This window comes from Amblyraja radiata, chromosome 14, assembly GCF_010909765.2.
Source record: "Amblyraja radiata isolate CabotCenter1 chromosome 14, sAmbRad1.1.pri, whole genome shotgun sequence".
NCBI lineage: Eukaryota > Metazoa > Chordata > Chondrichthyes > Rajiformes > Rajidae > Amblyraja > Amblyraja radiata.
In genome coordinates this window covers 30,383,613-30,505,508 of record NC_045969.1, presented here as the reverse complement: position 1 = coordinate 30,505,508, position 121,896 = coordinate 30,383,613, and the positions used below count along the sequence as shown (strand labels likewise).

The following is a 121,896-nucleotide window of genomic DNA, read 5'->3' as shown; positions in this document are numbered from 1 at the left end:
AGGTAGGGAGGAACTTGACCAGGGGGAGAATAGGATGGAGTCGAGGTATGTGGAACTAAGTTAGGTGGGACAAGAACAAGCAGAAACAATGGGTCTGCCAGGACAGTCAGGTTTGTGGATTTTGGGGAGAAGGTAAAATCAGGCCATGTGGGGCTGGGAAACGATGAGGTTGGAGGCTTGGGAGGGCAGGGAGCCGGAAGCAAAGCCGAAAGTGATGAAGCCCGTGATGGTATTTGAGATAATGGCCTGGTGCTCGTCTGTGGGGTCATGGTCCAAGGGTTAAAAATGTTTTTAATCAAAGGTGACTTTAGTTACCTGTAAAAAATTGAGCACTAAAACATAATCTGAACTTCACATTTTTTTGTTGACCAAGGTAACTTTAGTTACAGGGACAAAATGACAACTAAAACACTATCTCATCCAAAGATCTCACCTCCAGTGGGGTTGGATGGAGAGTTCACCTCTCCCGGCCCCCGCTGCTCGTCTCACATTCTGATTGGTGCCCGTCGCCGTCCTTCACCGAGAGTGGCGTGGAGGCCGGGGTCCCGCCCCCTACAGCCCAATCCTGGCCGCTGATTGGACGAGAGTGACGTCGGTGCGGGTCCGCCCAGCGCTGGTGACCGTTGGGCCGCCGGTGTTTGAAGTTGTGTCCAAAGATCATCTTCGGTTGTGGCTCGCGCGGTGGCCCGAGCTGGAGGCAAACATGGAGAAGGTGATGTGCACGGAGCACGGTACGTGGCAATAGTGGTATTGGGTATTAAAAGTGTGAGGATGTAAGGCGAATGTCTTAGGAATAGGCGCCGATGTTTTAAACAGCGATCGCCGGATGTGACGTGTCGGCAGTCATCAGCTGCCCTCAGTTGCATTGGGCCATGTGGTTGCCCATGGTGCTGGGATGTCATCTCCAGCCCTGGACCTACCTGCCTGCCTCTGGTGCTCAGGTCCTAACCCTCTGAAATTCCACCAAGGGTAGTTTTAAGACTTTGATTTGGATTGGCATAATTATGGTGGTGTAAAAACGGTGCAACTGATGTCTGAAGAAGGGTTTCGGCCCGAAACGTCGCCTATTTCCTTCGCTCCATAGATAAAAGGGATCAGGGTGTATGGAGAGAAGGCAGGTACAGGATACTGAGTTGGATGATCAGCCATGATCATATTGAATGGCGGTGCAGGCTCGAAGGGCCGAATGGCCTACTCGTGCAGCTATTTTCTATGCTGCCTCACCCGCTGAGTTTCTCCAGCATTTTTGTCTACCAACTGAACATACAAGAGTGTTTTATTGTCATATGTCCCGGATGAGACAATTAAATTCTTACTTCCTGCAGCTCAACACAATATGTGAAAATGTAAACATAGAACATAACGGGGAAGAGGAAAAAAAAAGTTCAATAAGTAACAAATATAATGCAATAATAATATAGTCTTTTGCAGTTCAACAACGAATACACTCTGAGCTCTGAACTGCAAAAGACTATATTATTATTGCATTATATTTGTTACTTATTGAACTTTTTTTTTCCTCTTCCTCCATTATGGTCTATGTTTACATATTCACATATTCTAGCAATGTTACAAAATTTTGAGATTTTATAAATCAAGTCTGCAATTTATCCCATCAGATAAAGCATAAAAAGAAGTTTAATTTGACACCTAATTCACTTCAGTATTATCTTCAGTATTAAAAAAGTTCTGGCCATTTTCATACTCGGAAATTAGCATCTTGTTCCCTATTGCTTTTCCATTAACTTAACACAAAAGTTGTGATCAAGGACAGTCAAATGGCCATAACTTTATTAAAAATTAAGAGAACTGAAATAAATTTTCAGTTATTATATATTGAAGCATTCTGAAACAAATATTAAACAAGCTTACTTGGATGACCTGAAATTAAAGCATATAATTAGTTAGTTACCCAATTGTAGCTAATTCCAAAATTCAATTACTAGATCTAAACATCTATCCATTTCTTAAGAAAATATTTACATATTTAAATAGCCTAAGTGTCCAAAGAACATTCACACAAGAATTTACAATAAAACATGATTTTTAAATCTCATTGTCATTAATTTATAGGCCAAATGGAAGGAATTTAGTGTTTAATTGCTGTAAATTAATGGCCATTTAAATGAGCTTGCGAGTGGGATTTTGTGGAACGCGCTGGTTTGGAACGTTGCGATTGCAGTGATTTTGAAGCCCATGTCGGCATGAAAAATATTCCCGGTTTCGGATGGGCCCCCAAGTCACCTTCTCACAACTTAAAATTTTGAATAAAGGGATCTTAATAAGCACTTTTTAATGTAAAGCATACCTTGCCTTGTCCCCTACATAAGATCCGTCCCGTTGTCGGCGTTCGCGGCTTTAGAGGATGATTTTTAATCTACTATAGTAATTAAATAATCCAATCTATATAATATTAAAACTGTGTGCCTGCTGGCTGGCTGCTGGCTTTCTGCCTGACTTGTGGTTGCCAGCCTGTGGGTGCCAGCCTTTGATTCGTTGCTACGCCAACGTCAGACCCAGAGACGCCGAGTTTTTTCCCATTTCGGTAGAGATTTCACTTTTCATTCCAAGTATCCACTCCTCATTAAATTTTGTCGTGTTTATCTACACATTTTTAATAAAATCCTTCTTCCCTCCCCCGCCCCCACTCACTCATTTTGTCGCCTCCTGCTGGCCAGCGACCGTAACGGCTGCTGGCGCCCGCATCTCGCCTCAAAGACGCCATTTCAAAACAGCCGCACTGCTGATTCCTGAGCCGCTTGAGTTGGTGAACCACGTCTCCCGTGGGGGCTACGGGTAGGGAATGGCTGCGTTGGGGGAGCAGACCCAACGGGTCTGCATTTGTTTAGTTTAAAAATAACTGCAGCGAACGAATTTCTCAGCGATTTTTCGTCAGCAGCTAAGCAGGCCGAACAACCTCGATTTCAATAGCCTAGAGAAAACGGCGTTTTAAACCCGCCCCCCTCTCAAATGCGCCAAAGTCGTGCACACGGGCAGCGGCAGAACTGCAGCGCCGCTGAAGGTAAGTTTTGCAACATATCTACATGTTCTGTTGAGCTGCAGGAAGTAAGAATTTAATTGTCTCATCCGGGACATATGACAATGATGGTTGCAGGGAAGAAGCTGTTCCTGAACCTGGGCTTCACTGTTTTCAGGCTCCTGTACCTTCTTCCTGATGGCAATGGTGAAATGAGTGTGTGGCCAGGATGGTGTGGGTCTTTGATGATGTCCTTGACCTGTGGCTGCACCTTCCCTGCCCTACCTGGCTTCAGTTGCTGAGGTCCAAAACCTCTGAAATTCCACCAGGGCCAGTTTTAAGATTTTATTTTAGGAATTACGCAGGTACGTTGGTGTAAATTTGGTGCAACAGATGCCCAATTGGCATCTGGAAAAGACACAAAGTGGGACCTTCCTTCAGACCAGTCTGAAGAAGAATACTGACCCGAAACGTGAACTATCCATGCTGTCCTGAGATGCTGCCTGACCTGCTGAGTTACTCCAGCATTTTTTGTCCTTTTTTGTAAACCAGCATCTGCAGTTCCTTGTTTCTACAATTGACTTCTGGTCTGCCTTCAGCAAGATGTTTGTTGGTTTCCTGAGTTTTCAAACAGTTTGAAAGAAGGTCCAGACCTGAAAGTAAGCACAAAATGCTGGACTAACTCAGCGGGTGAGGCAGCATCTATGGAGAGAAGGAATTGGTGACGTTTCAGGTCGAGACCATTCAGACTGATTCCAGACCGGAAAGGTTGTCTGTCCATTTCCATCACAGATGCTACCTGACCCACTGGGTTCCTCCAGCATTATGTGTTTTGCTCAAGATCCCACAGTTTCCCCTAACTTAAACTAATTTTATGTAACAAACCCAATCTCCCAGTTTGGTGAATCTTTGATGCACTGCCTCTATAGCAAGTAAACCCATTTTCAGGAAGGATAGCGTAACTGTTTACGATATACCATGCCAAGTTGTGTGTGATTACAGGAAGACATCTTTAATCTCATAATGTATTTGAATAGTATCTTTATTACTCTAATCGCTGCTGCGTATTACTTCTGGTGTGTGGTCAAACATAAAAGGAGTCATGAAGTCACACAGCACGAATACAGGCCTTTTGACCCATCTTGTCCATGCGGAACAGTATGCCCCACCCATACTGGTTCCATTTGCCTGCGTTTGGTCCATATCTCTCCAAACTTTTCCGATCCATGTACCTGTCCAAATGTCTTTTAAATGTTGTTGTTGTTGTACCCGCCCCAATTACCTCCTCTGGTAGCTCATTCAATTCACCTGCCACTTTCTGAATGAAAAAATTGCTTGCACTCACCATAAACCTATGTCCTCTGGTTCTATCTATTCTCTTGGCTTTATGCATCTCTACAACTTCACTCCTCTTAATGTGCCCTCCTCTACATCGGCGAAACCAAGCATAGACTGGGTGACTATTTTCCGTACTCTCTACGTTTAGTTGAGAGATACAGTGATAGAAATAGGCTCTTCGGCCTACCGAGTCCATACCACACATTAATTGTTGGTCTGTCATCCTGCTTTCCCATCCTCTCTCTACACACTGGGGAAAATTTACAGAGGAACAATTAACCTACAAACCCGCCTGTCTTTGTGATGTAGAAGGAATCCGGCACGCCCGGAGGAAACCAACACAGAGGAAACATATCTTCACATAGACAGCACCCGGGTCTCTGACGCTTTGAGGCAGCAGCTCTACCAGCTGCGACACGTTGCACGCCGTGTGCCCACTGTGCACTTAGTTGTATGCCATTTTAAACTCCCATCCCATTCTCACACCGACATGTCTGTGGTCTATTCCATTGACAGCATGAGACCAAATACAAACTGGAAAACCAACACCTTGTATTCTGTCAAGGTAGGCTTGCATAATGGTGTGAACATTAACTGTTCCAATTTCAAGTAAAATGCACTCCTTGTGCTCCTTTCTATCTCCTTTTGATCCACCCAAATTTGCTCTCTCCTTTTGATTCAGGGCATCACACTGGCGCAGCTGGTAGAGCTGCTGCCTCACAGCGCCAGACACCTGGATGTGATCCTGACCTCGGGTGCTGTCTGTGTGGAGTTTGCCCTTTTTTCCTATGACCATGTGGGTTTCCTCCGGGTGTCTGGTATCCTCCTACATCCCTAAGATGTGTGTTTGTAGATTAATTGGCCTCTGTATATTGCTCCCTAGTGTGTAGGGAGTTGATGAGAAAGTGAGGTAACAGAACTAGTGCGAATGAGTCAAAATTGTAAATTGTCCCTTGTGTGTAGGATAATGCAGTGTATGGGAATCGCTGGTAGGCGTGAATGTGGTGGACTGAAGGTCCTGTTTCCATGCTGTATCTTTGATCGAGGATCAAGACTTCCTTTGATTTCTTTACTTGCTCCTTTTTTGATCGTATTCTCTTGTTTCTTGCAGGAGCCCTATGTATGTTGAAGACTGGAGTGAGAGATGGAGCTACCAAGGGAAAGAGTTTTTACCTTTGTGCAACTCAGCAGACTTCGCATTGTTCATTTGTACAGCTTGCTGAGTATGTATTGATCATTCAGGAGTGTGATGTTGAAGAGCATGTAGGAGCAATACAGGAAAATGAGCAATGTTTAGGAGCAGTATTCTAAATAGGCCCGATATTTGGTTGAGCAATGGTGAGAGTGCAGACGGATGATGGCCGGTGTCGAATAAGGGGCTGATGATGTGCAGCTGGAACCAGTTCTGGGATGGGGATGGGGATGGGAAATTCACAGTGGTATGAGGGTGATAGGCAGTTGGATCCAGGAGGGAGGGTGGGAAGCAGAAAGGCGTGGGGAGAGGGATAATGGAACCATTTGTCGTATCATAGCTGGCAGAGATAATATGTCTGATGTGGATATGGAGATTGGCAGGGTGAAAGGTGAGGACCCATATTGTTGTTTATTTTCATTGGATGGCTTTGTATGATCAGCATGCCCATCTAGCTTTCCACCCACCTGCTTTCTAGCCTATATATCCCGAGCTGAATTAATGTAATCCTTTTAATGTGAACCACTTGATGGTGATTGTTTCATAGTTATTTTGATATCCCAAAAATGCCATTAGAATTGTTCTTGTCTGTCTTACTCAGTATTCCTGTATCTCACTGCCTGGTACATGAAGACTCGATTGTGGAACTTCAAGCCATTCACAAAAAATCAGACACTCGGTCGTACCGGTAAGATTTATTATCCCTGCTATATAAACCACACTCATTCATGTTTCACTTAATGAGCAATGAATCAATGTAATGCAGAATTCCTTGATGTGTTACGAGTTAAGAGCGTTTAATTATCATATGCATTGACAACGGAACAATGAAATTCGTACTGCAGCTTAACAGGACTGTAAATTCGATAACACAGAGTAGATAATAATCAAAAATACTTTAAATTAGTAACAGTAATACTATGTAACTGTATTCATGCAAAAACAGTCAGAAGATTGTTGTGGGCCTCCTCTATTACCAGAGTGAGGCCACACGCAAACTGAAGGACTAGCACCTCATATCCTGCTTAGGTAGCTTACAACCCAACAGTATGAATATTGAATTCTCCAATTTCAGATAACTAACCCAGTAACAACCCTCCCCTTCTCTGTGCCCCACCTGGAGTTGTACCCATTTCTCTGTTCCCCCTCCCCTTGTCACCTCTCACCTATATTCCTTCTTCTGGCCTCACAATTCACACCTCTTCTGTCCTTAACTCACCTCTTGTATCCTTAACTTGTCACTTCATCTCTAGCTTTGTCCAACCATCTACCTATCAAAACCTCACCTGTGCCCACCTATCATTTGCCAGGTTTTGTCCTGTTCCTCCTCTCTTCAGCTTTCTCTGCTCACCCTACTCCCAACCACAATCAGTCTGAAGAAGTCCCGACCCAAAATGACACCTATCCATGTTCTCCAGAGATGCTGCCTGACCCAACGAGTTACTCCAGCACTTTGTGTCCTTTTTTTCCGCTCCAAACTCTCAGCTCTTGGATTTGGCACTCTCTTTTGCAACTAAATTATCGACTTCCTGACCCACAATCAGTAAGGATAGACCACAACATCTCCATGGTAATTCTCAACATTATGTCCCGCAAGGCTGCCTACTCGGCTCCTTACTCCCTGTACACTCATGACCTGCAGCCAAGTTCTGCAATAACTCAATTTGCAAGTTGCAGATGACACCACTATAGAGGGTTGGGTCTCAAATAATGACGAGACAGAGTACAGGAAGGAAATAGAAAGCTTAATAGCATTGTGTTAAGACAACGGCCTCTCCCTCAATTCTGGCAATACGAAGAAGCTAGCCATCGACTTCAGGAAGACTTCAGGAGTTGTATACTTCTCTGTACTATTTCTATACACTTGTACTTAACTGTAATTGTGCTTATGTATAGTAACATTTTGACTTAACTGTATCAAAAAAGGAACTTCACTCTCCCTCGGTAATTGTGACAAGTACCATTGAAGCGGGGAAGAGTACACGTCCCTGCCTTTATCAATGCCGCTGAAGTGGAAATTGTCTAAAGCTTCAAGTTTCGATATAAATATCACCAACAATTTGTCCTGTTCTACAGCGAAGGAAACACAACAATGCCTATACTTTCTCAAATGCAAAGGAAATTCAGCATCCCTCCAATGACTTGCCAATTTCTGCAGGTGCACCATTGACAGGAATATGTCAGGATGCATCACAGCTTGATATTGCAACTGCTTTGCCCAACACCTCAAGAAATTGCAGAGAGTTGTGAACAACATATAGTGCCTTTGCTGAAATATATTTTGTCTTCCATCATGCATAATCCCTATGTCATGAAATGATCTTGCTTCACAACATTTATTAATAGGAATCACATGGAATAATTTTCCTTTTGGAGTAGAAATAATGAAAGAAATTGAATGATTTCTGATGTTTGACTATATTGTCTTGTGCTGTTCGTGTAGGTTATACTATCGGTGTATTAAAGGGAAGGAAGATAAACTAAAATGGTGTGGAAATGTGCCTTGGCAGGTATGCTCAGATTCTTAATTTTAGTTTTGGATTCTTTGGAGATTTTGTTTTTAAATGTCGTCAGTGTTTCAATTTGTCTCTCCTGTCCTGAGAGAAATTGATGTCTATATAAGATATGGGAATGGAAGAAGTTTTGTCTGGCTTTGCATCACTTCTGACATGCATCACTTTAATGAAGAAGGGATGCAAAGGTGGTATTCCACAATTGGTTTTCAATTTTTATTAAAGAAATATGTACATATATTTGCTTTTCAGGTGTCATATCCAAACATTTCATCAACTAATAGAGATGACCATCAGGATACTCAGCAGTCCCTAGTTTCTGAGAATCAACAGCGAAATCCTTTTAAAATACCAGCCAAGAATCAGAAGCAGCCTACTTCCTGTATTACTACTAATAGCAGCAGTAAACAAGGTGCTGAACCTGAATCAGATAGGAAACACAATAAAGCTGTGGATGAATCGGTTGGTTTGGGTGGGTCACCACCAACATACAACGAGAAGGCAACAAAGAAGTCTTCTAATGGGCTCAAAATCAGTGAAAGGTTATGTGATGAGGGTGAAAAAACTCATGTTAAGGACTTTGAAAAGACTCAGAAAGAAACAAGGCCTCACCTTAAGTGTGATGCCAGAATGGGTGGCATTGACTCTGGCAGAAATCACAATTTGCCAAGTGATCCCTTGCCAGATGAAAGAGGAAAGGTTTCAAAGGTATCACATATAGTGGAGAAGGACAAGGTACCATTAGAATCTGAGGTGAAGTGTGTCCATAAAGAATCATTGAATAATTTGTCTCATCATGGAAACTCCGCACATGTGAAAATGGGCATAGCGAAGGATGGACAGGCATCAAGCAGTAAAAGTACAAATGAGAAGTCACTTGGCACTCAGAAGTGCAATGGAACGAGTGTATCCCAACAGAATGAGTCAACATATACTCCAGAAAACGATGTACAATGGAAACAAACAACCAAAGTTGAACGTGATGCCAGTTCTGTTCTCACAGCACATAAATCTGATTCAAACAAGCCAGCAAATGAGGAAAGTGAGTCATGTAGACAAATTGATGTCAAGGCTTCTGTGAGTATTTCAGCAGGAAATATCTATACCACATTTGAGCAAAGTGTGTCCAATAGTCACTCAGTGAATGTCAAGCAAAGCATAACTACAAAGAATCCCAAAACAAGTCATAAACAAGCAACACTCACAGCCTTTCCTGGATTTGAGTATGCATCAGGAAAGATGGAAACCAAGAAAACAGCAGCACTACACAACCAACTGACTGTTCAACTTCAACAGAGAAAGGTAATAGTCACGAGCAAAGATAAAGAAAGGACGGTGTTAATTTAGTATTGTTGATATTAAGGGCATTGATAGACAGGATTGCCATTATTGCCATCATTCGTTGCTTTGACAAGTTCATTTTGTACTGTTGCTTCCACTTTCGAAGCATTGTGCTTTTTTCTGGTCACACTGCTATAGGAAGGATGTCATTAAGCTGGAAAGATTGCAGAGAAGGTTAACAAGTATGTTGCCAGGACTTGAGGACCTGAGCTATAGGGAGAAGTAGGGCAGGCGAGGACTTTATACCTTGGAGTGCAGGAGGCTAAGAGGTGATCTTGTAGAGTTGTATAAATCATAGGGATAGGATAAATGCACAGAGTCTATATTACCCGGAGTAGGGGAATCAAGACCCAGCGGACATAGGTTTAAGGTGAGAGAGGAAAGGTTTAATAGGAACCTGAGGGGCAACATTTTCACACAGGTGGATATACACAAACGAGCTGCCGGAGGAGGGAGTTGAGGCAGGTACTATAAACAGCATTTAAAAGACACTTGGACATATACATGGATAGGAAAAGTCTAGAGGGATATGGGACCAGTTAAATGGGACAGTGGCGTAGCGGAGGTGTTACTGCCTTACAGTGCCAGAGATCCAGACTATGGGTGTTGTCTGTACAGAGTTTGCACGTTCTCCATGTGATCATGTGGGTTTTCTTCGAGTGCTCGAGTTTCCTCTCACATTCCAAAAACATACAGGGTTTGTAGGTGAACTGGCTTCTATAAATTACCCCGAGTGTGTAGGATCCGAAACTGGGAAAATGAATTAAATCGTTGGTTGGTGCGGACTCGGTGGGCTGAACGGCCTGTTCCCAGGCTGTATTTCTAAACTAAACCAAAGATGGGGCATCTTGGTCAACATGAACGAGTTGGCCCGAAGAGCCTGTTTCTATCCCCTGTTTCTATCCTCTATGACTATAACTCTACGGGGAATGTACATAATCATATTGTCATTTAGTCAATGATAGCAGTTTATTTCCCAGTTTCAACAGACTATAACTTGAAGGGTTTTGCTGTTTTCGGGCACCTACTGCAGGTCCTAGACAGGAGAGGTAGCAGGTAAGAAAAGTTCTGTTGACACTCTTGTGGTGACTTCCTGCAGAGCACGCTGTAAATAGTAATAAATAATTGATTCAAGGTAGAAGATCAACTGTAGGATAGATATTGTTGAATGTTGTTTGATTAAGTTGTGATTGCTCCACAGGACAATAAGTTCAAATTTAGAAATAAAGATCATTGAAATAGTAGCATTTGCCAATATTGTTTTTTCATGTTTGATTTTCTCATTTTCAGCATACTCTGAAAACAGTGAATATTACTGCCCTTCCTGATAAAGGTCAAAGGCTAATAAATCAGGTCAAAGAACTGGAGGATGCTCTTAGTACATTGCATCTGACTGCCTCAGACAAACAGGACAAAGGTACTGTATTTAGTTAATTAGAATTAATGACTGAATTTACTCGTACATCTTTGAATAAGACTAATGACTTCCAGTTTGGGCGGCACAGGAGTAGAGTTGCTGCCTTACAGCGTCAGACACCCGGATTCAATCCTGATTACGGGTGCTGTATGTAAGGCGTTTGTATGTTCTCCCTGTGACTCCATGGGTTTTCTTTGGCTGTTCCGGTTTCCACCCGCACTCGAAAGACATACAGGTTTGTAGGTTAACTGGCTTTGGTAAAATTGTAAATTGACCCCAGTGTGTAGGATAGTGCTAGTGCACAGGGTGATCGCAGGTTGGCATGCACTCGGTGGACTGAAGGGCCTGTTCCTCTAAACTAAGTTATATTCCAAGGAGCTGTACTGGAGGATATTGTACAAAGGTTGCGGTCAAGCCATGTTGGGGTTCATAAATAGAGATGATGTTGGTCCTAAGATAGGAAAGATGAGCAGCAAGATTGCGGGCGGAACTCAAGAGCTTCAGAGCTTATTATTGATTTAAAGATGCAGCATAGAACCAGGACCTTCGGCCCACCAAGTCCACGCTGACGTTCGATCATCTGTACATGCTAGTTCCATGTTATCCCACTTTCTCATCTACTCCCTACACAATTTACAGAGGCCAATTACCCTACGTCGCATGTATTTGGGATGTGGGAGGAAACCAGAGCATCCGGAGGAAACCTACAGTCACAAGGTAAACGTGTAAACTCCACACAGACAGACCTGTTGTCGGGATCGAACCCAGGCCTCTGGTACCTCTACCAGCTGCTGCAGTAACTGAAAGAAAGCACTTTTTCAATGAATCCTTGCTGCTTCTACATCATTTTTTAAAATCAATTCTGCTAGTAAAATAAATTTTCATTAGTTTTGATTTAAAAGTTCTGGTGTCATGTATAAATCCATACGAATGAAACAGCTTTTCTGCTCAGCAAGGGTTTTAAAAGTTAGCTAAAAGCTGTCTAGTTATTGTTGTAATTTCTTGCAGATACTTGATGTCAAGTTTTAGATTTACAACACCCTTTTAGTGGTGGTTCTCTTTTTTAACAGATTTTGGAGGGTGGGGCTGGGCTGGGGTGGAGGACTGGGGGAACGTCCCATAACTGAACCAGTCTGGATTTCCATCGGTCTGGTGGATTTGGAAAGTTTCCCTGACAAGATACTAGTAGATCAGAATCTAGGAACTGTGGTTAGTACACTCTGCTGTCAGATTGTACATAATGGATTCTGAAACCATCTCAACAAGGCAATGATAGACACAAAAAGCTGGAGCAACTTAGCAGGTCAGGCAGCATCTCTGGAGAAAAAGGAATAGGTGATGTTTCGGGTCAACCCAAAATGTCACCTGTTTCTTTTCTCCAGAGATGCTGCCTGACCCGCTGAGTTACTCCAGCTTTTTGAGTCTATCTTTGGTTTAAACCAGCATCTGCAGTTCCTTCCTCAGCAAAGCAATCGCAGCACACAGTAATTTGTAAATACAAATTAACATAAGAAATAACAGTGGGCATGGGCCATTTGCCCCTTGACCTGCTCTGCATTCAGCAAGATCGAGTACAGCACAGTGGCACTGTTGGTAGAGCTGCTGCCTCTGCCACAGCTCCGGGTTCAATCCTGACCTTGGATTCTGTCTGTGCAGCATTTGCACCTTCTCCCTGTGACCGTGTGGACTTCCTACTGGTGCTCCGGTTTCCTCCCACATCCCAAAGTTTAGAGGTTAATCGGTCTCTGTAAATTTCCCGTAGTTTGTAGGTAGTGGATGAAAAAGTGGAATAACATAGAACTAGTGTGAACGGGTGATCGATGGTGGGCCGAAGTCTTGGCTGGTCTTTTACTTCACCATTTATTTATTTTTTGCTCCATTTTCCACATCTCGGTTCCACTATTATTCAGGGATTCATTAAAAATGCAAGTTGCCTGTAAATTAATTGGTATAAACTGTAGAATTATAATCAAAATTGTCACTGCATTTCAACAATGTCTTTCATTGTAGGAGAAGAAATGAAGAACAGGCTAACCAATCCTTTTGATAAAAGTGTCACCACCTTAAGTAAACCAGCGATTGATGATCTAAAGTCTGCTGCCGTACTACCACGTTTCAATGAAGCTTCCTCGCTCGGATCAAGTCAATTTTCTAACCAGGTGTACGCAGGTAAACCATCGCAATGTTCCTTGCTCTGGGGAAAAAAGATTTAATTGATCGTTGCTGTAGGCTGCTCAGTCCATCAAGTCAATCTATTAGCACTGTCAACACAAGGAACTAATGCTGGAATCTTGCTGGAGTGCTGAAGTAACTCAGTGGGTCAGACAGCATCTGTGGATAATGTGGATAGGCGACGTTTTGGGGGAGTAGACCCTTCAGTAATTTGTATTTTTTGTATTGTTTGCTTTCAATTTACTTTTTTATAGTTTTTAATGCAATCATCTAATTCCTTTAAGAGCATTTAAGAAGACTTTGGTGTCAAATTGAACATGAGATTTATCTGGAAGAAGAAATAAACTGCAGATGCTAGAATCTTGTAGACAATGTTTTGGGTTGGGACCCTTCTATAGACTGATGCAGGCCTGACCCGCTGAGTTACTTCAGCAGGTTCTTTTTAAACTCAAGGTTGCAACATTTGCAGTCTCTTGCGTGTTATATTTTGAGTTTTACTCAGATTATAAATTCTATTTATATCAAACCCGGGCCTCTGGCACTGTGAGCCAGCAGCTCTACCTGTAACACCACTGTGCTGCCCTTATAAGTTCTGGAACGTGTTTTTTGTTACACATTGTGAAGTCCCTTTACTTCAGCAGATTTTCAACAGCAGAGTGCATGTGGTGGACAGAAAGGCCAGGATCGACTCTACACCATCAAAAAAGTGACCAGTGAGGCCATTGAACAACTCCACAAATCATTAGAGACTTGCCCAGACACGATTGATGAAACTGAAGATCCACAATACCTCAAGGTAAATTGCAATACAAAAGAACTGCAGATGCTGATTTATAGCAAAGATAGACACAAAAATGCTAGAGTGACTCAGCAGGTCAGACGGCATCTCTGGAAAAAATGGATAGGTGATATTTTGGGTTGGGACCCTTCTTCAGACTGATTGTGAGGAGGAGGAGGAAGAGCTGGAAGCAAGAAAAGGCCAGAACATATTGGGGCAGGCCAAGTTTACATTGTTGTAAACTGTGGAACTGTTTAACGGATTTTTAGTGTTGGAAGGGGGCATGAATGTTAGAGTATCACTCTCACTCTCTCTATCCCAACTTTCTCTGCTCTCATCTGCCCTGATCCTCCCTTAAACCCCCTTGTTCCCACAGTACCCCTCAGCCCCTCAAAAACGCTATTTCTTTCATCTCCCACCAATACCTGCCCATCACCCATCACATGAGCCAATCAATCCTTCCCTCGTGGGAGGGGGGCAAAAATCTCACTCCTTACTGCCCTTGAAGCTGCTGATCCCATTGTCTCTCTGTCACCTCTCCATCTCCTTTTCCCTACCCTCAGTCACTCCCTCACCTCTCCCCTTTCGCACTCTCCCACTAAAAACAATGTTTGAAGAAGGGTTTCGGCCCGAAACGTCGCCTATTTCCTTCGCTCCATAGATGCTGCTGCACCCGCTGAGTTCCTCCAGCAATTTTGTGTACCTTTAAATAACATTTCTTCTCCTCCCATCCCCCCACTCCGTCAACTCTCATAGATTGTGTATTGGCAGCAGAAATCCCATTGTGATGTCATTTTTGGTTTTTGGAATCTTCACGGCAGCTTGTGTAAATGAGATCCCATTGTGGTTGGACGACTGTGAGATACCATTGTGACATCATCACTGGAAATTGCCAGAATCGTCTCCCACTCACAGGCAGTTATTATTTTAAAAGTTGGGCTTTTTTTAAACTTTAAATATCAATAACTTGTGATATATAACATCAAATGTGAAGAAACTTGATACTAACGACCATGGGAAAAAGTTGAGTAAGATTCTGCAAAAATGTTTGCGCTATTGTGTACCGTTTTGGCGTTGTTCCTTGATCTCACAGACAGACAGACAGGCAAACAAGACAAGACAAGTGGGACCCATTGGGCCCTGTCCCCCAACGCGAGAGGTCTGGCCCCCGAGCGCAGCGTCAGCGCTAAACCCCCCCCCCCCCCCAGGAGCCAATCACCACCATCCCCCGCTCCCCCAACGCAACCCGTTTGCCCAACGCAATATTACACCACTCACCCATAGCCCCCAATTCTGCAGGCGCGGCTCATTTCCCCTCATCCCTCAACACTCCCTTTCCCCCCCCACCCCTCTTCACCCTCTTTCTCTCCCCTTACCTCCTCCACTCCCTCCTTCACCTCTCTTGTCCCCTACCCTCAGTCACTCCTTCCATAGCCCCTCTCCCCTCCCTACCCCCCTGACTGGTTGGACCCCGTTTCCGCTCCCTTGAGCCAATCAATCCTTCCCACGTGTGGGGGGAGCGGGAAGAGGCAGTCGGCGCTTCCCAGAGCCAATGAATGGGCGTGACTTTTAGGTTAGACAGACAAACAAGACGAGACTTTTAATAGACAAAGTGGGACCGGGGGGGGGGGGCGGCGTCGGCGCTCACCCCGGAGCCAATCACCCCCATCACCCCCCACAAGGAAATTTAGGGAATTTATGGAGGCAATCAATCGTCCATGCGAGGGGTGCTGGGAGGGGACCAGCGAATGGGCATCTTGGCCAGGCCCAGGAACAAACCGACAGGGAGATCCCCCCCCCTCCCTCCGATCGGCCCGCTCCACTCCCTGCCATTGTGTCCAAATACCAGGATCGTGTGACTAAAGTGCGACCAGAACTTGAGGAGCAGCCCCTTCAGATATTCGTACAGCAGCAGCAACCTCACACACTGTTTATACATATGGAACACAGTCTGTACCTCGCCGCAGAAAATACAGGAGGTCAGCAAGCCGACCGGCGTTCCCCTTACACTAGCACTATCAGACACACTAGGGACAATGAATAATCTTTACCAAAGCCAATTAATCTACAAACCTGCACTTCTTTGGAATATGGGAGGAAATCGGAGCACCCGGAGACAACCCACACGGTCACAACTCCACACAAACAGCACCCGTAGTCAGGATCAAACCTGGGGTCTCTGGCACTGTAAGGCAGCAGTTCTACCACTGCGCTACTGTGTCGCCCATATGTAATTGAAATGAAACGTTTTAAACATTATTTCAAACCTGTATATCTTCGCAGGTCACGCTATTAGTTCATCAGAGACAAGCGTTGGCTTGGTTATTGTGGAGAGAGAAGCAGAGACCATCTGGTGGCATACTGGGTAAGAGTTCCTTTCAGTAAGGTTGTAAAAAGCTGACCCATTTGTGGAAGAACAACTGAAGGGTGGAACGTGTATCAAGGTCAAAACACGAACATGCGGTGCTCTTGTTAACCTCAGTGCAAACCATGTGCTGTTTTACAGCAGCGTGTATCAAGAGGCCAAATGCTCTGTGGTTTTATTACCAAGATGCATTTAAATTAGAGTGCACCCTTTGAGGTCTTTGAATCTAAATGCTAGAAATAACTCCTGCTTCAGAACTTCTACAGTTGTGCTTCACACCATGTGAGAATTTGCCAACATTTAAAGTCGGTTGCCTCTATGAGAGATGTATCCACAATGGTACCATTTAAAAAATATATGCATGATCAAAAAATAAGGATGTATGGAAAGAACCTATCTTGGTCAAATATTTGTTAACCCATGTCAATCAAGTGGTATTCTTAAGCAACAAGATTACCTTCAATTCCTCAAAGGCATTCATATCGAGCACATGAAAAGGTTCACCTTTTGACCTTTGTCATAGTCATACAGCCCAGAAATAGGCTCTTCGGCCCAACTCATTGCCGACCAAGATGTCCCATCTATGCTTGTCATATTTACCCACGTTTGGCCCATGCCCTCTAACTCTTCCTATCCATTCACCTGTCCAAGTGTCTGTTAAATGTTGTTATACTACCTGCCTCGACTACCTCCCCTGGCAGCTTGTTCCATATACAGTGGCTTGCAAAAGTTTTCATACCCCTTGAACTTTTCCACATTTTGTCACGTTACAACCACAAACGTAAATGTATTTTATTGGGATTATATGTGATAGACCAACACAAAGTGGTGCATAATTGTGAAGTGGAAGGAAAATGATACATGGTCTTCAAATTTTTTTACAAATAAAAAACTGAAAAGTGTGGCGTGCAAAAGTATTCAGCCCCCCTGAGTCAATACTTTGTAGAACCACCTTTCGCTGCAATTACAGCTGCAAGTCTTTTGGGGTATGTCTCTACCAGCTTTGCACATCTAGATACTGAAATTTTTGCCCATTCTTCTTTGCAAAATAGCTCAAGCTCAGTCAGATTGGATGGAGAGGGTCTGTGAACAGCAATTTTCAAGTCTTGCCAGAGATTCTCAATTGGATTTAGGTCTGGACTTTGACTGGGCCATTCTAACACATGAATATGCTTTGATCTAAACCATTCCATTGTAGCTCTGGCTGTATGTTTAGGGTCGTTGTCCTGCTGGAAGGTGAACCTCCGCCCCAGTCTCAAGTCTTTTGCAGACTCTAACAGGTTTTCTTCCAAGATTGCCCTGTATTTGGCTCCATCCATCTTCCCATCAACTTTGACCAGCTTCCCTGTCCCTGCTGAAGAAAAGCATCCCCACAGCATGATGCTGCCACCATCATGTTTCACAGTGGGGATGGTGTGTTCAGGGTGATGTGCAGTGTTAGTTTTCCGCCACACATAGCGTTTTGCATTTAGGCCAAAAACTTCAATCTTGGTCTCATCTGACCAGAGCACCTTCCTCCACATGTTTGCTATGTCCCCCACATGGCTTGTGGCAAACTGCAAACGGGACTTCTTATGGCTTTTTTTCAACAATGGCTTTCTTCTTGCCACTCTTCCATAAAGGCCCGATTTGTGAAGTGCACGACGAATAGTTGTCCTGTGGACAGATTCTCCCACCTGAGCTGTGGATCTCTGCAGCTCCTCCAGAGTCACCATGGGCCTCTTGGCTGCTTCTCTGATCAATGCTCTCCTTGCCCGGCCTGTCAGTTTAGGTGGACGGCCATGTCTTGGTAGGTTTGCAGTTGTGCCATACTCTTTCCATTTTCGGATGATGGATTGAACAGTGCTCCGTGAGATGTTCAAAGCTTGGGATATTTTTTTATAACCTAACCCTGCTTTAAACTTCTCCACAACTTTATCCCTGACCTGTCTGGTGTGTTCCTTGGGCTTCATGATGCTGTTTGTTCACTAATGTTCTCTAACAAACCTCTGAGGCCTTCACAGAACAGCTGTATTCATACTGATATTAGATTACACACAAGTGGACTCTATTTACTAATTAGGTGACTTCTGAAGGCAATTGGTTGCACTGGATTTTATTTAGGGGTATCAGAGTAAAGGGGGCTGAATACTTTTGCACGCCACACTTTTCAGTTTTTTATTTGTAAATAAATTTGAAAACCATGTATCATTTTCCTTCCACTTCACAATTATGCGCCACTTTGTGTTGGTCTATCACATAAAATCCCAATAAAATACATTTACGTTTGTGGTTGTAACGTGACAAAATGTGGAAAAGTTCAAGGGGTATGAAAACTTTAGCAAGCCACTGTACCTAAGTGAAAAAGTTGCGCCTCAGGTTCTTATTAAATCTTTCCTCTCTCTCCTTAAAGTGTTAGGCCTTTTAGGTTAACAGGTTCACAACTTCATTAAACTGGACAACTGACTATTTTATGTTTTTTTCAATTATGAGAGGCATAGATAGGGTAGACAATCAGAACCATTTTCTAAGGATGAAAATATCAAATAGTAGAGGGCATAGCTTTAAGGTAAGAGAGGCAAAGTTTAAAGGATATATGCAGGCCAGGTTTTTCTTACATAGAGGGTGCCTGGAACATACTGCCGGGGTTGGTGATGGTGGTGGAGGCAGATATAGTGGTGGCATTTCAGAGTGGTGGCACCTCGGTACACGTAAGAATAAACAAAACTATATGCAGGGAATGGAGGGACACGGATTATGTGTGGGCAGGTAAGACTTAGATTTGGAACCAAGTTTGGCACAGACATTGTGGGCCTAAGGGCCTATTCCTGTGATCTATTGTTCTATGTTCTGGTGGAAACAAGCAGTTCTTTTTGGGTAGTATATTTCAGGTATGCCACTGGAGAAAGAATGATTGACACTGGTTGCTTGAACCAAATATTTGCTTCCTCCACGCTGTAATTGGATGTTTGGCTTTAGTAAACTTTTTTGCAAGTTTATATATGCACTGTTTTACTCTTTCAGCGGATGATATGGGTCTGGGGAAAACTCTAACGATGATTGCACTCATCCTAACACAACGTTGTAAGGGGAAAAAGGAAAAGGAGAAAGATACAGATGAATGGATCTCTAAAGCAGGTATGTGGTACAGAAAAGAATTGGAATTTTAAAAACAAGGGAAAAGGAACATGCACTCTGGATTGTCAATAGACAACAGGTGCAGGAGTAGGCCATTCGGCCCTTCGAGCCAGCACCGCCATTCAATGTGATCATGGCTGATCATCCCCAATCAGTACCCCATTCCTGCCTTCTCCCCATATCCCCTGACTCCGCTATCTTTAAGAGCCCTATCTAGCTCTTTCTTGAAAGTATCCAGAGAACCGGCCTCAACCGCCCTCTGAGGCAGAAAATTCCACAGACTCACAACTCTCTGTGAGAAAAAGTGTTTCCTCGTCTCCGTTCTAATTGGCTTACCCCTTATTCTTAAACTGTGGCACTGGTTCTGGACTCCCCCAACATCGGGAACATGTTTCCTGCCTCTAGCGTGTCCAAGCTCTTAACAATCTTATATGTTTCAATAAGATCCCATCTCATCCTTTTAAACTCCAGAGTGTACAAGCCCAGCTACTCCATTCTCTCAGCATATGACAGTCCCGCCATCCCGGGAATTAACCTTGTAAACCTACGCTGCACTCCCTCAATAGCAAGAATGTCCTTCCTCAAATTAGGGGACCAAAACTACACACAATACTCCAGGTGTGGTCTCACTAGGGCTCTGTACAACTGCAGAAGGACCTATTGGCTCCTATACTCGACTCCTCTTGTTATAAAGGTCAACATGCCATTCGCTTTCTTCACTGCCTGCCGTACCTGCATGCTTACTTTCATAGACTGATGAACAAGGACCCCCAGATGCTATTGTACTTCCCTTTTCCCAACTTTATGCCATTTAGATAGTAACCTGCCTTCCTGTTTTTGCTACCAAAGTGGATAACCTCAAATTTATTCGCATTAATCTTCATCTGCCATGCATCTGCCCATTCCCCCAACCTGTCCCAAGTCACCCTGCATTCTCATAGCATCCTCCTCACAGTTCACACTGCCACCCAGCTTTGTGTCATCTGCAAATTTGCTAATGTTACTTTGAATCCCTTCATCCAAATCATTGATGTATATTGTAAATAGCTGTGGTCCCAGCACCAAGCCTTGCGGTACCCCACAAGTCACTGCCTGCCATTCTGAAATGGACCCGTTAATCCCTACTCTTTGTTTCCTGTCTGCCAACCAATTGTCTATCCATGTCAGCACTCTACCCCTGTCATGGGCATGTCAAATATCAATGCAATAGCAATGGCTTTTCTCTTGCTTACTCAAGTGCAGTCGAGGGGCTTCTTACTGAAGAAGTAACACTTGATTTAGCGAAGGCATTTTTTTATTTGATTCAGAGGATTGTGGATTCAAGCCTTACACCAGAATTTGATGAACATAGGCTGACACTTCTGGGCAGCCACGGTGGCTCAGCGGTGGAATTGCTGCCTCACAGCGCTTGCAGAGTCAGAGACCCGGGTTCGATCCCGACTATGGGTGCTGTCTACAGAGTTTGTACGTTTTCCCTGTGACCACGTGGGTTTTCTCCGAGATCTTCACTTTCCTCACACTCTCCATAGATGCACATATATGTAGTTTAAATGGCTTGGTGTATGTGTAAATTGTCCTTAGTGTGTGCAGGATAGTGTTAATGTGCGGGGATCGCTGGACGGTGCCGACCCGTCGGCCGAAGGGCCTGTTTCTGCGCTGTACCTCTAAACTAAACTTCATTGTCTTGGTTGGTGTTGGAGATCCTATCTTCTTGGTGCAATATTAAACTGACAATTTGTTTGTGGTATGCAAATGAAAGCAAAGAGCCATGCGGTGGTATTAAAACCAAAGCTAGGAAGTTCTTTAGGTTCCTGGCCACTAAGGACACAAAGTGGTGAAGTAACTCAGCAGATCAGGCAGCATCTATGGAGGACATGGATAGATGACATTTTGGGTTGGCACCCTTCTTCAGTTAAATTGGTCCACTTTGAATATTTCCATAACTTTAGCTGTACCATGGAAGTATGTGATTACTGCCACTTTCCTCTCAATCTTTGCTGTTGCATCTAATCAAGGAAACTAGCATTACAATCACTAATCAAATTGTAAACCTTTTATTGTATTGCCAGTTACTGATCATAATGTGGTTTTATTGCAGGAAATTTAGCTTTATTTTGTTAATTTCTTAAAGTTGATGACTTTGAAAACTGATGTACTTTCAGAGATGATTCACTTTTACTTACATTGCAGTTTAGAAATCTTCTGGCTTAAAGGGTTTACTGTATATTCCTAAATCATAAGTTGTAATGGGTGAGCTCTGTGTTGTATTTTATCTAAACTGCAGTACTGTAATTAAGCAATTTAATATTCTCCATTTCTGGAAATGCTTAATTTCCTTGTTTGCACTCGACCCAGAAATATTCCGAGGGATGGTAGAAATGCGGAGTGAAAATGTTTCCATTACAAAATGGTATTGATGTGATATCCAGCAAATCCAAAAATGTTCCTGGTTCTCTTGTGTGCCATGTTTAATGCTGCATTCAAATATCTGCTTTCCAACAGAGAGCACTTTAGCCACATCTAATGGAACGCTCGTTATTTGTCCAGCGTCTCTCATCCACCACTGGAAAATGGAAATTGAGCGGCATGTCTGTGCTAAAAAACTAAGTATATACATGTACCATGGTTCAAACCGAGAAAAATCAACAAAGGTGTGAGTACATGAGGTGCTCTTTCTCCTATTCTGAAATGCTTTTATACAGATAGTTCTGCTTTTACACCTGTTTACAAATTGGATGTAAAGCAATCAAGAATTAATGAATTGGTTATAGCATGATTTCAGTCGGGAACAAGAGGATGAATTATAAGTTACTTTGGAAAATGGCAAGCAGGGATAAAAGCTGTCTTGGGGAGAAAAGGGTTCTCTGTAGCCTCCCTGTAGTCATCCAACACCATTGTTCCTTGTACATTCAACTCTGTTTTTCAATGCAAGTTCTGCTAGGTTTTTCCGTAACATAGCTGGTTATGATCTTAATTGCCATAAATATAGATTCACATCAATCTTTGTGTTAGTATCGTAATTCATCCAAATTAATGATTTTCTTCAATATTGCAAAATTAGGTTTGTAAAGTTGAAGCTGCACAAAAAAAACATGTGCATATAGATTAGTCCGTATGTTCCATTCTGAAGTGCCATTCTGTAGATTATATCTCAGAACTCCAATAGATGCTATTTAAGGAAGGCATTAGGCAAAGTCACTTGCCACTTTCTCCTTTCCAATTCCGCCGAAAGGGAAATGTATGATCGTGAACCTGTAGCTGTACGAATAGAGGACAAATACCATTTGTATGCTCCAATGAACAATAAAGCCAGCAGGAAGAACTAACAAACAAGAAAGAACATCTCACTTACAGTCATACAGCACAGAAATAGGCCTGCCAACCTATCTATGCTGATCAAGATTCCCCATCGAAGCTAGTCCCATTAGCCCGTGTCTTTCCCACATTCCTCTAAACCTTTGCTAACCATAAACTTGTCCAAATGTCTTTTAAATGTTGTTGTTGTATCTGGCTCAACTACTTCCTCAGACAGCTAGAGGAAGTTGGCATTCATGAGCAAACAGGAAGTGGAAATGAAATGAATGTTGTGACATTTTTTTATTAATCATAATCCAAGCCATTAACACAATAAAACACTTTTTTGTAGGCTTTCAGAATTTGATGTTGTGATAACAACGTATGGTCTTGTTGCAAAGGAGATCCCAGCGAAGAATGAGAAAGGAAAATGTACAGCCACAGATGAGGTATTTATAAGTTAAGGGCTGTGATTCATGAAGCTGTGGGTAGTTTTGAAAATAATGTATTGCCTTATCCATCTTGATGCATTGCTGATTTTATGAATGCCTGTTTATTGTTACTTGTTGGGAAAGTCACCAAATTAACACAGATCAGACTTCCAAACATTTTCAGATCCTGCAGAATTTATACGATGAAATAACAGTTGTTAAATACTTTCAGAAATGAGTGGATACGATATAGAACAGTATAGCATACGAATAGACTCTTCTGTCCACGGTGCCAAACATGATGTCAAGATAAACTAATCTCTGCTTGCATGTGATCCATATCCCTTCATTCCCTGCATATATTATCTGTACACTAGTAAAGGAGACAATAAAGACATAGTCATACAGCACGAAAACAGGCCCTATGGCCCAAACTAGTCCATGCTAATCAAGGTGGTCCCACCGGCCTGCGTTTGCCCCATATCCCTCTCAACCCTTTCTGTCCATGTCCATGTACCCGTTTTAAATGCTGTTGTTGTATCTGCCCCAACTACCTCCTCTGGCAGCTCGTTGCATATACCCACCACCCTCTGCCAAAAAGTTGCCCCTTATATTTCCATTACATTTTGCCCCTCTAACCTATAATGTTTTTTTTCCAAATCCTAAATTCAATTTGGAGCATTAAGATGAATGTAAGAAATGTGTTTATCCTTTCTATATTAATGTGTTCCAATCAAAATTACTTTCTATTCTGGTTTCAGGCCTTGGCAGAGGTAAAATCTTCACATTCCCCACTTCTGAAGTTAGCTTGGGCTCGGATCATCCTGGATGAAGCTCACAATATTAAAAACCCCCAAATACAAACGTCAATGGCCGTATGCAAGCTCAGGGCTGGAGCTCGCTGGGCAATTACAGGAACACCAATTCAGAACAACCTCCTGGATATGTACTCCTTGCTCAAGTAAGATGTCAGGCCAGAATAACAAACTGTGTTAAGCTTTGCTTTGATTGAACGACACAGCATGGAATAGACCCTTCGACCCACTGACCAGCGATCACCTGTTCACACTAGTTATCCCACTTTCTCATCCACTCCTTGCATACTAGGAGCATTTTACAGAGGGCCAATTAACCTAGAAACCCGCACGTTTTTGGGATGTGAGGAAACCAGAGTACCCGGAGGAAACCTACGCGATCAGGGAGGATGTACAAACTCCAGACACGGACAGGACACAAGGTCAGGATCGAACCTGGGTCTCTGTCACTGTGAGGCAGCACCTCCACCTGCTCTGCCACTGGTACTGCTGCTGCCACTATTGTTGCTATATCATTTTGAACCCTTTAATGTGTTATCCCACCAGAGGATTTCAAACTTACCCTGATAATTTTTTTAAGTTCCCCAAATAATAATTTTTAAATGTTACATAAGTTCATAAGTCATAGGAGCAGACCCATTCGACCCATTGAGCCTACTTAACTATTCAATCATGGTTGATCTATTTTTTCCCCTCAACCCCATTCTCTTGCCTTCTCCCCTACAATCTTTGACACCCTTACTATTCAAGAACCTGTCAATATCCACCTTAAAATACTCAATCACTTGACCTCCACCGCCATCTGTGGCAGAGTCCAAAATTATACATTAATTGAAGATAACCATGGAGTTTGGGTTGATTTTATTAGCTTTTCTAACCTTTCCTTCCTTCTTCAGATTTCTTCACTGCTCCCCATTCGATGACTTCAAGTTGTGGAAGAATCAAGTGGACAATGGGACAAGGAAGGGCGGTGAGCGCCTCAACATCATCACCAGAAGCCTCTTATTGCGAAGAAACAAAGGTCAACTTGACTCCAGTGGCAAGCCTCTTGTGCGTTGGCTTTTATCTTCCCAATTTTGACAAGGATAAACCATCTCAAGAAACAGTTTAGTTTAAAGATACAGCATGGAAACATGCCCTTCAGTTCACCGAGACCATACCGACCATGATCACCCTTTTATGCTAGGTCTGTGTTATCCCACTTTCTCACACGGGGCAATTTACAGAGGAGTAAATCTCTTTATCACAACTGTCAGCAAGATCTGTTTGATGTATTTAATTTGGGAACGTGGCTAAAGGCATGAATGCTTTTATGCTGCAGGTTAAAGGTAAAAATTAACTGCAGTTTTTCCTTTATTTGTCAAGTTTTCACTAACTAACCAGATGCAATCTATTTGTTTAAGAAGGAACTGCAGATGCTGGAAATCGAAGGTAGACAAAAATGCTGGAGAAACTCAGCGGGTGCAATATATTGGTTTCAAGCTTAATGAAAAGCTTCAGCTTTGGAGAGCATATTAAAAGCAGAACAGGAGTAAGATGATTGGCAGTGCTGCTGGTAGAGCTGCTGCCTAGCAGCTCAGAGACCCGGGTTCGATCCTAACCTTGGGTGCTGTTCCTGTGGAGTTCTCCCTGTGACCTCATGGGTTTCTTCCGGGTCCTCCCATTTTCTCCCGCATCCCAAAGACTTGCGGGTTTGTAGGTTAATTGACCTCTGTAAATTTCCCCTCGTGTGTAGGGAGCAGATGAGAAAGTGGGATAACATAGAACTAGTGTTCTATGTGTGTAAACACCTAGTGTAAACAGGTGATCGATGGCCAGTGTGGACTCAGTGGGCTAAAGGCCCTGTTTCCATGCTGTATCTTTCAATGTAAAAAAACAAGCCTGCTGCACCATTCAGTCAGACTGGCTGATGCAATCAATGGTACTTTATTATCATGTGCACCTAAGTACAGTGACATTCCTTTTATGCATGCAGTTCAATGACAATCATACTGCACAGTAGGTGTAATCATACTAAGTAAAAGAGTGTAAGACTCTCCAGTAATTACAGATGTCTGTCAATGTTTGCCTTGAAAGATTTTTGCCTCTGAGGCAGAGAATTCCAATGAAATGTGACCCTAATAGGGAATAAATTATTCCTCATTGCTGTTGTGAATGGACATCTAACTCTGGCTCCTAGTTGTAGATAACCCACTAAGGGAACCATCCACCCTAATCAGTCTATCTCAAAAACTTGCATTTCAATAAAATCACCTGCAATGCCAAACTCCAGCAAATACAGGCCCAGTTTGTTCCACCTCTCTTCATTTATTGCAGGAAAATGCACTGCCGATCAGTGCAAGTATATCCTGTAATACAGGGGCTAAAACTGTACACAGTGCTTCATGTGGATCCTTGTGTGCACTAGTTAAGGTTTCTCTGCTTTAAAACTCCATGCCCCTTGTCATTAAAAGCTCACAATGTATTTGCCTTCCAGATTCCTTTAGTTTATCTTGGAGATACAGAGCGGAAACAGGCCCTTCAACCCAACGACTCTGAGCTGACCAGCGATCCCCATACACTAACATTATCCTACAAGACACTAGGGACAATTTACAATTTTACCAACATTTATCAAAATTAACCGAAAAACCTGTATGTCTTTGGATTGTGGGAGAAAACTGGATCACCCGGAGAAAACCCACACAGTCACAGAGAAAACATACAAACTCCGTACAGACAGAACTTGTAGTCAGGATCAAACCCGGGTCTCTAGCACTGTCAGGCAGCAACTCTACCGCTTCGCTGCGCTGCCACCTTACCTGCTGCACCAGCATGCCAATCCTTTGTATTTCATCCCAGAAGACCCTCGCCCCCCTGATATATATATAATCTCTCAATATTTTTTTTAAATTTGCAGTTTCATTCTTTCTACAGTGGGTAACCCCTGTTTCCTGCATTCTATCTGCCAGATTCTTTCCCACTCGCCTAACCCATCTCTGGTCTTTGTGCATGCTCTATTGATTCTTCTCACAGCTTCACGACCCTCCATCTCTTGTGCCACTGGCAGATTTGGCTACAGTGCACCTGGTCCTGTTAATCAAAGTCATTCACATCAAGCACATGCAAACTTCATCTTTTGACATTTGACATGGAGTCATACACCACAGAAGCTGGTCCTTCGGCCCAACATCCATGCTGACCAAGATGTCCCATCTAAGCTGGTCCCATTTACCTGCGTTTGGGCCAAATCCCTCGAAACAAAGTACAGTATAGTGCAGGAATGGACCCTTTGGCCCACAATGTTTGTGCTGAACATGATGCCAAGTTAAACTGAGCTCATCTGCCTGTACATGATCCATATTTCTTACATTTCTGTACCTGTCATAAAGTCTCTTAAACACCATTGTTGTATCTGTCTCCACCACAACCCCTAGCAACGCGTTCCAGCCCCCCTAACCTGGGTAAAAGACTCGGTGCGTTCACCCTGTCTATTCCCCTCGTGATTTTTGTCATGCAGAAAATAGTACGACTGTCAAGTTTTGGTGAATCTAAATGACGATTAGCCTATGTGATTAGCCTATCACCATTTATTTTTTTTGTAAGTGCAAGGATTAATTTACACTGCAAAAAAATCTGTTAATTTTGAATCCATATTGTATTGATAGCAGGAAACATAAATAATTGCAAGTTGCAAAGCTCAAGAGAAAGAGTCAAGAAGGTTTTAACGGAACAATGAAATTCTTACTTGCAGCAGCACAACAGATATGTAAACATAGTATTTAGTATATACCATAATAAACCACAAAAAGAAGTTTAATAATTGATGTAATTAGCATGTCTTATTTATTTGTAGGTTGAATTACCTCAAAGATTTAATCGAAGTCATCGACTAAAGTTGTCGGAGGATGAGGAGGCAGTTTACTCTGTCCTGTATGCTCGTTCCAGGTACATTTGAGGAGTTGTGTTTGCAGGTACTATCGCAACATTTAAGAAACGTACATGGATAGGTTTAGAGTGATATGGGCCAAACGCAGACAGGTGGGACTAGTGAAGATGGAACATGGTGGTCGGCATGGGGAAGTTGGGCCGAAGGGCCTGTTTCCACGCTGCATGACACTATGACTAAACAGAACACACAGCCTCTATTTCCATCTTTTGAATGTTTCTTGGATAATGCCGTCCATTATCACTGCAAATTTGGTGTGACTTCCCATTTACATTTTTGTTTTGGTTGGAGTAAGAGTAAAAATTCAATCATCCCGTCAGGATGAAATTGGCAACTTGGCACAATTGTTTTCTTTGTCACAATTTTGAGTTTAAAAAGCAAGTTTAGAAGATGTATTTATTCAGCTTTCCCCTCTCCACAATATTGTGATCACCTAAGTAAATGTTGTAACGATTGATTTTGAACCACTTATTTATGGCTGTGGATTAATTTTTAAACACAATTGAAGTGATGAATTGCACATCCTATATCAGTGATGGAAGAGAGGTTACGAAATCTGCTGGGTATTGCCAGCATTGGTGCTGCGATTGGAAAAGTTGGAATGTTTGATGAGCAAGAAAGTAGAGCTTTAGCTGCCCAAGTGCAAATCATCCCATTACTTTTGTCAACTGCGTCATCGTCAGTGTGATGGCAGACCGATGGACCAAATCTCACCAAATGAAAGTGATTTGCTGATCGCATTCTTACTCCCCTTTGTAGCTATTGGATTCCTTCAAGCACAATTACCAATGTAAAGCAAGCTGGCCTCGAGGTTTATTCTTGGCTTGCCGAGGCCTATTGGATCTCCCGCTGACCATTTTAAATCCCCTAGCCATTCCCACACTGACCTTTCTGTACTGGGCCGCCTTCATTGTCAGAGTGAGGCCACACGCATATTGGAGGAACAGCACCTCATATTTTGCTTGGGTAGCTTATACATTTTGAACTGTCGTATTTTATTAATTCCTGTGCTATAACCATAGCACTGCATCATAGTTAAGATTTTCTCTGTGGTCTCACTTAACCCCACTGCACTGCTCTGCAAGAATCACGTGCTGAAATAAAAGTCAACGCCATTCTCTGTTTAAAGTCTTTTGTGAAATACAGCCCGTGAATGCCACCCCAGCCTCTGATGCAGATTGTTTGTGGAATTATTTTGTTTTTCTTCCTGTAGGTCAACCTTGCAGTCGTATCTGAAGAGACACGAGGGCAAGGGGCATAAAGCTAATTCATCACACGGTGCAGATAACCCTTTCAACAGAGGTAAGGAAGCAAATATTAATAAACGACATGGATTATTTTCAGCAAAAGTGGAAATGGTGAACTACTGAGTTTAATTGTCTAGAAGTTGGGTTAGTTTGTGCCTTTTTTTGAAGTGGAGCATAAAAGGAAAGTTTGCCTGTTTTCTGAAAATGCTGGAAGGACTCTGCAGGTCAGGCAACATCCGTGGAGTTGTGATGAAGAGTCGTTGATCCGAAACCTTAAAAGTTTACCCTATGGAAAACAAAACAGTTAGAATTTCTCATCAAAGTAAAAACAAAGAGCATAACACAAAGTGCTGGAGCAACTCAAATGGTCAAGCTGCGTCTGTGGAGGGAAAAGTCAGACAGTGTCGGAGTCTGATGAAGGCTCATCTGTCCATTCCCTCCACAGCTGCTGCTTGACACGCTGAGTGCCTCCAGAAGTGAGAAAACAGGTTAGGTAACGTTGCAGAGGAGTTGGGGATTGATGGAGAGGAGAAAGAGAATATCTCACAGGGGTAGAAACCAGAGTTGCTGAGATGATCATGATGTTGACAATGAAGTCTGGATAACAGATGAAGATTGGGGAGAGCAGGAAATAAAGGGAGAGAAAAAACACGATGGCTGACCATCGATCACCTGTTTACACTAGTTCTATGTTATCCCACATTTGCATTCACTCCCGAAACACTAGGAGCAATTTTACCTACAAATCCGCATGTCTTTGGGACGTGGACACAGGGAGAGCGTGCAAATTCCGTTCAGACAGCACACAAAGTCAGGATTGAACCCGGGTCTCTGGCGCTGTTAGGCAGCAGCTCTCCCAGCTGCGCCACTGTGCCGCCCTAATGCTGAACCTTAAACCAAAAGGAGCATGCTGGAAATGTCAAGCATGTCACATCAGGCAGAGTGTTTACAAAAGGAGAAGCAGAGTTAAAAGTGCTGAACCCTCCCACAGAACTAGCTAGTTCTGATACCAACAGAAAGATTTTTTAATAACTGTGTAATTCCATATTTAAGTTTGCAAAATGCCCAGACAGAGATTTATCTGTGTTGACACTTTCAGAGAAGTGTGTACTTGTACCTCTCAGTCTCGCAGTTCAACAACACTCCCCAGACCTGTGCCATTTCTGGTGTATGTCCTGCCCTGGTTTTACTTCCCAAAATGCCTTACTTTATAAACTTGTCTGAGTTTTAATTGTCATATGAACCAGTAACGGAACAACAATGCACTTTGCCATCTGTTTTTATTCAGTAGGTCGAGAGTTTGGTATTGACTCGGTCAGTGACGGTCCTTCCTCTTCCCAGAGAGCTTCACCTAATTCAAGTACTGTGCACATCTTGTCGTCACTGCTCAGACTTCGACAGTGTTGCTGTCATCTCTCTCTGTTAAAGACGGTAAGAAAGTATTACCCTCAGTTCCCTGACCATTGGATCAAATACATAATATATTTGTAAAACACAAAATATTTGTAAAATACATAATATATTTGTAAAATACCAAATATTCTTGGTGAAAACATTTGAGGTCAAATTACACAATAAAATTATTTGTAACTTAGCAAAGGGTGACTTTAGAGGAAACCAATTAAAGGTGAGAATTTATGGTAGAAGACCGTGTGGAATTAATTCCTGTCTAATGTTACAAATATTCTTCATGCAGACATTTGAGGTTAACTTGCAAACTAAGATAATTTGTAACTTTGTAAAGGAGAAAATTGGAAAACTTATGTAATTGGAGAAAAGTAATTAAAGGTTAGAGTTTATGGTAGAAATCAGTGGATTTCCTTCTGTAAAATTCCTCATATTTTTGGTGCATACATTTGACGTTAGATTACACAAGATTATTTGTAACATCGCAACAAAAGTATGTGGAGGAAGCCAATACAAGGTAGAAATGAGTGGAAATCATGAACATTCTTGATGTAAACAATAGAGGTTAAATTGTTCAACAAGATTATTTGTAACGTTTCAACAAATGTTAGTGGAGGAAGCCAATAACAGTTTAGAAATCAAGGTAGAAATCAGTGAGCAAGAACTGTGATGGAAGATAGGAAAGAATATCTCATTTGATAATGGGCCATTCTTTTCTCCCCATATCCCTTGATTCCGTTAGCCTGTTACTCTCACACACACACACACACACACACACACGCACACGCACACACGCACACGCACACGCACACACACGTACGTGGGACAGGGCAAGCGGGAGTTATGAATACTTAATCAACTATTTTAGATATATTTTAAATATTGACTGTCTTCCACTGCAGGCTCTTACTCAAACTGAGATGGAACCTGAAGGTATCAGCCTCTCGCTGGAGGAGCAGCTGAATGCGTTATCATTGACAGAGGTCACAGCCACTGATAACAAGACAACAGTTACCCTAAATGGAACCAGCTTCGAAGCAGATCTGTTTGAGAGCACTAGGCAGAGCACCAAGGTACATCAGATGTGTTTTTTGAATTGCTTGCAGGAAGGAAGATGTCACTGACAAGTCCTCCATTTATCGCCCATCTCTGTCATAGTCATACAACATGACTTAAGCCCTTTGATCCAACTTGCCCACGTCGGCCAACATTCCCCATCTACACTAGTCCCACCTGCCTGTGTACGGCCCATATCCCTCTAAACCTATCCTATCCATGTAACCGTCCTGAAGAAGGTGCCACAACCTTTAACTGCTTCAGTCCTTTTGATGTAGAAATGGTTAATTAGGGAGCTTCAGATTTAGACACTGCAGTTATGAAACAACAGTTATATATTTCTAATGGTGTATGACACGATGGTGATGGTTCTAGAATGTTGGATGGAGATGCAAGGAACTCCCAATGCAGGTTTACAGAAAAGGACACACGGGTCGGGCAGCATCACTGAAGAACATGGAAGTCTGAAGAAGGGTTCCAACCTGATATACATCCTATTCACATTCTCCAGAGATGCTCTTTCACGCTGAGTCACTCCAGCACTTTGTATCTGATCTAGACTCTTAAATCGCTGTGTTCCTGAATGAAAGAAAGACCATATCATTGATTGTGAAATACTTTATGTCTCCCATTCATTTTGCTTCAATACTGGTTGTCAAATCATTGTATATTCAATATCTCAAAGTGCCTTGCATTCCACAAACTCTTGAAGACACTGTCACACCGCTGACCATTGCAATCCGTCATAAAATTAAATGGATGATCAGGTTAGAGGAAGGGGATGTTGAACCAGACTTTAGGAATGCTTTTTACGCCAGTCCCTATCTGCCCAATAGTACATAAGCCATCTTCAAATATTTATGTGCACCAAATAGACACAAAATGCTTAAGTTACTCAGCGTAGCATCTCTGGAGTGAAGGAATAGGTGACATTTTGGGTCGAGAACCTTCTTCGGACCCTTCATAGATCCAGCCTGACCTACTGAGTTCTCCAGCACTTTATGTTTTGCTCTTAAAATAAATTTGTGGTCCACTGAAGAAACAACACGATCGACCACTCTGTAAGTGCAAGTTTTGCTGTACACTTCATACAGTAGAGCACATCATAATGCACCCCGAGTGAATTAATGGGATTAGATTTTTTTTAATCTGTTGTCTAGAAACATAGAAAATAAGTGCAGGAGTAGGCCATTCGGCCCTTCGAGCCTGCACCGCCATTCAATATGATCATGGCTGATCATCCAACTCAGTATCCTGTACCTGCCTTCTCTCCATACCCCCTGATCACTTTAGCCACATGGGCCACATCTAACTCCCTCTTAAATATAGCCAATGAACTGGCCTCAACTACCTTCTGTGGCAGAGAGTTCCAGAGATTGGGTTTTAACATGCAAAATGAACACGCTTCTGAAGCTCCATTTACCATTTAAATAATCGTAAACTCTCAATGCGTTTGGAAATCAATTTTACTCAGATGCAAGCTTACGATTATTTAAATGGTGAATGGAGCTTCAGAAGCGTTTTCATTTTGCATGTTAAAACCCACCCGAGAACCATGGGCGATTTTGCAATTTTACTGAAGGATTTCTAACTTTTAATACTTTTCATCTAACAAATGAATAAAGATAACAAAGCCAATAATGCCACTTTTGATGAAATACAGCGAGCAAACGCGATAATTCCCGATATTTTGGATCTTTAAATCTCCACGAAAAATGTCCGCAATCAACTTCCGCCTTTTTGGCCCCTTCAGCTCCGTCTTGTATTTACCTTAGTTTCTATCTTTTTTTTGGACTGTAAATTTAGGTAGCTGTTCCTCACGGGCACCCCGACTGGTACAGTAAATTGCAGCTCAAACACTGGCCGTTTTCGATGTTTTTAACGGGTGTGAAAGTGCGTGTTTTCCCATCCACTAACATGTACCGGAAGTGACGCTTGTCCTCCAGTTAAAATTTTCGGTCACGTGAGTGGGGATTTACGCTCCAGTGACCTTTCGTGAAATCACCCTATAAATAAAAGTATTCTCCAATACCGTGCTAAAACTGAAGGAAACGGAATAGATTCATAGCAAAGATAGACACAAAAAGCTGGAGTAACTCAGCGGATCAGACAGCGTCTCTGGAGAAAAGGATGTGGTGACGTTTCAGGTCGAGATCTTCTCTCCAGAGATGCAATCTGTTTGGCTGAGTTACTCCATATTTTGTGTGTCTATATTCAGTTTAAACCAGCATCTGCATTTCCTTCCTACATATAGATTCATAGCAACTTGTTTCAGCAACTTTTTCAGCACTTGAAAGTTTGGCATATAGTTTGGACGGCACGGTGGTGCAATGGTAGAGTTGCTGTCTTACAGCACCAGAGACCTGGGTTCTATCCTGACTATGATTGCTGTTGCTGGAGTAACTCAGCGGGGCAGGCAGCGACTCTGGAGAGAAGGAATGGGTGAAGTTTCGGGTTGACCCTTCTTCAGACGGAACTGAAGTCTCGTCGGTGAGAGTACTTGTGATTGGCTGAAGAAGGCTCTCAACCCGAAACGTCACCCATTCCTTCTCTCCAGAGATGCTGCCTATCCCGCTGACTTACCCCAGCTTTTTGTGTCTATCTTCAATTTTAGAGTTAAATAAAAAAATAGAGTGCTGGAGGAACTCAGCGGGCTAGGCGGCTTTGCGGCGGGAATGGAATAGGAGTTGTTTCGGGCCACGGTTCTTCTTCAATAGGAAGGAACTGCAGATGCAGTTGTCTTTGCAAAACGGCAAATGATTCTGGGAATGGTAAGGTGAGAGAGATATGAGAGAGAGAGAGAGAGATGGGGAGTAGGAGAGAGAGCGCGCACGAGAGAGGGAGGGAGGGAGAGAGCGAGAGACAGATACAGCGAGAGAGGGAGAGAGAAAGGGAGGGGAGGGGGGAGAGAGAGAGAGAGAGAGAAAAAGAAAGAACGAGACATAGAGAGATTCCGGCCTATTAACCCCAAGCACTGTGGTAGATCAACGCTTACAAAAATAATCATCCAGATCTTGAAATTTAAAATACTAATAGATTTAATCTGCTATAATTTTTAGAGGTACATTATGACTTTTTATATCCTTGCATTTTTTAAGCAGCAAGATCTTAAGTCAATTTCACTGGGTTATTACTTTTCCATTGGCAAGTGGTATGTTAATGAAACCGGAAGTCGGGTTGAGCATTCCAAGATGGCGGCCATTACGCTCCGTTACGTACTACACGTTGGATTACGCAGGAGTGGAGTATCTTGCTCCGCTCTATGATCCTTGGTTGAAACTATGTTATGTGCTATTGTAAGATTGGGTTAGGGAACTGTCATGCAATGTATTTTGCAGCCCGTATCGGTAATTGGCTTGTAGGGGTTGCCTCCCCCAAGTAATGTCACGCCCTTCGTTTGGAAGGGTATAAGAGGGTGGGTAATTCTTTGTGGTGAGTCGGTTGATTGTGATTTCTGTTCTGTTTGCACGAGATATTGTTGTCTTGCTTGGGTGGATCGGCAACCGTCCCTGCAGTTTGTTCTTCAATAAAGTAAGGTGTTGGAACCCAGAGTTTGACTTAGTGTTTGACTAAACCAGACTAGGGGGGTAGAACCGGAATTAACATTTCCAGGCCCCAGGTTATCTGATGTGATTTATCACCAGTGAACCGATGCAAAGCAAACTTGACTTTTTTTAACCTGTAGCTTTTTTTTTCAGATCACTGCACTATTAGAGGAATTAAAAGTAATAAGGAGCAGTCCAGAACCCCAGAAAAGGTAAATTTTCAGGAATTCATTTAACTGATGGGAAGATGCTTTCTGTAGGTATAATGAAGGCTGACTGTTTTATATGGCACAGGAGGCCGTTTGGCTCTTTAGCTCCCGGCAGAGCAATCCTATCCATTCCAATTACCCTCTTATTTTCCTGTACACCTGCAGCTTATTCCCTATTGTGTAGTTGTTAGCTTCCCTTAGATTAAACATGAAACAGGCTGGTACAATAACAACATCTATAAGGCATGTGGACAGGTCCATGGATAGCAAAGGTTTAGAGGGATATATGGGCAAAACGTGGGTAAGTGGGACTAGTGTAGATGGGCCAACTTGGTCGGTGTGGTCAAGTTGGGCCAAAGGCCCTATGCCGATGCTGTATGATTCTATAACTGTACAGCACAGGAATAGGTCTTTCAGCCCACAATATCTGTGCAGAACAAGATGCCAAATTAACTAAACTTTTCTGCCTGCATGTGATCCTCATCCCTGCATATCTATGTGCCTATCTGATAACCTCTCAAACGCCACTATCATAATTGATTCCATCACCATCCCTTGCAGTGTGTTCCAGGCACCCGCCACTCTGTAAAAAGAAAAACTAGATTATTTTGTTATTTAGTGATACAGATGATCCTCCACATTACAGAAAGGTTGATTTCCAAGCAAACCTTCGTATTATGAGTCTCTACAATGTGTAATCCTATTTCCCAGTGAAACCCAGGGTGTATTTTTCTCTCAATAGTAATGATGGTGCCATAGCTGCAGTATTATGTCAGGGGGCCACTTAAGGGGTTGATTGTCAGTTTCCAAAACAAATGTCCAGCAGCTACACTTGGAGAGAAACACGACTGCTGAGAAAAAAACAAACTGAAAGCTGGAAGGTGATGGTTTGGGTTGACAGGAATTCACAAATTCCACATTCCTTACTTATCTGACCTTCAGACTGCAACAGAGAGTTGCGATATCTCAGCAGAGTGCCAGTAGGACGAAAGTATTCAGCCAGCCTATACAAAACATTACAGTACTATAATTCAGCATTCTTTCTTTGGCACTGACATTCCCAGGACATAAAGTTTTCTTTGTGAAATGGTCTTTCAAATTCGTAGTCAGTGATCGATATTTCCCTGTCTGATTATGGTGGAATTGGCATGGAGTTGTGTGACTATGTTTAGAGATACAATGGAAACAGGCCCTTTGGCCCACCAAGTCCACGGTGATCATCGATCACCCGTGCACTGGTTCTATGTGATCTCAGTTTTGCATCCTATACACTAGAGACAATGTACAGAAGCCAATTATCCATCAAATAGCCTGCACGTCTTTGGGACTTGGGAGGAAACCGGAGCACCTGGAGAAAACCCACGGTGTCACAGGGCGAACATAGAAAGCACCTGAGGTCAGGATCGAACCCAGGCCTCTGGCTCTGTGAGACAGCAGCTCTACTGCTGCATCACTGTGCCGCCCTATCCGTATACTAGATGTACATCTAGTGCTATCCCTCATACTGTACCAATTTCCACAATGGACAAATAAATTGACTGAAGCTGTGATTTGACCTATTTTTGTCACAGTTAACTGTCATTGTCCACTTTCCCCACCCCTCCGCAGTGTGATTATTTCCCAGTGGACCAGTATGCTGCACGTGGTGGCTGCTCACTTGGATCGAATCAAACTAAGCCACGTTACTCTGGATGGTACCGTGACTCCGAAACGTCGTATGGACATGGTGGAAGAATTCAACACTAATCCCAAAGGACCTCAGGTACCAGCTGGCTGCCGCTTTGAGATTGCTGGAGGGGAAAGAATTACAGATACACTACTTGGGTTTTGTTTGCTTTCCAGTTGACCTTTCTGAAGGGTGCTGATGGTTGGTTGTCAGTCTCCATGGAGGTTATGCGGGACTTTGCTTAGTCACATACACCGCCCCTTTAACTCCAGGCAAATGGTCTTCCAACATTTGTGTAACACTCGGGTAGCACGATGGTGCAACTAAAAGAGCCGCCGTCTCAAAGCGCCAGTGACCCGGGCTCGGTTCTGACCTCAGGCACTGTCTGGTTCAATGGTTATTTTAGTATAGTGTACAAAGATACAGTGACATTTTCTTTTGCATACAGGTCAGTAAGATTATTGCCATACATGAGCACAATCCCCGATTACAGTGCACCCAATAATTGGGACAAAGACCCATCATTTAGTTATTTTCCTCTGTACTCCACAATTTGAGATTTGTAATAGAAAAAATCACATGTGGTTAAAGTGCACATTGTCAGATTTTATTAAAGGGTATTTTTATACATTTTGGTTTCACCATGTAGAAATTACAGCTGTGTTTATACATAGTCCCCCCCATTCAGGGCACCATAATGTTTGGGACACATGGCTTCACAGGTGTTTGTAATTGCTCAGGTGTGTTTAATTGCCTCCTTAATGCAGGTATAAGAGAGCTCTCAGTACCTAGTCATTCCTCCAGTCTTTCCATCATCTTTGGAAACTGTTATTGCTGTTTATCAACTTGAGGACCAAAGTTGTGCCAATAAAAGTCAAAGAAGCCATTATGAGACTGAGAAACAAGAATAAAATGGTTAGAGACATCAGCCAAGCCTTAGGCTTACCAAAATCAACTGTTTGGAACATCATTAAGAAGATAGAGAGTACTGGTGAGCTTACTAATCGCAAAGGGACTGGCAGGCCAAGGAAGACCTTCACAGCTGATGACAGAAGAATTATGTCGATAATAAAGAAAAATCCCCAAACACCTGTCCGACAGATCAGAAACGCTCTTCAGGAGTCCGGTGTGGATTTGTCAATGACCACTGTCCGCAGAAGACTTCATGAACAGAAATACAGAGGCTACACTGCAAGATACAAACCACTGGTTAGCTGCAAAAATAGGATGGTCCGGTTACAGTTTGCCAAGAAGTACTTAAAAGAGCAACCACAGTTCTGGAAAAAGGTCTTGTGGACAGATGAGACGAAGATTAACGGCGCAAGCAAAATATGGAGGCGAGAAGGAACTGCCCCAGTTCCAAAGCATACCACCTCATCTGTGAAATACGGTGGTAGGGGTGTTATAGCCTGGGCATGTATGGCTGCTGAAGGTACTGGCTCACTTATCTTCATTGATGATAAAACTATTGATGGTAGGAGCAATATGAATTCTGAAGTGTATAGACACATCCTATCTGCTCAAGTTCAAATAAATACCTCAAAACTCATTGGCCCGCGGATCATTCTACAGCAAGCAATGATCCCAAACATGCTGCTAAAGCAACAAAGGAGTTTTTCAAAGCTAAAAAATGGTAAATTCAATTCAAAATGGTAAAGTCGATCTGAACCCAATTGGGCTGAAGAGAAAATTGAAGGGGACTAGCCCCCAAAACAAGCATAAGCTAAAGATGGCTGCAATACAGGCCTGGCAGAGCATCACCAGAGAAGACACTCAGCAACTGGTGATGTCCATGAATCGCAGACTTCAAGAAGTCATTGCATGCAAAGGATATGCAACAAAATACTAAACATGACTACTTTCGTTTACATTACTTGCTGTGTCCTAAACATTATGGTGCCTTGAAATGGGGAGACTATGTATAAACACTGCTGTACTTTCTACATGGTGAAACCAAAATGTATAAAAATGACCTTTATTAAAATCTGACAATGTGCACTTTAACCACATGTATTTTTTTTCTATTACAAATCTCAAATTGTGAAGTACAGAGGCAAATAAATAAACGATGGGTCTTTGTCTCAAACATTATGGAAGGCACTGTAAGCATTGAATGCATAGAAACAGCCCACTGAATCCATATGCAAGAGTCGCCAGGTTTTGACGGCATTTTCATAGTCCCAGTTGCTGCTGGCCATGAAAGCCTGCTATAGCTGTCGTCTCCATCCGGATAGCCGGTGAACCTCGCCTCGTCCCTGTCCTCTCCCTGCTTTCAGTCTTCATACAATGGGGGTGCCTCCTGCAGTTGACCCTGAGGGCACGGAAGGTAAGACCCCCGGTTCCCCTTGTGCAACGTCCGCTGCCGTTGCCGAAGCTGAACCTCTAGTTTCCGGTTTTTGGGAGTATGCAGGAGACGAGCCTCAGACCCACTCCAGGCGGGCTCCCCTGTTCCGCAGCGGGCGAGCCAGGCCTGCTGTTTGCCGGGGAATGGTAGCGGCATGCGGCCTGCTGGAAGCTTCTGTATAGACTTTGCACATTTCCCCGTAGGTTTCTGCCAGGTACTCCAGTTTCCTCCCTTGTCCCAAAGACATATGAATTTGTAGGCTAATTGGCCTCTTTAACTTTCCCCCAGTTTGTAGGAGAATTGAGGGGAGTTGATAAGAACATGGGGGGGGGGGGAAGATAGGACGAATGCAGGAGTCCTGTAAATGAGCTGTAGATTATGACTGGTGCGGACTCTGGAGACCAAAGAATCAGTTTCTTTGCTGGATCTCCACTCATGCAGAGGGTGGTGGAAATATGAAACAAGCTACTCGAGGAAGTGGTTGAGGCAGGTACAATAATTACATTAAAACACAATTGGACTGTTACATGGAAAGAAAAGGATACAGGCCAAAAGCTGGCAAATGGGACTAACTTAGATGGGGCAACTTGGTCTGAATGGGTGAGTTGGACCGAAGGACCTGTTTATGTACTGCATGACTCTGCAGCTTGCAAATAATTGGTAGTCAGATGAAAAGAATCTGTAATGAGGAACTGGGAACTGGCAGAGCACTGAAATTAACTCTTAGAATAGTGGCCCTGATGTATAAGGAATGATTTGGTCTCCATTGCTGTAATGAAAGGAGATCTCATTGGCATGTACAACAATTCTGACGGGGCTAGACAGCCTGGATGAGAATATTTATCATGGTTTAGAGACCACAGCTTAGGTACAGGATAAGATAAGTATTTGTGACTAAGATCGGGACAATTCTTCACTGAGACATGAACTGTGAAATCCCTTATTTTCTGCTTTATATAGAGCATAGTACAGCACAGGAACAGGCCCCTTGGCCCATGATGTCTATGCCAAACATGATGCCAAATCTTATCTGCTTCTTTCCACTTGGGACCAAACATAACCTGTCTATTCCCCTGCGACCAAACTATTCCATGAACTTTTATCTTTAGGATGTGCACAGTGAATTAGACAACATATTCTACGGAGGATTGTACTTTAAGGTTTAAAATTAGGAATTTGAGCTATTATAATGATGCTTAAGATTTTTGGTGTATAAATTCACTCTAACTTTGAAGGCGACTGATTTTAAGTAAAGTCACTTGCACAAGCACTGTTTGTTTAACTGACCCCCATATTTAATCTGGTTTATCAGTAATGTGTAGTTTCTGAAACCAAGACATGCTTTCTGTCTTATAGGTTATGTTGGTCTCTCTTTGCGCTGGTGGTGTGGGTTTGAATCTCATTGGAGGCAATAACCTCTTCCTGTTAGATATGCACTGGTAAGATTAAAGATCAGCAGTCATGCAGTGAGCTACTATAAAACAGTTTTTATGGATGCGGATATTGATTATTGTTATCTTTTCTCTGAGCCGCTGAATTATTGTGAACATCGTCTTGCCGTGATTTTGTCCAATTAACTTTTCGCTCTTTAAATACTCACTTGTTTTCACGCTCCTCTCCTTTCTTTGATTCAATTCAATTCAACTTTAATGTCATTGCACAAATACTGAGTATGGGTACAACGAAATGCAGTTTTGCGTCAGTCCGTAGTAGTAGTGCAATATAGAAATTAAAAAAAAAAAGAGGATACAGAATAATCAAAAATACAGAATAATTAAACAATGGGGACAGAGGGACCGGAGGAATCTATCGGCGGGACTCCGAGTTCAGCAATGCGACGGTATAATTGTAGAAGCTGTTCCTCATCCTACTGGTACGAGACCTGAGGCTCCTGTACCGCCTCCCTGATGGGAGGAGGGCAAACAGTCCATGGTTGGGGTGGGAGGGGTCTTTAATGATCTTCCCAGCCCATTTCAGACACCGTTTTCGGTGGAGGGCATCCATGGCAGGGAGCGGGGCACCGATGATGTGCTGCGCGGTTTTCACCACCCGTTGTAGTGCCTTCCTGTCCGCAACAGTGCAGCTGCTGTACCATACCGTGAAGCAGGTGGTCAGGATGCTCTCGATGGTACAGCGGTAGAAGTTGGTCAGGATCTGGGGGGACAGGTGGGCTTTCTTGAGCCTCCTCAGGAAGTAAAGGCGCTGCTGTGCCTTTTTGATCAGCTTGGAGGTGTTGAGGGACCAGGACAAATCCTCCGAGATGTGTACCCGAGGAATTTGTAGCTGGAGACGCGCTCCACCTCAGTCCCGTTTATATGGATGGGGGTATGTCTGCCCCCTCTGACCTTCCTGTAGTCGACAATAATTTCCTTCGTCTTGGAGTTGAGGACGAGGTTATTGTTGGCACACCAGGTTGTCAGGTGCTGGACCTGATGTGAATGGAGTCAGGTCAGTATCAATATATCATAAGACAAAACCTGGCAAAAGTCAACTGGGAGTAGGTACTTGCAGGGAAGTCTACATCTGATAAGTGGGAGTTATTCAAAAGTGGGATAGTGAAAGCTTGGGGCCATTGTATTCCTGCAAGGGAGAAACCCAAGAAACTGTCGATGTCAAGGGTTGGATAAAAGGGAAAAAATGCACATTTGGGATTTTGGATTATTATTGTTACGTGTACTGATTTACAGTGAAAATTATTTTGTGTTCTAACCAGGGTGCATTCATGAATTTAACTTGTTTTCAGGAACCCAGCACTGGAGGAGCAAGCATCAGATCGAATTTACCGTGTTGGACAACGCAAAGATGTGACCGTGCACAGGTAATTGAAATATCAAACTAGATGTCCTTTGTTTCCTTATAACAATTATAAGAGAAGTATGGTAAAAACACATTTTTAATTTGTTGATCTATAAGATCACCCCTTCAGCCTCCTGTACTCCGGGGAATAACGTTCCAGCCTGCCCAACCTTTTTCTATAGCTCAGGCCCTCGAGTCCTAGAGGTACATCTTGCAATCGTGATGTCCCAGTGATGGACAGTGCGTGTTTTGGCTGACATTCAAACAGGCTACATTGGCATGGAGATCACTGAGTATCTTGAAATAACACAAAGTGCTGGAGTATCTCAACGGGTCAGGCAGCATCTCCGGAGAACATGGATAGGTGACGTTTTGGCTTGAATATCTGAAGATGGGTCTCAACCCAAATGGTCACCTATCCATGTTCTCCAGAGCTGCTTCCTGGCCTGCTCAATTACTACAGCACCTTGTCCTATTATGTATTAGCCAGCATCTGCGGTATTTGTTTCTAATGAGCATCTTGATGTGGATAAAGAAGGAGCAACTGAGAGGAGGGGGGGGGGGGATGCAAGAGCAGCAGAATCCTATTAAATCACTGATGCTTCAGGCATAATGAAAGAGGAGGAGTTATTTTAATATATAGGCTGGAAGCATAGATATAGGTCAGAAAGGTAATTAATTTGAATGCGATCAAATTTTCGAGCCTGACCAAAAGTACGTCACCATAATTCTATTAAAAAATCACCAACTCAGCTAGAGTGGGAGCTTGCTGGATAAAGAATAGACTCAATGGGCTGAATGGCCTAACACTGATCCTATCATTATGTAACTATGTTCACAACAAGGACATGCATGCGGAAGTGCCCAAGAACAAACTGTTCGATTCCTGCCCACATAAAAGGGGAAAGAAATGTGACAAAGGCTAAATCAAGCAGCAAGAAGTATACATTCAGTTTTTGGCAGTTCTGCCCGTGAAACATTTAGAAACAGCTTAATTTAAAACACAACATTTTTAAATATGTTTTTGGACTTAAAAAACACTTAAAGTGAACATATTCATTGGTCTTATCAATCTGAAGCTGGGATCTGTCACCTATCCATGTTCTCCAGATATGCTGCATGGTCCACAGAGTTACTCCAGCACTTTGTATATTTGTTGGATATAAACCAGCACCTGCAGTACCTTGTTATATATTATGTTTGAACAGTATTAAGGGGACAGATCTACACTTACCAAGTTGAATAGCTGTGGTTTGCAAACATACAGAGGTGTAAATGCAGGGACCTGAGATAAATCTAAAGCATAGCCTAATGGGAACAAAATTGCAAAAGGCAATATGAAACAAAACTTAAGAAAATTAACACACCCATGGAAGAAAGTTAGTCAGGAGCAATGTCCTTTTTAAAACCCATGGATTGGAGGGGATGGACAGGCAGCGTTTCTGGTCGGGACATGTCTGAAGGGTCCCGACCCAAAACACCTGTCCATTCCCTCCACAGATGCTGCCTGACCCACTGAGTTCCTCCAGCACTTTATGGTTTGCACTATATCTCAAGGATTTGACCATCTCTAATAGCAATGCAGGAGACCACAACATATATATGCAGATGGTAAGATAGTATCGCTGGAGTTTAGAAGGATGAGGGGAGACCTCATTCAAATCTACCGAATAATGAAAAGCCTGGATAGAGTGGATGTGGAAAGGATGTTTCCACTAATGGGAGAGTCTAGGACCAACGGTCACAACCTTTGAATAAAAGGACGTGCCTTTAGAAAGGGGACGAGGAGGAATTTATTTAGCCAGAAAGTGGTGAATCTGTGGAATTAATTGCCACAGATAGTGGTTGAAGCCAAATCATTGGATTTTTTTATGGCCGTGATTGACAGATTCTTGATTAATAAGGGTGGCATGGGTTATGGTGAGAAGGCAGGAGAATGGGGTTGAGTGGGAAAGATAAATCAGCCAAGATTGAATGGCAGAGTATATTTGATGGGTCGAATGGCCTAATTCTGCTCCTATGACATAACATTCCAGACAAATTGAATCGCAGTTTAGTATGAAAACATTTTTTTTTAAATAACTCAAAGTTAAGATACAAATAGATTTAATGCTATCACTGAAATATCAGATATAAAATTACTCGTATTAGTACGGTATTAGCCTGTTTACTGTCGCCGACCTTGCTGTCAGCAGAATTGTTCTTCATTGGAACAACACCACTATAAGAATGGAGGAAGGTGTGCAGTGTAGGTTCACCAGAATGATGGCTGGGTATCAGGTGTTCATCAAGGAGAAGTGAATATATAAACTAGACTCGTACTATCCTGGAGCACAGGAATCTAAGAAGCGAGTTGATTGTTGGGGAGGGATGAAGATGTTGAAATATTGCTAGGCTGGACCAATTTTCCACTCATCTGGGGAATTAAGACATGGGGAAAAAATCCATAAAATTAGCCAAGGTCCTCAGGAAGCAGTTACAACTGCAGATGTTGGAAACCAAGGCTGTTGGAAACACTCAGCAGGTCAGGCGCCATCTGTGGAGAGAGAAATAATTAGCATTTCACATCAAAGTGTCTGTGTTACAACTTCAGGAGATACTTTTATGAACAAACAGGTTGAAGTGTGGAATTTATTCCCATAAATGCAATTAACATTTGATTTAATCTTAAATCTGCAAATGTTAGATTTTTTTGCATGCTGAGGATAATTAACTTTGAAGGATGACAGGAATACAGAATAGGAACAGTTTTATTGACTGGCTGATATAACAGGTATATGGAACTAAATCAACTATTTTCTATCTGCCTTTATAGAAAGCAGTATAGTACCTACATTCAGTTTCTCAATGAAAATATTGATCGATTTCATGTGGAATACTTCCTTTGATGTGTAATTTCTTGGAGGAAAAACATAACTATTTCAGGTCAAACTCATTTGTCAAACTATAGATAGTGAAAATACAGCATCCTAACTGGGTCAGGCTGTCCTTGAATAACTCGTGTCACACTAGCTTCAAATGTATCTGATTGGTGATTGTAGCTGAACTTGTTTTCTCCAGCTATTAAAATATCCATGGTAAATGTTGTATATAAATAAATTAAATTTGCAATTGCAGCATTATGCATTTATAAAGAATCGGTGCTATTCCCTCTAGGTTTGTGTGCAAAGGAACAATCGAGGACAAAATCTTTGAACTTCAGGAGAAGAAAAAGGAACTGGCGAAGAAAGTGCTGTCAGGGACTGGAGAAATGTTTACCAAGCTTACTCTAGCCGACCTTCGAATCCTATTCGGTGTTTGAATCAGAGTTAAAGAAGGTGTTAAAAAAACCCCATAAATTGCTGGAGTAACTCGGCGATTCAGGCAGCATCTCCGGAGAACACGGATAGGTGGCGTTTTGGTTTAAGACCCTTCTTCAGACCCCTATCCATGTTTTCCAGGATGCTGCTGTCTGACTCGCCGAGTTGCTCCAGCACTTTGTGTCTTTTTTGTAAACCAGCATTTGCAATTCCTTGCCTCTCAAAGGCTTAGATCAACGTGCAAAAAATGTTCAGAAAACTACGGAATGTCTGAAACATCGAAGTGGAAGATAGTATATAATTATGTTGGCATACAAAGATTACATGTCCTTGACTCAATTATGTTTGATGTATACATTTATTTCATTTGGTTAGAATTTGCTTTCATAATCAAAAGATAAAGCAGTGAATGCATCACTAAAGTTATGTTGTCTTATCTGCGAACTACTTGGCTTTCACAACTTGATTTTATTTTTCATCTTTTTAAGATTAAGGCCGCTTATCTACTCATTATATTTGCACTCAAAAAGAATTGGTGAATCATGGATTGTTAATGTGTGGAGGGGAGATACAAAGCAGCTCAAAATTGCAATGCGAATCATCTTTGCTCAATGTGTTTAGGTACATTAGACCTACATTGTCAAAGAATTAGTACAAAGTCACATTTCAGGCTTGTTGAACAAACGTTGAAACTTGATTCGTTGCATGTTTTTTCGGGAAAAGTAGAAACAAGGAACTGTGTTACAAGGAACTACTTTACACGAAAGGACACAAAGTGCTGGAGTAACTTAGCGGGTCAGGCAGCAACCATGCGGAACATGGATAGGTGACGTTTTGGGTGTGAAGAAGGGTCCCGACCTGAAACGTTGCCTATCCATGTTCTCCAGAGAAGCTGCCTAACCCATAAGTTATGCCAGCACTTGGTGTTTTTTTTACTTCAATTCCTTGGGCTACTTACCCTAAAATTGACTGTTTCTTATATTTTTGTTGTCCCCAATTTATAGCCATGCCTAAACTGTAAAATTCAAGCATAATGCACAGTTAAATATTTTGTTTACATTAATTTCATAACTTTTCACTGGAAGATCTCATTGCAAATCTTGGCGGCACTCCACCGAATCATCTGTCTGGAACTGCGGGAAAGCATTTGTCTACCCATACCATCACAGCAGAAAACTTTTTTGTACGCAGTGAAGGAACAGAATCAGCTGAGGCAAAAATCAGCTGAGATTCCATTCAAAAATGGTCTAATGAGATGATTGTTGAATTATGCAGTATTTTTAGTTTGCTGAAAAAATCTGCATTAGTGGTTGGTAATGTTTATTACTTAATCTATGTTAGTAAATTTCATACAGGTCAACATTATTATAGATAAACCTCGTAGTGTAGATTCAATCTAAATAAATATTTTGAGAAAACTTGTTGTTTTATGGTAAAATTCAATGTTCAATTGTTATGAAGGGAATGATTATAAATCATTTGCATCAAAACGGAAACTTCTATCCAAAAAGGTAAATAATTATTGTTAATTCAAATCTCTACAGTTGGAGCAGCTGGCAACACCTAAATCTGAAAAGAAATAGAATTCCTTAAAGTCATGCCAATATTAAATAAAAGTTAAGTATCTACATGTGATGCAGGGAGTTTGTAGGTTTATCCTATATCGAGTCATCTGAGTCTACTCAGACAAGGGTCTCATTGATTCCCATCTGCCCTATAATAATTCAGCAAGACCAAGCGTAGACACGGTGACCGTTTCGCCAAACAATTCCACTCGGTCCACCAAGGCCTGCTGAATTTCCTGGCTGCTAACCATTTTAACTCCCCTTCCCATTCTGGCCTTTCTCTCCAGTGCTTCCTCCATTACCAAAGTGAGGTCACGTCCACAATGGAGGAACAGAATCTCGTATTTCACTTGGGTAGCTTACAACTCAACGGCATGAATGTTGAATTCTCCAATTTTAGGTAACTAACCTATAAACACTCCTGTCCCCCTTTTTTTTTAAACCCTCTTCCCTGTGCCCCACCCATTTCTTCTTTTCCTCCAACCCCTTCCACCTATATTCCTTCCTCTGGATTCACATTTGCACATCTTCTATCCTTATTTCACACATTTTGTCTTTACATCTCTGGTCTTTGTCCAACAATCTGCCAATCGCCCTCTTTCCTGACCTGTTATCCACCTATCACTTACCATGCTTTGTCCCACCCCACCTCTTTTCCAGCTTTCTCCCCATCACCCATCCACGCCAGGCAGTCTAATATTTGATAAGGTCCCACATAGGAGATTAGTGGGCAAAATTAGGGCACATGGTATTGGGGGTAGAGTGCTGACATGGATAGAAAATTGGTTGGCAGACAGGAAACAAAGAGTAGGGATTAACGGGTCCCTTTCAGAATGGCAGGCAGTGACTAGTGGAGTACTGCAATATATCAATGATTTAGATGAAGGGATTCAAAGTAACATTAGCAAATTTGCAGATGACACAAAGCTGGGTGGCAGTGTGAACTGTGAGGTGGATGCTATGAGAATGCAGGGTGACTTGGACAGGTTGGGTGAGAGGGCAGATGTATGGCAGATGCCGTTTAATGTGGATGAGTGTGAGGTTATCCACTTTGCTATCAAAAACAGAAAGGCAGATTACTACCTATATGGTGTCAAATTGGGAAAAGGGGAAGTACAACGGGATCTGGAGGTCCTTGTTCATCAGTCAATGAAAGTAAGCATGCAGGTACAGCAGGCAGTGAAGAAAACGAATGGCATGTTGGCCTTTATAACAAGCATTTAGTATAGGAACAAAGAGGTCCTTCTGCAGTTCTATAGGGCCCTAGTGAGACCACACCTGGAATATTGTGTGCAGTTTTGGCCCCCTAATTTGAGGAAGGACATTCTTGCTATTGAGGTGAGTGCAGCGTAGGTTTACGAGGTTGATTCCCAGGATGGCGGGACTGTCATATGCTGAGAGAATGGAGCGGCTGGCCTTGTATACTCTGGAGTTGAGAAGGATGAGAGGCAATCGCATTGAAACATATAAGATTATTAAGGGTTTGGACACGCTAGAGGCAGGATATATGTTCCCGATGTTGGGGTAGTCCAGAACCAGGGACCACAGTTTAAGAATAGGGCGTAAGCCATTTAGAACTGAGACGAGGAAAAACTTTTTCTCATAGAGAGTTGTGAGTTTGTGGAATTCTCTGCCTCAGAGGGGGGAGGAGGCTGGTTCTCTGGATACTTTCAAGAGAGAGCTAGATAGGGCTCTTAAAGATAGGGGATATGGGGAGAAGGCTGGAATGGGATACTGATTGGGGATGATCAGCCATGATCACATTGAATGGCGGTGCTGGCTCGAAGGGCCGAATGGTCTACTCCTACAACTATTGTCTATATAAGATGGATCCTGACCCAAAATAGTTGATGTAAGTTATGATGCCCAAAACATGTATTTGGCTGTACAAGCATCCCAGGAAAGGTTATAGCCAAACGCATGAAAAAGCATTCTAGTACTGCAAGCAGTCCAGTTCTAATAGAGTAGAAATGTTACATTAAATTCTCTTTATTTCCCAGACCTTCAGAATAACCAGTAATGAACTATTCAAATTGATGTAATGCATGGTGCCAAATCGATTGGAAATGTTTATTTGGTGGTACAACGTTCCTAGGAAAAGTTATTGACAACCATATGAAAACGGTTCTAATTACTGGAAGTAAGTTAGGCTTTTCCAATACAGAGTAGTAATGTCACATTCAATTGTGTTTATTTCAGCAAACCTTTACAAAAATGGTTGTAAACTAGTCTAGTGGATGTAATACATAGTGCTCAATCGATTGGGAATGTTTATTTGGATGTACGACTGTCCTAAGAAAATTTACTGCCAACCATATGTAAAAGCATTCCACTTACTCCAAGCAGTACTGTGAGGTGTATCCAATAGAGTGGTATTGTTACATTCAATTGCCTTTATTTCAGTAGACCTTCACAATAACCTGGTGTTAACCTGTTTTCTTGACGTAAAACATGGTGCTGAATCGATTGGAAATTTTTATTTGGATGCGTAGCCTTCCCAGCAAAGGTATTACCAACAATGTGGAAAAGCAGTTTGCTTACTGCAGGCAATCCAGTTATATGTTTCCAATACAGAGGAGTAATGTTACATTCAATTGCCTTCAGTTCAGTGGATCTTCACAATAACCAGTTGTAAACTAGTCCAGTAGATGAAACACATGGTGCTAAATCAATTGGAAACATTTATTTAGTAGTACAATCTTCCTAGCAAAATATTGCCAACTGTATGAAAAGCGTTCTACTTACTGCAAGCGGTCCACTTAGGCATTTCCATGTACAAAGTAGTAAAATTGCATTCAATTTTTAAGCAGAAGTTCACAATAATCTGTTGCAAATGAGTATAATTGATGTAATACACTATGCCAAATCGATTGGAAATGTTTACTTAGTTGTACGACCTTCCTATGAAAAGTTACTACCACCCGTATGAACAACATTCTACTTACTGGAAGCACGCAAGTTATAGGTCTCCAGTATCCAGTAGTAATGTTACATTCAAAATCTGTTATTTCAGCAGACGTGGACACAAGGATTGCAATAAATTAGCAAAGTGGGTTAGGGGAAAGTTTTTAAACTGCAGCTGTCAGAAATCTCAAATAAAAATGGGGATTACGGGAAATAACAATGTACAGGTCTCAAATTGTAGGAAAAGAAAGTGTTAATGGTTCAGTTTGAAGTCACCTCCTCAGAACTGGGAAGGAGACAAGAGAAGCTTATAAAGTCTTCCGAATTTATTGTTATATGCACAAGTATGGTGAGATACGGGTACAATGAAATCAACATACCACTCCCTAATCTCATGTCCTTTTCCTTGGTAAAAGTACGTTGTGTACCTTACTCTAACACCAAGCATACTGTAGATTCACCCCTTTGTCCATGACTGGACTTACCTTTACCCAAGCTATCCTCTTACCGCTAGGATACATTTAAAATGCCTTGGGATGTTCTTTCCTGCTTCCTTAACACACCTCAAGGATTTTACATAGAACATAGAACAGTACAGCACTGGAACAGCTCCTTTGGCCTACAGTGTTTGTGCCGAAACATGTTGGCATGTTGAACTGACAAAAACCTCCGGGAACCGCACGGAAACCTTAGGTGGGGCGCAAAGTCTCCAGAGGTTTCCGTTCAGGTTTCATAAGTGGGACAGGGGCATTACAATGCTAGAGACCCAGGTTTGATCCTGACTAAGGGGGTTGTCTGTAAGGAATTTGTACATTCTCCCTATAACTGCATAGGTTTTCACCAGGTGCTCTGGCTTCCTCCCACTAATTGGCTTTGGTAAAAATGCTTAAATTGACCCGAGAGGGTAGGATACTGCTAGTGTACAGGGCGATTGCTGGTCGGCGCGGTCTTGGTGAAGTGAAGGGCCTGTCTCTGCGCTGTATCCCTAAAGTCTAAATCTGCCTGTACATGATCCATATCCCTCCTTACACTTCCATGCACATACCCCAAATCCTCTTAAACACCACTGTCATATCTGCCACAACCACCACACCTGGCAGTGCATGCCAGACTCTGTGTAAAAAAATCTTGCCCCGCACATCTCCATTAAACTTTCTTCCTCTCAACTTATAGCTATGTCCCCTAGTGTTGGACATTTTCACTCTGGGGGAAAAAGGTTCTGATTGTCTACCCTATCGATGCTCTTATAATTTTACAAACCTCCATCAAGCCTCCCCTCAACTACCGGTGTTCCAAAGAAAACAATCCAAGTTGTCTGTCCGCCATTATCATATAGGGGGGGTTGCACGTAAGGTCACCGGGTCAAAGGGCTTGACGCACAGAGTAGCTCAATCCATCTGGAGGACATCGCAGCTTCCGGTATATGTTGTTAATGCACGAAACGCGTACTTTCCTACCTGTTAAAACCCGCCAAAATGGTGAATTTTTGCGCTGTAAATAATTGTGGAAGTCGGGGTAACCGTGAGAGACATCTATCCTACTTCAGAATTCCAAAACTGAAGGGAAATGAAGGTAAAGAGAAGCGAGTGCTGAAGGGACAACAACAGCTAAAGTGGTTGGCGAACATTGGCCGTGCAGATATCAAATTGGAAAATATTGGGAATTATCGCGTTTGCTCAAGGCATTTCATCAACAGTAAGGCATTATTTATGTTTTTTCTTTATTCATTTGTTATCTAAAAAGTTTCAGAAGTGATAAATCTATGTAAAATTGTAAAATCGCCCACGGTTCTCAGGTGGGTTTTTACATGCAAAAAGAAAACGCTTCTGAAGCTAAATTTATAATTAAAATAATCGCAAACCATAAGTGGGTTTTGAAATAAATTTTACTCAGATACAAGCCAAGGAATGGCATAATTGTTAGCTGTTAATTGGACATAATCACACTCAGCAAATTGACAATATCTTTGAAAGGGAGTGGGTGTTTAAGCTGTCAGGACATTTTATTATTTGCCAAAATATATTTTTCAATGTTTCTTGTTTAAAGCCTGCACAATTACCCACAATTATTTATTTATTTATCATCTAATTACAAAAAAGCCTGCAGCATGGAATGATGTCACCAATCCTGATTGGGCACCAACTGTGAATATGGGACGCGGCGATGACAATGAGCAGGATAGACAACGTGCACAAGAACGCCATGCACGTACAACAAGAAGAGAGAGCATGAAGGCAGATTTGGTCGCAGCTCAAGCATCCGTAGCTCTGCAAGATGATGCTGAACAGGTTAATAATTATGAGAACTTTGAACCGGAGCTGCAAGTACTCCATCAACTTGACATGGAAACACAAACACCAGTCAAAGAGACAATGGACATATCAACACAAACAGACATGTGTGCAGCAGACAGAACAGTACTGGAAGCACAAGCAGACAATAACAATAAAGAGCTTGCTAAAGCAAGACAAGAAGTAGCCTAAAGTAAGTTTACACAAGAAAGCCTTTCCAAGGACGACAAAAAGGTTAGGTTCTACACGGGTTTACCAACGTTTGCCATTTTGATGCTGGTCTTCAATTATGTTCAGGACAAGCTCCCCAAAAGACATTCACTAACACATTTTCAGCAGTTGCTGATCGTCTTGATGAAGCTCCGACTTGCAGTGCCTCATGAAGATCTTGCATATCGATTCCTTGTTAGTGATTCCACAGTATCGCGTGCATTCAATAGTGGGATTGATGCCCTTTACGGCATATCCAAGTTAATTATTTGGCCTGAAAGGGAGGTTCTGTGGAGAACCATGCCCATGCAATTTCGGTGGACATTTGGAAAGCGTGTGGCAGTGATTATAGATTGCTTTGAAGTATTTTGTGATAGACCTACGAGTTTAGAGGCGCGCGCACATACTTGGTTGAACTATAAGCACCAAAACACCATCAAATTCTTGATAGGTATTACACCGTGGCAGCATGGGGGGGAGCAGAGGCACAGATAAAACAATTACACTTTCATCTAACTTTTTTGACAACCTGCTCCCTGGAGATGTCATTTTAGCTCATCGCGGTTTTGACATAAAAGATGATGTTGGATTTTACATTTGTCAAGCAGAAATCCCTGCTTTTACAAGAGGAAAAGCACAACTATCTGCGCTGGATGTGGAAAAAAACTCGTGAATTAGCAAATTTACGCATTCATGTTGAGCGTGTGATTGGTGGTGTCAGGCAAAAATTCCTATTTCAAAGTCATACTGTGCCATTGGAGTACATGGTGACCAACTCTGGAAATCAAGTACCCAAAATAAAATTGCAAGGATCTGTTGTGCACTTTTCAACTTAAATGAATCCATAATCTCACAGTAGGTGCAGACAGTTGTGCTTTAGTATGGTGTATATACGAACAATAAAAACTTTCTAAAAAGTTACTTGGCTCATCAGCATTTATTATGGATGAAATTGCAAGTAATTGCCAAACCATCAAATAACAAACACAGTAGCTAAAGTGCACTTCAAAATCTTTAATATTAAACTTAAATAGAACAGTTTCAAAAAGTGACTGGTGTTTTTTAAAGTGAACACAAAATAGCCTATTACGTGGCTTTATGCAGTGCAAGGGAAACGTGGTATACAAATGATAGACTTTGTATTTAACAGAAACATGTTCAGCAAAACACTTGCCATTCATTTCTTTTTGGGGGCTTTTCTTTTAGATTTTGGGAGGCGCCTACAATCTGGGCAAAACCATTTTTTTGGTGTTTCATAATTATCTGGCAATTTCAGGCATTCAAATTGATACCACGAAATAGGACACTTTGGGTTATCGCACATGATCATTTTCCCGCTTTCCCCCTCCTAACAGTAGCACCATTTTTGTTCTTCCTGGTCATTGGTCTGCATGACATTCTCATAAAAAAAATTTGGGAGGACTGGTAAAATGCTTGCCAACAAGCTCCGGTAACACGCCTAAATTGAAGAACTGAGTGGCAGCAACTACAACATCTGTCCAAAAAGCATTATTACCCACTATGCGCTCTATATGGGGACGGACGTCATCACTGGTATAAACCACAAAATCGCAAAATGATCTCTACGAGACACAAATTTGGGCCTGCACCTGGTAGTAGTAAGCATGCTCTTTGGACAGATGAAGCTCACCATTCAAATTCTGAAGGTAAAACTGTTTGTCCTCTGCAGCGGACATTAAAGACATGTCCTTCTTACTGAATGGACATTTTATTTCACAGACACCAAGACGGTCATCCCCGCAGCATTGCTCAGCACACTGAACCAGTCCGTCCGGTGTTGCACCCAAATGAGGGTACTTGGGGTTTATGATCAGTCCTGAGTATTTCATCATGAAACCTGAGTGTTCAGTGCGCATATAAGCCGCATTGGCTTGCCTTGCACGCTCTTCTTGATCACAGCCCCATCTTGTTGCCTCAGTGCTAAATCTGCACAGATCGGGGTAACACACCGATTTTATAACACTAATTGCAGGAGAACCTGCATTTGTTGTGCAAAAACTTTTCATTTTTGATGCTGTTATGCGTCCTGCCCGCTACTGAAACCAGAGATCTGATTTTGCTTGCTGACGAGTGTGCGCCTCCACATTCTTTGCCCCCTCCTCTGTAACAGAACAATCAACATCGTCACATCTCTTTAGAAGATCAGCAAATGTCAAGGTGAATGTGCCTTTGCCCATTAGGTCTGTAAGAATCGGTGGAAATGCTACAACAGTCTCAGCATGAACAAATCTTGCTGCATAAGGGTCAACAGAGCTGAGTATGGCCGATTTTGTTGTTATCAGGGACAGGCCTAACAAAAGTGATTTGTCCTGCAGCACCTCCGATGCTCAAGATGAAGCAGATGACAATGATGGAGCTTTATCTCTAATTTGTTGCTATTTCAGCTCAGTCCCATCTATGGCAGCATCAAGCTTTCTTTTCTTCTTTGCTGCTGAAGAGAAGTCAACTTTGCTGACAGGCGCGGCTTTAACCTGCTTTCTTGTTGGTTCCATCCAATATGCCTTGACCTGGGCGACTGTTTTCTTCTCACGAATCCGTACTCCAGCATCAATAATAAAGAGAAGTGTCGCAATGTGGGTACGAACTTCTCCAAGCCCTGCCTTGCAATCATAGTGGGCACTGCATATCTGGCTATTTGCCGCAATAACCCACGGCATCAATGGCTTAGATGTCACGCCTACAGCTTGTGAGTGCAGAACCTGTAGTACAAGGATAATAGAAAAGAAAAAGAAAAAGTGTTAAAATAGCTTCCTATAAGTAATAGAATAAATTATATAAATAAGTATAGCATAATGATAGAAAACTTACTTTTCCACACACCACTCGTAAATCTGGAGAATTCTTTGGGAATTCAGTGTCGTGTAACCAACCATTTGCAAACTGGTTGTCTTTGTCCTGGGTCTCCTCCATTGTCAGTGAGGCCACAGACAAATTGGAGGAACAGCACCTCATATTTCACTTGGGCAGCATACACCAGAGCGGTATGAACATTGACTTCATTAACTTCAAGTAACCCTTGCTTTTCCTCTTTCTCCATGAGTCCATCTCTCCCCCTTCCCAGTTCTCCGACCAGCCTGACTGTCCCTCTGATGAAGGGTCTCGACCCGAAATGTCGCCTATTCCTTCTCTCTATAGATGCTGCCTCGCCCGCTGAGTTTCTCCAACATATTTTGTCTACCTTAGATTTTTCCAGCATCTGCAGTTCTTTCATAAACATTTCATCTCAATTTGCTTTGTTGTCTCCTTCTCCTAGCTAACGATGGTCTAACATTTTCCTTGATCTGCATCTCTTACACTTCCATACCTCTGTAACTCTCTCCCCTGACTCTCAGTCTGAAGAGGGCTCTCTACCCGAGACTTCCCGCATTCGTTCTCTGCAGAGCCGCTGTCCGTCCGCTGAGTTGCTCCGGCATCTCGTGAGTCAACGTTGGGGCGGGGCGGGGCGGCGCCGCGTTGGGTGACGCGACACGTTGCAGACGCGCCGGCTCCTGGCCCCGCCGCCGCTTTCTCCTCCTCAGCCCGGATTGACGGCCTACTGTGCGGCAACGATGTAAGTGGATGGGCCTCGGGGGCGACCTGGGGCTCGCCGCCTCACGCTGTCGCAGCGATGAATCTACGCAACGCTCCGACCGTGGGCCGGCGAAGGCCCACATGGAAGATCAGTCACTCTCCTGCCACCTTTGCGCCCCGTTTCCACCCCATCCCCATTACCTCCTCACTCCCTCAGCCCCATTAGCCTCCCACCATCACCCCCCCTCGCCCCCGCCCTTAGCCCTATCCCCAGTACCCCCTGCCCCATTAGCCTCCCCGTACCCCCTGCCCCATTAGCCTCCCACCATCACCCCCCTCGCCCCTGCCCTTAGCCCTATCCCCAGTACCCCCTGCCCCATTAGCCCACCAGTCCAGCAACCCCCACAATTGGAAGTATCCAAGGGTGGATCCTGCCTCTGAAACTCATTCTGTTGCTTTGGGTTGTGGCAGAGTGTGTCACTTTGTGGGGTGTAGGGCCTGACTCCATGCTGTATCTCTAACTGGAGCGGTAGAGTTGCTGCCTCACACAGCGCCAGAGACCCGGTTTCAATCCTGAGTACGGGTACAGAGTTTGTACGTTCTCCCTGTGACAGCGTGGATGTCCTCAGGGAGCTTCGGTTTCCTCCCCCATTCCAAAGATGTGCAGGTTACAGGTTAATTGGCTTCTGTAAATTGCCGCTCGGGTGTTGGACGTGAAACTGGAAACTAGTGTACAGGTTATCAAAGGTCTGCGTGGCCCGGTGGGCTGGAGGTTATGTTTTCACACTGTAGCCCTAAACTAAACATCTAGCCCGTGGATTGCTTGAGCTAATTGATTTCAGTCGGAATATGAACGGGAGACTTGAAAAGTTAACATGTGGATTGATTCGGTGAATAAAATTGGCTAATTCTGCAACTAATAAAACGAAACAAAGGTATAACGAAGGCGTTGCTTTTGCGAGCAGCTGGAGGCAAGAAGGCTGAACAGAGGGGGAAGGGTACAGTCTGCTGCTGTATGTGAGTGAGAGAGATTCTTATGGTTTTTCTTTCTTGGTGTAATGCTGTATTGATGGCAGGTAGAATGTTCCTCCTGGAGGACATGAGAAGTCTGGCAAACTGCTAGTATTCCTGCTGTTTACACCTGTGGGAATTGTGTCCAGGTACAGCTCACACTCACAGGCCGAATTAGGGAACTGGAGCTGCAGCTGGATAACCTCGGTTTCATCAAGGAGAATGAGAACTTCTATGATAAGACTTTAACGAGGAGGTCAGGCCTAAGGTTCAGGAAGAGAGTAGATGTGTGAGCACAAAGAAAGGGAGTAGGCAGAGAGTGCTGTAGGCAGGATGCTCTGTGGATTTTAACTTTCCCAATATTGACTTGGGCTCTCATAGTGTAAAAGGCTTAGACGGGTTGAAATTTGTAAAATGTGTTCAGGAAGGTTTTCATGCAATATGTAGAGGGTCCTACATGGAAGAAGGCATAGCTTGATTAATATCAAGGAATAATACAGAAGGTGCGGGATCAGTTCATTCCAAAGAGGAAGAAAGATTCCAAGGAGAGTAAGGGGCGACTGTGGCTGACAAGGGACATCAGGGACAGTATAAAAATAAAAGAGAAGAAGTACAACGTAGCAAAGATGAGCGGGAAGCAAGAGGATTGGGTAATGTTTAAAGAGCAACAGAAGATAAGGCAATACGGGGAGAAACGATGAGGTACGAAGGTAAGCTAGCCAAGAATATAAAGGAGGATAGTAAAAGCTTCTTTAGGTATGTGAAGAGGAAAAAATTAGTTAACACCAAAGTTGGACCCTTGAAAACTGAAAACGGTGAATTTATTATGGGGAACAAGGAAATGGCAAACAGGTACTTTGGATCCGTCTTCACTAAGGAGGACACAAACAATCTTCCTGATATACTAGTGGCCAGAGGATCTGGGGTGACGGAGGAACTGAAGAAAATCCACATTAGTGGGACATGAAATGTTGGGTTGCAGATGTTGGGTAGACTGATGGGACTGAAGGCTGATAAATCCCCAGGGGATGATGGTCTGCATCCCAGGGTGAAATGTTCATGGATGAGCCTTTTGGGCTCAGCGTCACTGTTCTGTTAGGTTTATGACAGATGGGGATCTTGGGGGCCGGCCTGTGAGTCAAAATTCTGAATTGAGGCAAGGCCAACTCGGTTGGTATTAGACAGGAACTGGACTGGAGCAGGTTGTTTGCGAGCAAAGGAAAGTCCAGAAAGTGGAATATGTTTAAGAGTGTGTTGACAAGAGTTCAGGGCATGCATGTTCATGTTGAGTGAAGCGTTTGACAGGAGGGCATTAGGTAGCTCGGATTAAGAAATAAATTGAGGCTCTGGTCATGAATAAGCAGGCATGGAACAGGTATAGACACCTGCGATTAAGTGTATCCTTGGAGGAGATTTGGGAACTGAGGAGCATACTTAAGAAAATCAGGGGGGCAAAAAGGGGGCATGAGATAACTGGCAGATAATATTAAGGACAATCCAAAGAGATTTCATGTACATTATGGGAAAGAATGTAAGTAGAGAGAGAATAGGACCCCTCAGAAACCAAAGCGGTCATCTTTGTGTGGAGTTTCAGGAGGTGGGCAAAGTCCACAATTTCTCCTCTGTTTGTACTGTGGAGAAAACCATGAAGATTGGGAAACTTGGGACAGTTAATGGAAGTGTCTTGAGGACTGTTATGTAGTCAAGGAGGTGCTGAACATCCTCAGGCGTATGAAGGTAGACACATCTCCCAGGCCTGATCAGATGCGTTTGAAGACATTGTGGGAAGCTAGCGAAGAAATTGCAGGTGCATTAGCTGAGATATATGAATCATCATTGGTGCCAGAAGTCATTTTTCACTGCACCAATTACCAGTCATCTCTGCTTTAATCAATATTTTGTCAGCATCCTCTCTGCAAACACTGATAAGAAGTACTCGGAATATCTTACTTGCTCTGTGTCTCTATCATCAGCCACATTTGACATGAATGGGTCTCGACTTGCCTCTGATATGTGCTTACTAAATACATTTTGGTAGAAACTGCTGTGGTAGAAGCAGTTCTAAAGACATTACATTGTGAATGAATGGTCAAGACTAACCAGCTATGAAACATTTTTAAGAAATAAAATGGATACAGTATTAAAGTATTTTGTATCTTGCAAAAAGCTACTTCTCATAAAGTTGTACAGAACAGAAACAGGTCCTTTGGTCCACCACATCCATGTTGCCTTTTACCTATCTACACCAACTTAATTTATTCACACTGGGTCCAAAGTCCTCTATGCCATGGTAATTCAAGTCCTTGTCAAAATGCAGCTTAAATGTCACGAGTAACTGCCTCTACCACTGCTTCAAACAGGGCGTTCCAGACTCCAAGCACGTTGAATGGAAAAAATTCCACCTCAGATTCCCTCTAACCTTCCTACTTTAAACCTGTGCGCTCCACCATGTGATAAAGGTTTCTTTTAATGATCCACAACATTTATCCCCATCATTTTTATTAACTATCATGTCACCTCAGCCTCCTGCACCTGGGAAAATAAACCTATGTTATCCAGTCTCTCCTTGTAACCAATGTATTTGATAAACTTTACATACCTAATCATTAGTTTTCATATTGATGTATTCTGTTCCATATTAACATTGGCAAGCTAATTCAACAAAGTAATTAGTATAATGATGTATTGATGTATCATGAGAATTTACATCGGGTTTTTATCGTCTGATGTAGGGAAGCATTGATGTTGTTTAACCCGCCTCCTTCATACATAGGGGATTTTCAAATTGAGTAGAAAAATGGAAATAAATTATTACAATGTTTGCATTGTACACAAGGAAGCAGTGAGCCTTTTGAACATTAGGAAACTGTACTAACATGTGTCTTTTTAATCTGCAGGGCGGATTATTGGAAGTCCCAGCCAAAGAAGTTCTGCGAGTACTGCAAATGCTGGATAGCAGACAATAAGCCTGTATGTTGCATTTTGTTATTTAATGCATTTTGAATGTCAGTGCAGGTGGCTTAGTTTGTAAAATTGCAGATGATACCAAGATTGCTGGAGTTGACACAAAAAGCTGGAGTAACTCTATGGGACAGTCAGCATCTCTGGAGAGAAGGAATGTTTCGGGTCGAGACCCTTCTTGGAGTTGAGGTCTGTGAGGAAAGCTGTGAAAGTAAACAGTGGGATATATATCAGCTACAGAAATGGTCAAACAAATGGCAGATGGAATTTAATCCAGTAAGTGTGAGGTGTTAGGAAGGTCGAATATAAGGGGAAAATATAAATTTAATGGCAAAACCCTTAACTGCATTGATGTACAGAGGGTTCTTGGGGACCATGTCCACCACTCCCAGAAATTGGCAACACAAGCAGATACTTGTTTAAAAAAAAAATCTCTCGAGATGTTACCTAACCCGCAGAGTTACTCCACCGCTTTGTCTATCTTTGGTATTAGCCTGCACCTGCAGTTCTTTGTTTCTACAAAGAAGACATGTGGTACACTTCCTTGTCATGTGGAGTCCACAAGTGGTAAATTAAATTGATTGTACATGATTTGGAAAGACACACACCTGTCTATATAAGGTCCCACAGTTGACAGTGCATGACAGGGCAAAAACCAAACCATGAAGATAAAGGAATTATCCGTAGACCTCCGAGACAGGACTGTGTCGAGACACAGATCTGGGGAAGGGTATGAAACAACTTCTGCAGCATTTCAGGTCCCGAAGAGCACAGTGGCCTCCGTCATTCTTAAATAGAAGAACTTTGAAACCACCAGGACTCCTCATAGAGCTGGCCGCCTGGCCAAACTGAGCAATTGGGGGAGAAGGGCCTTGGTCAGGGAGGTGACCAAGAACCTGATGGTCACTCTGACAGAGCTCCAGGGTTCCTCTGAGGAGATGGGAGAAACTTCCAGAAGGACAACTATATCTGCAGCACTCCACGAATCAGGCCTTTATGGTAGAGTGGCCAGACAGAAGGCACTCCTCAGTAAAAGGCACATGACAGCCCGCTTGGAGTTTGCCAAAAGGCACCTAAACAAGATTCTCTGGTCTGATGAAACAAAGATTGAACTCTTTGGCCTGAATGCCAAGCGTCATGTCTCTAGGAAACTGCTCATCATCTGGATAATACCATACCTACGTGAAGATGTATTGAGTATTGAGTATAGAAGTTGGGATGTCATGTTGCAGTTATAGAAGACGTCGGTGAACACAACATATTTAGAGTATTGTGTTCAGTTATGGGTGCCATGTTATAGGAAAGATGTTGTCAAGCTAGAAAGGGTGTAGAGAACATTTACAAAGATGTTGCCAGGACTCGAGGGCCTGAGCTACAAGGAGAGGTTGTTCTAAAGATTTTATAATGGGTCCATAATTGTCATCATAATTTATCTTAATTTTGACGTGCTGCTGTGTTCACCAAGAATCATAGTATTGTTGATGTATTTGTGTTGACAAACCTGGTAAATATGGCAAACCATGTTCAGAAGTAAATGAGGAATTAAGCAGTTAATATGGAAGTTTATTTGCAAAGTAAAATGAGAAACCTGAGAATTGGAGAAAAAACTTGGAATTCCATCAGATTTTCAATTCATTTATGCTTACAGTAAAAAAAAAAAAATCTAAATTTGAAAGCATTATTTTGGTTTAATTTTACTATTAAATGTTGGTCAGCTATGATCAAATTATGGAAGTTGTCAGTAGATGAGATTTTAAGCAATTAACTTATCAGCCGTTAATACTCAAAACTAGGTCCACTGATTACAACCTTTCTATGACGCTTTACCTCCTGCTTAAAAATTATAGCTTACCTTAAATTTTTGGGATTTTAAAGTTTGTCTAAGATTTTGAGAACTGCCGATACGCTATCAATTCCTTAACAGATGAGGAGGTATCCAGTTTTATTCCATTAAAGAAAATCTATATCTTCAAAATACTATGTATGCTGGAAAATCTTTCAATCTTCAAGTGTTTAAAATATTCAAATCATGATCGAAAACTCCCCCTATCACGTATGTAATTTAAAGTGACATTGTAGACATTTTTTGATGGAGAATTAAAGTAGGTAATTCCTTTCAGTTTAATTGGTTATCCCATTTCGCATCTATCTACACACAGTGCCCTCCATAATGTTTGGGACAACGACCCATCATTATTTATTTGCCTCTGTACTCCACAATTTGAGATTTGTAATAGAAAAAAAATCACATATGGTTAATGTGCACATTGTCAGCTTTTCATAAAGGCCATTTTTATACATTTTAGTTTCGCCATGTAGCAATTACAGCAATGTTTATACATTGTCCCCACATTTCAGGGCACCATGATGTTTGGGACACAGCAATGTCATGTAAATTAAAGTAGTCATGTTTAATATTTTTTTGCATATCCTTTGCATGTAGTGACTGCTTGAAGTCTGCGATTCATGGACTTCACTAGTTGCTGGGTGTCTTCTCTGGTGATGCTCTACCAGGCCTGTTTTGCAGCCATCTTTAGCTTATGCTCGTTTTGGGGGCTAGTACCCTTCTGTTTTCTCTTCAGCATATAAAAGGCATGCCCAATTGCGTTCAGATCGGGTGATTGACTTGGCCACTCAAGAATTTACCATTTTTTAGCTTTGAAAAACTCCTTTGTTGCTTTCGCAGTATTTTGGGATCATTGTCTTGCTTTCTGGTGCCCCAAGTTTTTGCAGCAGAACGTGAATAGCAGTGTCCATTTGGTCACGTGTGAAATGTGTGAATTAAAAGCAGAGTAGCCATTTTATATTTATTGGGGTTTTTTATTGATAATATTTTGCGTTTAAGCTTTCCATTGAAATACTTAATAGATCAAAATCATAAAATAAAAATCTATTTTGCTCTCCTATTTTAGCGATGTCCCTCCCGTTGAGTAACGTTGTCAATGCTATTTATCGCGCTATAACGTTTTTTTTTGGCATTCGTTGCGATTATAAAAAAAATTTAAAAATTAAAAATTCAAACAACTAGATTATAATGGCCCTGGCGTGAACTGTGGGCCTCGTGGTGTCCAGGATGCCGACATTTTGTAAGGGAGCTTAGAAATCAGCAAGTGTCTCATATGTCTTGTATGTCTTGTATTAAAAAAATATATTTATTCAAATTTTGAAAGTATTATATTTTGGTCGATTTTGATCACAAATTAGCTCAAAGGGATCATAGGTAGGCCTATTTTTAATGCTGTGGTATTTCATTATGATTTAATAACTTTCAAATTTGGCCACCCATGTCATAGGTTGGTACCCTTATTTACAGAAACACCCAAATATTCTCCCTTTTTCAAGTTGTTTACAAATAAGTTGGGATTGACTCTTTTTGAAGTTCTGTAGGAATTCTACTTGTATAATAAGTAGACTGCACTACTTTTGTCAAATGTTTCCTACAGAGTGTGGAGTTCCATGAAAGGGGAAAGAACCATCAAGAAAATGTGGCAAGGAAGATCAGCGAGGTATTCTTTTTCTCAAATTATATTTTCCTTTTTCTGTTTAAAGGACAGTTTTGTACAACACTTCATCTGTATTCCAGATTAAAAAGAAAAGTTTGGATAAAGCAAAAGAAGAGGAGAGAATTGCAAAGGAATTTGCTGAGATGGAGAATGCAGCTATGAAAGCTTATCAGGAAGATCTGAAGAGGCTTGGAGTCAATATTACAGGTAGCTGTGAATGTTACTGATTTTGAGGACATAGTTGTTTGTTATATTGGACTATTTGTAATTGGTAGGCAAGTAATCGAAAAATGGATATTGTCACAGGATTCCTGGGAAAAATAGTAGTTGTTTTAAAAAATAATCTTTTAAATAGTTTGATGTGACATCAAGCTGAAAGGTTGAAAGATGAGCATTTTATAAAATGGAGTTATTTGCTCTCACAGGCTTTTTTACTTGTATAACTCAATTGATTCTTAGGAAGTTTAACTGATTTGCTTCGGTCATCTTTTTCATCTTAAAAATAAAAATAAATAAGAGCAGGTAGTTTAAATCTCAAAGAAAAAACGTTTTGATATGAAAGAAAGAAATCACTTAATGTTGAAATCATGAAAATTAAATTTCTATTCTCTTATTATTCCCTTTTACTCAGTTTTAGAAAATCTTTGCTATTAGACATGCTTAATTTTATGGCGTAAGACTGTTGTTACGTCAAATAACAATTAATTCCAACAGAGCCATTTAATATATTTCACAAAGATTAGTTTGACATGAATATTGGACCAAATAAATTCTAAAAGGACACTTCACCTAATTATAAAAAGGTGGTCCACTCAGCACACTCAAATTATCAGCGATGTCTTTCCTTAATTTAGTTTGGTTTTACTACTAACTCTAGAATGGGAGTGTTTGCAGATGTAATTTGAACCTATGGCTCCTCGATGCATAATATTTGGTGTTTGAGCAGTATTCTTTATTCTCTGTGAATGCAGTTGTAGACTGCACTTTTCAGTAATTGGTGTCTTCGACAGTGTTCAGTTCCAGCATTTTTAGATGGGTTCCAGAAGTAAGATAAGGATGAAGAACTAAAGGAATAAAATAATGAAGGGAGAAGATGATTGTCATGGGACCCAATGATTTGAAGGAAATCATCCCAGCATTTTGAAAGAAAATTCCTTCACTGATGAGGAAAATCTCGAGTTAATATCTTCCAATGCTCTATAGAATTTGGAACTGCTTTGGAGGGTAGCAAATGTGACCGCACCTCAAGAACGAAGGGAGAATGGAGAATGGAAGCCATCAAATAGTTTCCCTGTCATTTGTGGCCCTTTGGCCCAACTCGGACATTGTGACCAAGATGCCCTATTTTGCAGAAATTGCAGATGTTGGAAAATCGAAGGTAGACAAAAATGCTGGAGAAACTCAGCGGGTGAGGCAGCATCTATGGAGCGAAGGAAATAAGCAACATTTCGGTTCAAATTAGGAATAGTCAGCATGGCTTTGTACACTGCAGGTCGTGAGCAAATGATGAACGATGAGGGTAGGGCGGTGGATGTTATCTTCATGGATTTTAGTAAGGCATGGATAAAGTTTGTCATTGTAGATTGATCCAGAAGATTAAGATGCACAGGGTTAACAGTGACTTGGTCGTATGGATCCAGAACTGGCATCCTGATAGAAGACAGAGAGTTATGGTGGAAGGACAATATTCAGGTTGGAGGTCTGTGGCCATTTGAGTTCCGCAATGATCTGTGCTGGAACCTCTGCTGTTTGTGATATATGCAAAGGACTTGGATGTAAATGTAGAAAGGTTGGTTAATAAGTTTGCAAATGACAACAAGATTATTGGGGTCGCAGACTGTGAGGAAGGCTGTCAAGGTATACGGCTGATCTAGAACAGTTAAAGAAATGGCCAGAAAAATGGCAGTAGGATTTTAATCTGTACAAGTGTAAGAGTTTGCACTTTGGGAAGTGTGGCATAGGAAAGATGCCGGGTCGACAATTACTAAACTGACACTCTTGTGATAGAGTGAACGCCTGATTAGGTTATTTATAGTGAGGGGTGACAGTGACGATGTCCCAATGAGGTGAGCTGTCGACCTTCTTGTCCCGGTGGCTCAGACTTGCCCATAAAGAGGAGATGCCAGCAGTCTTGAACTTGTTCCGGCAGCTCATGCTCGAGGGGAGGTGCAGCCTTCTCTTTGCAGGTCAGTCATGGTCTCAAAGAGGAGACCATGGTGATATTGGGTTTGTCCTGGCAGCTCATTCTTGCCTCTTTCTTGATTTCAAGTTCCCCAAGCATCTTAATATTCATCTAACTATCCTCCATGTCTTTCTCTTTGGTGAATAGAGAAGTAAAGTACTCATTTAGTGCCTTGCCTACAATCCAAGTATAAATTCCCTCCTTTATGCTTGAACAGTCTTACATTCTCCTTGGTTAAACTTTTATTAATGTACATATAAAAAAACCTTGAAATCTTCTTTAATCCAACAATCAAGACATATAGCCCTTTTTGGCCCTTCTAATTGGCTACCTGAGTTCTTTCCTCCTTGCTTTATATTCCTCAAAGCTGCTGTCTGATTGTAACTTCCTAAATATTACATGTGCTTTATTCTTCTTTTTGACCAAATTTACAATTTGATCACTCAAGATTTCCTGACATTGCCATCCTTATCCTTCCTCCTTACTGGAAAGTGCTGGTCCTGAAATTGTTCGGTTAGTCTTTCAACGAATCCCACCTCTGATGAGGGGTTACTCAATAACAACACCTGTTCACAATTCACTCCCTAGCTCCTAAATAATAATGTTGTATTCTGCCTTGCCCAATTGAGTACTTTGCCCCCAAAGTCCATACCAACCCTTATACATAACTACAGGTCCACCACCTATTTTCCGACAACTCGTGGTCCAGCACCTCCTTTAATTCAGACAATATCACAAGAGTGCACTTGAAATTATCACGGAAGTCACCCTGAAAATGTGGCGCCTCGGCTAGGTGAGGCAGCTGATCTCAACCTCATCGTGACTTCCGTGCTGATCAGCGGGTCGAATTTGCTCCCTGCGGCCAAGACTCCGCAACTCCGGCCCTCCCGGAGATGGGAAATCCGTTCCAATAGCCGACTTCCTCAGCTGGACTCTGGAACTCCGGAAGTGGAAGACATCAGTAACATGCCTGAAATTTAGAAGTCAGGGGACTGAAGTTAGTGGAGTGGCTATTACTAAGGAGAAGATGCATGGGAAGCTGAACGATCTGAAGATGGATAAGACATCTGAACTAGATGGTCTACACCCCAGGGTTCTGAAAGAGGTGGCTTTAAAGATTGTGGTAGTATTAGTGTTGATCTTTTAAGAATCACTAGAGTGAGGAGTGGTTCCAGAGATTGGAAAATTGCAAATGTTACTCCACTTCAAGAAGGGGGTGAAGCATAAGGAGGAAACTATAGGTTGGTCAGCCTAGCTTAAGTGATTGGTAAGATTTCAGTCTATTATAAAGGATGAGATTTCTGAGTATTTAGAAGCACATGCTAAAATATTCTGAAGTCAGCATAGTTTGTGAAAGGCAGATCTTGCCTGATGAATCTGTTGGAATTTCTTGAGGAAGGAAACAGCAGGATATACAAAGGAGAGAGTGGATGTTGTTTACCTGGATTTTCAGAAGGCCTTTGATAAGATGCCACACATGAAGCTGTTAAAGAACATGAGAGCCCATGTTATTAAAGGGAAGATGCTAGCATGGATAGAAGGTGAATGGAGTTGAGTTGGAAAGATAGAAGAGCCATGATTGAATGGTGGTGTAGACTTGATCGGCCGAATGGCCTACTGTTCCTATGACTTATGGACTTAAGACTCCTGCACCAAAGATTGCATTTGACTTCCCCACAGCACTTCACCTCCACACAGCTTTCCTAATAGGCTGATCCACTACACCTTGCCTTGTTTTTATTTGCTACTCAATAAATCTATTTGGATGCTGCAACCTGTCTAACGGTTACCTTTAAATTGTCCCGCCTCTCGGCTTAACTGCTTTTCGTTTCCTTCGCTAATCGCTCTCCTTTCAAACTCTCCCGCTCTTTTGATGCTGAAAGGGTAAAAACTGCAACTGCTTACCTTTTAAACACTCCTGCTCTTCTCTTGCCTCTCAGCTTCTGCATTCAGTTAACTTCGCTAATCACTCTCCTTTCAAACTCTCCCACTCTTTTGACACTGATTTCCCTTAAGTTGAATATCATTGGAGCAATGTAGGAAGCCAAAGAGGTCAGTGGGAGTGGGATGGAAAATTAATGCCCTGAACACTTAAAATTAAATCTCTCATGGGAAATGATAACAAAAAAATCAATTAAATTTAACACCATTCCGAAAACATCTATGGTGAGTATAAAATGTGAAATATTTTAAAGCAGACAAAAATGCTGGAGAAACTCAGCGGATGAGGCAGCATCTATGGGGCAAAGGAAATGGGCAACATTTCGGGCCGAAACCCAGCCTATTTCCTTCGCTCCATAGATGCTGCCTCACCCGCTGAGTTTCTCCACCATTTTTGTCTACCTTTGATTTTCCAGCATCTGCAGTTCCTTCTTAAATATTTTAAAGCATTCTGTTTCTGTTTGTTCTGTAAACAAATTGCAAATGTATTTCCTTATTAGATTCATCATCAAGCACAACTGAAAAAAAGCCATCAGTAAAGGTTTCTGATACACAATGTGGTACAAAGAAAAGTAAAGCAAACGTCTGGGTGGAAGGTGTCTCACCGGAAGGATATACTTATTATTACAACACTGGAACAGGAGGTAAGAATTGTAAGACTTCCAGTAAAATATAAGTATACTTACAAGAAACCATGTCTGTTGAACATTTGTGTCTCATTCTCCCAATTATAACAAAAATGGTCATTATTATTCAGAACTGCAAGCTTTTAAGGCAGAAATCTTTTGTTGCTTAATAAACCAAAAATAATACAAAAAATGACCTTTCATAATCTACCTTAATTCATTTTTAAAATTTTATTTTGTCGTCTTACTCTTTAGCAGAATTGATACCGATATTCGGAGCTGCTCTTAACAACATAACTAAAGTCAAATCCACTCCCAACTGTTCTATAATGAAAGCAGAAAATGCAGGAAACATTTAGCAGGTCAAGCAGCATCTGTGAAAAGATAAGCAGAGTTAATGTTTCAGGTTGTAAATCGTGATCAGAAAGGTCTTTGAGGATTCTTCAAATTAAAACATTAATTCGATTTCTCTATCCACAGATCGACCTAACTTGCTGATTGTTTCTAGCTTTTTCTTCAGATTTTCAATATTAACAGTTTTTAATCGTCTGTTCTGTATTGAAATGTAAAATAAATTGTTGATGTAATGCTTGAGAAACTGCTTATAGACATGCTTTTCTCCAGCTTGTGATTTGCTAGTTTTTATTCCTTCTACTGTGTTGTCTAGTTTTCATGTTTTTCTCCATGGTAAAAACAAGGAAAAGGTACTTATTGAGGTCCTTGAACATCCCATGGAGCTCTACACATGGATGAGGTGTTCTCTCTCTCTCTCTCTCCTTTTTTCTTTTCCCCCAGCCCCCTTTTTTTTGCTGCCTATACCTGTTCCAGTGCCTTAATTAAATATTCTGTCCATTAACTTGCCATCACGCGCTGGACGACGGAACTACTGATTGTATGCCTCTTCCACAGAGATGTCCATCTGTTTAACTTTTGTCTCTCGTGAGGCTTTGCTTTCCATCTTGCCATCTTCTACATCATTGTACCTTGATCTCTCTCACATTTTGGCAAATTGCATGTATTCTTTGATCTGAAAGAGAATTTCAACGCAACTGACAAAGACTAGCAGCAGCAAAAGTCTCAGGTTTTCGATCATGTTTGTATTTCAGCATGATTTTTCACCTAATTATTAAGATTTAGTTCAGTTATAGGCCCTTCGGCCCACCGAGTTTACACTGACCAGCGATGCCCGTACACGAGCACTATCCTACACACTAGGAACAATTTACAATTTATATCAAAGCCAAATTAACCTACAAACCTGTATGTCTTTGGAGTGTTGGAGGAAACCGGAACACGTGGGGAAACCCCCCACGGTCACGGGGAGAACGTACAAACTCCATGCAGACAGCACCCGTAATCAGGATCGAACCCAAGTCTCTGACGCTGTAAGGCTGCAACTCTACTGCTGTGCTGCCATTCCATCTTCATGGAACTTTAGAATCATAATTATTTTGCACAAAATCACCTTTCTTCTGCACAGAGCTGGTCATTAAATTGTTGACCTTGTAATCAGCCACCACACTAGCTTTTATTATGGCCATCTTTGCTTTTTTTTAATTCCCTTAATAATCACAGTGTCCATTTATTGCAATTCGATTCCATCATCTCGTATGCTTTTTTTTTTCTCTGGCTTGTAAACTGTGTTGCTCTGAATTTCACTCTTCAGTTTTTTATGAACTTAGGAAATTTTAATTAGTTGCAACATTCTCACTAAATGTTGCTTAGTCTCATCTCTTCTCCATTTTTTTTAACTTGCCTTCAGAAAATGTTTATTTACTGAACAAAAGTTGTTCTGTTTCACCAGAGTAGCTTGTGCAGAATTGTACCTAAGTTAACAAAGACTATGGTGTTGCCAATGCTATTTCAGTATCAAATGATGTAGTTAGATTTTTTTTTTAAATGTGTTTTATTTGAATTGTTATGCATCTGCATACCTGAATTGTGCTCACCCATTGCTTCATACAAGTTTTATTTGGGGGAATATTGTACAAAGTGCATGTCTGTAATATATGTCGCTTACTGAAGCGTATGTTCAAAAAATAACGTGTTAAAATAGAGGGATTTTCTTTTAACGTCGGCTGCCACACTAACCTGAAATTATTTGAGTTTTAGAGATACAGTGTAGAAACAGGCCCTCCGGCCTACCAAGTCCATACTGACCACCGATCACCTAGTTCTATGTATCCCACTTTTGCATCCTAGGGGCAACTAAAAGAAGCCAATTAACCTACAAATCTGCATCTCTTTGGAACATTGGAGGAAACTGGAGCACCCGGAGAAAAAGCAAATGGTCACAAATTCCACACAGACAGCACCTGTAGTTGGGATTGAACCCGGGTCTCTGGTGCTATGAGGCAACAGCTCTACCGCTGTGCTGGCCTTATTATTGGAATACACCCAGGAGGTTGGAAATCACAGTGGCATTGTACTTTAAGAACTTCCAAGTAACGTGCAAAATCTCTCCTTCTGATGTGTGTGCGTGTGTGCCTTTTACTTAAGGACAACACATCAAATGTTCTCTCCTGCTTGATTTCAGGAGTATTTTGTATTGGGGTTGCGGACACCAAGTTGCATCTAGGGATATGTGCAATAAACCACCTAAAGCTCGGTCCTCTTGTTTCTCCAAACTTGGTTCTGAAATGGAGAATGGGGCAGATTTCATATTTGCCCAACTTGCTCAACTTCAGTAGTGAATCAAGGACTTGGGAAAACATGAGTTGGTAACTGTCAACATGGATTTGATGTAGGCTATTTGATTTTAGCTACAGTCAATGATTTCTTAGAAGTTAACAGTGACAGTGAAAAGAGAGAGTGTGTAGTGTTTTTCAGGTTGTCGACCAGTGGTGTGCCACAAGGATTGGTGCTGTTGTTTGTAATCTATATTAACGATTTAGATGAAAATGTAATTGGCATGGTTAATAAGTTTGTGGATGACAGTGAAGAGCATTATCTAAGTTTGCAAAGGAATCTAGATCAACTTTACTCTGACAAATGCAAGGTGTTGCACTTTGCTAAATCATAAATCAAAGGAGCAGAATTAGGCCATTCATCCCATCGAGTATACTCGAGTATCGAGAGGGAAATCTATCTTTCCCTCTCAACCCCCTTCTCCCCAGAACTTTTGACACCCTTACAAAACAAGAATCTGTCAATTTCCACTTAAAAAATTCCCAATGACTTCCACAGCTGAACCTTGGTAAGTTAAACAGAAAGTGCCGGACGAACCCAACAGGTCAGCCAGCATCAATTGAGGGATTGGATAGCTGATGTTTCAGGTTGGGACTCTTCTTCAGATTCACCAGTTAAACCAGGACATCGCTTACTCAGATTAAATGGAAGGACCCCATAGAATGCGTAGAACAGAGTACCCAAGGGACATAGCTGTATCATTCCCTGCACGCCTCTGTTCATCGGTCATGGTAGATGGGGTTGTTTCCATGGAGAAGCCAGCAGAGGAGTGATTGGGGAAAAGGCTGATGATCAGGACGTTTGGGTCTGCGAAGCTCTGGGAGATTCCAAAAATTACTAACGCAGAGAATGCTGGCAACTATTTGCAGAGCTGCTCGCAAATCCCAGAAAAATCCGTGTTATTGAATTTAAGCGTACTCTATTCCTTTCAAAGTGGCATTGAAAATATTTTACTTGATACTGCTTTCTCCCTGTGACCGCGTGAAAATACCATAACCTAACTTGATGTCATCTGAAGAAGCAATATGTTACACAAGATGTCCTTCCGGTCTATTTTCTCATCTTTTAAACCACTTGGCTGTATTATACGAGTTTTTTCTTCAGCTAAATCTGTTTTTACTTTGACAAAACTTTAGATCAGTCTTCAGTATCGTTCTAATCACGCAGCACTAGCTGTTGTGTTATTTATCCAGTCTGTGTAGACTTTGTTTTTCTGGTCATGCTACGGTAGATATGGCAGATTTTAACACGCAGGTAGACTGGGAAAATCAGGTTGGTACGGGACCCCGTGGAGTGTCTCCAAGATGATTCTTAGAGCAGCTTGTACTGGAGCCTACCAAGGAGAAGGCAATTCTGGATTTGGTGTTTTGTAATGAACCGGATTTGATAAAGGCAAAGGAGCCATTCGGAGGTAGTGACCTTAATATGATAAGGTTTAATCTGCAATTTGAGAGGGAGAAGGTAAAATTGGAAGTGTCAGTATTGCAGATACTGACACCTCCCGCACCTATTGTCTATGTATCTATCTATGTTTCTGGGAACCAAATCTGTGGACAGAGTTTGTCAAGATTATGCCAGGTTGATGTTTTGATGCGCAGAATTTAAGTACTTACGGGTGGCACAGTAGTGGAGCAGTAAAACTGCTGCCTTACAGCACCGAAGACCCGGGTTCGATCATTAGTACGGGTGTTGTCTGTGTGGAGTTTGCACGTTCTCCCTGTGACCGCGTGGGTTTCCTCTGGGTGCTCCGTTTCCTCCCACATTCCAAAGATGTGCAGGTTAATTGGCTTTTGTAAATTGTCCCAAGTGTGTATGATGGAACTAGTGCATGGGAGATTGTGGTCGGCACGAACTCGGTGGGCCAAAGGGCCTCTTTCCACACTGTATCTCTAAGATTAAAAAAAGAAAACTTGATAATGTATAGGCCATTTCATGTTTGGTGGATCTTGTGGTATCTGACAGTGGTCCTGATTAACGTTGCATATGTTTCAGATTTAGATTGGAGAAATACAGCATGGTCCATCATCGATCACCCATTCATACCAATTCTGTTATTCCACTTTCCCAGTAACCCAGTTTTCTTTAGATCGTTTAGAAAAGTACTGATTACTATCCTACTTTATCAAGCTATTTGTAAGTCGAGTGTATAGGACAGGAACAGGCCTTTCGGCCCACTATGTGCATGGAACTATGATGTATGGCCATTATGGAGACTTGGTTATAAGAGGGAGAGTACTGGGAGCTCCCTTATTCATACCTATTGAGTGTAGACTTAAGAGACACAGCGTGGAAACAGGACATTCAGCCCACCGAGTCCACGCCGACCAGCGATCACCCATACACTTGCACTATCCTATACACGAGGGACGATTTACAATTTTTCACATGCCAATTAACTGACAAACCTGTACGTCTTTGGAGTGTGGGAGCAAACTGGAGCACCCGGAGAAAACCCATGCGGTCACAGGAAGAATGTACCAAATCTGTACAGACAGCATAGGCAGTATGGATTGAACCCAGATCTCGGGCAGTAAGGCAGCAACTTTATTGCTGCGCCACTGTGGTCACTGTTCCCAAAAAGCTCTTCCACTTTCAGATGTGATAAAGGAGGAGATACAAGAGGTGGGGGAGTTGCATTACTAATCAGGGAGAATGTCACATCGACACTCAGAGGGTTTGTCCACTAAGGCATTATGGGTAGACCTAAAAAAATTAAAAAGATCTAATCACTGATGTGATTATACTATAGGCCTTACAATAGCCAGCGAGAGTTAGAGGAACAGATTTGTAACAGCAGGTTGTGGAATGATGTAAAAGCAAAAGGGTTGTCACAGATGGTGACTTCCCCAATATTGACTGGTACTACTTAGTTCAAATGGCTTGGGTGAGGCAGAATTGTTAGATGTTTTCAAAGGGGTTTCTATAGATAGTAGGTAGATAGTCAAACTTGAGTAGATTCCAGACTTGTATGGCTTTGTCCAAGACTTTGCATCACTCTGAGCTTTCAATTTAACATTATAATATTGATACATTCTTCTCATCAGATTTTTTTTAAAGAAAAACTGACTGAGAGCAAGTTCCATATTTTTTTTTTTTTATCATTTTTGCATACTTAAGTAAATTTGTGAATTTATGCAGTGCATCTTTCTTGTTCAATTGCAGTATATATTACATTTTAAAAATAGGCAGCAGTATTTAAGGCAAGTATTAGAAGGAATAGGCAATGTTTCGGGTCGAGACCCTTCTTTAGACATGTCGTGGGGGGGAAAGAAAGGAAGAGGCGGAGACAGTACACTTGTGGGAGAGCTGGGGAGGGGAAGGAGGGAGAAAGCAAGGACTATCTGACATTGGAGAAGTCAATGTTCATACCGCTGGGGTGTGAACTACCCAAGCGAAATATGTGCTGTTCCTACAGAAAGGTTGGATTCGGAATAGGAGGGGGAGTTGAAGTGCTGAGCCACCGGGAGATCAGATTAGTTAGTGCGAACTGAGCGGAGGTATTGGGCGAAGCGATCGCCAAGCCTGCGCTTGGTCTCGCTGATGTAGAGCAGGGAGGTTGCATGGAAACACTACAATCTTTTTTTCTGCTTGTCAATTTCTAAAGTAACTTTTAGTTCCCGATTGAAATAGTGTCATAGCCAATTTGGCCCTAGTAATGCAAATAGTGTTCCCAACTTCATCACTTGTGTTATATTCAATTTTTGTTGTGGAAGCACACACTAGAACATAAGTACCTATGTTGTCCATTGTAGCCTATTTGCTATTTCGGTTCAGAACAATGAAGTTTTGTGTGTGCGCGGCGGGTATGTGTGTATTTTCATAACTCAGCAAAGTAACCACAAGATTTGCTGCATGTTTCCTTTTAAATGTACTTAGTTTGTCAGACATTTTTATAGATAAATCTAAAACTCTGGGTGCTCTCAAGTTTAAAGTTTGATTAGCTACGAGTGACTTTTTGTTATACGGAAGCAAAATGCATATGCCAAGTTATTCTAGCAGTAAAACTTTGTGCTCGGTTATTCAGTAGTGCTAAAGTTTGTACGCCATGGATGATTATAAAGATATATTAGAACTGTTCACTATGATTTAAGTCAAATTGTTAGCCTTTTTCATGGAGTGGTGTGCATTTATATTTCAAAGGCTCTGCTAAAGCTTTGTATCCATATGGAAATGGGAACTTGTAATATACAGTTTGTGTTCAGGCCAAGTACCAGTGACAGACTCACAGGCAATTATTTCTTCATTGTACAGAATCACAATGGGAAAAGCCTGAAGGGTTCCAAGGGAGCTCAAACTTTGTGCAGAGTGAAGTTGCACAACAGGTACTTTGTTGGTTTGGATTTGCCTCCCACATCATTGAGGGCTATTATATCTGTGGACCAAAATAATTCTACATTAACCTTTTTTTTGTAAATGAACATGCACTCCGGCGGTCACAATCCACTGCTTGCCAGTAGGTTCAATTAGTTTGAAGTATGGCACTCCTTATAGACGTATAACATTAGTGCATTTAAAGGTGCACCAACGATAGTGAATAAAGTCAGAGCCTTGGTTTATGAGGTTTGAGCAGGCAATATGCAGACAAAACTGCAAACATTTGGTTTCTGTGATCCTTTTTAACTGTTTTCCAAACCTGTACTTTCGGATATCCTGTCTGCACATTGAGCATGAGGCAGGTACATCATCACATGGTGGTGTGTGGTGCTTTCATGCCTGATGAGCGTCCAGTGCATATTACATTTTTCATGAGAGAAACTTAGGGTTTTTTTAGGATTGAGACTCATTTTAATATATCCTGGGAGGGAGGAACAAAATGCTCTTTTCCTTTCTCACCAATACATGGTTGGGTGCCAGGTATAGGCTAGATTTGGGGATATCATAACACAGTTCAGAGTTTTGGGTGGGCAGCTGTATATCGTCATGGAGTCATACAGCACGGAAACAGGCCCTTATGCCCAACTCGTTCCATGAGGCCCCATCTAAGCTATTCCCATTTGCCCACCTTTTCCTTTTCTCCAGAGATGCTGTCTGACCTGCTGAGTTACTCCAGCTTTATAGGTCTATCTTCAAATTAAACCAGTTCCTTCCCACACATGTCATCTGGGACTACTGTCATGACATTCTCCTTCATCAATAAAGCAACACCACCTCTTCTTTTACCGCCACCTCTCACTGGAAGTGTCTCTGAGTTCCCATGTCCTGCAGAAAGAATATACCACTGCCCTAGCTTTTATATTTACTGCACAAGACTGAGGTAGATTTATGAAAGAAAGGTGAGGGAAAAAAAACACCGGTGGTACCTTATCCCATCGCCATACTTGTGGCCAAAGCATCGCACTTGCTCTCCACAAAGCACTCTTGACCCAAAGCCTCACACTTGCCCTGTACAAAGCTCTCTCAAGTCAAAGCCTCGCACTTATCCTCCACAAAGCACTTGATCGCCACACATCCTCACCCAACACAGTTGTTCCACTAATGTGTACATTTTTTATACACTCACTCAGAGCAGTCATTCTGGGATGTTAATTGCCCTCATCTGCAAAACTGAACCAACTGAATTTTGTGATCACCGTTGTCAAATAGCATGATAGATTTAACAACGTGTAAATTTATTGGAGCTGGATCTCCTGAAGATGAACAGTTTGTATTCCAACTTCAAATGTGAGCGCAGCATATAGAGGACATGGATTTTTTAGTGTCTGAGTGATTAAGTATTGCGTGATGGAATTAGATCAAGGTTCAAATGTTGTGCATGTTATTTTTCATAATGTAATAGGATTTATCTGACGTATATCAAGAAATTGTGGTGTTGTCTTTTCAGATGAGTATTTTGTCCCATCGGATGCTTATAAAGGTTGCATGACACAATTTGAAGGGCACATGAGTTTACCCAGCGTTTGGCCGACATTTTCCCTTTTACAAATAATCGCACCTCCTCTAAACGCAGATGATTACAGTTGTGATGTTTCAAAAGCAGTTCATTGGCTATGATGGACTTTGAATGGGATACGGAATATGTAAATCTTGTATAATTTTAATCCTGATCCATTTTAGTTATGGCTTCATATTCTTGGATTGGTCCTTATCCTATTTCATAAAGGAAAAATACATGCACTTAACATTCCAGATCGCAAGGTTATTAGAATTTTATGACTTGCACTGGGCAATATATTTCATCTTCTTTATTGCTGTGCTGATAAACAAGCCAAGTCCTCTTTGACAGCCGTCATTTATTACAGCACTGATAATAATTGTGCTGGTTTGAACATGTGCTTGTCATTGTCTCACTCGGCAGCCACGGTCAAACGATCCATACAATGTACACATTCCTGGACACACTCCAGCTTGTGAGTGTCCGAAGAAACAACAGAGACAATGGCAAACAGAATGAAACTGGAACTGGGTACACTTTGCAACAGTTTGGTTAACTCATTAATGGCCAGATATGAATTGATTGAAATATAAACATTTGTCAGATTGGTGCTAATAGTTTCCATCACAGTAAACAACATTGTTTACATGTCCATAAATGTACCTGGTCTCATTCTTCGCATTATTGCATTCTTATCAGAACCTGTCAGCCTCTTCATGGGTAGAAGGAGCTACTCCAGAAGGCAGCACCTACTTTTACAATCTTATAACAAGAGGTATGTATACTGATAATGAATTGTTCATAGGAGCTTCTGTAGAAAGAGTAATCAAGTTAACATTTTAGATTTGCTAGGTGTTTCCAGCATTTTTTTGTTTTTATGTTGGATTTACAGTATCTGCAGTTCTTGTTTCCATTTATTATTTATGTTCCACCCTGATACACAATTTAATGACAAATTCTAGATTATAGGGCATGAATTTTTACTTTAATGTTTGCCTCTTTTTTTCGTGAACGAAGCTTCAGATAAACATCTAATTTACTACAATGTTTCAGCCTCCTAACCAGGCTACTGATAATGTAGAACGTTTTTGTTTGTGTGGTCTACATTGTCTCCCTATATTTGACACACTGGCTGAACCAAGTGGACACGGCTGATGAGGACCACTGTGGTACAAGAGCTAAACATTAATTGGGTAATGCTGCATGTCTTAACAGTACATTTCCCACCTCTTGTACAACAAGGGCAAATTTAGCTGTTGAATACAGGCTTGATGGTTATCTGAGGTTAGCTGAGGCGGTGACCTGAACTAACCATCTAGAGACCTGAGTTCAGCTCCCATCAAGGCAAAACTGAAAATGTAATTTGGGTTAAAAAAAAAATCCGAATTTTTAAATAACAATTGTATAGTAATGGTGACCTTAAAATGACTGATTGTCACCATTTATCACAAGAATCTCTCTGGTTCACTGATGTCCTCCGGATAAGGAGATGTGTCATCCTCGAGCCATCTATTTCATATGTAACCCCAGACCTGCAGCAATATGATTGCGCCCCCTGAAATTGTCTTGCAAGTTACCCCATTGTATCATAAAAGTTTCATGCATGATTCGTGGTTCAAGGGGGGACAGTGGCGTAGCTGCTGCCTCACAGCGCCACAGAAACGCTTTCAGTCCTGATCTTGAGTGCTGTTTGTGTGGAATTTGCACATTCTCCCTGTGACCACGCGGGTGTCCTCCATGTACTCCAGATTCCTCCCATCTCCCAAAGACGTGTGGATATGTAAATAAATTGGCGTCTGTAAATTGCCATTAATGTGTAAGAAGTGGATGCGAGTGGGTTAACATAGAACTGCTGTGAACAGGTGATCGATAGTCATTGTGGATTCAAGGGAGCCGAAGGGCCTGTTTCCCTGCTATCTGTAAACTAAACCAAACTAATGATGATTAAATACAACCTCATTGATATTTTGCATCATACAGCACGGAAACAACCCTTCAGCCCAATTCGTCCATGCTTTATCTAAGCTAGTCCAATTTGCCTGGGTTTGATCCATATCTCTCTAAACCTTTCCTATCCATGTATTTTAAATGCTGCTAGAGTACCTGCCTCGACTACCTCCTCTGGCAGCTCATTCCATGTACCCTCACACTTAACTGCAATAAACTCCTTTAGTCCTTGTTCATCAGTCAATGAAAGTAAGCATGCAGGTACAGCAGGCAGTGAAGAAAGCGAATGGTATGTTGGCCTTTATAACAAGAGGAGTTGAGTATAGGAGCAAAGAGGTCATTCTGCAGTTGTATAGGGCCCTAGTGAGACCATACCTGGAGTATTGTGTGCAGTTTTGGTCCCCTAATTTGAGGAAGGATGTTCTTGCTATTGAGGGTGTGCAGCGTAGGTTTACAAGGTTAATTCCCGGGATGGCGGAACTGTCATATGCTGAGAGAATGGAGTGGCTGGGCTTGTATACTCTGGAGTTTAGAAGGATGAGAGGGGATCTTATTGAAACTTGTAAGATTATTAAGGGTTTGGTTATCTGAGGTTAGCTGAGGCGGTGACCTGAACTAACCATCTAGAGACCTGAGTTCAGCTCCCATCAAGGCAAAACTGAAAATGAAATTTGGGTTAAAAAACAATCCGAATTTTTAAATTACAATTGTATAGTAATGGTCACCTTAAAATGACTGATTGTCACCATTTATCACAAGAATCTATCTGGTAAGGATATTTGTGGAAGGATATTCCTGCTAGAGGCATGAAACATGTTCCTGATGTTGGGGGAGTTCAGAACCAGGGGCCACTTTTTAAGAATAAAGGGTAAGCCATTTAGAACGGAGACGAGGAAGCACTTTTTCTCACAGAGTTGTGAGTGGAATTCTCTGCCTCAGAGGGTGGTGGAGGCCAGTTCTCTGGATAGTTTCAAGAGAGAGCTAGATAGGGCTCTTAAAGATAGATTCTTGTGATAAATGGTGACAGTCAGTTAGGGAATATGGGGAGAAAGCAGGAACTGATTGGGGATGATCAGCCATTATCACATTGAATGGCTGTGCTGGCTCGAAAGGCCTACGTCTGCACCTATTGTCTATAGTCATTCCTCAGTCCACTTGCCCAACTGATCAAAATCCTGCTATCCAAATGCATAACTATCTTATCCCCAAAATCCTCTCCAGTAACTTGCCTACATAGATATTTGGCTGACTGGTCTATAGTTCCCAGGTATTACTTTGCGCTCATGGCTAAATAGAGGCTTAACATTAGCCATCCTCCAGTCATCTGGCACCTCACCCATGTCTAACAATGGTTCATATATCTCAATTTTTTCCCCTGCTTCTCAGTGTCCTCGGATCATGCCCATGAATATGCCCAGGAGATTTATCTCCCTTCATATGCCTTAGGATGTCCAGCACCTACTCGACCATAATTCAGACTGTCCTCAAGATTTTGCCATTAGCGATTACAGGTCCTCACGTACAAACACGATAAAAACAGAGGAGAAAAACATATTGAGGACTTGCCCATTTCCTGCAGCTCACAACATAGAGGACCACTTTGGTTCCTGAGGGGCCTTATTCTCTCTCTAGTTACTCTCTTTGCTTAATGTATTTATAAAATATCTTTGGATTTTCCTTTTTTTTTTCTGCTAGAGCTATCTCTTGCCCCCTTTTTGCCCTCTTGATTTCCTTCTTAAGTATGCTCCTTAGTCCCCAACACTCTTCCAGAAATCCACTTGATCCCAGCTGCCTATACTTGGCCCATCCCTTCTTCTCATTCCTGACCAGACACTCAATTTCTCTCGACATCCAGGCTTCCTTACTTCCGTGCCTTGCACTTCACTGAAATGGACAATACGTGCTATGGCTGTTAGTGATGCCCACACCCCAGAAAATAAATAGAGAAGCAGCCCAGATAACATCCAACTTGAGCCAGCTTTAATTATCCAAAATTCACTTAAATAAAAGATGCGCCCTAAATACGTAATGTGTATTTGAGCTTTGTCAAGGGGCATCTTTGCCTACCTGACTATTGCTATTTATAGTTTGCACTAAGAGTTTCATTTACACTGCGTTTTAGAATCGCAATGGGAAAATCCGGAGGGCTTCATCGTTTCTCGTGAATGCTCAGATACAGCATGCAAGGATAAGACTGAGCCAGCAGGGTCCGCGAAAGAATTCATAACAGAGGAACGTGTTGAGATAAACACTGAAGATTACTCCCCAGGAGAAGAGGAGCAGCTGTCTAAAGACATAGAGGCTTCCATTCCACAAAGTGAAACAAACGCCTTTCTCCAGGTACGTGCTGCAACCTCAACCATAAAGTATCTTCAAGATTATTAAGCAATGCAGAGATGAGGTAAGCCTGCAAAGTCCGAGTGCATCTGCTGCATGGGGGTGCATCTTGACCTCCAGTTTGCATGTTTTCCCTGTGATCGCATGAATTTCGAAGTGCTCCGAGTTCTTCCCACATCCCAAAGACTAGTAGGTTGATAGAATTACTGATCACTGTAAAATGCCACCAATGTGTAGGTGAGTAGTAGAATCTAGGTGTTGAAGGAAATGTGGGGAGAAAAGGTTATCAGGAAATGGGATTGTTCTGTGAGCCGGCATTAGCTCAGTGTGCAAAAACAGTTTTCTTCTATGTTACAAGGAAATTGATTGAATTAATGGGACAAAAATTCCAGGACTGAATGTGCATCCCAAGGTTTTGAAGCAGGTGGTCCCAATACTGATTGTCAGTTCCCAAAATCCCATTGAGTACAGTTCAGACAAATTGGAAGGCAGTAAATGTTTAAAAGGAGGAGAGGAGTTTGCCTGACATCAGTGGTAGGGAGAAAAATAGAATCTATTACTCGGTAATGGGGCATTTAACGGATAATTGCATTGGGGAAAAGTGGATTAACAAAAGCAAAAATCATGTTTGACTCGGGATTTCACCGGCTATCCTGATGGCAATTCACATACTACTCCATGCTAAGCATATACTTGAGGAACTGCACACCCTCATCGATAGCTTGGAATGAAGTACCCCAAGGCCTTGTTCATAAAAGCCAGGGATGCACTTTGGTAAATATGACCACCTGGCTATGTTTCTACTCCATGCTTACAAGTAGAAACTGAAGTAGGAGGATTCTGTACAGAAAGTCACCCTTAATGACTGCTTTGAGTCAGTGGATAGGTCCATTTTCAAGATCTCTGCAGCATAACCTAAATGACTATGCCAATGCTGACACAGACATCATCAGCAAGTGTGCAGAGGATAAACCATACAAGAGCATAGCACAGGGACAGGCCCTTTGTCCCAAAATGTTTATTCCAAAAATGAAGCCAAAACTAACTTTTATATGTCTGCATATAATCCATATCTCTCCATTCCTTTTGGTGTATTCTGTTGTTTAGTTTTTTGTCATGTGTACGGTGAAAAAATATTTGTGTGATACCCAGTCAACGGAAAGACTATACACAATTACAATCGAGTTGTCCACAGTGTAGATACAGGATAAAGGGAATATCCATGTGCCTATCCAAAAGTCTCTTGCATCTCACTATCACATTTGCCTCCATCACCTACACGTTACTGGCACTCACCATTCCATACAAATCTCCTTCAAACTTTCTCATCTTAAAACTCTGCCTTCTAACATTTGATATTCCTATCCTAGGGAAAAAGGTTCTGACTGTCAACCCGATCTATGCTTCTCATAATTTTATAAAACATTTTTCACACATAGTGGTGAATCTGTGGAATTCTCTGCCACAGAAGGTAGTTGAGGCCAGTTCATTGGCTATATTTAAGAGGGCGTTAGATGTGGCCCTTGTGGCTAAAGGGATCAGGGGGTATGGAGAGAAGGCAGGTACAGGATACTGAGTTGGATGATCAGCCATGATCATATTGAATGGTGGTGCAGGCTCGAAGGGCCGAATGGCCTACACCTGCACCTATTTTCTATGTTTCTATATACTTCTATCAGATCTCTCCTCAACCTCGGGTGTTGGTCCGGAGAAAACAATCCAAGTTTGTCTAACTTCTCCCTGTAGCTAATTTCGCCTAATCCAGGCATCATCTGGTAATTCCTCTGCACCGTTTCCAAAATCTCCACATCCTTCCTGTATTGGGGTGACCAGAACGGCACGCAATACTCCAAATGTGGCCTATCAAAGTCCTTCAAAGCTACATCATGACTTCCATACTGTTATACTTAATGCTCCAACTAATGAAGGGAAGCATACCCTGTGCATTCTTTAACATGCTCTATTTGTGTTGCCACTCTCGTGGAGTTATGGACTTGGTAAGGTATGAACCCATACAACCATGTCACTGTTAGTCCTTTGCATCTTCATCTTCTGGATCGGCCTACCATGGAAGACTTTATCAAATGTCTTACTAAAATCCGTGTAGGCAATATCCACCATCCTACCCTGGGATCCAAGTAGGAATTTGGATCCACAACTGGATTGGCAGGAGTTTTAGCAGAAGGCAAGTTCATCAAATATTTGGAGAAATAAATGGGCCATAATTAAGGAGCATATGGGTAACACTGGAATTGGTATTGTGGTTGATAGAAAATGTATTCCAGGCTTGAGGTGGTGATTTATGGACTAATCAGGTGGTCTTATAAAGAAGTTGCAAATGGCATTTGTGGAGGGCAACCAAACCAAAATAATACACAATAAATGATAGAATAGGCAACAGTGAAAGTATCAGGATCTCAGAATGCATGTGAACAAATCCAAAGCATACCAGGCAGGTGATAATGTAGTTGAAAGTCAGTTGGAGAGATTCAATGGCATTAGATAGATTGTGCTGGATTTAGAAATATACCATTATAAGGTGAGACTATGAAAGTTGTGGCTGGTTTCTTTGGAAGACATGGGGAGAATTGAATGTGGTGTATAAAATTGAGTGGCCTCGATCGAGTATATGGATCAACAATTAGATCAATATGATGAATGGAAGGTAGAATGAATTGTGGAGATCTGCCTGAAGTGGTGGTGGTGGCAACAGAAACACTTCACCACATACAATAAGTACATGAATGAGCACTTAAGTTGTTATATAGCATTCAAGGCAACAACCAAAGAGTTGGAATGAGGGAAGAACTAAAATAGATATTTTTTGCCTGGCATAAACATAATAGTTATCCGTTGTGTTTGCAGAATCAAAATGCTGCAGGAGATGAAAGTGATGCAAAGTCTCCTGAAGAAAAACTCGATACAGAGGTAGAAACCACATTGCCCCAGGATGAGCATCAACAAGAAGCAAAGAAGAAGAGGAAGAATGTAAACCCATATGGGGAATGGGAAGCTGTAAGAGAGGAAGAAGAGTGAGTAGCTTATCACCAATATCACTGTAACTTTTCAAATCCATGTCATTGTTGAAAGAAATATACATTTCCATCCCATTTTTGCTACATTTTTGTTATGGGTTCCAAGGCATTCAATTTCTTCATGCATTGATTAATTTAACTGTTACATTGCTTTACTGTAGTCATCAGGTAATAATCAGATGATACAGACACTGCTGAAGGTACTCTGCTTACCTGAACCATCTGTTAAATGAACTAATTTCTGTAATTAGCATGCCAGTGTTTGCATATGATTGAAATCAGTTGATCACTTTTGATGTTTTTGAATTATGGCAAAAAAGATCCACGTTAATAATTTTTAATTTCAATGTCACATAACTACTGGGTCTTGCTTGCAGAATGATCAGCTTTGACATGTACAGCATGGAAACAGGCCATTCAGCCCAATGCATCCATGCCAACCTAGATGTCTACCTGAGCGAGTCCCATTTGCCCAGGTTTGGCCCATATACTGCTAAACCTTTATCATCCACGTACCTGCCCAATCTCAGATCCCTTTTAATTCTTTCCCCTCTCATAATAAATCTATGCCCCCTAGTTTTAGATTCCCCTATCCCATGGTGACCATTCATCTTATCTACGGCCATCATGATTTTAGAAACATCTGTAAGATAGACAACCACCAGGTGGCGCCACAATGGCTGTCTCGCCAGCAGTATGTCTCCTCCTTTTCTTTCTTTGTTGTTTTTTTAGTATGTGTTAAATGTATGTTTTAGTGTTCTTTAGCTTTGTTTTATGTGGGGGAAACGTTAAAAAAAATCTCTTTACCTCGAAGGAGATGCAAATTTTTTTTTTTCCCCCCCGTATCGCACTGCGGCCTAACATCAAGGAGCTGGTGGCCTCTTGCTGGGGATTGACTTTGGGAGCTCCAACCGCGGGAGCCTGTGGACTTAACATCGTGGAACTTGCACCCCCTTGGCTAGTGATCGACTTCGGGAGCCCCAAGCCGCAGGAACTTCGACCGCCCCGATCGCGGGAGCTTCGACGTCCCTGACGTGGGGGCTTCGATCGCCCTGACTGGATGGTTCAACTGCCCTGTCCGAGGGAGAATAAAGAGTGAAGATTAGACTTTATTGCCTTCCATCACAGTGGGGAATCCGCTGTGGATGTTTATGTTGATTTTTATGTTGTTGTATGTCTTGTTTTTTTTTTAGTATGGCTGTTTGGTAAATCGAGTTTCGCTGTATCTTAATTGGTACACGTGACAATAAAATACCCTTTGAACCTTTGAAGATCACTCCCCAACCTCCTATGCTCCAGGGTAAAAAGTCCCAGCCTTATTCTATAATTGGAAACCAGCTTCCTCCCCAGCCACTTGTTAAGCTTGACTGGTTCTATAAAATTGGAGATTTGAGCAGGACGTCAGTGTAGCGATGGGTAGGGGCAGTCTAGGCTGAAGGGAACCTAAACGTTGGGTATAAAAGTAATGTTGCACTGAGATGCTCCATTTTTGGACACCAGAACAAGTTATTCATGGCAGATATGCAGTCATAATTTGCACAATCTATATAGGAGAACCAAGAGAAAGAAGCTGCAGGTATAGTTGTGAAATCCAGAGAATATTTATCACGGGGCAGTAAATATGGGCAGTGCCATTACCTCTGGTCATTTGTGGATCATGTCCTATTCTAGATAACTGCCCATATAATCCAGACTGGTTCACGTTGTTTTAAAAGATAACTGCTTTGAGTGGTGCTGACTTTTTGAAGAGCTGTTAAACTGAGGCCTACATCTCGCCTTTCAGTTAGACTTTAAGTCGCATGGCACCAGAATCAGTCATTTTCCTGAATATCTATAATCATCCCTCACCCCACTTCACAGCTATCACTAGACCAATCTGCAGGGCATGTCCATAGTACTGCTGTTAGTGATGTAACATAGGCAATGAAGCCTAACCTATCAGTAAGTACAAAATTAATCAGTTTGGTCTCACCCTACCAGAGGTATTACCTTTATCATGTGCACCTCTACATCTCCTTTTCTGTAACTGGAAACTAACTTGTTTTCTGTCTTTCCCAGTTCTGACCAAAGTTTTAGATCTGAAACGTTAACTCTCTCAAGTCACTGCCCAATCCGTTCAGTGTTTCCAACATTCTCTGTTTTCATTATCAATCCAGTCATTGGTTTGTTGCTGTTTATGCATTGTCTTGCTAAGTGCTGAATAGTTGATGCTTTGATAATATTATAACAGAAATGAACGCCTTTTGTGGTTGCACTGAGCCCCAGAACATTCTTAAGGTTAAGTACGGTGTTGTGGAAGTTTTGCCGCTCTCAGATTGGCCCAAGTTTTACTGTTGGGACTAGTATATGCAACATAATCAATGTGGGCTTAAAACTTTCCCTTTATTTTACAGAGAACAGATAGACCTGCAGCTGCCTAAAGTAGAGTGTGCTGCTCCAGCAGTGATTGATGTAAGCCATGAACCCAAAGTCAAGTTTAAACAGAAAGAAATAACTTCACTGGGAAGCGATGCGGGAGGAGAGACCGTGTTTAAAAAAAGGAAAGTTGAAAAAGAAAAGTCTAGGAACTTTCGGCGAAAAGGGAATGATAACTGAATTTCTCAAAATGTAAAGCATAAATATATACAATGCTAGGAAGGAACTGCAGATGCTGGTTTAAATCTAAGATAGACACAAAATGCTGGAGTAAATCGGGACAAGCAACATCTCTGGGGAGAAGGAATGGGTGACATTTTGGGTCGAGACCCTTCTTCAGACTGATGGTCTGAAGACGGAACTGAAGAAGTCTGAAGAATGGTCTCGACTCGAAACATCACCCAATCCTTTTCTCCATAGAAGCTGCCTGTCCCGCTGAGTTACTCCAGCATTTTGTGTCCATCTTCTATATACAATGCTATCTGGCTTTGATTTCTGTAGTAAAGATGATCTTTCCAGATCTTCAGTTAGAATTCATTGCCTTGATTGGTGTAAAACTGCATTATTTTTTAGTAAATAAAATGGATATTTTTAAGTTGGTATTGTTTTGAATTAAGTTGGGAAGTCTGAATAAGAGCACAGGAACTGCAAACCATTTTTTCTGTTCACCTTATTCACGTTTCTACCTAATTTGACAGTGATTACTACTTTATTTTGCTGAATTGTTTTGTTGACATTAAAAATTTTTTGATGTACTAAGTATAAAAGAAAATAATGTATGCAGTGGTAGCTTATAAATTGAATAATATAGCTCTGTACTATGTTCTGTGGATTTAATGAATTTTTGAACATCACATCTTTACATAAAGTCCTTACATTAACAAGTTCACAATATTTTCCAAGTCGAGTTTATTGACATATGCACAAGTATGGTGAGATATGGGTACAATGAAAATATAGCTTGCACCATCATCATGGGACATAGACTCCGAAAACACACAAGAATATAAATTGTACATAAATTCTAAAAGACAGTGAAAAGTAAAAACTCATAAAATACGACATTTACATAACTTATGTAGGTAAAGGTACAGCTGTCAATAATAAAACTGTGAAATACACTCGGTATTTGAGATCTTATTGTGTGCCAATACAGATACACCACCGATTATCCTGATCCCGACCTCGGGTGCTGTCTGTATGGAGTTTGTATGTTCTCCCTGTGATCCCATGGGTTTCCTTCGGGTTCTCCGGTTTCCTCCCACACTCCAAAGACAAGTAGGTTTGTAGGTTACTTAGCTTCTGTAAATTGTCCCTAGTGTGTAGGATAGAACTAGTATATAGGTGATCGCTGGTTGGTGAAGTCTCGGTTGGCCGAAGGGCCTGTTTCCACGCTGTATCTCTAAACTAAACAGATTAAGCTGTTGCTAATTTTGAGGACTACTCACATCGTTTTGAGCACACATCGTTGATGGCAAATGGATTTGCACACTTTATTCTAGCATTGTCTCAGTGGGCCGAATGGCACCCTTCAATGCTGTTCCACAACAAATCCTATCGCCCCACATATTTTCCTTAACATGCTCTCCCCTCATTCCAATTAACCCACCTAGATAGTGTGCAGAGACCAGTTACCCAACCAATCATCGCATCTGGGATGTGGGAGAAAACCTGAGGAAATCACCGTGAGCAGATGGAGAATGTGCAAACGCCACAAGTCATTAATGGTCTGAGATAGCAGCTCTATCTATCCATAATTTGTTGTATGATTGGGAAATTTGCGTGAGACATTTTTAAAGTAATGAACAAATTTGGATGTGAGGTGTGGGAAAGAAATCCCTGTGTGTTCCAGCGTAACAGAGTTGACCATTTAATTTAAAACCTTAGTTACAGCTTATCTGCACCCATTTTTCATGAGATTTTCATCCATATCATGACTATCTCTGTTTTGACTGTTCTAGTTCCTCAGGTCAACAGAAACTTACCTGTGCCTTGCACTGTTCAGTTGGTCCATCACTCTTGTACTTGCTGACTTGCATTAGATTCTTGTCTGTCTATATTACAATTATATATACTGGCACCCATGCTTTCCAGTTTCTCAGTCGTCATTGCCATTCCATAAATCTCCATCTGGCAATCTTCCATAATCCCTATGCTTTCCCAGTTCTGGTCTATTAAGCAACATTAATCCCTATTTTTATTTCCCTACTAGTGTCAACCATCCTTTTGATGCTGGGGCCTTAAGCTCTCAGATTCCTTCATAAACACCTTAATCCGCAATCTGCCACTTTAATCAAACATTTATGGTTTCTCCATGTGGCTGGTTTTGACACCATTCCTATAAACTACTTCAGGGCATTTAACTTTAAAAACGCTGGAATTTTTGGGGTCTGATACAATTCAAACCCAAGATGTTTTTGCAGCCTCCTCATTTTTCAGCGTTGCGCATAAACATTGCTTCCTGTGAAGACATGATGTTTTCCTACAGGATGTTAGTTCAAGAATGGTGGTAACCCTAGGTTTGACAGGTTCGTTAGAGAACCCAGGGGGACTGAAGGCCAGTGAGCCTCACGTCAGTGATAGGGAAACTATTGAAGAGAATTTTTGGAGGTAGGATTTATTCCTATTTGGAAGAGAATGGCTAATTTGTGATAGCACAGCATAATATGCGGCAGGTCGTGTCTCACCAACTGGATTAGTTTTTTTGAGGTGATGACACAGATCGATGAAGGTAGGGCAGTGGATGTTGAATACATGAATTTTGATAAGGCTTTTGATAAGGTCCCTCATGGTAAGCTCATTCAGATGATTAAGATGTACAGAATTCACAATGAATTGGTCATATGAATTCATAACTAGCTTATTCATAGAAGACAGAGTTGTGTTGGAAGGTAGATATTCTAGCTAGAGTTCTGAGACCGGTGGAGTTCTGAAGGGATCTGTGCTGGGACCTCTATTAATTATATATATATATAAATGAACTGGACGGAATGTAGATGGGTTGGTGAGTAAGTATGCTGACAACACCAAAATTGGAAGAATTGCAGACAATGAAGAATGCTATCAGAAGGTCCAGCAGGATATAGATCAGCTGCAGGAATAGGCAGTAAAACGGCAGATGGAGTTTAACCTGAGCAAGTGTGATGTTTTGCACTTTTGGAGTTTGAATGCAAGGAGAATGTATACAGTTAATGGCAAGACCCTTAACTGGATTGATGTGCAGAGGGATCTTGGAGTGCTAGCTCACTGAAGGTTGTGGCATAAGTATAAAGGGTGGTAAAGAAGGCATATGGTATGCTTGCCTTCATTGCTAATGGCATTAAATCTAAATGTCAGGAAGTCGATGCAGCTCTATAGGACTTTGGTTAGGCCACATTTTGAGTATTGCATACTCAAAATGCTGCATGGTGGCACAACGGTAGAGTTGCTGCCTTACAGCGCTTGCAGCGCCGGAGACCTAGATTTGATCCTGACTACGGGTGCTGTCTATCAGGAGTTTGTACGTTCTCCCCGTGACCACGTGGGTTTTCTCCGAGATCTCCAAAGACGTACACATAAGTAGTTTAATTGGTTATGTGTAAATTGTCCCTAGTGTGTAGGATAGTATTAATGTGCGGGGATCGCTGGTCAGTGCGGACTTGGTGGGCCGAAGGGCCTGTATCAGCGCTGTATCTCAACTAAACTAAAGCATGCAGTTTTGGTCGCCCCATTACAGGAAAGATGTAGAGGGTGCAGAGGAGGTTTACCAGAATGCTACCTGGATTAGTGGGTTTCAGTTACAGGAAGTGGTTGGATAAACTTGGATTATTTTCTCTGGAACGTCGAAGGTTGACGGGAGATTTGATATGTTTGTAAAATTGTGAGGTATAGATTGGGTGGATAGTCAGATCCTTTTTACCAGGGTGGAATGTCCATCACAAGAAGGCATAGCTTTAACGTGAGGGGGAAAGTCGAATGGAGATGTGCTGGGAAAGTATTTTTACCTGGAACGTATTGCTAGGGGTGGTTTCTTCCCCCTCTCCCCGCTCCTGCGCCCTCTCCCTTCCCCCTCCCACTATTCCCCATCCCTCCCTTATTTCCATCTTCTCCCTCTTCCTTCCTTCTTGCTCCGCTTTCCTCTCCCTTCCCCTATTCTTATCCCCCTATTTTTCCTCCTTTTCTCCCCTTCCCACAACTCTGTTCCCCTCTTTCCCCTTTTTCACCTCCTTCCCCATCCCCTCTTCTCCATTCCTCCCCTTTCCCCTCCCTCCTGCTCCTCCCCTTTTTTGCCCTGCTTGCTGTCTGACCCGCTGAATTACTCCAGCTTTTTGTGACTACCACCATTGGGTGCAGATGCAGCGTTGACTGAAGAATTGGGAGTTGGGGATAGAGTATGCAGGAGGCAGGGTGGTAAGAAGTGTAGTCTAGATAGTTGTGGGCGTCAGTTGATTTATAATATAGATGTCAGTCAATAGTCTATCTCCTGTGATGGAGACAGTGAGATTAAGACTCAAGTCCCGGGTGCTAAACACTTTAACTTCCCCTCCCATTCCCATATTTCACTTGCGCAGTTTACAACCCAGCAGTAAGAATCGAGATTTTTTCTAACTTCAAGTAACCCTTGCTTTCCTTCTCTCTCCGTCCCTCCCCCAGTTTAGTTCTCCGACTAGTTTCACTGTCCTCATGATTCATTTTACTGATTATGTCTCATTGTCACCTTCCCCCTCAGCCAACAATGAACCATTCTACATTTCCTTGAGCACCATCTCTTTTGATCTGTCATTTTCACACCCTACCCTTCCAACTCTAGTCTCCCTGTTCCCTGACTATCTGAAGAGGGTCCCGACCCGAAACGTCACAGATTCCTTCTCTCCAGAGGTGCTGCCTATCCCTCTGTGTTACTCCAGCATTTGTGTCTATCCTCATTGTAAACCAGCATCTGCAGTTCCTTCCAACACACTACCTCTTCCTTCCCCTTGTCACCCTTACACCTCTTCCCTCCTCCCCCTTTCCAACCTTCCCCCAACCTCTTCCTTCCCCCTCCCCATTCCTCTTCCCCGCTCCATTCCTCTTCCCCACTCATCTCTTAATCCTCTCCCCACTCACCCCTCCATCCTTCTCTCCCTTCCTCACCCATACATCCTTACCCTATCACCTTCATATCGCCTCCTCCTGCCCCTTCTATTTCCCCCCTACTTCCCACTCCCCTTGTGTCCCCTGCCTTTCTTCCTCTTCCTTCCCTCCCTTCTCCCTTACCTTTTCATTCTCTTCCACCTGTCCCCCATTCTCCCTCTCTCTACTTCCCCTCTCCCTTTCCTCTCCTCCCACTACCCCCTTTCCCCACTTTTCTCCCTCTTCCCCTTCACCCCTCCTTCCTCTCCCCACTTCTTCCTCTGCCATCCTTCCCCCTCCCCATCGCCTCCTCCTTCCCATATCTCCCACACCCCAGCTTCCTTCATCATATACACTTCACCTCTCTCCCACCCTATACCCCTTCCCTCTCCCTCCCTTTACCCCTCACCTCTTCTCTCTCCCCCCCCTCCTTTCTCGCCCTCGCTCAACCCCACCTCCCTCTTCCACTCCGGCAGCGCCCAGTCAGCCCAAGCCCCGCCTGTTGCTCAGTTGTCAGGAGCAGCCTAGCTGTGTGCTGCCCGCCCGCCTGCAGCCTGGGGAAGGGTGGAGGCTGAGGCGGAGGCGGCCTGGTCGGTCGGTGCTCACCCCCGCAGTTGCTCTCACAAGGTTGCTGGGCTGAAGGGGCGCCGCCGGGCCGGCCCGCTGCGGATGGCGGCCGGCTCGGGCTCGGGCTCCGAGGCCGCGATGGCGGTGTGAAGCCGGCAGCCGGGCCCCGCTCACCATGCTGCGGCAGCTCCTGCACCGGGGCCTGAAGACGTGCTTCTACCGCTTGGGCTTCTTCATCGGCAACCACCCGGTGTTCTTCGCCTCGGCACCTGTGCTGCTCGCCATCCTGTTCGGCGCCAGCTTCAGCCGCTACCGGGTGCAGGACAACATGGAGTACCTATTCGCACCGCGCCACAGTCTGGCCAAGATCGAGCGCACCCTGGTCAACAGCCTCTTCCCTGTCAACCAGTCCAAGCACCTACTCTATTCCGACCTGCAGAGCCCGGGACCCTACGGTCGGGTCATCATCACCGCCCCGGGCGCAGGTAGAGGGAGAGGCGGCGGCAACCTGCTCGACCTGCAGCACACGCGGCTCATCCTCCAGGTCAGCAGCCCGCCCACCTCATCCCACTGGCACACCTCGTTCATCCCCATCCCTTACCCGGCCCTCATCATCCCATCACCTGGAAAACTCATCTCAACCCAGGCCTACTTCATCCCATCACCTGGAAAACTCATCTCATCCCAGGCCTACTTCATCCCATCACCTGGAAAACTCATCTCATCCCAGGCCTACTTCATCCCATCACCTGGAAAACTCATCTCATCCCAGGCCTACTTCATCCCATCACCTGGAAAACTCCTCATCCCAGGCCCATCTCATCTCGTCATCTCTATCTCAACCCCAGCCTTCCATTATCGGGACATCTCATCCCATCACACCTCATTCCATCAGTGGGACACCCCATCCCTTCACCAGGACACATCCCATCCAGGCCCGTCCCATCACAGGCCCACTTCATCCCATCACATTCTGGCTCTAACCTACCCATCCCATCAACAGCCCACCACATCAGTGCATGCCTACCGACCATTGGGCCACATCATCCCCGTATTGACCCCATTCATTACATCCAATTCCATCACTGGTCCAGCACATCTGGTCCCACACCAGCAACAGCCCAACTTATGCCATCCTGTTTTCTGCCCGAGCCATCCTGGCATCATCCCACCTCATTCCATCGCATCTTATCAGTGGCCTATCTCATCCCATCTCAGCACCAGCCCCCCTTATCCTATCACATCCCAGTACTAGTGTATCCTATCCCAGCATCCAGGCCATCAACCTGTCACCAGCCCATCTCAGCACAATGAAGCAGCTGTAGAGCTGCTGCGTCACAACACTAAAGTCGTGGGTTCGACCCTGATTACTGGTCCTGTCTATGCGGAGTTTGCACGTTCTCCCTGTGACCGTATGGGGTTTCTCTGGGTGCTCTGGTTTCCTCCCTCATTCAAAAGACATACAGGTTTGTAGGTTAATTGGCTTCTGTAAATTTCACCGAGTGTGTAGGATGCAATAGTGGGATAACATAGAATTTTGTTATGGGGGAATTGTTGGTCGGCGTTGACTCGGTAGGCTGAAGGACCTGTTTCCACACTGTACCTCTATATTAAATTAAACTTAATTCGACCACCAATACACCAATTTGCAGCAGTTTTTTGTTCCAGTAGTGACCAACTTCATCCAAAAGCGTTTCTCAGACCAGTCCATCCTCACACCAAACTCCAGCCCAGCCTCATACCATCTGGAGATATCCACCAGTTCTGCTTCATATCACGAGACATTGAAGACCATCATATTTGTTGACCCTGTAACATTAGAAAAGCCATTTTCACCTTGTCATCAGACACTCACCCTAACCAATTATATTTGACCAATTAATTTGCATTTTTTCAAGTTTGTAACCAGTGGAGTAGGTATGGGTAACAGGAACACTCGACACAGTATTGGAGTAACTTGGCAAAACAGGTTGCTTCTCAAGAGAACATGGATAGGCAAATTTTCAGGTCAGGACACCTTCTTCAGACTGAGTGCAGTAACTGGAGTAAGCTGGAAGAGAGGTGTGGCAGGATGGAGATGAAGGGGGGGTTTGATAGGCAGATGGATGGATCTGCAGTGCCCTTCATAATGTTTGGGACAAAGACCATAATTTATTTGCCTCTGCACTCCACAATTTGAGATTTGTAATAGAAAAAAAATCACATGTGGTTAAAGTGCACATTCAGATTTTAACAAAGATCATTTTATACATTTCGGTTTCACCATGTAGAAATATGTACATAGTCCCCCCATTTCAGGGCACCATCATGTTTAGGAAAAGCAATGTCATGTAAATGAAAGTAGTCATGTTTAGTATTTTGTTGCATATCCTTTGCATGCAATGCCTGCTTGAAGTCTGCGATTCATGGACATCACCAGTTGCTGGGTGGCTTCTCTGGTGATACTCTGCCAGGCCTGTTTTGCAGCCATCTTTAGCATATGTTTGTTTTGGGGGCTAGTCCCCTTCAGTTTTCTCTTCAGCATTTAAAAGGCGTGCTCAATTGGGTTCAGATCGGGTGATTAACTTGGCCACTCAAGAATTGATCATTTTTTAGCTTTGAAAAACTCTTTTGTTGCTTTAGCAGTATGTTTGAGATCATTGTCTTGCTGTAGAATGAACCGCCGGCCAATGACTTTTGAGGAATTTGTTTGAACTTGAGCAGATAGGATGCGACTATGCATTGCAGAATTAATTATGCTACTACCATCAGCAGTTGTATCGTCAATGAAATTAAGTGAGCCAGTACGTTCAGCAGCCATACATGCCCAGGCCATAACACCCCCACCACCATGTTTCACAGATGAGATGGTATGCTTTGGATATTGGGCAATTCCTTCTCTCCTCCATACTTTGCTCTTGCCATCACTCTGATCTGTCCACAAGACCCTTTTCCAGAACTGTGGTTGCTTTTTTAAGTACTTCTTGGCAAACTGTAACCTGGCCATCCTATTTTTGTGGCTAACCAGTGGTTTGCATCTTGCAGTGTAGCCTCTGTGTTTCTGTTCCTGAAGTCTTCTGCTGACAGTGGTCATTGACAAATCCACACCTGAAGAGTGTTTCTGATTTGTCGGACAGGTGTTTGGGGATTTTTCTTTATAGAGAGAATTCTTCTGTCATCAGTTGTGGAGGTTTTCCTTGGTCTGCCAGTCCCTTAGTGATTAATAAGTTCACCAGTACTCTCTTTCTTCTTAATAACGTTCCAAACAGTTGATTTTGGTAAGCCTAAGGTTTGGCTGATGTCCTGATTCTCAGTCTCATAATGGCTTCTTTGACTTTCATTGGCACAACTTGGTCCTCATGTGGATAAACAGCAATAAACGTTTCCAAAGGTGATGACAAACTGGAGGAAAGACTATACCTGCATTAAGGAGACAATTAAACACACTTAAGCAATTATAAACACCTTTAAAGCCATGTGTCCCAAACATTATGGTGCCCTGAAATAGGGGGATTATGTAATTTGTAAAATTTGTAAAAGCTGTAATTTCTACATGGTGAAACCAAAATGTATCAAAATGGCCTTTAATAAAACCTGACCATGTGCACTTTAACCACATGTGCCAGAGATGAAAACAAGACAAAAGGCTATAAGATAGGGAGAGGAGGTGCGAAATGTGAAGCCAGAAAAAAGGGATATAGTATATAGGGCTCTCGCTTAACTTTTTTTCCCTGTTGCCAGCCGGGCAACCTTGGAGCTTTTTAGGTTGCCAAATGACATTTTAGGTGGTCATTTAAGATGGCTTGCATGACGTGTGCTCGGACGAAGTGCGTAGGTACCAGTCGGAATTATGCTCAATGAAGCATTCACATATTATTTCTGCTTCAAATAAAGTCACAAACTAACATATTCACCAATCAAGACATGATATATACCACAATGACATGCAGCAAAATTATAATACGGTATCTCAACTCTTTTTACACATTGCAATTAATGCAATTTTTATTATTTCTTTCCACTTCCAAACAAAAATGTGGTTGGATTATTCATCATATGATCAACCTGTGTCAATAAATCCTGGACCTTGATATGCTTAACCATGCCCACTACAGATTGAGGCAAGCATGTTTTCTGTGAAGGACCGAAAATTATCATGACATGGCCATAGCATGGGTCGTTATTGCTATTGGTACAGAAACACTCTCGCTTCCCACATAATGTATCCACAACAAAATATACAGGTTGCAAGGAATTTTCTAAAGGCATTTTATGATAATAGCTGACAAAACTGACTATACCCATCTGACAGGTTAAACATTACACTAACTTACAAGAGATGGCCAAATGACATTTTAGTCCATCATTTCCACTTCAGAATTAACGTTAAAATTTCAACTGAAATATCTCCTGACCAAATTTGTGATGTATATGACTGACTAGAAGTAAAACCTGGATAAATCCAACGTATAGTTGTGAATGTTGCTCATTAAATAACTACAGTACTGATACTCCATATCAACAGCATTGATTTGCCATTAAAATGAATTCTGTAATAACGTGTCAGTGAGAATCGAACACTGCGGTTTTAATGTTTCATGTGTTCAAAATTTAATTAATCCATTTTATGGATTAAAACAAATAATAACATTGGGAATTAAAACATATTTGATTGCATTCCGTTATCAAACATACGTCAATGTTAGCTCTGAAGACATTTCAAGCACAATAGGGTCGGGAGGGGGTATATGAATCGGTGCAGGATGGATAGGTGTGGGTGGGGGGGGGCTTGAGAAGGCATTCGGTGTGGATTGGATGGATTGAGGCAGGGGAATTAGTGAGTGTTGGTTGGAGTAGGTAAAATTATGAGGGGAGAGCGCGGGGGATGTCAGTGGGGTTGAATGGAGGGGATCTGTGCAGGATGGATGGCGGGGACAGTGCAGGATGGATGGGGGGGACAGTGCAGGACGGATGGGGGGGGGACAGTGCAGGATGGATGGGGGGGACAGTGCAGGATGAAGGGGTGAGCAGTGCAGGATGGATGGGAAGGGGAGTCAGTACAGGATGAATTGGGGGACCAGTGTAGGAGTGATGGGGAGTGGCAGGAGAATCAATGCGAGGTGGCTTGGGAGATCAGTGCAGGATGAATAGATGTGTGGGGGGGGGGGGGGGGAGTGGGGAGCACAGGGGATGTCAGTGAGGACTGAATAGAGACAGGAATGGGGATCAGTGCGGGATGGAGAGGAGGGCTCTCATGATAAGGGGAGTGGAGGGGGGCGTATGAGAGAGGGAGGAAGGGGCAGAGGAAGGGCACACTCACACACGCGCGCGAGACTTCGGAGGCTTCTGTAATCGGTAATTTCAGCTCAATCCAGCGCTAAATGCAGTCCAAATGCCTGTCTCTCCTACAGCCCTGTCTCAATCCGTTGGTTAACCTGGCGGGACAGGCAGAGTGAGCTGGGTTTTGCGCTGGCTGTGGGCCTGGGGGCGCCGCGCCCGTCTGACTCCCGACGCCTCTGGCCACCCCCGGGCGTGGGAGGGGGGGGCTCTCGGGTGAGGACGGGGATGGTCCAGTAGCGGTTCGGCAGCGATTGCAGCGCCGGAGACCGGGATCGGTCCTGGCTGCGGTGCAGGTCTGCCGAGAGTGTTTTGGTTCGTCTCCCTCCTCCAATCACTTCCCCCCTCCCCAACTCTACTTCCGCCTCTGACCGACACCTCCCTCCTCCAAGGGTCTGTTTTGAAAGCGCCGCTGGCGGAGTGGCAGCAGCTGCCGCTAACAGGCCGGACGGGGCGGGGCGGAGTGCGGGGGGAGGAGATGGAGCAGTCGCCGCCGCCGCTGCTGCTGTGCGGGGCCCGACATCGCTCCGACCAACCGTCACGCCACACTTAGCATCTTTCCCACAACCGTCGCCGACACAAACCGTCACGTTCATTTTCTCCAGAGATGCTGCCGGACCCGCGGAGTTACTCCATTTTTTTTGTGTCTACGGTATAAACCAAGTTGCCAAGCCGGGCAAAATGACTCGCCGTTTAGGTTGCCCGGCGGCACTTTGAGTGGTCATTGGCACCCGGGCAACCGTTAATTTCGAGCCCTGATATAGGTGGGAAAGGAAGGTTAGGCGGTATATTGTTACAAATGGGTGAGCATCCAGATGGAGCATAGAGAAAAGAGGGGGAGAAAGTTCCACTGTCTGGTGGAACTTGACCTCACACTCAATGACTTTTCTTTTGACTGCTCTCACTTTCTTCAAGTTAAAGTTGTAGCCATGGGAACTCACATGACCCCCAGCTACGCCTGCCGTTTTATCCGTTACGTCGAGCAGTTCTTGTTCCAAACGTACGCTGGCATCTTCCTCGTCTTTTTCTCCACTATATCGACAACTGCATTGGGCTGCTTCCTGCAGCTGGGTAGAACTCAGTGATTTCATTAACTTTATCACTAACTTTCACCCTGCCCTCAAATTCACTTGGACATTCTCTGAAACGTCGCTCACCTTTCTTGATAGCTCGGTCTCCGTCACAGGCGACAGACTAGTGACTGACACCTACTACAGCCTCTAACTCCCACGGTTACTTTGACTACATCTCCTCCCACCCTGGCTCTATGAAAGACACCATCCCCTACTTCCAATTTCCGTGTCGAAGATGAGGCTTTTCACCTTGTTTAAATGTGTAAAGAGCTGAATGGCCAACTTGTATCTATTGCTTATGGTCTTGGAACTCATCTTCGTAATAGACACAATTAGATCTCCCATTTTCCCCTATTTGCCATCAGATCCCCGTCCTTATCTCATGCAGGCAAATTTCCACTGTCATGCCATCAGATACCCACTGTTTATCCACATTCAGATACTTGCACTTGTATGATCAAACAACCATCCTCAAATCATCCACATTCTCTGATATCTGGTTCCAGCATTCCCTGCAAACTGTCAGCTACTCACCCTAACATTATCACCTATCCAACTTCATACTCAATTGTATGCCACCCAATCACTACGCTGACACCATCAGATATGTCTTTTTTCGTATCAGACACAAGCTATCATGCAACCGATGTCCCTCCTAATACCACCTTCCAGCCATTACATTCAGTGGTTATGTACTTTAATAATAATAATAATAAGAATCTTTATTACGGACTCGAGGTCCAGACAAGGGGCAACATTACATTAAAAATGCATTGCATATTAAAAAATATCATAAAGTACATATAAAATCTTAGTATATCACTTATAAAAGCATCATAAATTATATATTTTTTAAAACACAATACATGTTAAAAATCCAGATTAAAAGAATGATCAATGTCCTACAACGAGACAACGATACCAGTGTCTCCACAGCTGGGATTCGTAGTGTGTAATGCTAACCCTTATGTTTGACAAGGCCACAATAATTACATTTTTAGAGTCATTTATCCTGCAAATGAATTTATACATGTGATTTCTTAGGATAGCTTCTAAAGTACTGACTTGCAGCCACAAACATATTAATGGCACTACACCATCTAGGTTTCCTTAGCAGTGTTCTCATGGCATCGTTATATGCCACCTTTAGTCTCTGCAAACTTGTCTTTCCATAGTTCGACCACAGGTGCGCAGTGTAGAGTGGTGTGCAGTATGCTCTAAATAGCGACATCTTCACCACATCTGCACACACACCAAATTTACACAAGAGAATATTGGCTTGTACATACAGCATGCGTCGTTGCCTATAAATATCCTCATCATCTGTCATTTGTTCTGTAATAATGTGCTCTAGATATTTTATCTTATTACAGACACTAAGATTATTGTCAGACAATTTAAAATCAGGAAATTTTAGACATTTATCCTCTTTGGTACTACAGATCATAACAGCACTCTTACTAGCATTATATTTAATGTCATGTTCCACACCATACACAGAACATATAGTAATGAGCTGCTGGAGACCAGCGCTAGATGGACTAAAGACCACAAGATCATCTGCATACATACTATGGTTCACTAAAATATTACCATTCACGCACCCAGTGTTACAGGCTTTCAATTGTTTAGACAGATCATCAATATATAGATTAAATAGGACTGGGGACAAAATTCCCCCTTGTCTAACACCATTGCTAACCCCAAATGGGGCTGAGACCCTATTGCCCCATTTTATTTGCATAGTCTGGTGGGTATACCAGTAGGCCAGAATTCTAACAATGTATTGAGGCACCCCTCTTTGACTCATTTTACCAAACAGCTTTCTGATTAACACGGTCAAAGGCTTTGGAAGCATCAATAAAGCACATAAGGATTGAAGAGTTTTTGCCTCTATATTTGTTTACAATCTCCTTTAGGGCATATATGCATAAGTCAGTGCCATGTTTAGCTTTAAAGCCAAACTGGTTATCTGTGGAGTTAACAAACTCATTTATTATATCCAGCAGAACTCTTTCTAAAACTTTTGACAATATGCTGGCTAAAGCTATGGGCCTGTAATTATTTAGGCTGCCTACTTTACCAGCTTTGTCCTTAATGACCGGCACTAACAGGACAGACAACATTGAGTCTGGTAACAAGCAATGAATCATAAAGCCAGTAAAACAAATAGCAAGGAGAGGAGCTATCCTCATACTCGCATACTTAAGATGTTCAGCAGAAATATGACCCAAGCCACTTGCTTTGTTGTTGGACAGCTTGTTCATGGCATGATACACCTCATGTGACATAATCGCCATCGAGTCATTACTGTCAATATTGTCCGCCCTATACAAGTCACCTTGGACACAGTTGAATAAAGTACTATAATGTTGTCGCCATAACTCCGCGATATTAGATGTTCCGGAGATTCCAACTACAGTGCATGGTAGAGATGTTTTGCAACTGTTAAGAGCTCTCACTTCCTTCCAAAAATCTGTAGCATTGTTACTTAGCAGCTTCTTAGCCATGGAATCAGCCCTCATAGCTTGCTCATTTTTACAGATGAAGCGAAGAGCATACTTATACCTTGCATTAGTGAGCTTCTTGTGCTCAAACACAGGCCCCTGTCTGGGTCTACCTGCCATAGCCCATGATTTAGTGGCTTCACGGGCTTCAGTATGATACTCAGCTACATACTTATTCCAGCCAGGCCTGATGTTATGTGTCTTATTTTTATGCTTGCAGTATGGCTTACTGCCTACACATAAAGCGCTTACTATATCATTATACATGGAGCAGATATCTCTCCTATGCTTCATATCTTTACAATTAACATTACTACATATTATTGCATCTTTAGGTAAATGAATATTGCTTAAGGATTTATCTGTATGGGCATAATAGGCTAGGATGTCTTCCTTTGTAAGCGTTGACCAGTCCAGTTTTTCTGTATTAAAGCTATTTCTATCTCTGGATACCACAGGTATGTGTTCAACATTTATTGTCATAGCAACAGGTATATGATCAGTCATTGCTGCCCCGTACAGAATGCTCATACACCCCAATGAGGCATATGCATCAGCTGTACTAATACAGTGGTCCAGCCATGATGTGGTGTGCCAGGCCTTACTAATATAAGTATAACTATCTGTAGGTAAAAGCACTTTGCTTGACAATATTAAATTATTATCTTGACAGAACTGATCCATATGATTGGCAAATAATGAGTTCCTATCTGAGATATCTGCATTCATATCACCAATGACATATACACTACAATAATTATTGTTTTGAATGAAAGAATAGATGAAAGCAAGTATTTAAATATTCATCCTCATTCTGATGGCATTCATAGGGTGTATATACATTCAGGATAACAAATTCCTTGTCGTTGTGAGCAAAGTGTATAGAAATCACCTTAATGCTATCAGATACCTATTTTTGTGCAATCTAGGTACTGCTCTAATCTCCAAACTCATGCAACCTAGATTTCTCATATAATCCAGTATGCCTGTTACCAGCAAATATTCACTCCAAATCTATGATAGCTTTAATATTATTAAATAATTATCAGATATTATCAAGTATTATCAGATATCCAGAACAATCGCACACATTTAGATGCACACACATATGTTCAGTTACCAACAAATACCCATCCTGATGCGATCAAGATGTCCACTCTGCTACATCCAGGTGTCATCAAATACCATCAGGCATGATACCACACAGAATGTCCAAAGATGCCAGCACTATACTGACAAATGTAGGTCCCTTACAATCAGAGACAGGTGAATTTATAATGGGAAACAAGGAAATGGCAGAACAGTTAAACAAGTACTTTGGTTCTGTCTTCACAAATAATCTCCCAGAAATACTAGGGGACCTAGAATCTAGTGGGAGGGAGGAACTGAAGGGAATCCACATTAGTCAGGAAATTGTGTTAGGTAAACTGTTGGGACTGAAGGCAGATAAATCCCCAGGGCCTGATAGTCTGCATCCCACAGTACTCAAGGAGGTGGCCCTAGAAATCGTGGATGTATTGGTGATCATTTTCCAATGTTCTCTCGACTCTGGATCAGTTTCTGTGGACTGGAGGGTAGCCAATATATTGCAACCCCATTTTTTAAGAAAGGAGGGAAAAGTGTTATAGCAGAGCATTTGGAAAGCAGTGACAGGATAAATCAAAGACAGCATGGATTTATGAAGTGGAAATCATGCTTGACTAACCTGGAATTTTTTGAAGATGTAACAAGTAGAATGGATAAGGGAGAGCCAGTGGATGTGGTGTATCTGGACTTTTAAAAAGCCTTTGACAAGGTCCCACAGAAGAGATTAGTGTGCAAAATTAGAGCACATGGTATTGGGGGTAGGGTATTGACATGGATAGAGAACTCGTTGGCAGACAGAAAGCAAAGAGTAGGAATTAACGGGTCCTTTTCAGAATGGCAGGCAATGCTTAGTGGGGTGCCGCAAGGCTCGGTGCTGGGACCCCAGTTATTTACAATATATATTAACGATTTAGACAAGGAAATTAAATGTAACATCTCCAAGTTTGCGGATGTCACAAAGCTGGGTGGCAGTGTGAGCTGCGATGAGGATGTTATGAGACTGTAGGGTGACTTGGATAGATTGGGTGAGTGGGCAGATGCAGTATAATGTGGATAAATGAGAGGTTAGCCACTTCAGTGACAAGAACAGGAAGGCAGATTATTATCTGAATGGTATCAGATTAGAATAAGGGGAGGTGCAACGAGACCTGGGTGTGCTTGTACATTAGTCACTGAAAGTAAGCATGCAGGTACAGCAGGCAGTGAAGAAAGCTAATGGCATGTTGGTCATTGCGAGAGGATTTGAGGGCCCTGGTGAGACCACACCTGGAGTATTGTGTGCATTTGGTTTCCTAATTTGAGGAAGGACATTCTTGCTATTGAGGGTGTGCAGCATAGGTTCACGAGGTTAATTCCCGGGATGGCGGGACTGACATACAGTGCATTTACAAAGTATTCAGACCCCTTCACTTTTTCCACATTGTTACGTTACAGCCTTATTCTAAAATGGATTAAATTCTTTATTTTTGTACCATCAATGAAGATAAGTGAGCCAGTACCTTCAGCAGCCATACATGCCCAGGCCATAACACCCCCACCACCGTGTTTCACAGATTAAGTGGTATGATTGGGATCTTGGGCAGTTCCTTCTCTCCTCTATACTTTGCTATTGCCATCACTCTGATATAAGTTAATCTTCATCTCATCTGGCCACAAGACCTTTTTCCAGAACTGTGGTTGCTCTTTTAAGTAATTATTGGCAAACTGTAACCCGGCCATCCTATTTTTGCGGCTAACCAGTGGTTTACATCTTGCAGTGTAGCTTCTGTATTTCTGTTCATGAAGTCTTCTGCGAACAGTGGTCATTGACAAATCCACACCTGACTCCTGAAGAGTGTTTCTGATCTGTCGGACAGGTGTTTGGGGATTTTGCATTATTATCGAGAGAATTCTTCTGACAACAGCTTCCTTGGCCTACCAGTCCCTTTGCGATTAGTAAGCTCACCAGTGCTCTCCTCTTAATTATGATCCAAACAGTTGATGTTGGTAAGCCTAAGGTTTGGCTGATGTCTCTAACAGTTTTATACTTGTTTCTCAGTCTCATAATGGCTTCTTTGATTTTCATTGGCACAACTTTGGTGCTCATGTTGATAAACAGCAATAAAAGTTTCCAAAGATGATGGAAAAATTGGAGGAAAGACTAGGTGCTGAGAGCTCTCTTATACCTGCATTAGAGAGGCATTTAAACACACCTGAGCAATTACAAACACCTGTGAAGCCATGTGTCCCAAACGTTATAGTGCTGTGATATGGGGGGACTATGTATAAACACAGCTGTAATTTCTACATGGTAAAACCAAAATATATAAAAATACCCTTTATCAAAATCTGACAATGTGCACTTTAACCACATGTGATTTTTTTCTGTTACATATCTCAAATTGTGGAGTACAGAGGCAAATAAATAATGATGGGTCTTTGTCCCAAACATTATGGAGGGCGCTGTATCTATTTCCCATTGGAAAGTGAGAATTTAACCTCTTTCCACCATCCTTTCAGGCAGTGAATAAGCAGAAAAGATTTTGCTCATCTCACCTCTAGTTCTTCTGCCAAGCACCTTAAATGCACAACTTCCAATACTTCAACCTATTGCCCATTGAAAGAGTTTCCTTGACCCTTGATTCTCGATTTCAAATAGATGCCGTGCTTTTAAAACGTTTCTTTGCAACTACCACAGTCCTTAAATACTAAAATTGCTTTCTCCTGTTTTATATCTTCAGTAGAAAATATTTCCAAAGTTAATAGAATTAAATTATGAGTTACTGCTCTGGTGAATTCCTCAAAGGGCCCAGAAAAACACTGCAAATTTCCACAGTCTTCCTAGCTCTCAAGCTGGGAAATCAACTGAGCCTGTGCCAGGTTAAACCTGGTATAAGTACAGCAGTCCATTCAAATGAAGGCAAGGAAATGGTTGCCAGGAGTAAGTCAAACATAACTTTTTTTAAATTTGATTTAATTATTAATTTAAATGTTTTGAGTTATGAAAGTGTGTGTTTTAATTTTTATACAAAACATTAATGTGAATTTATTTAAATATTTTTTATTGAATGGTTCTGGGAATTTTCAAATTTCTATTTTGTTGACAATTTTAAGTTTTGGGGACAGGGCTTCGCTGGCCATCAAAGCTATTCCACGAGTGCAACTGCCTGCACTCAGATAAGCCCTAGACTGCACGCAATCATGTGATATTCTCAGATCCATGCTTCTGGCAGGATACTGTTCCTCGTTCCGCTATGGACAAAGAGTTTCAGAAACAGATGGACTTGTGAAGATCAGTGTTTGTAAAAATAAAAATAAAATTCAGCCTTCAAGAACATTTCTTTCAAATAAGAAACTGGTCAAAGCATGATGAGCAAGTTCTGACTACATTTGAACCACTGCACAATTAGTACTGTAAATAAATATGATTCTAAGCAAAGCATTAAGCGCTAACTTTAGGTGATGGTTATTTGTTACTAACTCAAGTTACCATAAATTGAAGTTTTTAATTTAGATTGTTTTGGTTTCTTAAAAAATAATCTGAGGTTTACATTTAGGTTTATTCTTGTCACATGTGCTGATGTACAATGAAAAGCTTTTGTTTTGCATGCTGTCCAATCAAAACGGATAACACTATACATGAATACAATTAAGCCAAATAGAAGTACAAAAAGTAGAGGGAAGAGAAAGATACCAGAATGCAAATTCTAATTCTCAGCATTGTAGAGTAACAGTATCAGAGAAAAAGTAAAATATATGCAAATGAGCTAGGTTGGAGAATCAGGGCTGCACAGTAGCTTATGGAAGGACCATTCAGAAGTTTCTAAAGAGAGGGAAAGAAGCAGTACCTGAGTCTGGTACGCACTTTCAAGCTTCAGTATCTTCTGTCCGACAGACAGGTCTGTAGAAGTTTGTAAGAATAATTTGCGATATGCCAAATTTTCTCAGTCTCATGAGGAAATAGAGGCATTGGTAATTGCTTTTTGGCTGTAGTTTCAATGCTCTTGGTCCAGAACAGATTGTTGCAGATATTCACATCTAGGATCTTGAAATTCTCAACCATTTCTACGTTGGCACCATTGATGTTGATTGGGGCATGTATTTCACCACTTTTCCTGAAGTCAATAACAACTTCATCTTGCCGACATGGAGGGAGAGATTGTTGGCCTGACATTATGTTTCTAAGCTCTCTATCTCCTTCCTGTACTCATCATTGTTTGTGATCTGGCCCACAGTGGTGTCATCTACATAGTTGTAGATAGAGGTAGAGCAGAATTTTACCGCACAGTTATGTGTGTATAGGACTATACCCTTGCAGGACACCGATGTTTAGACTATTATGGAGAATGCTTATCCTTATTGATTATAGTCAGTAATGGGTCAGTAGGTCGAGGATCCAGTGGCAGAGAGGGGTACTTACTCCTCGGTCCAGAAGTTTGGAGATAAGTTTGGATGGAATTATGATATTGAAGCCGGAGCTATAGTCAATAAATAGAAGACTGGACATAGTTGTCTAGGTTCTCCAGAGATGAGTTTAGGGCCAAGCAGATGCTGATTGCTGTGGACCTGTTGTAAAGGTATGCAAACTGCTGTGGATCAAGGCTGTCTGGGAGGCTCAAGTTAATGTGCATTATCACCAGTCTCTGGAAGCACTTCATCATGGTGGATGTCAGAGCCACTGATGGTGGTTATTAAGGCACGCTACATTACTTTTCTTTGGGATGATAGTGGTCTTCTTAAAGTAGGTAGGGACCTCAAAATGGAGTAGTTGGGAGGATAAAGACATCTGCAAATACCTCTGCCAGCTGATCTATGCAGGTCCTGAGGACACAGCTGGAGACTCCATCCTGGCCAGTCGCTGTTAACAGGTAATCCTACAAAAATTATCAGGAGTTATTCTAGAAACTATTACAAAGAAAAACAAAATATGTTGAAGTGCAAAAAGTACAATCAAGCAGCATTGATTAACAGGTTGATGTGGGATAGTTTAGAAGGATGAAGGGGGTCTCATTGAAACTTACCGAATAATGAAAGGCCTGGATACAGTGGATGCGGAGAGGATGTTTCTTCTGGTTGGAGAGTCTAGGACTAGAGGGCACAGCCTCAGAATAAATGAATGTACCTTTAGAAAGGAGTTGAGGAGGAATTTCTTTAGCCAGAGGGTGGTGAATCTGGAATTCATTGCCACGATAGCTGTGGAGGCTGACTTTAGGTATTTTTTAAGTGGAGATTCATATGTACATGATTAGTAAGGGTGTCAAAGTTTATGGGGAGAAGGCAAGAGAATGGGGTTGAGAGGGAAAAATAGATCAGGCATGATTGCTGGCAGAGAAAACTTGATGGGCCGTATCTTCTAATTCTGCTCCTATGTTTTATGAACTTAGATACAGAGATACAGCGCGGATATAGGCCCTTTGGCCCACCAAGTCCGCACAAACGAGCTATCACCCGTACGCTAATTCTCTCCTACATACTAGGCACCATCTACAGAAGCCAATTAATCTGCAATCCTGAACGTCTTTGGAGTGGGAGGAAACCGGAGCACCTGCTGAAAACCCACGCGGTCACAGGGAAAACATACTAACTAAGTACAGATGGTACCTCCAGTCAGGATCGATCCCAGGTCTCCGGCATTGTCAGGCAGCAACTCTACCGCTGCGCTCACTGTGCTGCCCTTAGAATAGTTTCACTGGCATATTACTAAAACTTCCTTCCAAAATTGTAAGCAATGTCCTATGTGACCATAACTAAAGTCAACTATTTCTTCTTTCTTGACCTGTCTGGAACCTTAATCGTGGTTGAACATATTCTTGCATTATCTGTCTTCTGCAAGAAGCTGCAGATGCTGCAAACCTAAATTAAAAACAGAAAGTGCTGGAACTGCAAAAGGTCCGGCAGCATCTGTGGATAAACAATGTTAAAGTTTCAATTGATGATCTTTCATCAGAACAGTTCTGACGAAAAATTATTTATCAGAAACTAACTATTTCTCTCTTCTCAAATGCTCCCTGACCTGAATATGTCCAGTACTTTCTGTTTTTTATTCCATTAAGTGTAGGTCATTTACTGAAGACCTCCAGTGCATGTTAAGATGCTCCATCTTGCCTCTGATTGGACACAAATGGCATAGGTGAGTGAAAACCTCTATTTGAGCGGCAATGAAATTAATGGCTGAGTGACCTCCACAAAGACAACTTGAGCAAGAAAATCATTTTCCACTCTTACTGTGTTTAGCTCCCTGAATCTCCCCTTGAGTCAGCATTCTTATTGAAGGGTATTTTCTTTTCTACCCTAGTTTTTAACAAGGTTGGCAGTGGGAAATAGAAACATAGAAAATAGGTGCATGAGGAGGGCATTCGGCCCTTCGAGCCAGCACCGCCATTCATTGTGATCATGGCTGATCGTCCCCTATCAATAACCCGTGCCTGCCTTCTCCCCTTATCCCTTGACTCCACTAGCCCATAGAGCTCTATCTAACTCTCTCTTAAATCCATCCAGTGACTTGGCCTCCACTGCCCTCTGTGGCAGGGAATTCCATAAATTCACAACTCTCTGGGTGAAAACGTTTTTTCTCACCTCAGTCTTAAATGACCTCCCCTTTATTCTAAGACTGTGGCCCCTGGTTCTGGACTCGCCCAACATTGGGAACATTTTTCCTGCATCTAGCTTGTCCAGTTCTTTATATAATTTTATATGTTTCTATAAGATCCTCCCTCATCTTTCTAAACTCCAGTGAATACAAGCCTAGTCTTTTCAATCTTTCCTCGTATGACAGTCCCAGCCATCCCAGGGATCAATCTCGTGAACCTACGCTGCACTGCCTCAATCACAAGGATGTCCTTCCTCAAATTAGGAGACCAAAACTGTACACAATATTCTAGATGTGGTCTCACCAGAGCCCTATACAACTGCAAATTGTGATGGTTTCTCCAGAGCGACATTCTGTTGATGGGTGGATTAGCGACGGCTTAGGTTAAGAATGCCAAGTTTACTGAGCATGTAAATTGCCAGGCAAGAAAGACTAAATGACCTTCAACCTGCCCTACCCACATGATAGTCAAAACAAACCTGACTCCACAAGAGAAAGTCCCATATTTACATTTTCTTCTTCAGACCTCCACAACACCCTCCTGTAAGAACTTTTAGTTTAGTTTAGAGATACAGTGCGGAAACAGGCCCTTCGGCCCACCGAGTCCATGCCAACCAGCGATCTCTACACCCTAAAACACTACCCTGCACACGCTAGGGACAATTTGCAATTATACCAATCCAATTAACCTACAAACCTTTACATCTTTGGAGTATAGGATATCCAGGAAAAAAACCCACACAGGTCACGGGGAGAATGTATAAACTCCATACACAGAAGCACCCATAGTCGGGATCGAACCCAGGTCCCTGGCGCTGTAATGCCCCTGCCCCACTTAGGAAACCTGAACGGAAACCTCTGGAGACTTTGCGCCCCACCCAAGGTTTCCGTGCGGTTCCCGGAGGTTTTTGTCAGTCTCCCTACCTGCTTCCACTACCTGCAACCTCCGGCAACCACCTGCAACCTCCGGGAACCGCACGGAAACCTTGGGTGGGGCGCAAAGTCTTCAGAGGTTTCCGTTCAGGTTTCCTAAGTGGGACAGGGGCATAAGGCAGCAACTCTACTGCTGTACCATCATGCTGCCGTGTCACCTAGATACAGAGGTCCCAGTCTCTACACCAACTACCATCCTTGTCATGTTTCCACTCCACTTGGGCCTAGGACCACAAATCCCCTGAACTTGTGCCTGCAGAGGCAAACCTGGGACTGAAATGGTCTTTGGTAAACCATTGCTGTGATGCACTAGATTTCCTCAGCCTGTATCAACACTTAACTCTTGCACAGGTCATGAGATCATCTGGAACCTTTCTAATCATATTTCCAACACTGCTGTCAGGGCATTAATAAAGCGCAGAAATATACATTCACAAATGTTTGTTTATTCAATAACAGGGATCTTTTGAGTACATTAGTTTCTTTTTGCGTTTGTCAATGGCACAAATTTCATCAAACTAGGGCACGGAAAAATATCAGGCAGGATTCAAGGTTGAAAGTAAAGGTCAAGGCCACTTCATTTCTTCAGCTTAGCATTTAATAGGCAGTCACAAAGCTGCTACTATCCATTTAAATGCTGTAAGATGACATGTTTGAGTCGGTGTTCTGAATTTTACTGCTCTTTGTGCTCAAGTGTGAGCTGAATTCCAGCCATTAATGCAGAGCACAATGCCACCCGATGCTAAACTGCCCAGATTGCAAAAGGCTAGTGAGATTAACAACATTGAACTGACTGAGCAACAAGAAGCATCATTCAATTCTCTTTAGGTTCATTGGCCTCTTCATTTTATCTAAATTATCACAATATAAATGAAAGTAGATCAAGTAATGAATGGAGAATTACATAGTACATAGTGTTTGCTTTCTGGTCAATTTACTCCACAACCTCTTTTTACTTCTTTCCAGCTGCATTCATCTGTGACGCGGATTCAGGTACCAATGTTGGGCTTCAACTACTCATTTGCCCACATGTGTATTCTAAAGGACAATAAGATGTGCGTTCTGGATGATATTGTGCATGTGTTGGAGGAGCTCAGGGCTGCATGGATGCAGAACCACACAGAAATCGTTATCAGTTACCCAAATACCTACCTTAAAGACGGCCGGAAGGTCTTCATCGGACATCAGCTGGGAGGAGTAACTCTGCAGAACAAAGACCGAGTGAAATATGCCCGGGCAATGCAAATAACTTATTACCTGCAGACTCGCAATTCCTTGAACGACTTGGTAGCAGAGAAGTGGGAGTCGACCTTCTGCGAGACAGTAGAAAATTTCCAGAAATCCAATAAAGAGCTGGAGCTCTATCCATTTACATCTTCATCACTGAAGGAGGATTTTCAGAAGAGCAGCCAGGTTTCAGAGTGGTACCTGGTGACTAGCCTGCTGGTGGTTTGGATTCTGGCCATGCTGTGCTGTTCCATGCAAGACTGTGTACGCAACAAGCCTTGGCTTGGACTCTTGGGTTTAGTGACAATGGCTCTGGCCACCCTCACGTCGGCAGGGATTATCAACTTAATGGGAGGGAAGTACAACTCCACCTTCCTGGGAATTCCCTTCATTATTTTAGGTAAGTATACAACTGTAATTGCCATCCATCTTTGAACTATTACATTGAGACCATTACCATACAGATGGAGTTATTGCATATTTTACATTTTATCAATATTTGCAACAGCTGTACAAATCTTTATAAATGTGATCATCTTTTTTTTTAAATCTTACGGGCTGCTTCACAGAGCCAGAAACCTGGGTTCATTTCTGATCTTTGCTCTGTGTGGAGTCTGCACGTTCTTCCTGTAAATCCACCAGTTTCCTAAAGCTCTTCGCATCCCAAAGACGTGCCAGTCAGTGGGTTAACCGGCCACTGTAAATTACCCCGAGTGTGTGGTTGAATGATTGGATCTACGGAGAGATGATAAGAAAGTGAGGAGAATCATGTTTGACTCTTAGATTGTCACGAAGAGAAGTAGAGGGAATGCAGGAAGGCCAGTGAGCCTCACGTCAGTGGCAGTGAAGTTATTGGAGAGGATTCTACAGAATAGGATTTACTCTCATTTGGAAGGGAATGGGCAAATCTGGGACAGTTAGCATGGTGTTGTACACAACTTGTCACGTCTTACTAACACGACTGGGTTTTCTAAGGAGATAGTGAAGGAGATCGAAGAAGGTAAGGTGTTGTATGTTGTCTACGTGGATTTTAGTAAAGCATTTGATAAAATCCGCCATGCTTGGTTGATCCAAAAGATTAAGGTGGACATAATTTATATTGACTTGAACATATGGATTCACTACCGGCCAACTAAAGGCAGAGGATTCTTGTAGAAGGACGATATTCAGGCAGAAGGTCTGTGACCAGTGGAGTTCCACGGGGATCTATGTTCCCTCACCTCCGCTGTTTGTGCCATAGATAAATGACTTGAACGTAAACATGGACAGGTAGATTAGTACATTTGCAGATTACACCAAGTTTGCTGGGGATGCAGACCATGAGGAAGGCCATCAAAGTATATGGGATATACTGTAGATCGCTCTCCTTCTCTTTAACTTCATCCGTACATTTCCAATTTATTGACCCCCCCCCCCCCCATCTCACCCACCTGCCTGCCAAAAGCATATATTTTCTCAGAACCGTTGGTTGCTGTTGCCCAAATGGTCTCATGCACAAGTAGCAGCAAATTTGTGATCTGCCAGAGTTTAAGGTCTTTGCCCTGACCTCTACCGTTGCTTTGGGACATCAACTACCTGTCTCTAACAATATGAGCTCTTTATCATAGTTATCATAGTTACAGATCAGTTGGATTTGAGTTTTATGATCTGTTGAACTTTGTTTAGATTAGAGATACTGCATGGAAGCAGGCCCTTCGGCCCACCGAGTCCACCCTGACCATTGATCACCTGTTCACTAGTTCTACGTTATCCCACTTTTGTATCCCACAAACACGGGGCAATTTACAAATGCACCTTAGCCTACAAACCTGCACGTCTTTGGAATGTGGGAGGCAACCAGAGTAACCAGAGAAAATGTATATAATCACAGGGAGAACCTACAACCTCCGCACAGACAACATCTGCATTCCGATCTAACCTGGTGCTCTGGTCCTGTTCTACATCTTCTTCTGCAGATTGTTCCAGATACAATCTACCCTGGTTGCCCCTGAGGTCCCTCTCAAATTGCTCCTCTCACCTTATGCTCTCTAGTTTTAGAATACCCTGGGAAAAGGTAGAGAGAATTTGTGTTTTCCATGCCCTTCGTGATCTTGTACAGCTCAATAAAGTCACCCTTCGGCCTCCCACGCTCCAAAGAAAGGCCCATCCTATCCAGCCTCTCCCTGTAACTCAAGCCTGCAAACCCAACATCCTGGTGAAACTCTTCTGCACCATTTCTGACCATTTCCACATTTTTTCTGTGGGCTCTCAATTAGCATTCCCTGTTCAGCATTTACTGATGATTACAAATAACAAAATAACCCAGTTGGAGTCATAGTCATATTGCGCAGAAATAGGCCCTTTGGCCCAACTTGCGCACCCGTCTCACCTGCCTGCATTAGGTGTGTTCTGCGTCTAAACCTATCCTGTCCATGTACCTGTCTAAATGTTTCTTGAACATTATGATAGTACCTGTCTAAATTACTTCATCTGGTAGCTTGCTCCATGTGTAAAAAAAGTTGTCCCTCGGGTGTATATTAAATCCTTCCCCCCTCACCTTAAACCTATGGACTCTGGTTCTCGATTCCCCTTCTCTGGGTAAAAGGCTGCATCTATCCTGTCTATTCCTCTCATGATTTTGTACACCTCTATAAGAACACCCTTCAGCTTCCTGCTGTCCAATGAATAAAGCCCTAGCCTGCTCAACCTCTTCCTATACCCCAGGCCCTCACATCCTGGCAACATCCTCGTAAATCTTTGTCTGCATCCTTTCCAACTTAACAACATCTTTCCTACAACAGGGTGACCAAAACTGAACACAATACTCCAAATGTGGCCTCCCAATGTTTTGCACAAGATGCTGTGCCCTTTAAACCTCCACGCTCCTCCCTTTGACTCTGTGCCTTACTGAAGCCGTGATAAGCACTCATCAAGATAAATAAGCAGGGGCTAGGCCTCCCTCAGAGAACAGTCATAGGAAACTTTCATCATGTAGAAGACGATTGAAGGCACCCAGTGATTAGGTGTTGCTATAACGTGCCATTGCAACAAGCATCCTCCTGGACTGCATCAACTTTTTGACTCTCTGATTTTAATCAAAGCCTTTCTGTCTTCCTCTCCTCAGGCCATGGACTGTACGGCATGTTTGAAATGCTCTCATCGTGGAGGGAGACCATGGAGGACCAGCATGTGAAGGAGAGGATTGCCACTGTGTATGCTGAAACCATGCTGCCACTTACGCTCACCACTGCTATGTACATGGTTACATTTGGCATTGGTGCCAGCCCCTTCACTAACATAGAAGCTGTGAAGGAGTTCTGTGTTAACACATGCATTTCTGTACTTTTTAACTACCTCTACCTGATGGCATTCTATGGCTCTAATATGGTCTTCACTGGTTACCTGGAAAACAATTATCAGCACAGCATCTTTTGCAGGAAAGTGCCAAAGCCAGATGATCTACGAAGTAAACCTGCCTGGTACAGGTTTATCATGATGTCCAAGTTTAACGAGGAGGCAACAGCTCCAGGTGACACGAGCACCTATGAAAATCATTTCCTGCTTTGGTTTCTGAAGCAGTATTATTGTGATTGGATTACAAATACCTACGTCAAACCTTTTGTGGTTCTGTTTTATCTAATTTATATCTCTTTTGCCTTAATGGGCTACCTGCAGGTCAGTGAAGGGCTGGACCTCAACAATGTGGTGGCGACTGAGTCTCGTACAGTCTCCTATCGCATTGCCCAGCAGAGGTATTTCAGCAGCTATAGTCCGGTCATTGGGTTTTATATTTATGAACCGATTGAGTACTGGAATGCCAGTGTTCAGGAGGACTTGCAGGAAATAATGGAAGGGTTTGTTAGAATATCATGGTTTGAAACTTATTTAAATTACCTTAGAAAACTAAATGTTACCGCTTCAATGTCCAGAAACTACTTCCTAAACACATTGCGGAATTCCTTCCTAAAATCTCCTCAGTATACCCAGTTCTTGGATGATATCATCTTGGTGAGGAAACCAAACAATGAACTGGAGGTGGTTGCATCGCGTGTGTACCTGGTGGCTAAGACAGCAGAAAACACCAGAGAAGAGATCTATGATCTGCTGGAAACACTGAGGAAGCTCTCGCTGACGTACAAAGTGAAGTTTATGATTTTTAACCCTTCCTTTATCTACATGGATCGATATGCTTCGTCTGTGGGAGCACCCTTGCAAAACTCATGCATCAGTGCGTTGTTTGTTCTCTTCTTCACCGCGTTCCTGGTGGCGAACTCTTTGGTGAATATCTGGCTGATACTGACTGTGGCATCAGTGGAGTTTGGGGTTATTGGTTTCATGACTCTGTGGGAAGTGGAACTGGATTGCATTTCTGTCCTTTGCTTAATCTATGGAGTAAACTACACCATCGACAACTGTGCACCATTCATATCTACATTTGTCTTGGGCAAAGACCTAACCAGGACGAAGTGGGTTAAAAATGCTTTGGAACTGCATGGAGTAGCCATTTTGCAGAGCAACATTTGCTACTTGGTCGGTATAATCCCACTTACTTCTGTGCCTTCTAATTTGATCTGCACACTATTCAGGTGTCTGTTTCTAATAGCGCTTTTCACCTTTCTCCACTGCTTTGCCATACTACCTGTGATACTGACCTTTGTGCCGCCTTCTAAAAATTGGCCAGAAAGGAAAAGCCCCAGTAGCCCCGAGGAGATTGAGTGCATGGAGATGGTGGATCTGGATGGCACGCGAGTGGTCGACCACATCACCTCAGTCTGACGAACTTGTTCAGCTGGCCGATGCCAAGGGGATGGGGGGGGGGGGCAACAGTGTAGATGGGGTGGGGGATATGTGGCAGAGGGGAGATGGGAGAGGCTAAAAACTGTCTCCAAGAAACACAGCTGATATTTTTACAAAGAGCCTACAGCACAGATACAGGTCATGTGGCCAAACTAATCTATGTTAGGCACCTCCCATCCACTTTATCCCATCCTATCAGTATCTCCTGTCATTCCTTTCCACCCTGTATCTTCCATTTATCACCCAAACCACTCTGTAGAGTAGCCCCTGACTAACAAGGTTCCCACATGGATTTAATATGATCCTGCATTATATAATTTGGTCCGTATTTTGGGCCACTCCCACATCTACCATGATCCCCTTTGCAATTATCTACACTCATCATCCAGATTATTGTGACCAGCTCTGGGCTGTAGTGCAACAATTAGACACATCATCTAGGCCCCATTAAATGGAATGGCTGCTTTTCAAGTGAAAGCCTGGTGATCTAGCTGAGCTGATGGACTGTATACGCTGTGTGTTAGTTGCACCATCTAATCCCTGACAATAGACATCACTTTTGAACTAGGAAACTGAGATGCCGTGAAAGGGTCAGATTTTGTGACCTTTCAAAAGTTTCAAAAGTTAAATAATTCCAGCATCAACTCTTGACGAGGCTGGTTATTGTCGGAGGAAAATCTATAGATTGGATTAATGATTCGTGGAAATCCAGTTTGAATACTAGTTTGAGTTTAAAAACACCTTAACAAACAAATTTGATTGTTCATGAAACTTAACTTACCTCATTGTCCTGTACATGACAATAAGCACATATCATTGCGAAGGATATTGTCTTGGATTTTGAGTTAATAAACATTTTGAGGTGAAGTAGCAGAAGATTACTCAGTCCCAATGTACAGATCCTTTGATTTGGCACAAATCTCGTATTGATACTTTTTCAATGAAATGAACTTAGGTATTGCAAATTTTATTCATTTGGACCAATAATGGACCAAATCCTGCTTTTATTTTCTGATAAATGTTGCATGTTTATCTCCTGAGCAATTGCTGATTTTTTTAAATAATTGGGGGTGAATGATAAGTTATAAACTGCTAGTTGGTTTATTGGGTGACTATAACACTAATGAATTGTGTTCTGCACACAAATCGTGATCACACTGTAGTTCCGTAAATATAGAACTGCTACTATTTTCTGAAGCTGCTGCCACATTCTTTATGCACTGAATATGTTATGATGATGACCTGCAACAATCTACCCATTCAGAAAAGTGGACACTTTGGTTAAAAGGAGTGTCCAAACTTATAACCAGCTTAAGGAATTTCCCTCGGTGAAATATTGGGTGTTATTTCAAATTTCATATGTAATCAGGAATTTAAAATCGTTTAGACTCTTCCTCTCAAACTTTTGCACCACGAGGACATGTAGCACTTTTATTTCTTTTTTAACAAAACCCTGTTTTTGGCCCAGATAGCTTACTTCAGGAGCTTCTCGAATTCCCAGGAACAACATTGGATTAGCACATGGGAGATGGTGCCCTGCAACAGACCTGTCACAGATCGTTTCTGAGTCTTTACGAAAATTTAGATGGAACTGTTTTGTAAAGGCAGCTTTATTTTTAAGCTCTAAATTGGCCAGTGAAAATATCCCGGTGATAAAACATTTTTATCGGTGTCATAAATCTTGTCTTCATTGCCCAACGCATAAAGTAGAAGAGCACGGAGGTCATGACACAACTATATAAAACATCCACAGTGGAGAATTGTGTGCAGTTCTGGTCACTGCATAAAGGGAAGGATGTGCTTGCACTTAGTGCAGAGGAGATTCACCAGGATGTTGCCTGGGATGGAATGTTTCAGTTAGGAGGAAAGACGAGAGGGACTGCAAATTATTCCCATGGAGTAAAGGCTGGAGGAGTACCTAATGCAGATGTACAAAGTTCAAAAGAGCGTTGAGAGCTCAGATAGTGTTATTTTACTGCCAACCACTTCCTCTGGCAGCTCATTCTATATCCCTGCCACCCGCTGTTAAAGTTGCCCCTCGGATTACTTTTTCCCCCCCTCTGACCTTAAACCTATGCCCTCTAGTTCTTAATTCCCTTACCCTCGGTAAAAGATTCTGTGCATTTACCCTATTTATTTCCCTCGTGATTTTATACACATCTACAAGATAACCCTTGTAGCCTTTGGGCAATCCAAGAAATAAAATCCCAGGCTGCCCAATCTCTCCCTGTAGCTCAGGCCCTCAAGAGCTGGTTACATCCTCATGAATCCTCACTGCACTCCTTCCAGTTAAATGGGATCTTTCCTGTAGAAGGGTGGCCAAAGCTGAAGACTACATCACCAACATCTTGTACAACTATAACATAACATCGCAACTTCTCCATTCACTTTCTTGACTGATGAAGGGCAGCATGCCAAAGGCCTTCTTCATCACGCTATCTACCTGTGATGTTACCTTCAGGGAACCATGTACTTGCACTCCTTGGTCCCTCTGCCCTACAACACCATCCAAGGCCCTACCATAAATTGTGAAGTTCCTGCTCTGGTTTCAATTCCCAAAATGCAACACTTCAATTTATCTGAACATTTTAGTTCTTTTAGGAAGGAGATGAAGAGAAATTTCTTCAGTCAGAGGGTGATGAATCTGTGGAGGACAAGATCACCACTTATCCTCCTGCGCTCCAAGGAACGCCCCAGATAGCTCAGACCCTCGCGTTCTGGTAACATCCTCGTAAATCTTCTCTGCACCCTTTCCAACTTGCGCGGAAAGTTTGTGGTTGGGGCTGGAATGCATTGCCTGGGGTAGTGGTGGAGGCGGATACGATAATGCCATTTAGATGGGCACGTGGAAGTGAAGGGAATAGAGGAATAGGGATAACGTGCAGACAGATGAGATCAGTTCAGCCAGGCATCATGTTCAGCACAAACATTGTGGGCCGAGGGATTCTTTCCTGTGCTGTACTGTTCTATGTTCAATTTCAGTGGAGAGGGAGTGGGCTTTGGCTGATGAATTGTATGAGGGACAGAATCTTCGATTAGTGAGTGGTGGGAATGGGGAATGAGCTTTGATAAAAATGGCATGAAGGAAATGGAAGGTACACAAAATTGCTGGGGAAACTCAGCGGGTGCAGCAGCATCTATGGAGCGAAGGAAATAGGCGACGTTTCGGCCCGAAACGTCGCCTATTTCCTTCGCTCCATAGATGCTGCTGCACCCGCTGAGTTTCCCCAGCAATTTTGTGTACCTTCGATATTCCAGCATCTGCAGTTCCCTTTTGAACATGAAGGAAATGGATCTTGATTGGTGAATGATGAGGCGAGTTTGGGCTTTGATTAGTGGACATGGTGTAAGAAGCTGCCATCCAGCTACTGAGTCTCCCCCACATTGATTTCAGCTAGAGCTGATTTGTACCGTGAATTATTTTATCCTGCCTTTCAACCAAATCCCTCAGAATCTTTCCCTAACAAAATCTGCCAAAATCTTATAGTTGACCGACAATTTTCAGTTTTTATTTGGAGGCGAGTACAAGGTTTTGCTACTCTTTGTTAAGAACAGTAAAGAATGGAGGGTCTCATTTGGCCCATTGTCCTCATTGGTTCTTCCGATGAGCAGTCCAATTAATTAAGAATCACTTTTGAAATCTACCACAGGATCTCCTTCCCTCAATTCGGGTCTCTCGCCATTTGAACTGCTTCCTGTTCCGAAGGCATGTATTTTAAACAATCATCTACATAGAAGTTGTTCTTTACTGTGTTTGTCACCTCCGCTGGAAAGTGAGCTTTGTTGTCTTCAGCAGTCTTCCTTAATGCAAAGTTTGCACAACTTGGTGAAGACACAGCTCCAAAAAGATGTACCTTCATCCGGTATTCAACAAGATCTTGCTGCACATCACCCTCGGGCCACCACAGTAATCGCAAATAGTCAATATGCTTTTCTGATACCTTGACCTGTGAAACATTGCTTTTATATCAGCCATCAAAGCAACCGGTTCTTGTCTGAATCTGATGAGAACTGCAATGAGTGACTTGGTAAGGTCTGGATCCTGCATGAGTTGGCAGGTAAATGATGTTCCTTTGAAGACTGCTCCACAATCAAAGACCACCCGTAAGGTTCCATTGTTTGAGTGGTACACCCCGTGGTGAGGGATGTACCAGAGCTCTCCACCACTTTGATTCAGCTGGTCCATTGGTACCATTTCAGCATAACCATTGTCAATCATTTCTGTGAGGAAAGATGTGTATTCTTCATGAAATTTCTTATTCTTGCCAAACCTGCATTTCAGGCTCTGAATGAGCTGCTCTGCAATGCAACGGTTATTTGGCTTGCTGATGCTTTCCTGTTTGAAAGGTAAGTCTAGACAATTGTGTCCATCTGTCACTTTGCTGAGCGATTCATAATATCCAAGAATTTTACCTCTTCTCTGGACATTTCCTGTTTCCTTGCTGGTTCTTTCACTGAAGTTGTGATTGTATTGTTTGACCAGTAGCTCCTCTAGGTTTACAATGGATATTCGATTCAACGGATATTCAGCAGCAGGGCAGCCATTTTAATCCCTGCTGTCGTTGTCTCTTCTCAGGAGCCATTGCTGACCCACCCCAGCAGGGTCCTCGCGGGGTTTGGTCCATCACCTTGGCTGTTGTCCAGCTCCCAAGGTTCCAATACCTTTGAAGCTTTTGTCCCAATGAGTAGGTCAATGCCAGAGTCTATTTCTGGAATCTTGATATCCTTCAAGTAAGGCCATTGTATCATGTCTTCCTGTCTGGGAATGTTTAGTTGAGAAAGAGGCATGGTCTTATGTGTAAACACATCAGATAGTTGAATAAAATCATCTTTGTCCAGACTAGATATTTCGTAACCTGAGATATGATGACCGATCACAGGATCACTTGGTTCATGGTACGCAAGAGAATATTGATCTTTTGTGCTGTAGTGTTCAGCCTTCTTATCAAGCTTTCTGTGCAAAAGATAGATGAACTTCCATGATCCATCAATGCGTATGTTTGCAACACTGTGTCTCCCTTGTGGCTCTTTACCTGTACTGATACAATGTCCATGCTTTTCCTGTAGCTGACATGCCCTATCCCTCCATTTGTCTCTGAGCTTGTAAGGCAATTTTAGAAGGATGTTCTTCATATTGGAAGCAACATTCATTTCCTCCATATAGGTGAGATGTTCCATTGCACTGTAACAACCTCTAAGGAACAGTGAGAACGCTTGGAATGACTTCACATCCTCTGGTCTGATCACTGACCAGGCAAATGCCTTGACCATTTATGCAGTGGCAATCTTATGTTCATTATCAAAATGTTCTTTAAGTAGATCTTTTGCTCTTTGGTAGACCTCGGCTGGAGGCAAATGTAGGCAGCTGCGGACTAAGTCTTTTGGATGGCCACTTGTGCATTGCTCGAGAAAATGCAAGCAATCACCATCATCATTAGTCTTTCTTTCCACTCCTCTCTCAAATGCTGTGATGAAAACTTCATACTGCAAAGGATCACCATCATAAACAGGAATGTCTCTTGGTGGTAAAGTAGAAGAGAGACTTTGTTGAGCCAGAAGAGCAGTGATGTCATTTTGCCTCTAAATTAGGTTACAGATATCACCTTGGTTTCCATCATTCAGTATTGCGAACAGGCCCCTTTGCATTTGAGTCTGAACATTTTGCCTTTGACGAGAGTATTGAGTTAGGTGGGTCATATCATGAGAGAACAGATGGTCCATGAGTTGTTTGTTTTGGTCTGTTGCTGGGAGGAAGATTCAGATCCCATCAACATATTCTGTCTTTGTGCACTTGATCAGGTAATTATTCACCTGCATGTGGATCTAATTTAGCTGATGTTTCCCTTTGGGCTGTTCCATTTCTTTCTTTTTAATATACTCTTTTATTGGCATTCCACAACAAAAATATTTCCATAAAACGGGTTTCAGGTATAATGCTATATGTATACATCATCCACTTATGTTTGTCTTGAATTGCCTCTTTTTGAGATTTGTACAAAACAAATATAGAAACAGGAGCACAGTAAAAACTACAAACACTTAGGGAGTGATCCTTTCTTTACCATATAATCAAAAATGTGTAAAAATAAAGTCTGGTCTATGAGGCGTTACATAGTTAACCCAGTTTTCCCAGCGTGACACAAATAAATCTAGTTTAAAGTTAACATATGCTGTTATTTTTTCCATTTTATAAATGTCCATTGTGATGTCCATCCATGCATTCAGAGTTGGACTCTCCCTTGATAACCATTTCTTTGTGAGAGCTTTTTTACCTGCTACCATCAATATATTCAGTAAGTATTTTTTTTTTTTCCACCAGCCTTCAGGTATGAGTCCAAAAAACATGGTCTTACTCTCCAGGGGCACATGACATCTAAAAATGTCTTGTAAGGCATCACGTAACTCTCTCCAAAAATCTTTAATAACAGGGCAATCCCAGAGAACATGGTAATGATCTGCCTTTAAATTTCCACATTTTCTCCAACA

General features: G+C 42.4%; 3 protein-coding genes across 8 annotated transcripts; all 3 read left to right on the top strand.

Annotated features, from left to right (window-relative positions):
• The first annotated feature begins 586 nt into the window (after positions 1-586).
• ttf2 (transcription termination factor 2) lies at positions 587-46,665 on the top strand. Of its 3 annotated transcripts, none has more exons than XM_033032988.1 (23): positions 587-731; positions 5,427-5,538; positions 6,109-6,195; positions 7,951-8,017; positions 8,273-9,322; positions 10,652-10,778; positions 12,789-12,947; positions 13,589-13,746; positions 16,012-16,093; positions 19,097-19,210; positions 21,713-21,863; positions 22,857-22,953; positions 23,697-23,896; positions 24,647-24,800; positions 27,586-27,677; positions 28,892-28,980; positions 30,214-30,356; positions 31,235-31,405; positions 35,087-35,145; positions 36,751-36,904; positions 40,509-40,591; positions 41,896-41,970; positions 45,105-46,665. In XM_033032988.1, exons 1-23 carry the CDS (start codon positions 704-706, stop codon positions 45,247-45,249), a joined length of 3,597 nt encoding a protein of 1,198 aa, XP_032888879.1. In that variant the 5' UTR covers positions 587-703; the 3' UTR covers positions 45,250-46,665. The 3 variants fall into 3 exon arrangements, with proteins under 3 accessions (XP_032888879.1, XP_032888880.1, XP_032888881.1); XM_033032989.1 differs by having other exon boundaries at positions 595-731; positions 13,592-13,746; positions 45,105-46,536; XM_033032990.1 differs by lacking the exon at positions 587-731 and adding an exon at positions 868-969 and having other exon boundaries at positions 45,105-45,249.
• Positions 46,666-55,705: 9,040 nt separating this feature from the next.
• wbp4 (WW domain binding protein 4) lies at positions 55,706-86,574 on the top strand. 3 transcript variants are annotated; one of them, XM_033032992.1, is made up of 10 exons: positions 55,706-55,788; positions 59,657-59,729; positions 63,164-63,226; positions 63,304-63,430; positions 67,850-67,990; positions 74,912-74,982; positions 77,232-77,307; positions 80,602-80,819; positions 83,682-83,848; positions 86,245-86,574. In XM_033032992.1, coding segments are annotated over exons 1-10 (1,140 nt in total). In that variant the 5' UTR covers positions 55,706-55,786; the 3' UTR covers positions 86,447-86,574. The 3 variants fall into 3 exon arrangements, with proteins under 3 accessions (XP_032888883.1, XP_032888882.1, XP_032888884.1); XM_033032991.1 differs by having other exon boundaries at positions 67,847-67,990; XM_033032993.1 differs by lacking the exons at positions 74,912-74,982; positions 77,232-77,307 and having other exon boundaries at positions 67,847-67,990.
• Positions 86,575-91,838: 5,264 nt separating this feature from the next.
• On the top strand, positions 91,839-116,466 carry ptchd1 (patched domain containing 1). 2 transcript variants are annotated; one of them, XM_033032987.1, is made up of 4 exons: positions 92,391-92,468; positions 107,944-108,015; positions 110,374-111,034; positions 113,738-116,466. In XM_033032987.1, exons 3-4 carry the CDS (start codon positions 110,407-110,409, stop codon positions 115,387-115,389), a joined length of 2,280 nt encoding a protein of 759 aa, XP_032888878.1. In that variant the 5' UTR covers positions 92,391-92,468; positions 107,944-108,015; positions 110,374-110,406; the 3' UTR covers positions 115,390-116,466. The 2 variants fall into 2 exon arrangements, with proteins under 2 accessions (XP_032888877.1, XP_032888878.1); XM_033032986.1 differs by lacking the exon at positions 107,944-108,015 and having other exon boundaries at positions 91,839-92,468.
• The last annotated feature ends 5,430 nt before the right edge of the window (positions 116,467-121,896 follow it).

Coding starts and splice junctions, on each gene's coding strand:
- ttf2 (XM_033032988.1), top strand. CDS start 704: ATGGAGAAGGTGATGTGCACGGAGCACG. Junction 10,779..12,788: donor CTCAGACAAACAGGACAAAG/GTACTGTATTTA, acceptor CTTTCATTGTAG/GAGAAGAAATGAAGAACAGG. Junction 23,897..24,646: donor GATATGTACTCCTTGCTCAA/GTAAGATGTCAG, acceptor TTCCTTCTTCAG/ATTTCTTCACTGCTCCCCAT.
- ptchd1 (XM_033032986.1), top strand. CDS start 92,100: ATGCTGCGGCAGCTCCTGCACCGGGGCCTGAAGACGTGCTTCTACCGC. Junction 92,469..110,373: donor ACACGCGGCTCATCCTCCAG/GTCAGCAGCCCG, acceptor ACTTCTTTCCAG/CTGCATTCATCTGTGACGCG. Junction 111,035..113,737: donor AATTCCCTTCATTATTTTAG/GTAAGTATACAA, acceptor TCCTCTCCTCAG/GCCATGGACTGTACGGCATG.
- wbp4 (XM_033032991.1), top strand. Junction 74,983..77,231: donor AGAGTGAAGTTGCACAACAG/GTACTTTGTTGG, acceptor CATTCTTATCAG/AACCTGTCAGCCTCTTCATG. Junction 77,308..80,601: donor TTACAATCTTATAACAAGAG/GTATGTATACTG, acceptor ACTGCGTTTTAG/AATCGCAATGGGAAAATCCG.